At 43.6% G+C, this 121,896-nt stretch overlaps 1 pseudogene; it reads left to right on the plus strand.

Annotated features, from left to right (window-relative positions):
- Positions 1 to 9,637: 9,637 nt before the first annotated feature.
- Positions 9,638 to 119,211, plus strand: LOC124775771 (annotated as a pseudogene).
- The last annotated feature ends 2,685 nt before the right edge of the window (positions 119,212 to 121,896 follow it).

A 121,896-nucleotide genomic window follows, 5' to 3' on the forward strand; every position in this document is an offset into this window, starting at 1 on the left:
CCTAGAAGATAAATGTTCAGCGATAAACAACCAGACCGTAGTACAACATGTGATACAAGCACCACAAAATGATTCTATCAGTGTGCTAAACTTCGAAACTACAAAGGAAAAAAGCTACAACATCAACGAACTACTTCAATACATTCCTCACAACAAGCCACTCCTCAGTGATACTCTAAAGGAAATTTACAACGTTATCATGGACCGAATCGGCAACAACACTGGGGGAATTATTTACTTGGACGCATCAGGCGGCACCGGGAAACCTTTTCTAATAAATCTATTGCTGACGGAAATAAATGCTAAACAAGACATGGCACCAGCGTTGCCACATATGGTATTGCAGCCACTCTTATGGAAGCAGGACGAACTGCCCATTCCGCTCTAAAAGTATCGCCGAATATAACCGAAGAACAATTCCCGGTATGTAAAATCTCAAGAGCATGTGTACGGGCTGAACTTCTAAGGCAAGCTAAAATTATCTTCTGGGACTAGTGCACAATGGCACATGAAAAATCACTAGAAGCCATGGACAGAACATTACAAGGCTTGAAAGGAAGCTGTGAAGGGATGAGAGGAGCTCTACGCACATTCTTAGAGGATTTTCGACAAATACTTCCCCTTATGTATGTCAACACCAGCACACGAGATCAATGCATGTTTAAAAAAATCACATCTCTGACCATACATACAAATACCGCGACTAACAAAATGTTTGAGAACTGAACTATCGAAAGACGAAGCTACAGCACATTTTGCTCAACAACTTTTACAAATAGACGAAGGCACATATCGATCGACAGGATGGTAAACGTTGAAGGAAGCGTGAACGTCCCTACAGAATCGCCAAACTCTTAACAAGTACCAGGAATGCCGTTACACTTCCTTCGACTTAAAGCTGTATGTCCGGTAATACTACCATCTCACCAAAACTATGTAATGGAACAAAGATGATCGTCAGATAGCTATCGAATAGCATCATTGATGCCGAACTTATGACTGAAAGGTACATAGGACATGCACTATTTATCCCCAGAATACCACTGATCTCTACTGAACTGTCATTCCAATTTGAAAGACTACGATTTCCAATTAAATTAGCTTACAGTCTTACAATTAACAAAGCGCAAGGAAAGACTTGAAAATATTTCGGCCTCACCCTTCGATTCCTGTTTCTGTCACTGTCAACTATACATAGCTTGCTCTCGAGTAGGAAGTTCAAAAAATTTGTACATATATAACCCGGATAATAAAATGAAAAATATTGTTTGTAAATAAGTATTGTAAATATTTAGAATATGTTTTCAATAAACAGTTTTGACCACTTATACTTTAGCAAGTATTGTAAATAGTTAGAATAACTTTCCAATAATTTTTTACCTCTTGTACTTTAAAGTTTATCCTTTTATTCCAACTAACACAGAATCTCATATCAATTCCCTGAGCGAAAGCCAGGTACTCCAGCTATTAATCATAAAAAAACCTGTTCAAGACAGATACAATTATTCCTAAACAATACTCTTACTCGCCCCAGCTGACATTACAAGAAACAATACCACAGCATCAGCCTGAAATTACACTGTATAGCTAAGATCAGTAATTGCTACAGCAAGAGATGGAATCTATCAGGATCAATTCATCGACTACCCAACCAGTGCTAATGGACAATGCAAGTACACGGAGCTACGTATTGTACAGACAAAGGAATGCAGTACAACACAGAAAAAACTTACGGTTGTAAACAGTAGTGTAATCACAATTTCTGAGCGAGTATAATACCAAGAGTGTAACAAAATATCACTCTTATATGCACCGCGGTCCAGTACGATACAAAATTTTACTTCATACAATTTATAACGGCTTCGCAGTGTTCTGAAACACCACAGGAGGCATCAGCAACATACACCACATTGCACATTTACCCTGCTTCCTTTTAAAATGTGGGCGTTCCATAAGTAATGCAACACATTTTTTCGCGGCCAGTTTCGGTTAAAAAATGAGGAATTGTTTTTGGAACATCGTGGAATATTTCCGCTTCAGCCCCTGTAGTTACATGAAGTTGCAATAAGTGCCGGCGCTATGTGTAGCCCAGAAAACGGATCCTGTAACGGAGGTGCGTTCCAAGTAGAGAGCTTCTATTGGCGGAAAACCAGAGCATTGGAGAATATCTATGGAGACGTGGCAGTGACAAAAAGCACGTTGTGTCGTTGGTCGAGGCGACTGTCATCGTCGCAACAAGGTAAAGCAAACCTGTTCGATCTCCGGCAAGCCGGCCGGCCGCACACGGCCGGGACTCTTGTGATGTTGTGGAGTGCGGACACTGCCACGCGAGCTGACAGACGGATCGTAATCAGACTCCTCGCTGCTCGACTGGACGCATCTGTTGACAGTGCTGACACTCTCGTCCACCAGTAGGGTACTCAAAGGTGGGTACCAGTTGAGCACCTCTCCGCCTAGCAAAAGATCATAAAGGGCAACGAAGAATCATCTGTGCGGAATTGATTGCTGGTTACGAGGCTGATCGTAATAATTTTTTGGTCGAATATCGTCAAAAGCGCTCAACGTGGGTTCATCATTTGGAACCGGAAACAAAACGGCAGTTCATGGAGCGGCGCCACACAGCGCGTCTTCCGAAGAAACCGTTCGAAGCCAAACCCCCAGCCGGTAAAGTCATGGCGACGGTTTCCTGAGGCTCTGAAGGGGTCATTCTGTTTGATGTTCTCCCTCATTATCCACCGATTAACGCTGAACTGTATTGTGCTATCCTCAGAAAATTGAAGAAACAACTTCATTGTGTTTGTCATCGCAAAAGTGGTAACGAACTTGTCCTTCTCCATGACAAAGTAAGGCCTCAAGAGTCTGTGCACTCGAAGGGAGCTCACAAAACTTCATCGCACTCTTCTCTCTCGCCCGCCCTACAGCCCGGATCCCGCGCCTTCCGACATCCATCTGTTTGGCCCATTGAAGGATGCACTCCGCGTGAAGCAGTACGTGGGTGAATGGGTTACTGCTGCAGCAAGACGTTGGCTCCAATGTCGATCAGTTGAATGGTACCATGCGGGTGTACAGGCCTTCCCAGTAACGTGACGTAAAGCCGTCTCATTGAACGGACTTTGTGTTGAAATATTTTGTTTTGTAGCCAAAAGAGTGGGGAATAATAGCGTGTATTCGAATCATGAATAGAATCAAGCTGCTTTCAATAACACACGTGTTGATTACCTATTGAATGCCACTCGTAATAAATAGAAAAGTGTACAGCACTTACGTTATTTAACGTTATGTATTTTACGTATTCTAGATAGCAAACCTATTTCGTTTTTATTTGCGTAGGTAAGTCCGTCTCTACGCCTGTTTTTGTGTTCCCTATTAGTGCTGCGATTGGGGCGCCGCAGATTTCGTGAGCGTTAACCATTCTGGGGCTGTAGCCACGGTCGAGTGATTAGCGTGCCTGCTTCTCGTACCGAAGTTGGCGCGAACACGCCCAGCTAGTGGCGCGAATCATGTCTTGGACATAAAAATGTGCGGCATGCCGCATCGGAGGCGAGGCACGTAAAAGAACAAGCGAAAAACTTGATTCTCACATTTCCGCTTCCAGCAACTTCCGCACTCGCTGCTAGCTTGCCGTAATGGCGCAGGGGTGTCTCTAAATAGGCAGCCGACGTTAAACTAGATCAGAGAGATTGCGTGCACTTGTCGGCTAAAACTGTAAGACACATGCATGCAATCACCTACTCTTTGTGATAGTCACCTGTGCTTATGCAGGCCAAACAATGTACTCTCTCTTTGGTACCGTGTGTCTTTTGAGCAAAGTTAAATCAAGCAGCCGTTCCTGTCTCATTATGGAACTGTTTTGAATTCTCTACAGTCCCTTTTCAGTGACTGCTGTGCCGACACTATCGAACTGCTGAACAAATGTAGCTAATCTGATGGCTGAACGGGGTGCTCCAAGGTTGTCTCGAAGTGTTTTCATTGTAGTTGGCCTTCCCAGACAGAAGACATCTTAAGAAGTCTCTCATAGGTAAAAGGCGATATGTGATCGGAATATGCATGGATTTTATCGAAACTTGCTAGCAAATTAAAATTGTATCATGACCCGGGACTCTTTCGAGGAACTGCTGGAAGTAAAATCGAAGTGAATACGTGAGGGCGGGTAGTAAGTCGTGACTGTATAGCTTTGTACATAGAGCTTTAGCATGCGAGTTGAAAAAGTACCAGGTTCGATTCTCCATACTGCGCGTTATTTTAATGTGCCAGGAAACTTCAAATCTACAGACACCCTGCAGAGTGCTGATTCATTCTGGATTATTATTGGTTGACTACCCGTCCAGAGAGCTGTTATGGCTGGACATTGGTGAGGTACCACTGTATCATCTCCCAGACCGATTCATCAACCAGGAAGATAATCAGGATGGTAGGGTTTAGAAGGCGCACTACACATACAAAGCAACGAAAATCACAGTGTCAAATCCAACACAAGTCAAAAGAGGGAAAAAGCAGTGGAAAGAATTAAGAGAAGACAGCAGATACCTGCGGCTGACTGAGCGTTGGAACAAAAGGGTGTGAACCAGCCAGTCTGAAAATACTCCAAAATCTCTAACCTAAAAGCTTAGGCCAGGGTCCAGACATTTCACAAAATTTTAAAATCTTCATCACACTCGTCTCCTCATCAAATAAAACATTGGGCAGATCCCCGCCTAAACTTACTTCTGCTCGTTTGTCTCGAAATAAAATGCACTCAGTTAAAATGACAACAGTGTAACTTATATACACACTGACATTTCAGTGTTTGTGGGATACGCCACTTTGGAATGGCGGGAAAATGATGTTTGAAGCATATCAAGATATACCTGACAGTTATGTAACATTGAAAGAAGGGCGAATGAACTGTGCGGTGGCAGAGCACACAAATACCAGGCTAGACCCACTTCCTTCTCCAGCTAAATGTGCAGACGTTCACGAGGCCATTTCTCAGAGACATGGAAGTTTATTGTAGCGTCGAGTTTGATTTGCGCCTCTCTGAAGCATGAAAACCCATGAGCAAAACCATCATCCTAGCAATTGTTTACACAACTGAAACCTTCGATCCACGTGGTCCTTTGTTATAGAGTTTATACACTTTTCACTTTGCAGCCTCTAGAACATGCCGTACACTAAATTGGCTTACCATACTTTATGGTTCACTTTCATTCAAAGCTCTTCCAATGATAATGTATAATGTGGTATCACAGCACTGCCAGCTTACTTTGACACTATTCGTTATTTCTCATATCTTCTATTAAGCACATCTTGAACACAATCGGTGCCTTCAGGCCTGTTCTGTATAAGGGTAATTGCTGAGTGAGTTCATCGTAAGCTCCGAACCCACTCTATTGTTACTGTTGTTGTGGTCTTCGTTCTGTGGAAGGCTCATCATCTCTGCGCTACTGCTGACAATGAAGATAAATAGACCTGTATTAGGGTGAAGTTCGCCAAAAAAATTCTTTACTGCCACTAAACGTTTTGTATTTTACCACGTTGATCGATGTAAGGAAGCCTGTAATTTTGTTTACTGACAATAAAATATCTTTTGAAAATTTTAGTAGTCTGTTTTGTTTACTCATTATTGTATTCTGCGATACGCATAAATCTGCCGCAGTAGGTGCGTCAACTTACTCATTTCCGGGCCACGTTTACGAACACGACTTGAGCCTATATACGAGCAAAGGAGATTGGTTTTATTGAGGAGTTCAACACACCATATTATTCGCCACTCTTTTGGCTACAAAACCCTATTTTTCAACACAATCTCCGTTCAATGCGACGGCCTGACGCCACCTTACTGGGAAGGCAGGTATGCCCACATGGAACCACTCTACTCGTCCACGTCGGAGGCAACGTCTTGCTACATCAGTAATCTTGCCGCTATTCACATACTGCTTCCCGCTGAGTAAATCCTTCTTTGGGGATGGAAGTCGGAGATGCGAGATGCTGGCTGTAGGAAGGACGACGAAGAACAGTTCAATGAAGTTTGTTGACATCTCTTGGGTGCACAGACTTGTGCGAAGCTTGTCATGGAGAAGGAGAAGTTGATTTAATTTTTGTGGTAACGAACAAGCTGAAGTCGGTTCTTCAGTTTCACAGCTGTGTGCGGCCCGAAGACACCCGGAAGATCGAACAGGTTTGCACAACCTTGTTGCGGTAATGACAGGCACGTCACCCAATGACTTACCGTACTTTTGTTCACTTCTGGGTATCCGTAAACATCCTGTAAGTGCTTACGAGTATCAGAGATGCTCTAGTTTTCCGCCAAAAGAAACACGATGACAGCTCTCTGCTTGGAACGCACCCCCGCTTTTGATCCCCTTTTAAATGCTACGTATCGCGCCGCCACATATCGGAAATTAATGAATCTATAGGAGCTGAAATGGAAATATTCTGCCACGTCCCACAAGAAATTCCGCATATTTTTCAATCAAAATTGGCTGAGGAAAAATGTGTTGGGTTACTGAACGCCCCTCATAAAATTATTTTGCACTCTTAAGTGCAATGGAGAGTTACACTGAAGAGCCAAAGAAACTGGTACACCTGTCTAATATCGTGTAGGACCCTACCGACCACGCACAAGTGCCGCAACTCGACGCGGCATAGACTCGACTATTGTCTGAAGTAGTGCTGGAGGGAACTGACACCTTGAATCTTGCAGGGCTGTCCATAAATCCGCAAGAGTACGCGGGGGTGGAGGTCTCTTCTGAACAGCACGTCGCAAGGCATGCCAGATATACTGAATAATGTTCTTGACCGGGGAGCATGGTGGCCAGCGGAAGTGTTTAAACTCAGAAATGTGTTCCTAGAGCCACTCTGTAGCAGTTCTGGACACGTGGGGTGTCATGTTACTCTGCTGGAATTGCCCACGTCCGTCGGAATGCGCATTGGACAAGAATGGATGCAGGTGATTAGACAAGATGCTTACGTACGTGTCACCTTTCAGAGTCGTATCACTCCAACTGCACACGCCCCACACCATTACAGAGCCTCCACGAGATTGAACAATCCTCTGAGTCCATGGATTCATGAGGTTTCCTTCGTACCCGTACACGTTCATCCGCTCCATACATTGTGAAACTAACCTGGTCCGACGAGGCAACATGTTTCCAGTCATCAACAGTCCAATGTCGGTGTTGACGGGCCCAGGCGAGGCGTAAAGCTTTGTGTCATGCGATCATGAAAGGTACACGATTGGGATTTCAGTTCCCATGTTTCATTGAATGGTTCGCACGGTGACACCTGTTGGTGGCCCAGCATTTAAATCTGCAGCAATTTGCTGAAGGGTTGCACTTCTGTCACGTTGAAGGATTCTCTTCAATCGTCGTTGGTCCCGTTTCTGCAGGAGCTTTTTCTGGCCTCAGCGATGTTGGAGATTTGATGTTTCACCGGATTTGTGATATTCACGGTACACTAGTGAAATGGTCGTACGGGAAAATCTTCATCGCTGCCTCGGAGATGCTATATCCCACCGCTGGTGCGCCGACTATAACACCACGTTCAAAGTCATTTTAGCTGCAGTAACTGATCTAACAACTGCGTCAGACACTTGTTTTATACAAGCGTTGCCGACCGCAGCGTCATATTGTGCCTGTTTACGCATGCTTATACCAGATTTTTGGTGCTTCAGTGTGTAAGACTAAACAAATTTAAACATGTGATTCTTCAGTTTCTCCCGGCGTATTTGTTGCTCGAACAGTCCACGGGTATACTGCCGGTTCATAGTGTCCAAAGGGCACAATATTTCGGCGATCAGACATGTCGCCATCGTCAGGTTCGCTGACGAACTGAGCTCCTGAGGGCGGGCGGCCGATTTAAATCCCCTACCCCCGCGGATGGCCGCCCGCCCTCAGGAGCTCAGTTCGTCAGCGAACCTGACGATGGCGACATGTCTGATCGCCGAAATATTGTGCCCTTTGGACACGGCAGCACACCCGTGGACTGTTCGAGCAAATTTAAACATGTTAAATCCGAACAAAAAATAAAGAAAACAAATTTCAAAAAAATCGCGAAAAGAAATCCATGTAAACGTGCCCCAGTCTCCCCCTGCTCCTCAGAGGAGTGTGCTATAAAAATGACGACAAGGAGACATGATAAATGGCAGTACGACTCATTTGCGCACCGCGCGGAAGGCCTCTGCCGCGAGTCCTTTGGCCGTCGCAGCCTCCTCTTCGTCCTCGTCCCCTCCTTCTCTCGCCTCTCCCCCGTCCCGTAGTCCTGTCCCGTGGCCGGGGACAGGCGGCGAATTGATTCGCTGTTGACGGGTCTCCGTGGCAACTGGCTGCTCCGGCGCGCATCCAGTCGCCCGCAGGTGTCCGCGGCGACAGGTCCGGCTCGCCGCTCGCTGCACGCCACGCCACGCCACGCCACGCCGCGCCGCCTCCACACACACCGAGGTCGTACTCCCACGCTGCGTCCGCATTCTTTCCAAACATACGTCGTATTGCTCTGGCGCCTCTCATGCCCTGTGAGTAAGAGAACTGTAAGACAAACGCACCACTTTCCACTTACTAGGAATATGCAAATCAAAACGAGAAGCACATTTATTGCATATGCCTTTTTTTGTCGAAATGTTACTGTGTCATTCGCTCTTTCATATAATTCGTGTGCGCTATTAACGGCAAGTACGTAAATAAACCGATGAAAATTACAAGTGAACACCGTGAAGCTTCAAGAGGGAATATAGACTACATGAAACATTTTTAGTGTCTCTGAGAAAACTGCTCCAATAATTTCCATTTATTGTCAAATATCTTTAAAATTAGATTTTCGAAACGGTGGAAGTGTTAGCAAAATACTATAATAAAAGGTTCTTAGTTTAAACGAGGGTAGACATGTACGTTAACAAAAATTGAGATTGTCCGAAATGTCTTATAAATTTGGAAAGTACTGTTGGCACACTAGAGCTAGGGAGATGAAAATATTAGAGATGGAGTTCACGAGAGAATGTTCGGAAGAATGGCAGCTAAAGACGACATTTTTTTCTCTCCCGTAGACGACGCCAATTAGTTTCAATATAGTCACCAGTTGGATGCATTTACGTTCGTAAGACGCATATATTGTATAAGGCTTTGAAATAAAACTTTTAACTAGATACCAGCTTACTTTACGGAGTTGTTCGCGTAATTGCCGTGTGATCTGGCTACTCAAACACATTTTCAAATCGCCGACAGAAGAGGTACTGTATGAAAAGGTGTCAACTAAGGTGATCAAAATGAGGTACTATTTCATATACAACTCGCATGAAGTGGTCTAAGGAAGTATCGATTTGTACAAGTCTGACGTTCTCGCTTTGCACTCTTGTCGTAGGTGCCTAAGCACTCATTGAAACATTTGTACATATATCGAGTTAGCCTGGAGAGACATTCTGACTACTTTGCCTATGTAGAGCTACTGACTTTTCGAGCATTCTGAGAGACACTTACTGGCTACCACGAGTGACTGTATTGCGCTCTGAACTGTTATGTGCTTCTGAGACCGAATAGATTGCCTGAGACACAGAAAATATCGTTGGCGAAATTCGAGAACCGGCAAAGCACAGAATTAGTCAAGCAGGAGCTCTTCCGGCGTGACTTCAGTGCTTACTGAACCTCGAGGGGTGGGGGAGAGCGTCGCTATGGGGGAGCCCGCCACCGCCGTGAGCCAGCTGCTGGGAGCGACCCGCGAGGCGCAGCTGCTGCAGAGCTTCTTGGGGGTCAGCCTGGCAGCCGACACCAACGAGGCTGCCGTCGGCGTCGACAAGAAGAGGGCCGTCAGCTTCAAGAGGGCGGCCGCTGCCGCGGTGGCGGTGTCGGCGCCGCCCCCGCCGCCGCCAGACGCAGCAGCGCCTTCCATACCCATCGCTGTGGTGGACCAGTCCACAGAAGACCAGGTGGAGGAGGAGGGGGGCGGAGGAGGAGGTGGAACGGCCGAGGGCCCGCCGGCCCGCCCGTCGTAGACCGGGGGCCGCCCTCCGTCGGCCGCCCCCGCCGCCCCCTCAGCAGCAGGAGCAGGCGTCGTCCCGCAAGGTGCTGAGCCCGTTCGCGCAGATCCTGCGCGAGATCAAGCTGCGCACGCTGCACCAGCAACAGTCGCGGCCCCGACAGCGGCGGACGCGCGCTGCGCCCTACGAGGAGCTGTACACCGACAAGGACCGCGCCGCCGCCGTCAGCATCGGCTCCGACGACATCAAGGCCTCGCTCAAGGAGAAGAAGAGCAAGGAGCGCGCCGGCGACGCCGGGGGAGCCGCCGCCGGGGGCGTGTCGGCCGACCCGGGCACCCTGCTGGCGCTGGCCAGCCGCGAGATGAGGGCGGGCAGCCCGCGCGTCGCGCTGCGCTTCGTCCACAAGGTGCCCACCTCACCTCACCTCACCTCACCTCGCTCCTCACATCACCTCACCGGGTCCTATTTCTGTCTTAGAATTTTTAGCATATTGCAACCCCGTCAGAAACTGCGGTAGACTAATACTTTGAAGAATCAGCCTCAGTTGCGAAAATTTTCTGGCCTTTACCAGGTTTCGGCTACAATAATCTAGCTTTCTTCAGAAGCATAAAATTACTATAACATCCCAGAGTAAGTCACAGTCAATTCGATATGGTACCACGGTACTATAGGTTTTAATTTTAATGTTGACTGTGCCTTATTCTGGCATGTTACAGTAATTTTATGCTTCTGAAGAAGGCTAGATTAATGTAGCCGAAACCTGGTAAAGCCCAGAAAATTTTGCGCAACTGAGGCTGATTCTTCAAAATATTATTTCTGTCTTGCCACGTACCATGCACTCCACTCGAGGGTTGTCCAGAAAGCAACGCATCGCATTTTTTCTACAATTCTTTATTTAACATAATGAGAATTACACACACGAAGAAATGGTATTTCATCTACACACGCTATTTTTCCACATAATCTCCATCCCGTTCTATGACCTTCTCCAAGCTCGAAACAAGGGCGTGTGTGCCCTGTCGGTACCAATTCTTGTCCTGGTGGCGGAGCCAGAGCTTCCCTGTGAGAATCACATCCTCATCCTCCTCAAAATGTCTTTCGCGAATGGCATCCTTTAATGGCTCAAACAAATGGAAGTCCGAAGGGGCTAGGTCAGAGCTGCAATGCGGATGGGGTAGACACTGTTCATCTCAATTTCGCGATGTGTTCAGCAGACCTCATACATGTATGGGGCCGAGAGTTATCTTGTTGCAGAAACACATCCCTTGAATGAGATTTTCACTCTGCAGCGGAGTGTGTGCTGATATGAAACTTCCTGGCAGATTAAAACTGTGTGCCGGACCGAGACTCTAACTCGGGACCTTTGCCTTTTGCGGGCAAGTGCTCTACCATTTGAGCTACCCAAGCACGTCTCACGCTCCGTCCTCCAACTCTACTTCTGCCATTATCTCGTTTCCTACCTTTCAAACCTTACAGAAGCTCTTTAGCGAACCTGCAAAACTAGCACTCCTGAAAGAAAGGATATTGCGGAGACATCGCTTAGTCACAGCCTGTGGGATAGTTTCCAGAATGAGATTTTCACTCTGCAGCAGAGTGTGCGCTGATATGAAACTTCCTGGCATATTAAAACTGTGTGCCGGACAGAGACTCGAACTCGGGACCTTTGCCTTTGGCGGGAAACTGCTCTACTATCTGATAAGAGCTTCTGTAAAGTTTGGAAGGTAGGAGACGAGGTACTGGAAGAAGTAGAGCTGTGAGGACGGGTCGTGTGTCGTGCTTGGGTAGCTCAGATAATAGAGCACTTGCCCGCGAAAGGCAATGATCCCGAGTTCGAGTCTCCGTCCGTCACACAGTTTTAATCTGCCATGAAGTTTCAAAACATCTCTTGGTTTGCTGTGGCGTTGAAGTCGTCGGAAGCACGTCTTGAGTTTTGTTAACGTGTTGACATATGCTTCGGAATTAATGGTACCGCCTCTTGGTATCAGATTAACGAGAATCACACTTCCACAGTCCCAGTACACGGTGATCATGACCTTACCGGTGGAATCAGTTTCTTTGAAGTCTTTATTCCGTGGGGAGTGGAAATGCCGCCATTCCGTGGACTGTCGTTTTGTTTCGGGCTCAAAATGGTCACAATCCGGGACAAGAAGGCCTCCCCCTTAGCTTCAAAACTCTGCAACAAATCAAGACAAATGTTTTTTCTGTGCGATTTGTGATCCACCGTTGGGCACAACGGGACCCATCTAGCACACACTATTGAATATTCAAGAGTGCGGGTAATTGCATGAACACTTCCTTTGCTCATTGAGAGATGCAACGCCAATTGTCGAGTCCTAATGCACCTGTCCTCTCGAATGACATCAGATCGCTGCAACAGGGCAGGTGTCACAGCCGTGGATGGTCACCCAGGCCGCTGTAAATCGTGGAACTCCGCCGAACCGCCTTCTGATGAACCTCACGCTCAGTGCCCAGTGACTAACTGTACTTCTGTCGACAGCAAATGCTCCACTGACTTTGCACGTGCGTTTGTGAATACTCCCCACATTTCTTTCTCTACAGTGAGAAACAAAATGACGGCACGTTGCTTGTAGTGTTCATCATCTACAGACGCCATTTTGAAACTGTCCGGCTGCTTCCCTATCTGTACGAAGTGGCGAAAACCTGGCGCGCTCACTCAGGAGACTTCAAATAATACGTGTGTAACGTTCCGCATTCGTAACATTGTCTTCGGTTGGAAAAAAAAAAAATATGGTGCATTACTTTCTGGGCAACCCTCGTATTTTCTTCATATCGTGAATGATAAGTCCGCTATAGTTGTAAACAATCCTGTTGCAATTCATGTGTCCCATCTTCAGGTGCATATTAAAATGGAGTTCACAAAGGATACACAACTAAGATTAAAATAGGTTAAAATATGTTAAAGCAGTGGATCCATATTACATGGCATGCGACGGGATATTCTCTTCAATCCTAGGTCTGCCAGACGCCTGTCACAGGGGAGGACAATGGTCCGGGCTGAGCGGCGCGCCACAAGTGGATCCGCGTGAAGACAGATTTGGGTTGTGCTTGGTACGTGTCTGATGGGTGTCAGTGCAGCACTGTATCCGAAAGGCTATCTGTCTATCTTCATGCAGATCCGTAAGTAGCGCGCCCATAAGCACGGACCGTTGTTCTCATCTGCAACGGGCTTACTGGCTGACCTGTGTTTAAATAGGACATCCTAATGCTTGCCATGTACTAGAGATCCATTGTTTAAGCATTCTTTAACCTATTTCAGTCTCAGTTAAAATACGTTAAAATAGTTTATCCCTGGTATATGGCATGGAGCAAGACATTCTCTTCAATCCTAGGTCCGTCAGGAAGCCTCTCACAGAGTAGGACAACAGTCCAAACTTAGGGGCACGCCACACATGGAGCATAGGCCGCTGTGATCGAGCGGTTCTAGGAGCTTCAGTCTGGAACTCGCAACCGCTACGGTCGCAGGTTCGAATCCTGCCTCGGGCATGGATGTGTGTGATGTCCTTAGGTTAGTTAGGTTTAAGTAGTTCTAAGTTCTAGGGGCCTGATGACCTCAGATGTTAAGTCCCATAGTGCTCAGAGCCATTTGAACCATTTTAACCACACATGGAGCCACATGAAGACAGCTTTGGTTTGTGCTTCATGTGGATCTGATCGGTGTCTATGCAGCACTCGGTACGAGAGGCCTCCTATGTGTCTGCATGGAAATCCGAGTGTAGCTCGCCCCTAAGCCCTGACTGTTGTCGTCCTATGCGAGAGACTTTCTGACAGACCTGGGATTGAAGAGGATATCCTATTGGTTCAAAAATGGCTCTGAGCACTATGGGACTTAACTGCTGAGGTCCTCAGTCCCTTAGAACTTAGAACTACTTAAACCTAACTAACCTAAGGACATCACACACATCCATGCCTGAGGAAGGATTCGAACCTGCGACCGTAGTGGTCACACGGTTCCAGACTGAAGCGCCTAGAACCGCTCGGCCATTCATGTCGGCGATATCCTATTGCATGCCATTTGGCAGGGGTGCATTGTTTTAACATATTTTAACCTACTTCATCCTTAGATGTGCATCCTTTGTGGACTCACATTTTAAAATGCTCCTCAGCATGGGACACATTTTCTGAAACTGGGTCCTGCTTTCCTTTTTAGAAATAAATAACTCTTACTTCCGTGGCTGCCTCCATCATCGTCGTCAGAAGCCAAGTCTGATGTCGTGAAAGTGGCGATGGTCCCATATTTATGCCTAAAGGACTGCATCTGACTATTTGTTTTCTGTTTTGTTTCTTTATCATTATTTCAGTTCACCTCAAAGGGTGGGCTGGCAGAATATAAAACCTTTCTCCAGACAAAGGTTATACAACTTTCACAGATGTTTCAGAGAACATAAAAACAGATGATAATGAATATTTTTTTAAATACACACTGGTGAATATTATTGACACGATGAAAAAGAAATACGAACATCAGCCACACTGGGGTGTGGAAATTATTTCATTGGTGACAAATGAAAATTTATGTTGGGTCAGGACTCGGACCTGGAATTTCCGCTTTGCATGAGCAGTCGCCTCAACTGCTTTGCCCATCTGAGTGCACTTCACATTCAACCTTAATTTCCAACTTGTCACACATTTCTTCCATAGGTCCCCCATGTCCATTTACCTCATAGATTACACCAACTTGCTTGATTCTCTCAAGAGGTCGGACCTAGGGTGCATCCACACTGAAGATAACGTGAATGCTGTCAAGGTTTAGATATTACTATTACATGTGTGGTGTCTGTTCTTTCAGACAACATAGTGTAATAGTAATATGTAAGCTTTGACGGCATTTCATGATATTATGTCTGACATGTCTGACCTCTTGGAGGAATCATGCAAGATGCTGCGAACAATGAGGAAAATGGACAGGACATACTTAGGAAGTATTGTGTGACAGGTTAGAAATTGTGTTGGATGTGAACCGTACTCACATAGCTGAAATGTTAAGGTAACTGCTCGTGTTTAGTGGGAAATCCAGGTTCGAGTCGCGATGCAGCACGAATTTTCATTAGCAGCCATTAAGCTATTCTAACGCCCTAATGCAGTTCACGTCGCTATTTCTCTTTCCTCATGTACATATACAGCCACAGAATCATGACAGTGTGGAGCCTGTACTGGACGTGTCCAAAAGAACAGACACCTCACATATGACAGAAGTAGTAGTGACTACTTTTACATAAAACAGACGACAATAAAAGAAGATTTTAAAAACTTCGTAGGTGATATTACAGATAAAATATTATTACTGATGAGTAAGTGAACAATGCTATAGTGTAATGGTGATGCATGTAAATTTTTATCATCGTGAAAGGAGGTGGAATGAGGTGTATCACTATGGGCCATAAGGAATGGCAGGTAACGACTAAGTGAGCGAGGAGGAGAAAGGCCATGGGAGAAAGACGGGTGGTGTGAGGTGGAGCGTTGTGCCTGTGGTTGGAAAGAGGGGTATTTATCGGGACGGATTTCGTCATTGGGTAGTGGGAGTTGCTAGAAAATCTGGGGGAAGAGTATGAATAAGGCACTACAGTGCATGTGAGGTGGAATATGGATGTAGTGCGGCAGCAGGGCACCTAGATTGGTGGTAAGTGGGAGAGATATTGGCTGCAGGAACTAGGATTTTGCGATTAATGTACTAGATTCAGAGATGCTCTGTGAAGCGAAGAAGGTGTGCAAAGTGGATGAGTTGGTTCAGGTTGCATGTTGGAGAAAGTAGGCGGATGGGGAAGGCCAGGCAGAATGCATGTCCTTCCAGGGTGTCAAGGGAGAAGTAGAATTTAGGGGAGACAGAGATCCAGGCAACATTGGCGTAGGTGAGTACGAGGGTTGTATAACTGAGGATAATGGTAGAAAGACGTCACTTGAGGCGGAAGAAGCGGGAACATTGTTATAATAGGCTGCTGCGATAGATGGAGAAGAGATCTGCTGTTATCTATGGCTTCTGGCTTTGTTTGCTGCGGTTGATGGTCATCGGCTGGTGAGGCTTGGTCTCGTATTTTCCTCCGGCTGGACGCAGGCCGAGGCAGTTACTCGCCGGTAGCGCTCACGTTACGTGCCGTTGGTGCGGCCTGTTGGACTCTGAGGGTTGGCAGCCACGATGGGGAAAGCTTGTATCCATCCTCTCTGTTCATTTTGTTAGGGTACTTTGTTATTTCTATAGCTTCTGTGACCTTGCGTTTAGTCAAGATCGGCTCCTTAGCAATTACGCGGGTTTCGTTAAACTGGATTACCTTTCCCCCATCTTGTCGGTGTTTGGCCACTACAAACTTGCTGTGCTGCCCCAGACGAACTCGTGTTCTCGTATGCACATTGGTATCGGTCTGACGGTGTGACCGATGTACACCCCTCCACACTGACAGTCCATCCTTGTATACGCCTACAGCGTGTAAAGCATCTGTCTTTGTCCTTGCGGCTACTGTGGTAGACAGGGTGGACACCAACAAGGGGAAAGAGTTTACCAGTCCTGTCATTGACGTTTTTCACGTAAAGCAAGCACGTTGCTGGCAGCAGTTTGTCAATTTATTGCCTAACTCGCTTCCTTTTGATTGTGACCATGGCTGTTTGGATCGATTTATGGTTGCAGCCATTGGCCATAAACGTTGTACGCAGCCTCTTGAGCTCTTGTGTTACGTTTTGAGCAACACTTTGGCACTGCGCACAGATGGCCAAAGAACGTATAACTGAATCGTTCTGCGCTGGGTGGTGGTTGGTTTGGACGTGCAAATACCCATATTTCATGTTTAATTGAGCGATACCTCTTCATCTTTAGAACTTTAATAGTACTGTTTTAATTATCCACATGGTCTTATGGGGAGCGGCCTGTGCAATAGGTGATCGGGTTCAGATCTGATGGTATGACAAGGGTGTGCTTAAAGCTCAACTATAGTCCCACAATTTGATTGCACTAGTTTAAGTGATGACATTACCTTCTTTTCTCCCAAAACTTCTTTATTTCCTTTCTCAATTTCTCCTATGTTCCTCTATACAGCCTCTGTTGGTGTCATTTCCCGATTTATCTGCAGACTGATGGTTCTGTACTGGTGGTGTGACTGCAGATCTGTTCCGCGCAGTGTGACCTATTGTAGCAGTTTCCTGAAGATCTTGTCCAATTTCATTAAGCCAATGGCCCTGAACTTTCATTTAGATGACAAGACCGAGAATTTTATTTTATTTTATTGTAATTTTGGAATTTACACAATCTCCCTTTAGTTCTCAGTTTAAATGATTTAGGATGATTTCTCCTGGGGAACTGATATATTTAGCCAAATGCCGGCCGCGGTGGTCTAGTGGTTCTAGGCGCGCAGTCCGGAACCGCGGGACTGCTATGGTCGCAGGTTCGAATCCTGCCTCGGGCATGGATGTGTGTGATGTCCTTAGGTTAGTTAGGTTTAAGTAGTTCTAAGTTCTAGGGGACTGATGACCACAGAAGTTAAGTCCCATAGTGCTCAGAGCCATTTGAACCATTTTTTTAGCCAAATTCAGCTACAACAGGTTGTCCATCAATGTGCCCAGTAATTTCCTCCGTGTAAAGAGTATTAACATACGAGATTTGGAGTGCCATTTTGGTAGCAGTATTGTTATTGTTATTCATATTTTTAATCTACTCCCTGAAGATATAGGCGAGCTACTTGCGTGCCTCTTAATGCTCTGCGCAGTATTAAAGATAACTGAGTGTCATTTAGGCGAAAAATGTCCTCATACATTGACTGTAAATTCTTCTCGGTGATTAGGCGTCATCGTATTCAATTTTTTTTACAAAAGTTGAATTTTCGCACTCTCTTCTGGGATCTTCTTCTGGTGCCCCAAGGCGGCTGAACACTGTGTACAGAAGGGTGTTTTTCCATGCTTTTCCCAAAGAAGTGGAGTCACTGGGTAAGAGCTCCGCAGCTGCTCATTGATGTTCAAAAATGTTCAAATGTGTGTGAAATCTTATGGGACTTAACTGCTAAGGCATCAGTCCCTAAGCTTACACACTACTTTACCTAAAGTATCCTAAGGACAAACACACACATCCATGCCCGAGGGAGGACTCGAACCTCCTCCGGGACCAGCCGCACAGTCCATGACTGCAGCGTTTTAGACCGCTCGGCTAATCTCGCGCGGCTCTCATTGATGAGCAGTCATCATTGGGAAGTACTGACAGCTGGTAATCAATGACGATCGACCACCTGTGGTGGCTGAAACATTTTACCCAATAAGTCCATCATATTTTATAAGTGAAAGCGACACTGATATTTGGCAATGTGATCCCGAGAAAGATCCTAGGAGAGGAGTCGCAACGTTGAGATTTGGAGAACACGTTTATTAGTTGAGATACATCAAGTGGCAGAAAATTTTAAAGTGCAATGTCCACCCAACCGCGTTTTGCCTTTACATATGGGGCAGTCAAATGGAAATGTGACAGAAAGAAAAAGTAAGTAATCTCTTCATTATTAGTTAAGTAATCGCCACAACTGTTAATATATTTATGCCAATGTAAGCCAAGATTGTCAATGCCCTCATGGAAAAATGTTTGTGGTTGTCTATGGAATCATGATTGTGTCCAGGCGTGCACGTCTTTGCCAGAAACAAATCGAAGGCTACGAATGTCTTGCTTCGCTCGAAAAATACGGAAATCGCATGTGGAGAGACCAAGACTGTATGAAGGATGTGTAGGGGCTTCCCAGCGAAACCTCCGCAGCGGATCCACATGTTGGCAAGGTTGTTTTGGCTACTTCGGGAATTTGCATTCGAGAAAAACAGCCATTGCATTTGTGCTGAGGTCCTCAGGTGCACAGCGTCCATTCTAGTGGATCCATACTCAAAGACTGGAAAGTTGCACAGGTCACACCAATATTCAAGAAAGGTAGTAGGAGTAATCCACTAAATTACCGGCCCATATCGTTAACGACGATATGCAGCAGGATTTTGGAACATATATTCTGTTCGAACATTATGAATTACCTCGAAGAAAACTGTCTATTAACACACAGTCAACATGGGTTTAGAAAACATCGTTCTTGTGAAAAACAACTAGCACTTTATTCACATGAAATGTTGCGTGCTATTGGCAAGGGGTATCATATCGAGTCCGTATTTGGATTTCGAGAAGACTTTTTACACTGTACCACACAAGCGGCTTGTAGTGAAATTGCTTGCTTATGGAATATCGTCTCAGTAATGTGACTGGATTTGTGATTTCCTGTCAGAGAGTTCACATTTCGTAGAAATTAACTGAAAGTTACGGACTAAAACAGAAGCGATTTCTTGCGTTCCCCAAGTTCGTGTTATAGGCCCTTTACTGTTCCTTATCTATATAAACGATTTGGGAGACAACCTGAGCAGCAGTCTTTGGTTGTTTGCAGATGACGCTGTCATTTATCGACTAATAACGTCATCTGAAGATCAAAACAACTGCAAAACGATTTAGAAAAGATATCTGAACGGTGCGAAAAGTGGCAGTTGACCCTAAATAATGAAAAGTCTGAGGTCATCCACATGAGTGCTAAAAGGAACTCGTTAAACTTCGGTTAAACGATAAATCAGTTTAATCCAAAAGCCGTAAATTCAACTAAATACCTAGGTATTACAATTCCAACAATTTAAATTGGAAGTAACACACGGAAGATGTTGTGGGGAAGGCTAACCAAAGACTGCGTTTTATTGGCAGTACACTTGGAAAATGTAGCAGATCTGCTAAGGAGACTTTCTACACTACGCTTGTCCGTCCTCTTTTAGAATATTGCTGCGCGGTGTGGAGTCCTTACCAGATAGGAGTAACGAAGTACATCGAAAAAGTTCAGAGAAGGGCAGCACGTTTTGTACTATCGCGAAATATGGAAGAGAGTGTCACAGAAATGATACAGGATTTGGGCCGGACATCATTAAAAGAAAGGCGTTTTTCGTTGCGAACGAAGCTTCTTACGAAATTTCAATCACCAGCTTTCTCCTTCTAATGCAAAAATATTTTGTTGACACCGACCCACAAAGGGAGAAACGACCACCACGATAAAATGAGGGAAATCAGACCTCGTACGGAGAGATATAGGTGCTCTTTCTTTCCGCGAGCTATACGAGATTGGAATAATAGAGAATCGCGAAGGTGGTACGATGAACCCTCTGCCAGATACTTAACTGTGATTTGCAGAGTATCCATGTACATGTAGATGTAGATGATGGTCTAGTATAAAATCTGTTATTCTATGTCAGTATTCAATGTGTTTTACTTTGTGAAGTCGTTCCAATCACTTTCTTAAGTGTGCTAATGAATAGTGTATCACAGGGTTAAAATGCTCATCAGTAAAATCAGTTTACAGAAAGAGACGATAAATAAGGCCGATATCCTTTCTACTGTTCTTTAACAGGGTTTGTTTGAGAAGGCGAAGAATAAGAGAGTACAGACAGATCTCTGAATCTATAATTTGTTTTAATATCTGTGGTCCGGCTTCAGGAGAAGGTCATCAACATGAAATAAAAGAAAATGAGGCACGTACAGGGCATAAAGGGGTGTTAGGAACAGCAGATATCTGTTCTGATTTAACAAAGCATATTACTGTGTGGACCATATTTACTTGTGATTAAATTGGAAAATTTTAGGATTAGGGAAAAATAAACGGTTATTAGTTTCGTATCTAGAAAATAGCAGACAGAAAGCTGTCCCTCAATGTCAACATTCAGCGGATAGGTTTGGTTCTGACTGTCGTGTTGTAAAGTGGGAGGTGGAGCCAGTCACAGTGTTTTGGATCAGGTGCTTTTCTTAACACGTATCGGTGATATGACCCTAAACAAGGCGGGTGCTTCATTATTTTCTTTCTGCAATGACTCTGAAAGACGCAGAATGCAATTTACATAACTTAGCAAATAGGGCTGTGAATAACGCTAGAACTTGTTTCTCAGAAAATATATCAAAGCTTGGCTGGAAAAGACACAGTGCACACAATTTCTCAAATGGAACTGTCAGAGAAGCGAAACTGTTTCATCATGTGGTGAAATAATCGGCTATGTCAATTTAAATTTTTAGGACTGAAAAGCTCTCTTAAAATTAACATATTCCAGATATTGTACAGAATAATCTCCTCAAACCCTGACGCTGAAACGTGGAAGCTTACGTTATGTACATTTATTTAACTATACTGTAAGGTATATAATTATTATACGTGGGTATATACTTACAAAGAGGTGAACGGCGTCGCGACGGGAAGGGCATCCGCCGGCTGGAGTGGCCGAGCTGTTCTAGGCGCTACAGTCTGGAACCGCGCTGCTGCTACGGTCACAGGTTCGTTTCCTGCCTCGGGCATGGATGTGTGTGATGTCCTTAGGTTAGTTAGGCTTAAGTAGTTTTAAGTCTAGGGGACTGACGACCTCAGATGTTAAGTCCCATAGTGCTTAGAGCCTTTTGAAGCATTTTTGAAGGGCATCCGGCCACACCCTGAAATCAATCATGCTAAATCAGCTTATTATCAGGCCGACCGCGTGTAGCTAGAAATATAATAGCTGATTTTTCCCAGTACGAGACCAGTAACTGCGTTCTTGTTGTGCCCTCGTCCATTTATTTTTGAGTCAGAACTTTTGTACGTCTCTCACGGAATCTCGCCCTCGGCCAAATATACACTCCTGGAAATTGAAATAAGAACACCGTGAATTCATTGTCCCAGGAAGGGGAAACTTTATTGACACATTCCTGGGGTCAGATACATCACATGATCACACTGACAGAACCACAGGCACATAGACACAGGCAACAGAGCATGCACAATGTCGGTACTAGTACAGTGTATATCCACCTTTCGCAGCAATGCAGGCTGCTATTCTCCCATGGAGACGATCGTAGAGATGCTGGATGTAGTCCTGTGGAACGGCTTGCCATGCCATTTCCACCTGGCGCCTCAGTTGGACCAGCGTTCGTGCTGGACGTGCAGACCGCGTGAGACGACGCTTCATCCAGTCCCAAACATGCTCAATGGGGGACAGATCCGGAGATCTTGCTGGCCAGGGTAGTTGACTTACACCTTCTAGAGCACGTTGGGTGGCACGGGATACATGCGGACATGCATTGTCCTGTTGGAACAGCGAGTTCCCTTGCCGGTCTAGGAATGGTAGAACGATGGGTTCGATGACGGTTTGGATGTACCGTGCACTATTCAGTGTCCCCTCGACGATCACCAGTGGTGTACGGCCAGTGTAGGAGATCGCTCCCCACACCATGATGCCGGGTGTTGGCCCTGTGTGCCTCGGTCGTATGCAGTCCTGATTGTGGCGCTCACCTGCACGGCGCCAAACACGCATACAACCATCATTGGCACCAAGGCAGAAGCGACTCTCATCGCTGAAGACGACACGTCTCCATTCGTCCCTCCATTCACGCCTGTCGCGACACCACTGGAGGCGGGCTGCACGATGTTGGGGCGTGAGCGGAAGACGGCCTAACGGTGTGCGGGACCGTAGCCCAGCTTCATGGAGACGGTTGCGAATGGTCCTCGCCGATACACCAGGAGCAGCAGTGTCCCTAATTTGCTGGGAAGTGGCGGTGCGGTCCCCTACGGCACTGCATAGGATCCTACGGTCTTGGCGTGCATCCGTGCGTCGCTGCGGTCCGGTCCCAGGTCGACGGGCACGTGCACCTTCCGCCGACCACTGGCGACAACATCGATGTACTGTGGAGACCTCACGCCCCACGTGTTGAGCAATTCGGCGGTACGTCCACCCGGCCTCCCGCATGCCCACTATACGCCCTCGCTCGAAGTCCGTCAACTGCACATACGGTTCACGTCCACGCTGTCGCGGCATGCTACCAGTGTTAAAGACTGCGATGGAGCTCCGTATGCCACGGCAAACTGGCTGACACTGACGGCGGCGGTGCATAAATGCTGCGCAGCTAGCGCCATTCGACGGCCAACACCGCGGTTCCTGGTGTGTCCGCTGTGCCGTGCGCGTGATCATTGCTTGTACAGCCCTCTCGCAGTGTCCGGAGCAAGTATGGTGGGTCTGACACACCGGTGTCAATGTGTTCTTTTTTCCATTTCCAGGAGTGTATAAACCGAAATTTCTAGGTCAGAATGAAGAGTTTCTTGCCATATAAGTTCATATCAGGTTCATGTAAGTTCTAGAGCAATTTATAATACTATGCTCCATTTGTTAACATTAAATAAATCATTAATTAATCCGTAATAATGACGAATGAGCTCTATGGCTATGTATTATTACATTATTTGAGGAAATACAGTAACCATGTGAGTGCCTGCTTTATTTTTTCAAATAATTAAATAATTCACTTGTTGAACTAGCTACCCAGTGATATACAACTCTCGCCAGCCGTAGTGGCCGAGCGGTTCTAGGCGCTTCAGTCCGGAACCGCGCGACTGCTACGGTCGCAGGTTCGAATCCTGGCTCGGGCATGGATGTGTGTGATGTCCTTAGTTTAGTTAGGTTTAAGTAGTTCTAAGTTCTAGGGGACTGATGACCTCAGATGTTAAGTCCCATAGTGCTCAGAGCCATTTGAACCATTTGATCTACAACTCTGCACGCTAGAAAATCTCAAATACCCAACAAACAGTGGAGTACACTGAATCGATCGGGAAAATACTATAAATTCCTAAAGCTGAGCATTTATTTTCAGACTGACGGTGTTCGTTTTGTGGTTTATATCACTGGAACATCCAAAAATACGCTTATTTGTTATCAGTTGATCGCTGATTTGTATTTCAAGTCGACAAGTTTCGCGCAATGTCGCCCACCTTCAAATAATATCTCGTAGTTACACAATAACCTGTCCTGATTACATAGTAACCTTCTGTAATGGAACTGCCAGTTCACTGTGAGGTACTGATAGTTCAAAGAGGGAAAGTTTTTCTGTAACTACGAGGTAGGATCCGAAGATGGGTGGCGTTAGCCGCCGGCCGCTGTCACCGAGCGTTTTCGGCGCTGCAGTCCGGAACCGCGCTGCTGCTACGGTCGCAGGTTCGAATCCTGCCTCGGGCATGGATGTGTGTGGTGTTCTTAGGTTCAAGTAGTTCTATATCTGTGGGACTGATGACCTCAGATATTAAGTCCCATAGTGCTTAGAGCCATTTTTTTGCCATTAGTCAAAATCGGTCATTTTTAAATAAGAAACATCTTTGAAGAGACAAAAAAGCCAACTTTGAGTAAATAAAAATCGCGGATATCCCCCTGTGACAAATACTTCCAGTTTTTGAAGTAGTTAAGCTTGTGCACTCAACAAGTACTGCGATGTCAACTACACATGTTTAACGTATTAGTTCGCCCTTTCATACGGCTCTTTTTTTAAATTTTGTACATTAATAGGACGACTACCTCAAGCATCGTGTGAATATCGCCGAAACTAGAAATGCCACGTCAGAATTCTGTGGACATGTTAAACTTCCAGGATATCTTTCTACGGTATTTCACTTTTTTCCGTACTGTTTTTCCATACAGCACACACATCAACTCCTTTGTTATCCAGTATTCTCTCGAACAACAGACATCATTTTTCGTTTCTATGTAGCTCCGGTTGTGAAGGCTCAAGTGATGTCTATCGGCCGCCCTGTCATCCTCTGCCTTACGGCATCATCCTGATGTGATATGGAGGGCCATGTGGTCAGCACACCGCTCTCCCGGCAGTTTTGCCGACTTTCCAGACCGTAGAACCGCTGCTGCTCTGTCAACTAGCTCCTCAGTTGGCACCACGAGGCTGTGTGGGTCCCGTTCCAGTGCCACCATCAAGGAAATTTTTTTGAAAGTACCGTGAGCTGAAATCGCCTCTTCCTCATGTTAGCCATCTACAGTGACCGCTCAGCTACGGAGGCAGACTGGTCAGAACACGCCGGATGCATGGAAACGGAACATTAATGGTCAAGTACACTTGCATGAAATACACCTTGTGCTGTTTTGTCTTCCGTGTCCCCTACGGAAAACGCCGCAGAGTGAGCGACGTCGAGTAATTGTGGCACAGGATCTGCGTTGAGGAAGAGCGGGGTTCAAACTCGCGACCGAATATCCAGGATCAAGTCTTTCGCGCCTTTCACTAATTCCCAGCACGTGGATGCCAGGGTAGTTCAGCAAGCGATATCCTTCCGCGGCGTTGACCAATTCAGCTAGTTCTACTTGTAGTCGATTGTATGTTAAGCAGCGTTTTCGTAGCTTTCTTTCTCTGGGAACGATGTGCTGACGCGATTGAAAGATAATCTTCAGTTTAAACACATACGTAGCATACAACTCCATTGTTGAGTACTTGAGGGGAACTGCATCGGAGGGTGTTTGGGAGTTGAATAACAGGGCACCGGTTTGAACTCTGCTGTCTACGGCTTCCTGTATCTCGTGAGGTCCGTCAGACATGTACATCAGCAGCTAACGAACGGCATCACTCATGGTGTACGTCAGCGTGTCGGTCGGTTTTACCCGTCTTGCAGTTTTATTAACAGCGTACATAGAGAATCAAATGATTACCTGGTCACCCGATCAAGGTAGCAGTTTGCGTATCGAACGACTTACAGAGTGAACAAAAAATATGATTTTGAGTGTTGTAATTATCGACCGAATTTAAAAATCTTGAATCACTGAAAGGTTAATCTTACGTTAAAGATTTAACACAATAAGACAAGTATTAAAATTAGAAACTGTGTATGTGTCTCGAGGTAGGTAATTTCTGGAGCGCGTATCACTCGCAAGGAATCGCTTGAGTGCGAGGTCGCCAGTTCAGTCTTTAGTAAGGTTCATTTGGCCCGCCCGCACGGCTTTGCGGAGTGGGAAGTAGCGCCTGGTCCCCGGCACGAATCCTCCCGGCGGACTTGTGTCGAGGTCCGGTGAGCCGGCCAGTCTGTGGATGGTTTTTAGGCGGTTTCCCATCTGCCTCGACGAATGCGGGCTGATTCCCCTTATTCCTCCTCGGCTACACTATGTCGGCGATTGCTGTCCAAACAAGTTCTCCACGTATGCGTACACCACCATTACTCTACCACGCAAACTTTGGGCGTTACACTGGTCTGGTGTGAGACGTTCCCTGGGGGGAGGGGGGGGGGTTCACCGGGGACCGAACCGCACAGTAACCCAGGGTTCGGTGTGGGGCAGCGGAGGGGTGAAGTGGACTGCGTTAGCCGTTAGGGTGGTGGACCAAGCGGCTGCGGCGGGGACGGGGCCTCTGCGTCGTTTCTAGGTCCCCGGTTAACATACAATACAATACAAAGTTCATTTGAAAGTGTTGTGTTAACAGTGACAAAAGTATTAGCTGCTAATGAGCCACCACATGCATCAGGAGGGCGACAGAAAAAGAGTGTGCGGGAGGTGCAGAGATAACATTCAATGTAATGTACGTATTACACTTCACAAAAAGGAAACCGACGACACTAAAGAAATAGTCAGAATAAACCATTAACTTGCACCTCGAACACTGTATGAAAAATGTTGCGCCACAGTGATCACAAGCGTTCGCACAGTCAAGATCGATGACTAATTAAAATAGTGCAGCACGTTCATCTAGGTATCCTCTCTTAAAGGATGCTTCTAGAATCATATTGGTGTAATGCGGTGAAGTGAATTGCTTAAATGTGGTGGCATCAGCCAAATTCAGTGGAGCTTATCGTGAAACTGACTATCTTTTAAAGCGTATCTGCAGATAGTGTGATAATATATTTTATAGGCATGAAGAATACAAGCATCCAGAGGCTGAATTTGTCCACTGGTTCCAGGTATTATGAACTGCGATGTCACACAGTTTTCAGAAGTATGATTTTTATACGCAGACCAGGAATCAAGAAAAAGCAAGCTACCTAGACCAGCTGTCAGCCAGTGCTCATATCTCAGTTATAGTTCTCAATGGCCATTTTTCCACCCTCGCTTACTGTGACGTAAATATTCCAGTCCCCTTGCAAGATCACGCACACGAGGAAGAATAGTATGAGACATAGCACCTCAAACTTCTCGCAGCACAATAACAACTTGCCAGCCAATTTATCATCCAGATTAAAAGTCGGCTTAATTGTATACGGAAGCTTTAAGACATTGATGTTAGTTGATCTTGATACATCTCTGTTGCTACCTCCAGCTTCCAGGGTTCCTTTCATATATGCATTTTCTCTTCAAATTCCGTTTGGTCAGAGTTGAAAAAAATTCCCTACTAAACGATGGGGTAAGTTTGCTTATCTCATTTACGAATTTTCGGTCTGATTCCGCTGTTTGCTATGTATCGTCAAATTGACGATTCGTTTGAAACTTCGCTATCGTACGTTTTCCTGTTCTGTAGCGCAGTTGGAAGTTATGCAACCATCCACTACTTTCCTTGAAATTATTTAATCTATGGCTCGGGCAGTTTGATATGCATAACGCAGTAGGTTACTGTCATGCCCATCCTGTCGATTGTATCGAGCATCCTTCAAACGCACAAATACCAGTTTTTGTAACAAGTGCGATTTGTCTTCCTTTGAACATCCGTAGTTGTTCTAATGCACTACACTGTCATGTTGCTGCGGACTTATTCGAAATTTGTTCATAATTGGTTTTTACGATGCTGTGGATAATCTTCTATGTACGTAATTACGTTTAGTATCCGCTTCCTGATCGACAAGGATGATGAACTACATGGCTCTACACCTGTTTCAGTATCATTTTCACTTGTTACGCACGTATCGCCATAATTGTACTGTCCGTGTACATTGTCCACTGACTCACCTAGCGGAAACATTAATATTTCATGTGCCACTTCTTGCTCACTTTCGATTAAGCAGTTCAACTAAGCTCCACAGCCTCATGCTGTGTTCACCATTGGATACTACAGGCCCGGCCCCTGTTGCCATTAGCAGCCAATAGTGTGGTTGCATAGTACACAATATGCGGGGCCTAGAGTGCCTTAAACATCACTGGTCTATTGCGACCTCGCACTCAAGGGGTTCCTTGTCTGAATAAAATCATCCAATAATAGCGAATGAGAGCACTTAGCGACGGCCAATAAAATTTACCCATAATTTCAAACGTTTTCGAAACTTTCTTCTCGATGACATCTCGCACAAATTAATGAAAGGGAAAAAGCTAATAAGATCGCTTACTACATTTTCAGTGTTAGCCAGTTATACTTCAGCGTTAAGGATGACGTGTCAGTTTATTATTTCGTTGATACTAACTCCATTCGCAACACATTTTGAAAACGGTATCTATTTATGACACTGAATCTACCCGAAAAATTAAGTCATTGTGAGACACACAGTTTATGAGATACGAAGCCATAAACAATGAGATACGTGAAAAACTAGCTTGTATTTAATCGGAGCGCAAATTGTCCTGACCTTAGTACTCCAGCGTTTGATAATGAGAGCACTTAACAACTTCCAACAAACTTTATACATAATTTCAAATTTTTTCTTAACTTCTGTCTCGCTTACAGACCCATAAAATAATTACGATTTTGCGTCTTCGACCATAAAGGTTCTACTTGCTTAACGTCAAATATTAAACCTATTAACTCATTCGTAAGGTAATCAGACATTTGAAACTGTTATGTACACGGAAGTTCGATTATTAAAAGAACCGGGGTGGGGGAGAGCTACTGGTTTCTGGTATAGTACAAACAACAATTCACAGGTTCCCGTAGTCCGATACAAGTCCCACAACATTTTTGGCTTTTTCAGTCGTTTGGGAGGCAGGCTATCCTGCTTCAGATCGATACACCTACTCCTCTTCATCGTATCTGAAAGTGTTTACCATATTCGCGGAAACGTTCTATATGTTTATAATTCTAGGATCTTGTTCTACGATCTTCCCGGCAGTCACAATAATATGGTCAGGTTCAAATGCAAATGACATCCTACGCTCGACTGCCATCCTGACAGACAGTACAGTTTCTGACGACGTGGACTCACTTTTAAGGTCGACGTGTTCCACTTAAAGGAAAACATGTAGGATTTTACGACCCGTCCACTTAGTGTAAGCTTTTCTCTGAGGAAAAATCGTATTTACAAATTCTCCATACTGTTCTCAGACACAGGTTTCAGCAACTGGAGATTTATGACTCGTTCAGTATGCAAACGACGACAAAAACACTTGTCTGGTAAACGTTTGTTTTCAGGTGTTTTGCTGTGAGCTTTATCTACTTTGCGGCTGTTTACATCCCGCTATAGCGGCAGCTCACGCGAACCCTGAGAACGTAGCGGCGAGAAGACCGGCGTAGCAGCGACCAGCACGAGCCATCCGCGACTGGATCCGACAGAGTAGGATGACCGGCGGGAACTGGCGTTCTGCGACTCGCAGGTAATTGGCCAGCGAATGGGAAAGACTCACGCTAAGCTGGCGAGCAAAGGGTCGCGGAAGCAGGCGGCTCTGCCGCGTGGGGTATTTCCGTGTCAGTGACCTCTCTACGGAAAACGTGTTCTTTTGTGCTTCGGGAAACGGAAACCAGTAGGCGGACGAAAGGAACTTTCCGTCGGTGAAACATACTAATCGTTCCTCACTATCTACCCTTAGGATGATGCAGAGTAGCTAGCACATGAATATTGTGTAAACTACCATCGTGACGGAAGAGAGACTATGGTTCATTGTTCTGTTGTCGAGGACGTTCTTATTTATTTACGATGCTATAAACAGACAGACCTATGAGGGAAAAAATACCGGTAGTTGAGGGGTCCAATAAACACAGACAGACATCTACAAAAAGATAACACATTAATATATTTATCAGAATGACAAATACTCCTATGGTAACACAAAAAAGGCGATTGCTTTTCGACTTATCTCGCAACTTCAAAGATATTTAAATCAAAATATTTTGATACATCGGCGCTTTTTTACTTGGTAGTATTACTACCCATATCATGTATTGTTGTATGTTATCTGGCGACCTAGAAACGACGGAGAGGCTCCGTTCCCGCCGCAGCCGCAGTGGTCCACAACCCCACGACGACTACCGCAGTCCACTTCACCCCTCCGCCACCCCACACCGAACCCAGGGTTATTGTGCGGTTCGGCCCCCGGTAGACCTCACCAGGAAACGTCTCACACCAGACGAGTGTAACCCCTATGTTTGCATGGTAGAGTAATGGTGGTGTACGCGTACGTGGAGAACTTGTTTGGGCGGCAATCACCGGCATAGTGTAGTTGAGGCGGAATAAGGGGAACCAGCCTGCACTCGCCGAGGCAGATGGAAAACCGCCTATAAACCATCCACAGACTGGCCGGCCCACCGGACCTCGACCCGATTCTGCCGGGTGGATTCGTGCCGGGGACCAGGCGCTCCTTCCCGCTCCGGAATGCCGTGCGTTAGACGCCTCGGCTAACCGGGCGGGCATGTTATGTATTACAACGCATTGTGTTAAGGAATGCAATAAGGTACATGATGCCAAATCGTATAACATGACACATGCCATCATGCCATACAGGGTGACAACTGACACGTCGTACAATATGACACAATGTGTCATTAAAGTTTAGTATGCATTCATCCCGACTCAGGGCCACTTTATATTATAAATGCACCTCCATTCTCGGATACTTCCTATCGTAGATGCATTCGACTTTCCAGGAGCAAATAAGTTTGTATCTATTTGTTCTTACATCCCTCACCATACATGTTTCAAGGCGTGGATCTAAGAGAGCTTACTGCGCTGGGGAAGTAGGGTTAACTCGCGAAAAAGCGCCAACACCTCAAGATGTTTTGATTTAAGTGCCTTTGAAGCTACCAGATAAGCCGAAAAGCTAATTCCTTTCCTTACATACCTAACTCTACACAGGACATATTCACATTTCTTGTGCTACGCTAGCAGTATTTTTCATTCTGTTTCCCAGCTTTTACCCTACCATAATTTTGACATAAGACCGCCATAGCTTTGAAACCGATGTAGATTTATGTCGACTCGGGCGACAGCTGATCCGGTATAGGTTTTTTAAATCGTCTTTCGAACCATGGTGCTACCGTCGTGTCCACGGATTAAGGTTTCACAAACCAACAGAACGGCCATTATTTACATGTATTTGTCTACCTTCTTACAAAATTTTAACTAATTAACACAAATTTGAAACATAGAAATTGTGCGCGTAATAAACTCACAAAAAACTTTTTTTTTGTAAGTAAAATCCGAATAAAACTGGACTTTACGTGCTGCATTTATCTCGACTTTAAATCATGGTATCTTGATAAGAGATAAAGATTATTGGATTAAAAAATTCATTTTGACTTTATACAATTTATCTTTCTTCGTGCAGAGTTTGAACCGATACGTACAAGATGCAAGTATAGAAGTGGTGAATTGCAGAAACCTCCCAGAACCAAGATTCCTTCTGACGGTTAAAACCTTTATTACGCCAAGATCCGATACACCAATAGACCAAATTTGAACCATCAGTCTCGCTCCAGCCCGGAGTTATTTATGGGTAAATGTTTTTGCACGTAGAATCCTTACCAATATTTTCCCACGTAAAATCCGAACGGTAGAGATACAAATGGTGCCATTAACCGAGCATTAGTTTCAGCCAAATTAAAATCTTTTGCGAAAGGAATAGATTCGCACAATTTGCCTGGGGGCCAGCTGAGGTTCGTCGCTCAAACCTTACTTAATATGTGGCCGTGCGGTTCTAGGCGCTTCAGTCTGGAACCGCATGACCGCTACGGTCGCAGGTTTGAATCCTGCCTCGGGCATGGATGTGTGTGATGGCCTTAGGTTAGTTAGGTTTAAGTAGTTCTAAGTTCTAGGGGACTGATAACCTCAGATGTTAAGTCTCATACTGCTCAGAGCCATTTGAACCATTTGAAGCTTACTTAATATACAGAAGCATAGCTGCAGTGAAACACGTTCCATGGCTATACAAATGGGTGCTGGTCCGGGCAAAAGCAAAAAGTATTCACCCCATGTTGCTTCCGCGCCGTAACGATTTACAGTATGTACATTTAATAACTAAGCGAAACATAGCTTTTAATAGTGTGGGTTATTGCGTGGTGTTGAGTTATATACAAACACACCAACGAATGTTCCTGACAGTTTTAAACAGTCTTGAATTCTGACACAAGCCGCTGGTCTCCGAATATTAGTAATGGTTATTAGCGTCATACTAAATCGATGTATTTGCCTCACCGCAATCTTCCTTATTAACGCCGGCCGCGGTGGCCGTGCGGTTCTAGGCGCTTCAGTCCGGAACCGCGGGACTGCTACGGTCGCAGGTTCGAATCCTGCCTCGGGCATGGATGTGTGTGATGTCCTTAGGTTAGTTAGGTTTAGGTAGTTCTAAGTTCTAGGGGACTGATGACCTAAGATGTTAAGTCCCATAGTGCTCAGAGCCTTATTAACGTTGATAAGTCTGTAAGTACAGAGAACCTCCATGGCGAAGCTCTGAGTGAGGCTGCTTACAAAGACGCGCTGTCCAAATAGAGTTACAAGCCGCCTGGGCATATTATTTCAGCGTATTCTGGTGGTGGGTATGTGTGGTGTCCACCATCAGAGACCACGAGCAATGGAACAGCGAGACAGCCCGGCAGCACGCTGGCAGGATGATTTATGTGCCTTCTCCCGCGTAGCTGTGAGCAGCGCCTGGCGTGTCAGGCGCATTCAACGAGGATGATGTCGATACTGCAGTGACTTCTTATCGTCTATCTAATATCGATTCAGAAAAACCACATGTATATACGGCTTACAGCCAACGGTTCAGTTTCAACAAAAAATTACCCTACCTATACGGTACTTGCGGTTGGTCTTGCACAGAATAGCGTGGCCACAAAGCAGAAAAGCGTTAACGTCGTTGGCGCAGCGCGAGTCCACACCATTGTCCCGATAGAGCGGCCGTCTCTGTTGAGTGTCGCCTGTCAACCTGCGCTCTGCGACCGTCTGCGTTGCTACCTCTTTACTTCATAGCCTGGCTTTGCAGTCTTCCTGTATTAGAAGTGCAAGGAAACTTCTTCATAATCAGGTATGCGCGAATATATGCAGTGCCATTAAATTTATGTTTGGAAAGGCAAAATATAAAGTAAAAATCTCATTAAAAACTGCGAGAGAATTGCAGGATCCAATAACTATTCCAATAGATAGCATAGTTACAAATACTCCTCAAAGATTAACTAGTTTCCAAACATGGAAAAGATGAAGGAAATTATATTTGCATTTAATAGTAGCTTAGCATCCACTGCTTCGCTCTCATAAACTGTATGGTCTGCTCAGATTTTTTTGCCTTCCTTTAATTGAATTTTTATGTTGTTCACAAATTACAACATCTTTTAAACTTTTCACGCCATAGAAGCATGGTCTTTACCGAATATATTTTTGACTAAAGAGCGATTTTAGTAACTGGAGCCCAAGTTTTTTGTTAATCATGACGGTTGCACTCTTGCGGTGATGTTTCTATAGAAACTTTCATCGTGTAACACATGTGTCTTAATGTCTAACCGAGAAGTGAAATACCCATTATCGTAAATTTAGCTTTAAAACATTTTTAATATAATAAAATATTTTGTCAAAAATTTTCATCCACTGTTTGAGCGCCTTAGGAATTGAAGTTCCAAAAAAAAAAAAAAAAAAAAAATGAAACACGTGCATTAGTCGCATTAATTCTGGATACTTTGTTGAAAATTTGATTCATTCTGAATCCCGAGATGTAAGCAAGATTTGGTATACTAAATTAATAAACTGCCCTTTTATGTTTTATTTGTGGTATGTCCAGCTGAATATTCATCATTTTTAGAGAATGTGACGCAAACGGCATTGCAGGAGGGGTAACATTGGTTCCCGTTAGATCACCGAAGTTACGCGTTGTCGGGCTTGGTTAATACTTGGATCACCGTCTGGGTCTTCAAAATGGCTCAAATGGCTCTGAGCACTATGGGACTTAACATCTGTCATCAGTCCCCTAGAACTTAGAACTACTTAAACCTAACTAACCTAAGGACATCACACACATCGATGCCCGAGGCAGGAGTCGAACCTGCGACCGTAGCGGTCGCGCGGTTCCAGACTGACGCGTCCAGAACCCCTCGGCCACACCGGCCGGCCGTCTGGGTCTGCAGAGTGCTGTAGGCAAGTGGGGTGCACTCAGCCCTTGCGAGGCCAGTTGAGGAGCTACTTGTTGAGAAGTAGCGGCACCAGTCACGAAAACTGACAACGGCCAGGAGAGTGGTGTGCTGACAACATGCCACTCCATATCCGCAACCAGTAACGCATAAGGGCTGAGGATGTCACGGCGGCCGGTCGGTACCGATGGACCTTCAAGGCCTGTTCGGGCGGTGTTTTTTTGCTTTTCTTTGTAGAATGCGATCCTATATTTTTTATTAAAAATGAAGAAATCGACTTAAGTGACAGCGCTTAAGAAATTTTGCTCTTTTACCTGCGTGTGCAACTGTTTGTAATTTGGTCTGTTCTGACAAATAAATGTATAAAGCGTGTCATTATTGCTTTATCCAGTGACAAAGCCTCGTTCTGATCATTGTTGTATCTCCAGTAGTAATAATACACTCCTGGAAATTGAAATAAGAACACCGTGAATTCATTGTCCCAGGAAGGGGAAAATTTATTGACACATTCCCGGCGTCAGATACATCACATGATCACACTGACAGAACCACAGGCACATAGACACAGGCAACAGAGCATGCACAATGTCGGCACTAGTACAGTGTATATCCACCTTTCGCAGCAATGCAGGCTGCTATTCTCCCATGGAGACGATCGTAGAGATGCTGGATGTAGTCCTGTGGAACGGCTTGCCATACCATTTCCACCTGGCGCCTCAGTTGGACCAGCGTACGTGCTGGACGTGCAGACCGCGTGAGACGACGCTTCATCCAGTCCCAAACATGCTCAATGGGGGACAGATACGGAGATCTTGCTGGCCAGGGTAGTTGACTTACACCTTCTAGAGCACGTTGGGTGGCACGGGATACATGCGGACGTGCATTGTCCTGTTGGAACAGCAAGTTCCCTTGCCGGTCTAGGAATGGTAGAACGATGGGTTCGATGACGGTTTGGATGTACCGTGCACTATTCAGTGTCCCCTCGACGATCACCAGTGGTGTACGGCCAGTGTAGGAGATCGCTCCCCACACCATGATGCCGGGTGTTGGCCCTGTGTGCCTCGGTCGTATGCAGTCCTGATTGTGGCGCTCACCTGCACGGCGCCAAACACGCATACGACCATCATTGGCACCAAGGCAGAAGCGACTCTCATCGCTGAAGACGACACGTCTCCATTCGTCCCTCCATTCACGCCTGTCGCGACACCACTGGAGGCGGGCTGCACGATGTTGGGGCGTGAGCGGAAGACAGCCTAACGGTGTGCGGGACCGTAGCCCAGCTTCATGGAGACGGTTGCGAATGGTCCTCGCCGATACCCCAGGAGCAACAGTGTCCCTAATTTGCTGGGAAGTGGCGGTGCGGTCCCCTACGGCACTGCGTAGGATCCTACGGTCTTGGCGTGCATCCGTGCGTCGCTGCGGTCCGGTCCCAGGTCGACGGGCACGTGCACCTTCCACCGACCACTGGCGACAACATCGATGTACTGTGGAGACCTCACGCCCCACGTGTTGAGCAATTCGGCGGTACGTCCACCCGGCCTCCCGCATGCCCACTATACGCCCTCGCTCAAAGTCCGTCAATTGCACATACGGTTCACGTCCACGCTGTCGCGGCATGCTACCAGTGTTAAAGACTGCGATGGAGCTCCGTATGCCACGGCAAACTGGCTGACACTGACGGCGGCGGTGCACAAATGCTGCGCAGCTAGCGCCATTCGACGGCCAACACCGCGGTTCCTGGTGTGTCCGCTGTGCCGTGCGTGTGATCATTGCTTGTACAGCCCTCTCGCAGTGTCCGGAGCAAGTATGGTGGGCCTGACACACCGGTGTCAATGTGTTCTTTTTTCCATTTCCAGGAGTGTACATTTAAATGCAAGGTTTCTTTAGTGTGAGCTAAGTTGAGACGGATGACGGTTGAAAACTTTGTCTCCTGTGCCGAAACGTTCTGATTGGTCAGCAAGAAAACTGAATAAGGCAGTAAAACTCCATGTGGCGATTATACATATGCAGAAATAGACAAAAAGTTGGGCTGAGATGCTACAGAGTCTGCTGAGAGGAAGATACCGTGTCGATCAAAACTGCTCCAAGAACCGACAGAAAATCAATGATGGCTAATCAAGACTTCAGGGGTTGAAGTTTCTGATAGAAACTTTGCGAAAATGGTTTGTGATGGAGGACTCCGAGGAAGTCTTATCGAAACAAAATGCACAGACAGAAACGTGCGCAAAGGGCATTACCAGTGGAACAGAATTCATTTGCGATTGATGCGACTAAGATCAGCATCTTTTGGAGTGATGGAGTTAAGTTCGTTCGTCATTGACTTGGCGAAGACTTTATTGCCTCAGCGACCATCGCGACTATGAAGCATCCTACCAGTGTCATGGTGTGGGGCTGCATGACAAGTCATGACACTGGCAACATTACCGTAAAAAATTACCAAGACAAACTTAAGTGTGGAAATTACTGCCCTCTTTCCGTCTTTCCTTTGAAGCTAACAGCCAGCAGTGCATCTTTCGGCAGGACAGAGTGTCATGTCATATCGCGAAAAACAATAATAAATGGTTTGCAACCATCAAATTAGTGTCCTGCCTTGGCCTGGCAGCAGTCCTGACCTCAACCCAACTGAGAACTTGGGAACAATGCTTAAAAATCATGGTTACACGATAGAATCAAAGTAACAAGAGGGAATTCGTGGAGGCTACCGTCAGTTCGTGGTTCAGAGTGATCAGACCAGAAGATCTTCGACATTTGGTGGACTTGATGCTGTGCGGAGTCGAGGGAGTGGTTCAATCAAAATGATATCCCACAAAATACGACGGAATGTTGCAGTAACTTCAGTTAATTCTAATTTGTAAGTATCTGACATCGTTAGGTTGTGATTACGTTGTTTGATTTTTTAAATTTTAATTAAATTTTTATACATGCACTTTGATTTTAAAATAGTGGACAATAAGACATATTTTCTGAAACTTTGTAGTGAATTATACTGAATATTTGACTAAAGTAAATTCCTGAAAGCAATTTTGAATGAATCTCTAAAAAGTGTCCAGAATTAATGCCACTACTGCATGTTTTATTTCTAACAGAGAAGCCAAATACAAATTTCATAGATGTGGCTTTGAAAATGCTTTCATAATGACATAATTTCATAAGACTTTTCATCCCTTTTTTCACGTCCTTCAATGGTCCAATTTCAAAAATTACTAAAATATACTTTTTTTATTTCCAAGCGAGAAGTCCAACACCAAGCTTCATAGACGGGGCTTTAAAAATACTTCAGTACTTCTTTAATAAGGATTTATTTTGAAAAAAACTTTCAGCCTTAATTTACCCACTTAGTGGTTGAATTTCCAAAAATGCTGCAAACGTATTTTTTATTTTTAACAAAAAACAAATATTAGTTATGTAGATTTAGCTTCTAAATTGCCTTCATAGAAACATTTTTTTTAAAAAAGCCTTTCATCCCCTATTTCACTCCCTTAGGAGTGGTATTCCGAACAATCCCTTCTCAAACGATGCCCACAGTATAAGATCCACACCGTCTCCAAACTTCAGTTTTATATCCTTAGCGGTTTGGGCTGGGCGATGATGAGTCATTGAATCAATTTGGCCCTATTTCACCCCGTTAAGGGTTGAATTTCCAAAAACAGTGAAACACGTGTGTTTTAATTTGTAAATGAATAGCCAAATACCATTTTTCATAGATGTAAGTTTAAAAACACTTAGGCAGTTCTTAAAAAAAAACTGTCATCCAATATTTCACCCCCATAAGGCATATATTTCCATAGATACTGAAACACGTATTTCTTTATTTCTGACCGAAAAACCAAATATCAGTTTTCGCACGTCTACCTTCAAAACTGCCTTAATGGCGACTTACTTTCAAAAAACCTCTGATCCTTTATTTCACTCCCTTAGGGATGACATTTCGAAAAACATCTTCTTAAACGAAACCTATCGCATATGATCAACAACTTCCTCAGATTTCAAGCATCTATCCTCAGAAGTTTGGTCTGGCCGATGATGAGTCTGTCAGTCGGAACAAAACCTTTTATACACACATCAAAAAAAGTTTTGCATCACCCTGGTTCCCAGAACTCCTGAAGACAGACGTTGACTGTGAATATTGTATCACAGACACAGTCCCTTTGACTGTTCAGAGATGTCACTAAACTCGCCCAAAGACGTAGACAGCCATGCATGAGCAGCGCCTATTAGTCGGAAGGGGTCCGACAGCCGATCAGTTCCAATCATTCCACCAGCAAGGAGGTACACGGCTCATGTTGTCTGTAGTTCAACCATGCCTATACCGTCAATACCTCAGTTTGATCGCGTCCGCATTGTTACTTTGTGCCAGGAAGGGCTCTCAATAACGAATGTGTCCAGGCATCTCGGAGTGAACCTAAGCAATGTAGTTCGGACATGGAGGAGATACAGAGAGACAGGAACTGTCGATGACATGCCTCGCTCAGGCCGCCCAAGGGCTACTACTGCAGCGGATGACCGCTACCTACAGATTATGGCTCGGAGGAACTCTGACAGTTATGCCACCATGTTGAATAATGCTTTTCGTGCCGCCACAGGACGTCGTGTTACGACTCAAACTGTGAGCAATAGGCTGTATGATGCGCAACTTCACTCCAGACGTCCATGGCGAGGTCCATCTTTGCAACCACGACAACGTGCACCGCGGTACAGATGGGCCCAACAACATGCCGAATGGACTGCTCAGGATTGGCATCACGTTCTTTTCACCAATGAGTGTCGCATATGCCTTCAACTAGACAGTCGCCGGAGACGTGTTTGGAGGCAACCCGGACAGGCTGAACGCCTTTGACACACTTTTCAACAAGTGCAGCAAGGTGGAGGTTCGCTGCTGTTTTGGGGTGGCATTATGTGGGGCCGACGTAAGCCATGGGTGGTCATGGAAGGCGCCGTAACGTCTATACGACACGTAAATTCCGTCATTCTACCGATAGTGCAACCATATCGGCAGCATATTGCCATGGGAATCGTCTTCATGGACGACAGTTCGCGCTCCCTGGTGTACATCTTGTGAATAATTTCCTTCAGGATAACGACATCGACATCAACTAGAGTAGCCAGGATATTCTCCATACGTGAACCCTAATGAACATGCTTGGGATATACGCGTATTGTAAAGGGCTGTTTACGGACGACGTGATCCTCCAACCACTGAGGGATCTGCGCCGAATCGCTGTTTTAGAGTGGGACAATTTGGACCAACAGTGCCTTGGTGAAGTTGTGGACAGTATGCCACGACGAATACAGGCATGCATCAATACAAGAGGACGTGCAACTGAGTATTAGAGGTAACGGTGTATACAGCAATCTGGACCACCACCTCTGAAGGTCTCGCTGTATGGTGGTACAACATGCAATGTGTGGTTTTCATGTGCAATAAAGAGGGCGGAAATGATGTTTATGTTGATCTCTATTCCAGTTTTCTGTACTGGATCCGGAACTCTCGGAACCGAGGTGATGCAAAACTTTTTATGATGTGTGTATATAAATATTGTTCAATATGTCGTCAGCGGAGTGTAAACTATAAGTGTCTTCATCACATGTTTGTACAAATACGACCGTTTTCCATTGCTCCAGCAATTGTTTGCATATGCAAAATACACAGAAGAAGTATTGTTCGTAACAGTACTGACTACTGACAAAATGAACTATATAAAAAGATGCTAACGTGACAGAGAAGACACCATTAGTATTTCGTTAGAGTGATTAAGCCGTCACATGTAGTGCAAACACGAAGTGTGTCATTAAAACATCCGCGTGTTCTATGATTCTACTATTTACGACAAACTCACATTTGCTAGACGGCATAACAGTGTGCACAGTTAGATGGTTAAATTTATAGTATACGTAGATACACAATTAAACAAAGTACACTAGAACACGAATGTTAGCAGTTAAACAGACGGCAGTAAAAGAATTCCATAACTGACAATCATAACATGTGGAGAGGTTATATGAGAGAAGGTAGAACACATATTCTAAACGATAAAGCTGCCATTTGACAAGTGATAAGCTCTCGCTGCAGAATAACGTCGCATTATTAAAAATTTTATTCAGTTATCCTGGACAACACGACTCTCAGTCTGTCACCCATTGAGCAGGTGTGCGACTTGATGGAACGGCTTCGTATGTGGTTTGTACTACTGGCAACATCTATTGGTCAACTGCAACAATTGGTGGCAGAAGCGCGACAGTTCTGCGCTCACAGGACTGTTCTTCAACTAGAGGAGTATGGAAAAAATTCGGCTACTGATTATTATCCTAGCGTATAAGCGACACTAGCGCAGTAACCGCGGTGGCAGCTGTAGGCAACAGATGTGCGTTGGACCAAGCACTTGTGACGAGGCAGTGTTAAGTAACGTATGTGCTGCTCTTGCGTGTCAACGTTGTGTGACGAATCGCAATGGAGCAACATCTATAACTCAAATGTTCAATACATTCTCCAGAATCTTTTCAAGAGAAAAAGGTGTGTGAAAAGTTTGTTTCGTAGACCTCGTCTCCTGAACAAACAAAAGTCACGTGGATGCACGCAGAGACTTGATTGAAATGTAAAACAAAGACCATTCTTTTCTGGAAAAAAAAAAGAAAAGCAGTATGGTAACGAGGCTTGATGTTACCAATAGGAAAGTGTCACAAGACGAAGAAGTGCAGGATGAGTCTCTGATGGTTCGCCAAGGCCGAAGAAACTGCAAATGTGACATGCGAGTTGAACAACACCCCAAACGAGGACTTTTCTGACAGTTTTTTTTTTTAAATCTTATGGGACTTAACTGCAAAGGACATCAGTCCCTAAGCGTACACACTACTTAACCAAAATTGTCCTAAGGACAAACACACACACCCATGCTCGAGGGAGGACTCGAACCTCCGCCGGGACCAGCCGCACAGTCCATGATTGCAGCGCCTGAGACCAACTCGGCCTGACAGTTTTGCTGGGTTGTATGAACATTACGTGCGTTGTACCCAAGTTGTGGGGAGACTTTGTAGAACACGTGAAACATTAAGACCACCGTCTTAAATTCTCTCTAGTTCGTATTAATCCAGTCCCGAACGTTTTGGACCGACTATGTACGTTCACTAACAGAATAGATGAAGCGCAGGGATTATAACCGTAATGATTGGTTTCCGATTCTACGACATTAAGATTTCCCTAATATTACTGCTTTGGTTAGTACTATTATCCCTTAAACAAGACAGTTTCGAAGAAGGCTAATATTCGTTGCAGCACTACCATTGCGAATTACCTGTTTATTCTGAAGTGGTAGTGACGTCACCCGGTTAGCGAAACAGACCCTATCCAGCACTATAGTCACCTAACATAGACTACTTAATGCTGTACAGTATTTACCGCCCGTGAAGAATCCTGACCAGTCGCACCACGTCAGATTTTTTCATGTTGTCTGTACACTCTCTATGGGGTTATGGGCGGAAGACATAGGAGGCCAACTGAGGAAATCCCTCAGAAGGGGCGTTTGAGTAGCCACCGCTGAGCTTACCTAGCGGATTTAATGTCTTCACTCAACATACATTCCTGTGATACGGAGAAACTGACGTACAATGATTCACGTAGTGTACACAGACGGCGTCCATCTCCACTCTCAAACAGAAGTGAAGCGAGATGATTCAGCACAAAGATAGTGACGTAATGTGTAGTCCCTGAAGGTTACTGTGCGTTATTGATGAACACATACATGGAATACTTTGAGACAATGAAGCTAGAATTCGGCAAGTTCAGGCCAAATTGTTTCTAACAGTTCATGGACAATACGTTTGTCATATGCTAGCAAAGAATGGAAAAACTTCAAGATTTCTTGCATCATCTTGATTGTATTCAGCCTAATAAAATATCACTTTGAAACTTGAAAAGGAGGAATGGGCTCCTGCAGTATATATTATTACGAGGCGGCAATTACTCTGTTGTCGGCATTGGCTGTTGCGTGGCTTCTGCACGATATCTCGGAGAGTGCAGCATCCGCAGGCAGCAGGCATTGCTTGGCTGAAGGCTATGGCTACACAGGGCTGGACCAATGGCGTTAACTGATGTCCATAACATTCAGGACCGAGGTCCTGATTAACCATCCTTAACGGACACTAAAGTGGCCTGCATCTCACAACAAGAAAAGTGTACCACAATAGAAGTTGTTGTCTTTCCTGACGCTCTGCAACAATCATCCCTTGAGTCTAATTTTGATTGGCTATTTCCAGAACGGACTCGCAGCAATCGAATTATTTGTTAGCAACTTTCTTTGCTCTTGTGTAACGTCCTCTTTTTCAAGCTAGGGTGACCAAAAACGTACCTTTCAGAATAACGCGTAGTAGACGTGGTGTCATTATCTAAAGGGATAAATTATTCGCTTGTCTGCGTACCTCCACTTGTGCACGCATTTCAAAAAGTAAGCAGAGAACTCCAGACAGCAGTATGTTTCCCGAGACCATATCAAATGTAATGAGGGATTTAAATATAATGTAGAATTGTCGTAGTCTGGAATGGAGTTACCAACTAGTGCTCTAATACAGGGTAATGTACCGTGAACATGGAACTGAAAAGCAATAGGGACACGTACTCTTATGGATGAATCCCAGCAGAGATTGGAAAGTAATGCGGCCAAGTCTCTAGATACTTTCCAGTTACAGATCCACATGGAAAGATAACTGCGTGTGTTCAATAAGTGAGCCACACATACTCGGACGTGTCTGATATGATGTCTTGCACAGAAGGTTCATTAAAGACAATCTCAACCCCCCCTCCCCAAAAAAGAACTTGACCATCCTCTCACTTTTCAAGCTTGACTGCTTGACTGGGACTCATCCTTGAAGAGAATGATTCTCTATTGATTTTCAATCCTGTGTACATACCATCCTGAGAAAGCACATTCTTTTGCAATGAGCCGTGGATGGGGAGTGATGTGCAATGAAGAGGGTTTGCTTGTCTTGTACACAGCTCTAATTACATTAAGAGTGATATGCCAATGGCGATAGATTATTTAGGATAAGGTCTTGATCCAACTTCTTCTAGTCTGTGATAGAATATATTGGCAGAAAGGTAACATAGCTACGACAAAGTCACGAAGAAGGTATGCGACCATACGGAGGAATGTGTGTAGTTTGGATAATGCGGGATATGTAGCTGACGGAGAAGTCATTGGTTGAATTGAAAATGACTTTATTAATCCAATATTACGCGTTTCGGCGTTTTCCATTATCAGATATCCTACTGCAGATATCCTTTTACAAGCTGATGTTACAACAGCATGTCCACTGCACAACATTATGTCCACTGCTTACTTTAAGTTCCAGGATATCTGCTGATGGAAGACGCCGAAAGGTGTAATATTGGATTAATAATATCACTTTCCATTCAGTCATTGATTTTTCTCTGAACTACCTATCCATCATTTTTCAAACTACGCATGTAGATCGCAATGTGGCGTGAGGAGATAACAGCGATCTTGATCGAACAGCTCACGGATGTACTGCCGATCATTAGTGTGTAACGGGCATAATATTTCGGCGATCAGACACGTCGCCATCGTTAGATGTGCTGACGAACTGGAACCATTTTGTCAACGAAAGGTCGTCAGAGCTAATTCGTCAGCGCACATGAGGATGGCGACATGTCTGATGGTCGAAATATAATGCCCGTGGACTCTGTGAACCTGCAGTACATACGTGGACTGTTAGATCAAGAAATACCCCGGGAGTAACTGAAGAAGCACAACAGCGACATTGTTCTATACTATCATGAACAAAAGACATTCTAAGTCATGTATTTTTGACTGCGATATCTGGTTTATGTCATCTAATTAAAAAAAAAAAAACATGATTTGAGCTGTGCTTTGTCCGTAAAATTAGAAAATATTGCGACAAAATGAGATTGTTCAGTATTTGAAGTAGTGGACTCACACTCAGAAGAAACCCTATTCAGGACTCCACCTACCTTTCAACTGTCCCGTTCATATTTGTCAACGCCTGTCAGCAGCGAAAGGTCTACATTTCGTTATAACTTCATTCTTCGTGAGCTGCAATATCACTAATGATATCTGTGCAGATACCAGCTTCACATTCATATTTCGGTTCTGTAGTTTGCTTAAGTAGATGAAGGTGAATACCGGAACTGTACCTTTAAAAACAAGACGTCCGAATTTGTACAGCTTCTTGCCGTACCTGAGCTTGTACTCTGTATCCAATAACTTCGTCGATGGGACGTTAAATCCTAGTCTTTCGCCGTAATCTCCTTTAGTAATTGCTGTTAGAATTTTCTATCACCATCTGACTAACACCATAATGAACATTTAACCATTTTCCTGAATTTGATATTCTTACATTCTGTGAGCTACCTTCCACATGTATCACCTTGTTTATTGTGGTTGGACGCAGCTCAGCCTAGCCACTGTCATCTATTATCACAGGACCAAATTCCTTGCTGCTTTCAAATATACAGTAAGATTGTATCTCCAGATGGGTGTGCACAATGAACTGCTCCATCTATTCCCGATGTTCTGGTGTTTATGTGATAATTCTCTAACTTACAAAAACCGGCACGTTACAGGCAGTGCCATTAGCATTCCACGAATGAAGTAGGCCATTGATGATTGGACAGAGTGTCGTTGCATTGGACGTGAGTTAATCTCAAAGAGATTATACCCTAAATCAAATTATATTACTTCACTTATTCCTAGCTTGTGTACCTCAGATATTCACAATGAAATTGAATATTCGAAAGGGTATATGATGTTCCCCCCATGAACCATGGACCTTGCCGTTGGTGGGGAGGCTTGCGTGCCTCATCGATACAGATAGCCGTACCGTAGGTGCAACCACAACGGAGGGGTATCTGTTGAGAGGCCAGACAAACGTGTGGTTCCTGAAGAGGGGCAGCAGCCTTTTCAGTAGTTGCAAGGGCAACAGTCTGGATGATTGACTGATCTGGCCTTGTAACAATAACCAAAACGGCCTTGCTGTGCTGGTACTGCGAACGGCTGAAAGCAAGGGGAAACTACAGCCGTAATTTTTCCCGAGGGCATGCAGCTTTACTGTATGATTACATGATGATGGCGTCCTCTTGGGTAAAATATTCCGGAGGTAAAATAGTCCCCCATTCGGATCTCCGGGCGGGGACTACTCAGGAGGATGTCGTTATCAGGAGAAAGAAAACTGGCGTTCTACGGATCGGAGCGTGGAATGTCAGATCCCTTAATCGGGCAGGTAGGTTAGAAAATTTAAAAAGGGAAATGGATAGGTTGAAGTTAGATATAGTGGGAATTAGTGAAGTTCGGTGGCAGGAGGAACAAGACTTCTGGTCAGGTGACTACAGGGTTATAAACACAAAATCAAATAGGGGTAATGCAGGAGTAGGTTTAATAATGAATAGGAAAATAGGAATGCGGGTAAGCTACTACAAACAGCATAGTGAACGCATTATTGTGGCCAAGATAGACACGAAGCCCACACCTACTACAGTAGTACAAGTTTATATGCCAACTAGCTCTGCAGATGACGAAGAAATTGAAGAAATGTATGATGAAATAAAAGAAATTATTCAGATTGTGAAGGGAGACGAAAATTTAATAGTCATGGGTGACTGGAATTCGAGTGTAGGAAAAGGGAGAGAAGGAAACATAGTAGGTGAATATGGATTGGGGGACAGAAATGAAAGAGGAAGCCGCCTGGTAGAATTTTGCACAGAGCACAACATAATCATAACTAACACTTGGTTTAAGAATCATGAAAGAAGGTTGTATACATGGAAGAACCCTGGAGATACTAAAAGGTATCAGATAGATTATATAATGGTAAGACAGAGATTTAGGAACCAGGTTTTAAATTGTAAGACATTTCCAGGGGCAGATGTGGACTCTGACCACAATCTATTGGTTATGACCTGTAGATTAAAACTGAAGAAACTGCAAAAAGGTGGGAATTTAAGGAGATGGGACCTGGATAAACTAAAAGAACCAGAGGTTGTACAGAGATTCAGGGAGAGCATAAGGGAGCAATTGACAGGAATGGGGGAAATAAATACAGTAGAAGAAGAATGGGTAGCTTTGAGGGATGAAGTAGTGAAGGCAGCAGAGGATCAAATAGGTAAAAAGACGAGGGCTAGTAGAAATCCTTGGGTAACAGAAGAAATATTGAATTTAATTGATGAAAGGAGAAAATATAAAAATGCAGTAAGTGAAACAGGCAAAAAGGAATACAAACGTCTCAAAAATGAGATCGACAGGAAGTGCAAAATGGCTAAGCAGGGATGGCTAGAGGACAAATGTAAGGATGTAGAGGCCTATCTCACTAGGGGTAAGATAGATACCGCCTACAGGAAAATTAAAGAGACCTTTGGAGATAAGAGAACCACTTGTATGAATATCAAGAGCTCAGATGGAAACCCAGTTCTAAGCAAAGAAGGGAAAGCAGAAAGGTGGAAGGAGTATATAGAGGGTCTATACAAGGGCGATGTACTTGAGGACAATATTATGGAAATGGAGGAGGATGTAGATGAAGATGAAATGGGAGATACGATACTGCGTGAAGAGTTTGACAGAGCACTGAAAGACCTGAGTCGAAACAAGGCCCCTGGAGTAGACAATATTCCATTGGAACTACTGACGGCCGTGGGAGAGCCAGTCCTGACAAAACTCTACCATCTGGTGAGCAAGATGTATGAAACAGGCGAAATACCCTCAGACTTCAAGAAGAATATAATAATTCCAATCCCAAAGAAAGCAGGTGTTGACAGATGTGAAAATTACCGAACTATCAGCTTAATAAGTCACAGCTGCAAAATACTAACACGAATTCTTTACAGACGAATGGAAAAACTAGTAGAAGCCAACCTCGGGGAAGATCAGTTTGGATTCCGTAGAAACACTGGAACACGTGAGGCAATACTGACCTTACGACTTATCTTAGAAGAAAGATTAAGGAAAGGCAAACCTACGTTTCTAGCATTTGTAGACTTAGAGAAAGCTTTTGACAATGTTGACTGGAATACTCTCTTTCAAATTCTAAAGGTGGCAGGGGTAAAATACAGGGAGCGAAAGGCTATTTACAATTTGTACAGAAACCAGATGGCAGTTATAAGAGTCGAGGGGCATGAAAAGGAAGCAGTGGTTGGGAAGGGAGTGAGACAGGGTTGTAGCCTATCCCCGATGTTGTTCAATCTGTATATTGAGCAAGCAGTAAAGGAAACAAAAGAAAAATTCGGGGTAGGTATTAAAATTCATGGAGAAGAAATAAAAACTTTGAGGTTCGCCGATGACATTGTAATTCTGTCAGAGACAGCAAAGGACTTGGAAGAGCAGTTGAATGGAATGGACAGTGTCTTGAAAGGAGGATATAAGATGAACATCAACAAAAGCAAAACAAGGATAATGGAATGTAGTCTAATTAAGTCCGGTGATGCTGAGGGAATTAGATTAGGAAATGAGGCACTTAAAGTAGTAAAGCAGTTTTGCTATTTGGGGAGCAAAATAACTGATGATGGCCGAAGTAGAGAGGATATAAAATGTAGGCTGGCAATGGCCAGGAAAGCGTTTCTGAAGAAGAGAAATTTGTTAACATCCAGTATTGATTTAAGTGTCAGGAAGTCATTTCTGAAAGTATTTGTATGGAGTGTAGCCATGTATGGAAGTGAAACATGGACGATAAATAGTTTGGACAAGAAGAGAATAGAAGCTTTCGAAATGTGGTGCTACAGAAGAATGCTGAAGATTAGATGGGTAGATCACATAACTAATGAGGAGGTATTGAATAGGATTGGGGAGGAGAGAAGTTTGTGGCACAACTTGACCAGAAGAAGGGATCGGTTGGTAGGACATGTTCTGAGGCATCAAGGGATCACCAATTTAGTATTGGAGGGCAGCGTGGAGGGTAAAAATCGTAGAGGGAGACCAAGAGATGAATACACTAAGCAGATTCAGAAGGATGTAGGTTGCAGTAGGTACTGGGAGATGAAAAAGCTTGCACAGGATAGAGTAGCATGGAGAGCTGCATCAAACCAGTCTCAGGACTGAAGACCACAACAACAACAACATATGATGTTACGTCAGTGATCACAAAATCGAGTGAATTGTACAAAGAACTTGGCAGTACGAGCACATCAGTATTACGTTGCACCCCCTCTGGCCTGGATGGATGCATTGATTCGGTTGAGAAGGGTGTCGTAAAGGCATTGCATTGAATCAGGTAAGGTTTGTCCTTAAAATCATCGATAATGATACTGAGACGGAGTTGGCTCCAGCTTGGTCACAACCATTTTCTGTTGGGGACAGAGCTAAGGATCTTGCTAGCCACAGGACTGGCTTAACACCACTCATACAGTTCACAGACACAAGAGCATTGTCCTGTTGCAAAACGACACCATAACACTGTCACATGAGAGGTAACACAAGAGGACACAGGATGTCCGTGATGTACCATAGTGTTTGCAGTGCACCCTAAAACACTACCAGCCGTGACCTGATGTCATACTCGATGTCACGCCGCACCATGACGCCGTGAGTAACACCGCTGTGTCACTCCAAAGCGATGGAAATGGAAATGAGCGTTTGGCGTCATTGGGTGGGAGGCCCCTTACGGAGGGGACTGATGACCTTAGATGTTAAGTCCCATAATGCTTAGAACCATTTGAACCACTTGAGCCCCTTACGGGGCAAGTCCGGCCGCCTTGGTGCAGGTCTTATTACATTCGACGCCTCACTGGGCGACCTGCGCGCCAGGTGGGGATGAAATGATGATGAAGACAGCACAACACCCAGTCCCTAAGCGGAGAAAATCCCCGACCCAGCCGGGAATCGAACCTGGGCCCCTTAGAACGACAGTCTGTCACGCTGACCATTCAGCTATCGGGGCAGACACTTCAATGCAATGGAAGAGTGGGAGCTGTCTCCATGTCGCCACCATATTCGCCGACGATGGTCATCCGTGGTGGTGAAGAACCACGATTCATCGCTGAACTCAAAGTCGTGCCGTTCATCAGCAGTCAATGCTTCAGGATCACAAAACCACTCCAAACGGGAGCTTACCCATGGTATGGTAATTCCGTAGCCCGACTGCTGGTAGTACCCTATTAATGGTGCGGGATGACACAGAATGTTGCTCGGACTCCGTTACTTGTTTTTGGATGGCAGGCGAAAATGTGAAGGGGTTACATTTAGTTTGGTGCACAACATGGCGATACTTCCTTGCGGTGGTCATACGTTGTCGACCGGAACCGTTACGACGAGTATGCCTGCTCTGACGTTCCCATGCAGTCCAACATCGGACCACTGTCACATCCGATTGTTCCACAAATTTGGATATTGCGCGATCTAACCAGCAGGCCGAATAGAAACGCACAGTGCGGCCCCTTTCAAACTCTGCCAGAGATTGATAACGCTGTACCTGACGAGTATGCGGCAACTCCGTATCCTTCACAATAATCGCTCAATATGTGACTCTGTTCACGATCGTTGCATACCCTACCAGGCCTGGTAACTACATTAAACACGGACAACACTAATGCACTCCGGTAACTGTTCTACCTGTCACAGAGAATTGCAACTGTAATCGTTTACAATCCTGTAGATGGCGTGTACATGTGAAAAGTTACAGAGACATCCGACCATGTCTTCCGATGCTTCACACTTTTTGCCAGGCAGTGTATATTTTGCAGTGCTTAGTCCACAGAACGCGAGAACCCTACGAATCATGGGTTTCACAATGTAATAAATTACATTATTGTTCCTTTAGTTGTTAATATTGTGGGAATGCAAACCAAATCATCATGTAGACGTTAAAAGGGAATTCCCCTAGCTCACTGCAGACGGCTTGTTGCGTACTTTATCATCATTTGTCTTGATGCAAAGGTCTGTCAGACTGCCATCTGTGTCTGCAAGGTGTCTTTGATTACAGAATTAGGAGAGATGATTTGGGTTCACAGCTATACCAATATGAACTCTAGGGAAACTGACAGATGCTATGCGTCAGGCTCACACGTAGGATAAATTAAACATACATCATGTTTTCAAGACTGTTCAAACTCCTGAGGAAAATATAACGGCGAGTGGTAACACAGTATAATCACTGAGCGAAACATCGAACTATACTGACTCCCGATTTGGAGACAGCAATGCTTGCTCGTGGTTATGAAGAGTCATCATTTAGCACTCCATGAATATCTCTCACAGCACTGGATAGAAAATAATGTGAGAACAGCAGTTACATTGCTAACATTCATATAAAGTGCAAACTAGAAGACCTGATGACTTCGGATCTCACGTCACGTTGAGCCAAAGACTGCCGCAGTGTTGCTTTGCCGATCCTTTTTTACCTGAGTACGAATTTCTCTCAGATGAAGCCTATTCAACAAGAGACTGAATTCTCTATAGCTTCACAAGCTACGCACTGGTCGATAAGGAACCGCACTCCACAGTTGAGAAGATACAGTAACAAGGACATTGAACGAAACCGTGGAAGGGCATAGTCAATTTTCAATTAACAGTCTCTTCGTGTTCTATAGCATCTCCAGGAATGTATACTGTACAGTGTAAACTGTATTTCTGAGATCCATACTCGCTACTAACTGGGGGACATTCGCCTTGTCTCCATGATTTCGTGCATGTATGTGGTTTCAGCGTAACGGAATCCTAGCTCACTTGGAACATCTTGCGTCCAACTTTTAATGAAACGTAGGCAGGACGGCCTGGTTTGTTGCCCAACACGTTCATCTCCTTTGACCTCTTTGGATTTCTTCCTGTGGAGTCACATAAAATGTCTTGTGTTCGTGGCATTTGTCTCGATTGATGAATGTCTCCTGCCATGAATTCTCGCCGCATGTGACATTTCCGATCATCATCAGAGTTGTTCTAACTTTGTGCAATAATGTCATCCCTCGATAGCTACTTTGGAGAAAAGTTGTGAATGTTGAACCTTGAGCAATTTGTGTAGACGAATAAAATCCTTACAAATGGTGCCTACTTGGGTTTCTTTTTATCATTGTCAGCAGTCCAATGAAATTCAACTCAATCGTTCTCTGACCAGTATTCTCCCATCCCAGACTGATACTAAAGTACTTCTTCCTCATCACTGAAAGTAGAAGGGAATGTGTAGTCTTTATTGAATAACAGCATTTCTTCAATTAATTCCTCTATTATTATGCACCTCTACAAAGTTTCTGCGGTGGAGTTCAGATAAAGTAAAAATATTCATTTGGTAGGGTATAATAAATGGAAAGCGATGTTTCTAGTGGTGTGGCAGAAAGCCTTTAGCAGTTTGGGCCTTTGCCGTGTGCCATTGTATTTGCTAACAATGCCGCAGCTATTATAGGACAAAAAGTATTACAGCTATTTCCATGATGGATTACGACGACTTGGGAGGAAGGACGTTCACGTATCGTATTCATAGCTGCTTTTTTGTAATTACTCCATCGGCAGTCAGGTGGTGGCACTTAAATACGTAAGCAATTACGAGAGATACTTGCAACCCGGCTTTTCCATTTTCTGGCTGTGAATGCCTACGATACCGTCCACTGTATCAGTTCTGGTAGCACTACAGGGGCACATGGTGGCAGGCAGTACATCGGCACCACTGTATCCTGACCGTTGGCAGAAGTTTTTGTCCTTCTAATGATCTAATTTTCGTCTAGATGATGATGATGATGATGATGATGATGTTTGGTTTGTGGGGCGCTCAACTGCACTTTCATCAGTGCCCCTACACATTCCAAGTTTTTACACAGTTAAGTCTAGCCACTGTCGCGAGTGATGAAGGTGATGATGATGAAATGATGAGGACAACACAAACACGCAGTCCCCGGGCAGAGAAAATTCCCAACCTGGCCGTGAAACGAACCCGGGACCACGTGATCCAGAGGCAGCAATGCTAGCCACTAGACCACAAGTTGCGGACGTCTAGAAGATGTGTTACTTCCTGGTAAGTAAGTGGAATTTTCTTAATTAGGTAAGCCAATTGCGCTCTTCTTTGTATTCTTCATCGCGCCGATTTGTTATCTTGCTTGTATTTGACGCATGGGCTGCTCTTTGGTAAATCTCTCCGTCCACTAACATTTTGCTATCCGCTGATGATAGCTACGTTCATACACTCTTGTTGTTTTTAGACTGTCTACGGCTTCTTCCGGGTTAAGAGCGAAGGGAGGTTTTAGATTAATGTCTCGTCAACTTTGAGACCATTAGAGATCGAACACCAGCAGCAATGTAAAGAGCTAGGGCACAAATTGGAAATTGAATATTTGTGAAATGCATGAAGATCCTTATATGGCTTGATAAGTGTTCTTCATTTTAGGAGTCCTCCTCCATAGCTGAGTGACTTAGTGCGGCGTTAGACACCTGCGCTACTCGGGTCCGATTCCCAGTACGACCTGCGATTATTTTTCCTTGGCAGAAGGAATGGAGCCTCGTCACGCCAAATTGACAAGCTACTTGACCGAGTACTAGTGGCACTACGTCTGCTAACCCGGCCAGTTTGGAGAGCTGTGTACTGACACAACGTCCCTCCGTAACGCTTCTCGATGACGTCATTAACTGAGGATGACACGGCGGTCGGTCGGGATCTGTTGGCCCTCGGTCAGAATGGCAGTGCGTTCCGTCTTTTTATTATAGGAGTCATAAATCTAAATCTAAATTGTACATTGACGAATAGTTTAATCATTTATACAATATTGGTAATACTGTTTAACGATATTGTTATTTTAAAAATAAATGTAGCATATGAATCAAATAGTAACGTACGTTAAATTCATCAACAAATATTTCTCGTCTTTTCTTCCAAGAATTATAAGTACAGATTTTGCAACTGTATCAGTGAATCCGTTGAAATCGCCCATTAAGGTCCTTAACTTGTGATGCTTGTAATTCATTCATGTTGATTACGTAGAAAATGCTTCATGGTTTGGAATTTTACGAAATGTTTATGTCTTTAACACTTTAGTTCATGCACTTCATATTTTTTTTCAGAGAACTCTTCAGTGTTTCTGTTTCTTTTGAAATGCGAAAAGATGCAAAATCTCAACCGAAAGTGGTGTAGTTTCTTAAGAGAGAATAATGTTTTTTAAAAATATTCTCTGATACGTTTGATTGTTTTCATTTGAATAATAAATGACTCATTAACTCATTCAAAATCTGTCAAAGAGAGGAGAAAATATCGTGAAAGACCACAATTTTGAGATGTGATAGTGGTGTATACATAACAAATCTGATAAATCCACAGTAAGATGAATGATGTTGTTGGGTTTTTGGTGTCTTCATCTGTAATATTTTTCTCGATGTTTCGTGGATAGGGACAGTACGGTCTCTTTTCTAGGCGGAAAGCAGAATAACAAAGATGCGTTATTCATCAAGAATCTCACCTTTGTTTTCTCTTGATCTATCAAAACATTTCACGAAAAAAGTTCTTGTTAAGTTCTTGTTAGCACACAATCGCTGGCTCATTCATTTTCTGGAAGTGACCTTATACCTCAGTTAAAATGAAAAATGAGTACCTCTAAATACCAGACAGCAACATCGAAATTGCAGTGGGTACTGTTAAAGATTAGAAATTACGGAGGGGTCTCAGTAGCGCATGGAGCAATGTTTTTTTCCGTACTGTTGTACAAAACACGTAATTGCAACATATTTCCGGTTATCAGTTCTCATCTTCTGTTTGTAGCTTTCCGTGTTACGCAATAGAAATTCACTTCGAGTTCAGGCACCAAAGACAACAGATCTTTTGTTTCCTAACTGTGCAGGTCTGCATTCTAGAATAATAGTATCAAATTCTGCAATAGTGACATCACAGTATTAAATGCAAGTAAACAAATATTTATACGTAATAAGATACGATAATTATTCCCAGTAGTACGCCTTCCTATCGTTGCTACTATTAAACACTGTGATCCGACTTTCTGCAGTATTTGGTTTCGTTAAGAAACTATGTAAGAAGAGGAATCACTTAGCAGCAACTTTGTTCGGGCTACATCCACAGGACGAGCTTTTCAATTAACATTAATAATAGCTAAATGATGAAGCAGCTTGCTGTTCCGGCAAAAGTAGCTTCATTTTCATGACTTGAGCTGTAAACGTCAAAATGTCGCACAGTAGTGCTCTGGGAATCGAAGGGTTCAGGGCTTCCGGATCCAATCACGGAGAATGTGGGTGAAGCGGTAGCGAAATGAAAACAGTCCTCGTGACGGATATAAATTATTCCGAGACTCGGCAACATCGGCCCAGTATTTATAACCCTCCACTTTCCCGAATACGTCGATACGACACACATTTCGCGCTAAAGAGGGAGTTTCCATTTATAAGTTCGGAATTTTGCCATATCTGTCCAGGGAAGGCATTCATCTTGGCCCTTTTATGCTGCCTGCAACACGTGATGCGAAGGCAACTAGTCTCAAAAAAAGTCCATCATTAGTACCATGATTTATTCTCAGTCAGACGAATAAGGACGTCACATATGAGTAGATTATAGCTGACTTCTGGGTAAAACTGGGAGAGTAGGTAGGGTGTCATCCCTTCTGATGTGAATTCGTCAGTTATACTACAATGAAATATCATCGTTCCTAGAAACGTGTACAATAGTAATACCTCATAGATCGTGGAAGTCTGATAGTCTTACAAAAACATAGGTTAGTATTCGGAGATTTTTATCTATCTTCTGTAAAAATGGTCGGTTAATGTAGTAAAGAGGAAATCTGAATGTGCCGAAAAGATGGTATTTCATATACATTGTCAGATAAATGTCAGCTAACGGACTTTCAACGGTCAGTGCGAATATCGACGTAGCTTATGCTATTATACTCCTATTTTCACGAGATTTCCAATACTGGTTAAGAAGTACAGCGTTTCATACCAGGAGGTAATTTTTTGTGCAACATAATTGTAGTTAAAACAGTTAAAAATTGGAGTGTGAAACATATCAAAATACTCGATCCTTTCTTCATAAAACTTGTCGAATACATACTTTGTTGACATATCCTGTACTGGTGATGAAATGTCTGACTGTCACAATTGGAGTGTGAAACATATCAAAACATATCAAAATACTCGATCCTTTCTTCATAAAACTTGTCGAATACATACTTTGTTGACATATCCTGTACTGGTGATGAAATGTCTGACTTGTCTACTTTTAGTGATAGTGCGCATGTAAATGCTAATTAGCCGCTCTTAAAGCTTCTTTGTGAAGCAAACTATCACGAGAAACTAGAAGTCATATTTCCTTTGGACTTTCAACCGCAACCGTTGACTAAAGGAAAGCGAATGGTTTGTGAAATGTAGCTAATCATAAGACAGCGGTGTACTATCGTTATATACTGTAGTATGACTCATAAATGACACACTGAGGAACACACACTTCCATGTAACCTCGGTGTTTTTCCATTGCATTAATATAACTTCAAGTGCAACCATGAGTCACTACTACCGACATATACGTCCCGTGAGATTCAGGAACTCATTTATTGTTCCATCTCAGTTGCACATTTTTAATTAGATTATATATTTCGATCAATTGTGATCATCTTTAGACCTAAGTAGTTGCGTCATCAAGCCGTCCTATCTACTTAGTTCTGGAGATGATCCTTAGTGATCGAAACACGCGTTCTAATTAAAAATGTGCAACTGAGACTGAGCAATAAAGGAGAATTAGGTTAAGTAACTTTTAGTCTTTCCAAGGGCGTGTTACTGAATTTGCGAACGCAAAACAGCAATAGTGCTGTCTAAAATATGTAGAAGATAGTTCTAATTTCTCATTAAGGAATATGCTACCAGCATAGTAATTTACATCTACATCTATACTCTTCAAATCGTTGTAAAGTGGATTGTAAAGGGTACTGCACATTAGGGACGACGGTTAGCTTTGAAATACCCGGTTTTCCGTTATATCGCGTTTTTATTTCAACACCAATTTAACGTGAGTGTTAAAACCGCTCAGAATAAGCGGTTTCTGAAGTAACCGATTTTCGGTTTTTTATGTGTTTTCTTTTTCATATAATCAACGTAGAAATCGGACGAACATTGAAAAATGTTGACTCCCTCAGTTTAAAGATCCCATAATCAAAATATTAAATTAAATAGTCAAATAAAAGAAAACGTAGTCCGTCCACCGTTTGCTGCTTTTCTCAAAAAGTTGTTGAATACTATAAAAAATCACCAGTGTTCTCCTGCTGAGGCTAAATTTATAGGAAACTCTACTCAAAACTCATGTTATAAGCGCGGATCTTACCATTATTTTGGCATTACGAGTAGTCCTAAAGCGTGAAAACTGAGGGTGAAGCACTCTATTTTTTGTGTTAATTTGTCAATTTTCAAGGGCTACAAGCAAATAAAGGCATATTATGTAGACATGGATAGCTAATCAGCTACTTTCTATTTTTGTGGTAAACTACGAATGAAGTGTGTCGTAAGTTGTTGTGGCTTCTACTGTTCTTAATCATTTAAAGCAAATGGACCGTTTTACTTCCATAATACTGCAATTTGTAAGATACTTTCAGACTAGGGATGGTGCCATTCTGTAATACAACTGATGTCCGACGATCACAGCGAGAAACTACCATTAGATCAGATGGGGCAAATCTCGCACACAGCATGTCCACGTGTAGCATCCAATGGGTTATGCCAGGTGGCAACAGGTACATCATTGTGTCAGCAATGCTACACCAGTTCTTATGTCATGCTCGTTTCTGTCGGCATCATTATTAAAATAAAACTGACTGCTTTTCCTAATTTCTACAATATCGCAATATATGAAAGCGATGGAAATTTTACAAATAAAAATTACTTATTTTTTTAAAAAAAGGGTTTCTTAAGAACGAAAACTTTTAGCACTGATGCTATGGTTAATTATTATTTTTTTCTCTATTATTAATAAAAAATGAAAAAGCACCTGTTATAACCGAGGCCAAACAAATACCGAAAAATACCAAAAATATAGATATCGGTTTTAACCAGTCGGTTTTTCCTATCTGTACTTCCCATTCTACAACGTATTAGGGTTTCTTCCTCGTTCCATTCGCTTATGGAGCACAGGAAAAGTGATCGCTTATATGACTGTACTTCCACTGTAATTATTCTAATCTTGCCGTTGTAGTAGCGATATGTAGGGTGGTTGTGTACGTATCTGGATACCTCACTTAATGCTGGTACTTGAAAGTGTAGCTGTGCAGCAAAATGAACGGTCGCATGCGAGACGGCGTGCGTGTAATCTCTTTATTATTCCAAATGCTACAGCAGTTAGAGGTACGCGCCCTCGTCCGGTGGTCGTTGTTCTATGTGAGTGGTAAGGCGTCGATCTCGTGCCCCACGGTGGCAAGAAATGGTATGACGTGGACAGCGGTAGCTACTGCCCCAATAGTGCCAACGCTTTGTATGACCGGCAGTGTTACGTCAGATGCGGCAGCTGCATGTTATTGTTACGCTTATTGCGGGACGGCTGTGACCCGCCAAGAAATGCTAGTGACATGCACCGGCAGGCACCCATCGTCTCGGTGACTAGCAGGGCACCGGTTCAACCCTCATCCTATCTGGCGATAACTGACGTAGGACGTCGGTGGCCTAGACGCGGTCGCAGATTCGAACTCCGCAACTGTGAACGGGCATACTTCGCCGGACGGCCAGCTTTTATGCGAGAGACGTTCAGTAAGTAATGCAACACATTTTTTTCTGGAAGTAGATTGGTTTTAGTCAGGATTACAATAAATCATTTTATTCCGCTGTCCTTTGACTACAAAATCTTATTTTTGAACATACTCTCAGTTCAACTGGACGGTCTTACGCCACCTTATTGGGAGGGCCTGTAAGCCCCCATGGCACCACTCTACTGGTTGACGTCGGAGCCAAAGACTTCGTGCATCAATAACCTGGCCCTCATCCACTTACTGCTTCCTCCGGAGTGCAACCTTCATAGAACCCAAATAGATCGTAGTGGAAAGGTGGGAGATCCGGGATGTGGGGTCGATGAAGATGACCGGTGGAATGATGTTTTGTGAGCTCCTCTCGGGCGTGCAGACTTGTGTGAGGCCTTGCGTTGTCATGGAGATGGTGAAGTATGTTTGCATTTTTTGGCGACGAAAACGCTGAGAGTAGCACATTACGCTTCTGAGTTAATTGTTGCACCACGAGACAGGACATCAAGCAGAATAAATCCTTTAGCGTCCGAGAAGACCGTCGTCATGACTTTACCGGTTGAGGGAGGAGAGGCGGTGTGCCATGGACTGCCACATAGTTTCAGGTTCCAAGTGATGAGCCTATGTTTCATCGCTTGTGGCGATGTTCAACAGAAACTGTCAAGATCAGCCTCGTAATGCAACTCCACACAGACAATCCTTCGATGATCTTCTGTTAGGCGGCGGGGATCCCAGCGTGCACACATCCATGAGTACCCCAGCTGGTGGACGAGTGTGTCAGCACTACCAACAGCGAGGTGTTTGATTGTAATCCTTCGATCACCTCCAACCACAGTGCCCGCACTTTCCTATGTTACAGGAATCACGACTGTGTGGGACCGGCCGGCAAACCGAAGATTGGACATTTTTGCTTTACCTTGTTGCGATCATGATAGACGCCTCGCCCAACGTCCCACTGAACTTTTGTTCGCTGCCTGGTCTCCGTGGACATTCTGCAACAGCCTATGAATATCTTCGATGCTCTGGTTTTCCGGCAAAAGAAGCTCAAAGATGGCTCTCTGCTTGGAACGCACCTCTATTACAGACACCATTTTGAAGGGTAAGTATAGTGTAGCCACCTAACGGAACTTCATGAAACTGTAGGGGTCGAAGCAGAAATATTCCACAATGTCTCACAACAAATTTCGAATGTTTTCAACCGAAAAAATGTGGTGCGTTACTGATTAAACGCCCTTGTAGAAGACAAAGCAGGTTTTGTTGCAGTTGAGGTCACGTGCACAGCCTGCCAAGGGCCGTCTAAGTGTCTTGGACAGCCTCTTACTGTTCCAGCGCACGGATCGTGATTACGGAGCTACTGGCATGCTGCAAGTGCTGAGCTTGCGATGATGGTGAGCGTTCAGATTTCGGCATCGTCTCAAAAATGTGGTGCACTACTTATTGAATGCCCCTCGTAGAAGACATGGCAGGTTTTGTTGCTGTTGAGGTCACGTACACGGCCTGCCAAGAGCCGTCGAAGTGTCTTGAAAAGCCTCTTATTGTCAAAGCACACGGATCGTGTTTACTTAATTACTGGCATGCTGCAAGTGCTGAGCTTGCGCTGATGGCGAGCGTTCAGACTTCGGCATCGGCTCCCTTCTTGCGTCCGCGCCCCTGCAGGCCTCCCTTCCTGGAGTAATTCCGCCCACCGAATTCTCGAATGACTAAAGTCTAGTTGCAACAAAATAGGTATTCCTTCACCTGGTATTTTAGAAAACACTAGACTAGTGTACAAGTTCTACGTTAGCTGTTCTTTATCTGTACTCTTCGTTCTCCTATTTACACAGTTCTTTGCAAAACGTAAGGACGAAAGTACCTATCGCATAATGTTACAGCTGGCCGGAGTGGCCGTGCGGTTCTAGGCGCTACAGTCTGGAGCCGATCGACCGCTACGGTCGCAGGTTCGAATCCCGCCTAGGACCTGGACGTGTGTGATGTCCTTAGGTTAGTTAGGTTTAATTAGTTCTAAGTTCTAAGAGCCATTTGAACCATAATGTTACACTGCCAAGTGGAATAGCTCGAGGAAACTTGGACTATTGAAAAGAAAGATCTGCCACGGTACAGTACAGAAGGTAACAGAAAAATATGCAATGAGACGAATAGAAACGACACTTTTATTCATAGGCAATAATTACACTAAATCACCGCAATTCATGATGGTCCCTTGGACCTTAGAAAAGGCGAGATACGCTTCTTAATAAGATATGTGATCGCTGTGGACGGCAGTGGATGCAACGTGCTCCCATTCTAGCCAGAAGGTTGATAAAGAGTTCTTGTAGTAGGGCGTTCTTTTCCTCCACCACCTTGGTTGAACATTGCTGGACTGTTGGTGGTGCATGTGGACGCGGTGCAATACCTCTCTCCCAACGCACCCCACTTGTGTTCGACGGGACTTAGGTCGGGACAATGGGCAGGCCAGTCCATTCGTCGAAGAAATCCTCCACCTGCGCTCTTCGAAGCGCTTGCGTATTTTCACCCAAAAAAAAAAAAAAAATTTGTTAGTGCCGAAAGAACCCCTGAAAAGACACACTTGAGGAAGAAGTATAATTTCACAATAACGTTGATCGGTGATTGTTCCGAGCTCAAAGATTTTGAGGTCTGTTTGTCTATGCCTCCCCACACCATGTGGCCAGGACAACCTGAGATGCAAAGTGTAGGAACCTATACTGGGTACACCATGTAATTCATGACATGAGGCATATTATTTTACCATAATACAAAATAAACTAACAAAATTTTAGTGGTGAATTCAATGCAAATCCAAAATACCGAGGTAAGAAACATGAAAATGAACATATGTAAACCAGAAGGTTCGAAACAAAGAGTATGATGCCGCCTGAGACTAACAATTTCATCAATACGTAAACATACAAAACTACACTACTGGCCATTAAAATTGCTACTCCAAGAAGAAATGCAGATGTTAAACGGGTATTCATTGGACAACTATATTATACTGGAACTGAAATGTGATTACATTTTCACGCAGTTTGGGTGCATAAATCCTGAGAAATAATGAAACTGGAAGAAAACTACGGTGACTGTAATAAATTTAAAACTTAACGACAGTTCATTCATAGTGTACAATGAAAACAAAAACTAGCTGATCCCTTGCCTATGTTTATACAATATGTTTATGTGCTTGTAGCCCTTCGTAGGGCAAATTAACACGAAAAAAGAGTTCTTTAACGACAGTTTCCAACCTTTAACACTGACTATTTGTAATGCTTAAGTAGTGGTGTGATACCCGATTACAAGATGACTATTGTGCAGACTTACAAAGAAATTTTGGTCTATAGGGAAATGCTGGTGATTTTTTAGTGTTTTCAACCACTTCTCACTTTTGGAGAAAAGCAGGGAACGGTGGACGTATTGTTTTCTTTTATTTGCCTGTTTAATTTAATATTTTGATTCTATTGTATGTTGAAACTGCTTGAGTCAAAATTTTTCGATCTTTGTTCGTTTTCTACATTCATTAGAGGAAATAATAGCAACAAAGAACCAAAAAGCGTTTGTTTCAGAAACCGGTTATTTTGTGCCGTTTTAACACTCATGTTAAACTACCGTGGAAAAAACCGATATAACCAAAAACCGGGTGTTTCAGCGCCATCCTTACTGTGAATTGGAGACAGGAGAGAACTGTAAACATGATGTTTTGATGCTTTTGTGTGACATCTGAGAAAGAATTGTAAAATAATACATGAAATAATGAATAACCCATGATTTATAATGTCAAAAAATGTAATATTCAGCCTGAATTATTGAAGAACACTGGACCTGGAGACTGCACAGCACTTTGTTTCAGACTAGACGCCGACGCCATATAAAAGTTAAGTAAACCGTTCTCGTATTATCTAGGATAGCATTGCAGGAAAACTGTTAGTTTAGAAATAATGTTTATGCCATTATGTCAGTGGGCACTTTGTCTACTAATTTTGGGATCTGGACAACAAACAAAGAGAGGTGGCTCAAGTGTTTGTTAACCATGGTTTTGCAGGCAAATGCAAGAGACAAGCGACTTAACATGGTGATACTGACTTGCATGGTGCCAGGCATCCAAATAAATGGCTCAAACGGCTCTGAGTACTGTGGGACTTAGCAGCTGACGTCATAAGTCCCCTAGAACTTAGAACAACTTAAACCTAACTAACCTAAAGACATCACACACATACATGTCCTAGGCAGAATTCGAACCTGCGACCGTAGCGGTCGCGCGGTTCCAGACTGAAGCGCCAGGCATCCAGGATCTCGCTATCTAGGAGGGCATCGGTTGAACTCTCGCCCGATCGAACAGCGGCCTGCTGCAGGAATGACGTTAGCGGCCTCACGGCGGCAGGCAACAAACGACAGTCGTCGATCCGAAGCCCGTCTGTGTCGACATGCCCTGCCTGGCTGGACGGGCAGCTTTTATACAAGACGAGGCAGCACTTGTTGTGTTTGGGGTCATGTACGCGGACCGTCAGGCGCCGTCGAAATATTTCGAAACGATGATTATTGCCCTAGGGCGGAGCTGCTGGCTTGGCATAAGTGGAGGAGGAGGTGAAGGAGATTAGTGTTTAATGTCCCATCACCAGCGAGGTCATTACAGACGGAGTACAAGCTCAGCTTACTTGGCGTAAGAGTTAAGACTGCGGTGCTGCTAGGGAGCTCTTGGAAATCGCAACGGCGTCCTGTCTTCCGCCCGCACCACTGAAATACTTTGTAAGTAAGCTTTAGCGGTGTGTTTGGTGTCTCACTTCGAGCGTTTGCCAATTTAGGTTTTCAATAATTCTGTGACGCTCTCCCATAGATCAAAGAAACTTGTCAACATCCGTGCTGAACCTTCTTTGTACGCTTTCAGTATCCTTTGTTAGTCAAATTTGGTAAGGGTCCAACAAACGTGAGCAAAATTTCAGGGTGCGACACTTGAGTTCTTTACAAGTGATCTCGTTTGCTTATTGTATTTTCTCAGTATTCTGCCAAGACATTGAAGTCTGCATTTCCGACAACTCAACCTATTCGGTTATTCCATAACATCCACAAAAATTATTACACTGGGTTATTTTTATGAGTTGAGTGATTCCAAATGCGAATGAGTCGCACTATATTTTAATTTTGTGAAGGACGCAGTTTTAAATTTAGAATAAGCAAGTTGCCAACCTTTGCATCATTTTGAAATCTTGTCCAGATCCGAGCGAAAATTTATGCAGCTTGTTTCAAACAGTACTTCAGTACAGATAATTGCATCACTTGCAAGAAGTCTGCACTTGCTATTAATATTGTCTGAAGATTATTAATGTACAACACGAACAGGTAGTGCCAAAATAAACTTCTCTGGGGCAAACCTGAGGTTACTTCTACAGCTGTCGATGACTCCTCCATCCAATAAAACGTACTGTTTCCTTCTTGCAAAGAAATCCCTAATCTAGACGTAACTTCCATTTTATGTCTTATATGTCAGAAGACAGGGAACAATCTGCATTCCATCTGCGATCCATCGTTTTCATGATGCCATACCATGACATCACCAGCGGTTTTAAAATTCGCTTTAATTGTAAATAATTTACGAGCTAGATATTGGCTGTGCCATGCACCAGCGCTGTAAGGTGACGCATTTGTTACAGAATTGACCCCTAAACACTTATAAATTTGCAGGCAGTTTAGCGAAATAATTAATTTATACTAGTAAAAAAAGTACTGTATAAAACCGTCGTGTTTGTGTTTATCTTTGGGCACGTTGATCTCCGATAGCACAAGATTGATTTCTATGGGGTCTTCACTGGTAGCTTCAGCGTAGCTTGGGGCAACTATAGGCTTTATTTCATCAATATCTGGTCACAGAAAAGGACATTCTTCTAAGTCTTACTAAACTTTTCCTATCTGAATGTCTGTGTCTTCGAACACGTTACTCTCCAAAACTACTTGAGGAATTTTCAGGGTGCTTTTGCAGGTAACTTGAGTATAACTTTGGGCACCGTAAACGTTTTTTCATCAAAATCGGATCACGGAAGAAAAGATTTCCATACGTATTATAAAAATGAATGTAATATATGTATATATGTTCCGCATCTCCTCTGAAACCACTGGGCCGATTTCAACCAAACTTGGTACACATGTGACTGGAAATAACTGCTATGGGGCGAGAACCACCTACCCGTCAGAGGGGTAGGGGTGATAAAAAAAGTATAAGCCATCATGCACGAATATCCAGAAGCTATTCTTCCAAAATTTGAGAACGAGAGCACTTAGTGAGTTTCTAGAAACTTTACACGTAATTTCGAACTTTCACGAAACTTTTTCTAGCTTACAGCGCTCACATAATGATGACAGGAAAGAAATTTATAACTTACGATATTTTCGTTGTTTATGCAGTACAACTTTGACGTAAAGCATGACGTCATGACGTATAAATTTATTGCTCCTTTGTGTCTGACTTCACAACACATTTAGCAGCGAGTATCCACATATGTCGCTTAAAGTATCCACAAAATTATAATATTGTACGATACAGAGAGAGGAGGGGGGGGGGGGAGGAGGAGACGGATAGGGAAAGGTAAGAAAGGTGGACAAGGAGTGAGAGAAAGGGGTGAGAGAGATGGACATGGAAAGGGAAGAGGAAATGGACCGAGAGAGGGGTGGAAGAAATGGACAAAGAGAGGAGGAGTAGCACATGGACAGAGAGAGGGGCGGGAGAAGATGGACAGAGAGTGCGGTATGAATGAAGCGGACAGAGAGAGGGGGTGGAAGGTGATGGACAGAGAGGAGGTTAGAGAGGTCACAGGAGGTGGACAAAGAACAGGAAAGAAGAGATGGACTACCAGAACTGAAAGAAAAATTTACACGGCAACATCGGGCACTCAGCTAGTAGCTAAATAAACTGCGTTGATGAATCCAGTGGTATTAATAATGTTGCCGGAAGAGAATAATAATCGTTTCAGTCCAATAAATGCTCATACAAGTAATTAATGAAATTTCAAGTGACCTTAGATAGTTGCGAATTGAAACGGAAAGAAAGATAAATACAATGATGCAGTACTTCAGAGCAATGCAAAGGCAACACATGATTTCAAAGTTCGTTTAAAATGGCATTAATCACGAAATTCTACAGCAATCACTCGAAGTTCGAGAGCATAGTTTCCGGGTCGATCAACTGCGACATAACACAAAATTTCATTTTCCTAAATAATCATTGGGAAGCAAGTCCACTATAGGTAAGTCATCAACTTAACTGCAGCAAACTGGTTAAAGTTCTCAGCTGCCTCAAGACAGGTAATTAAAATGGAAGTTCGTATTGACACTCAATCCCAGTCGCCGAAACCACCGCAAGTCCAATGTAGCTGTTTCGCTGCTTAAACTATATCGACTGCCAGTAAGTACACACTCTGGCAAAACCTCAGACTACTATAGGCTACGGACAAACACCAAATCCCGTCTGCGCACTGACACTCGCCCGTAAATACTTTCTCTGACATCAAACGCTACTGATTACACGTTAAATAAGGAACAATGTCCACTATTCAAAACGAAAATCCATATAAAAGTAATGTTGGAAAATCCGACAGTAATTATGATAATTTTCTGACCTCTCGTTATAAAAGCAATACAATATTAAGCAAATTGTTAGAAAAATTCCAAAGCATCTTTCCATTTGGTTTTACAGTATGAAAACGTTCTATTAAAATTACAAAATACACATGGACAGCGTCAACAAAGTGCGTTCTTCTCCACCTTAGATACATTTTCTTTCATGCAAATCTTTACTTCCTATTATTTGCAAATCCATTGATAATTCATATAACTTTTATTAGTGCCCCTATACTCAAAAAACTTATTTTAAGTACATCTAACTGGATTGTCAGGTAATTCATACTGTCGTCATGCTATGTGTTGCTTTCACTTGTTGAAGAATTTTGGCTGTGGCAGATTCACGATTCAAATGCTTCAAATGGCTCTGAGCACTGTGTGACTTAACATCTGAGGTCATCAGTCCCCTAGAACTTAGAACTACTTAAACCTAACTAACCTAAGGACATCACACACATCCATGCCCGAGGCAGGATTCGAACCTGCGACCGTAGCAGTCGCGCGGTTCCGGACTGAAGCGCCTACAACCGCTCGGTCACACAGGCCGGGGCAGATTCATGAATACATATATATGATGAAAGTGAAATGTGGCCTATTGTAGTGTTTGATGACAGCGTAAGCCTTCATTCGACAATTCGTATTATGTGATCACCGCAAAGGATTAACTGTTATTAATTTTTAGTGTAAAGCATAATATTTAATATTCATAATTAAAAACTGTCGTAACTTTCTTAATAACTAGTGTAGAATCATGCTCACAGCTGCATTGACCTCGTCTCTTTGCCATGATTTTTATGGTCTATTTGGTATCATTATGTCATATTTGTCAAGCGATTCCTACCCCCATGAACCATGGACCTTGCCGTTGGTGGGGAGGCTTGCGTGCCTCAGCGATACAGATGGCCGTACCGTAGGTGCAACCACAACGGAGGGGTATCTGTTGAGAGGCCAGACAAACGTGTGGCTCCTATTCAGTAGTTGCAGCAGCAACAGTCTGGATGATCGACTGATCTGGTCTTGCAACACTAACCAAAACGGCCTTGCTGTGCTTGTACTGCGAACTACCGAAAGCAAAGGAAAACTACAGCCGTAATTTTTCCCGAGGGAATGCAGCTTTACTGTATGGTTAAATGATGATGGCGTCCTCTTGGATAAAATATTCCAGAGGTAAAATAGTCCCCCATTCGGATCTCCGGGCGGGGACTACTCAAGAGGACGTCGTTATCAGGAGAAAGAAAACTGGCGTTCTAAGGATCGGAGCGTGGAATGTCAGATCCCTTAATCGGGCAGGTAGGTCAGAAAATTTAAAAAGGGAAATGGATAGGTTGAAGTTAGATATAGTGGGAATTAGTGAAATTCGGTGGGAGGAGGAACAAGAGTTTTGGTCAGGTGAATACGGGGTTATAAATACAACATCAAATAGGGGTAATGCAGGAGTAGGTTTAATAATGAATGAAAAAATAGGAGTACGGCTAAGCTACTACAAACAGCATAGTGAACGTATTATTGTGGCCAAGATAGACACGAAGCCCATGCCTACTACAGTAGTACAAGTTTATATGCCAACTAGCTCTGCAGATGATGAAGAAATTCATGAAATGTATGATGAGATAAAAGAAATTATTCAGGTAGTGAAGGGAGATGAAAATTTAATAGTCATGGGTGACTGGAATTGGAGAGTAGGAAAAGGGAGCGAAGGAAACATAATGGGTGAATACGGATTGGGGAAAGAGGAAGCCGTCTGGTAGAATTTTGCACAGAGCATAACTTAATCATAGCTAACACTTGGTTCAAGAATCATAAAAGAAGGTTGTATACATGGAAGAATCCTGGAGATACTAGAAGGTATCAGATAGATTATATAATGGTAAGATAGAGATTTAGGAACCAGGTTTTAAATTGTAAGACATTTCCAGGGGCAGATGTGGACTCTGACCACAATCTATTGGTTATGAACTGTAGATTAAAACTGAAGAAACTGCAAAAAGTTGGGAATTTAAGGAGATTGGACCTGGATAAACTGACTAAACCAGAGGTTGTATAGAGTTTCACGGAGAGCATAAGGGAACAATTGACAGGATTGGGGGAAAGAAATACAGTAGAAGAAGAATGGGTAGCTCTGGGGGATGAAGTAGTGAAGGCAGCAGAGGATCAAGTAGGTAAAAAGACGAGGGCTAGTAGAACTCCTTGGGTAACAGAAGAAATATTGAATTTAATTGATGAAAGGAGAAAATATAAAAACGCGGTAAATGAAGCAGGCAAAAGGGAATACAAACGTCTCAAAAATGAGATCGACAGGAAGTGCAAAATGGCTAAGCAGGGATGGCTAGAGGACAAATGTAAGGATGTAGAGGCTTATCTCACTAGGGGTAAGACTGCCTACAGGAAAATTAAAGAGACCTTTGGAGAAAAGAGAGCCACTTGTATGAATATCAAGAGCTCAGATGGAAACCATATCTAAGCAAAGAAGGGAAAGCAGAAAGGTGGAAGGAGTATATAGAGTGTCTATACAAGGGCGATGTACTTGAGGAAAATATTATGGAAATGGAAGAGGCTGTAGATGAAGATGAAATGGGAGATACGATACTGCGTGAAGAATTTGACAGAGCACTGAAGGACCTGAGTCGAAACAAGGCCACAGGAGTAGACAACATTCCATTAGAATTACTGATGGCCTTGGGTAGCTGGTGCTGACAAAACTCTACCATCTGGTGAGCAAGATGTACGAGATAGGCGAAATACCCTCAGACTTTAAGAAGAATATAATAATTCCAATCCCAAAGGAAGCAGGTGTTGACAGATGTGAAAATTACCGAACTATCAGTTTAATAAGCCACAGCTGCAAAATACTAACGCTAATTCTTTACAGAAGGATGGAAAAACTGGTAGAAGCTGACCTCGGGGAAGATCAGTTTGGATTCCACAGAAATGTTGGAACACGTGTGGCAACACTGACCCTACGACGTATCTTAGAAAATAGATTAAGGAAAGGCAGACCTACATTTCTAGCATTTGTGGACTTAGAGAAAGCTTTTGACAATGTTGACTGGAATACTATCTTTCAAATCCTGTAGGTGCAGGGGTAAAATACAGGGAGCGAAAGGCTATGTACAATTTGTACAGAATCCAGATGGCAGTTATAAGAGTCCAGGGGCATGAAAGGGAAGCAGCGGTTGGGAAGGGAGTGAGACAGGGTTGTAGCCTGTCCCCGATGTTATTCAATCTGTATATTGAGCAAGCAGTAAAGGAAACAAAAGAAAAATTCGGAGTAGGCATTAAAATTCGTGGAGAAGAAGTAAAAACTTTGAGGTTCGCCGATGACATTGTAATTCTGTCAGAGACAGCAAAGAACTTGGAAGAGCAGTTACGGAATGGACAGTGTCTTGAAAGGAGGATATAAGATGAACATCAACAAAAGCAAAACGAGGATAATGGAATGTAGTCGAATTAAGTCGGGTGATGCTGAGGGAATTAGATTAGGAAATGAGACACTTTAAGTAGTAAAGAAGTTTTGCTATTTGGGGAGCAAAATAGCTCATGATGGTCGAAGTAGAGAGGATATAAAATGTAGACTGGCAATGACAAGGAAAGCGTTTCTGAAGAAGAGAAATTTGTTAACATCGGGTAAAGAATTAAGTGTCAGGAAGTCGTTTCTGGAAGTATTTGTATGGGGTGTAGCCATGTATGGAAGTGAAACATGGACGGTAAATAGTTTGGACAAGAAGAGAATAGAAGCTTTCGAAATGTGGTGCTACAGAAGAATGCTGAAGATTAGATAGGTAGATCACATAACTGATGAGGAGGTATTGAATAGAATTCTGGAGAAGAGGAGTTTGTGGCACAACTTGACAAGAAGAAGGGACCGGTTTGTAGGACATGTTCTGAGGCATCAAGGGATCACAAATTTAGCATTGGAGGGCAGCGTGGAGGGTAAAAATCGTAGAGGGAGACCAAGAGATGAATATACTAAGCAGATTCAGAAGGATGTGTGTTGCAGTAAGTACAGGGAGATGAAGATGCTTGCATAGGATAGAGTAGCATGGAGAGCTGCATCCAACCAGTCTCAGGACTGAAGACAACAACAACAACAACATCAAGCGGTTTCTCTGAAAGTGAAATGTCCAGCTTGTACTTCAGTCACAGCAGTTGCTACTGTGTATTCTCCAACTTGCACACCCACGCCTGCGTGGACCTGCTGAGGAAAGGGCCACCGATCAATCCCCTTACTTGGGGCCAGCCTTATTCGACTGTCGCTCTGACCTTTAACGTCTCTCGCAGCTCACACTCCGTTACCCGACCAGTGGTAACGTCACAATGTGAGAAATGTACTCCGAGGGTAATTTTTTTTCAATGTCGCACTTTTAATTTCTGAACACACAGCGACTACGTAAAGAAGCCTAGAACATACAGTCTCTCACGAAATGTGAGATGGGTGTTGTCGTTCGATTTATTCATGGTAAGGGATTCCGCCTAACTTCAAGCAGGCCACATAACCCAACTGTCATGTGTGCCATCCAAGTGTGACAATGGTGAAGGGACTTTGAAGCGGGACGTACGGACATTCATGATACAGGTAGACAGGGAATAAAACTAGAGTCAACGCTGCCCTTAATCCACCACCTCGAGAATACAATAAATCATGCACAATTCCATACTTAGGAAAAGTCTCACTGAATGAAGGCAGAAAGCTTAAATGTAAACACATTTTATGTGCGCAACACTGTTGGACACTTTTTGCCCAATGGGAAAGACAACACTCCAGCTTTGTAAGAGAATAGCGTAACTGTGGCAAATTCTATATAAATCATTCGGGCAGGGCAATATATTCTCATTTCAAGGAGCACCACAAAGTTGGAAACTTAGACAAGGAGGCTCCACTTCTGCAGACCACCTTCTTAAAAAAGGCCATAGTTACAAGGTGAAGCATGAAGCGTTACATAACATCCAAAAAGGCAGTCTTGAAATTATGGAAATTAATAAACACGTGTTCATCAACCAAGCCCAGTACTGAATGATCAGACAGCGTTCTCTTACTCACCACTTCAAACTAAAATCCACTCATAATCCCATGCAGGCCATGTTGTGAATTACCCCTCTTACTCACATGGTCCATTTCCTCTATTTCCGTTACTATAATTTCTCTTGTTGTGTTAAATAATTTTTGCTTTGTATAACCACAGCTGCATCACTCACCTGCTTTATATCACTGTTTTATCCTATCTGTTTTCAGTTTATAATCTGTTACAGACAAGATTATTTTGTTCAGCCGTATCTTTGCTATATGCCACCAAAAGTTACTGTTCAGTTATGTTCTTCTATGTACGACTGTTGTAATATTTCTATAGTTCATTAGTTAATTTGTCACATTTTTTATCTTAGTTAAATAACCTTAGACGCATTTACCTCGCTTGTTTTATTCTTATTCTAACACTGACATTTTCATCTCTGGCAATAGAGATTCTCTATACATTCATTCACTAGTTTAAAATCTTCGATGCAACAAAATTTCACTGCACCACGTACTTACCTCTGTACCTGATGGTGACGTAAAGCCGAAAACCTGTTCGTGTAACAAATAATAAATATCATAGAATATTACACGGTCTTTTGTGTGTTTCATTAATAATGTATAAAATGTTTTACCAAAAACCGACGGAAGAGTCAATCAGTGCTATTTTTTATATAATTTTGGTCCACATTTGTAAAGCATATGAGCAGCGATTCTACATGGCACGAGTCCTACAATCCTTGTTTGGTTTCTGTTGATATTTGCAGCAGATTTCTAGGCTCAGGTCACGCAGTTTTCATAAATTAGCGTCCAGTGGTTTGCGAACGGAAGCTCGCTCCCCATGGGGTCCAAGATGTGTTCCATCGGGTTCATATCAGGTGAATTAGGTATCCAGAAACGTCTGCCATGCTCGTCAAACTACTGAAGAACGACTCTGGCCTTGTAACATGGATAGTTATCCTGTTGGAAGATACCTTCCGCCCCTCTCCCCCCCCCCCCCCCCCACAACACTGGGTGTTGTGTTATCATCATTTCATCCCCATCCAGCGGGCAGATCGCCCAATGCGGCGCCGAATGTAATAAGACCTGCACCAAGGCAGCCGGCCAATGATGCCAAACACTTATTTCCGTTTCGTCATCATGGCATCACGTGGAGGTTGTCTGCTGCGGAGACCCCTGATTACTGATGTTCGCTGAATTGTGTGCTCTGAAACACTTGAGTCTGCACCATTGTTGTACATTGACGACAGATCTGCCACAGATGGCCATCTATCCCGCTTTACAGGGCGGTCACGTCTCCAGCCTTACATTTTGTGCTGAGCTGCGGACGTTCGACACTTCGTCTATTAGTGGTTTCAATGTCCTCCAGCCACATTCTGTAGACGCTTATGAAAGTAGCACGCGAATAGCGGTCCAGCTTCGCCGAGTCCGACGTGATCGTACCCAGTCTCCGGGCGGTAGCAATCTGCCATTTCTTAAAGTCACTTACGTCAGTATGTTTTTCCATTGAGGACAAATATCAACGCTAGATTGATTGCTCATTCGTCTCTGCTCTGATTATACACTTTCCTTGCCGCGTCACGTCCCCGCAACACCGCCAAGCGACAGTAAATCCCGCAATGGGTTGTTATCTTTAGGTTTCGGCTCATCAATGTATATCTGTGCTCAGCAATGTGCTACATTATATATAGTGTAAGGTATCCAGCGTACCAGAATTATTTTGTCCCCTACTTCTCCACTCGCGGATGTTGTGCGAGAACACTAATCCAGTTTAACGTTGTTGTCATTAGGCGGGATGTGTAATGGAATATGTATTATATTGTTTGAGTAACACTGGAGTTCGGACACTCAGGATTTTGGGAGATTGGCTCTTCCCAATAAAAAATTTCTCGTGGCGTGTGCTACGGCAGTTTGTCGCGCATGTTTTTTAGGCACTCGCACTGATGAAACGAACTGGTGGTCAATCACACTGCTGTTATTTGAGTCTTACCTCAACCCCACTTGTTCTTTGTAAGAGTCCTAGGCTGACGAACACCACTCAGAAACTGATCGACTCATTTTATGGGACTCACTTCAAGGGTTTATTACATTAACTTAGGATTTTGTAAATGAATCTTCGCCTACCGTAGGTCTTCCAAAAATTGGATCTGTATAATAAATTCACCTTACCCCTTCACTTACCACTTTATCGTAATTTTGCGAAAAAATCTATTATTATTGATTTTAGAGTAACTGGGATTCGTGATTGTAATAAACCAGATATTAAAATTTATTTTAATAAACATAGTATGCTGGTGGCTTGAAATATCACTTTCTCACACCTGTCAGTATAGACCCTTCTACGTACGTGTTATTATAGAAAGTGAAGTGGAAGAGTCTGTCAGAAATCTGCACTCATCCAAAAAAAGCACATGCTGGCTGGCATCTCACAACCCATCGTATCTGTGCCATCTGCTGACAAAATACCGCGTTAAGAGGAAATGTGCTGCCAATTGTGATGACCGGACGGGTGACCGACAGCAACAGAGTCAGTTAAAATGCATTAGCACTCTTACTGTTCGTACAGTGGCTGCTGAAATCAGCGCCGTTATCAGTTATAGAATCAAATCTCTTGTATCATATGCTTCTGTGTTCTTGGTGGACTTATATAATATAGGTGATATTAACTTAAGCATTGAGATTTAGAACCAATGATCTAAAATAAATATTTAGTTTTATATTGACATAAATGATTTACATTTTGTGGTAGCAGCTTAAGCTCGTAGCTGTTATACAATGTGACGATTTCCTGTCTCAATACAAGCGTTACGCAATAATAGCTTTGACACAACTCAACAGCCCGCATCTCGTGGTCGTGCGGTAGCGTTCTCGTTTCCCACGCCCGGGTTTCCGGGTTCGATTCCCGGCGGGGTCAGGGATTTTCTCTGCCTCGTGATGGCTGGGTGTTGTGTGATGTCCTTAGGTTAGTTAGGTTTAAGTAGTTCTAAGTTCTAGGGGACTGATGACCATAGATGTTAAGTCCCATAGTGCTCAGAGCCATTTGAACCATTTGAACCACAACTCAACTATAGGCTCGTAAGTACTCGTACTTGATTCTGTCTGTATACGAAGAATAGTAATTGTCCTAACATATTACCTTCTCTAACGGCGGATGCTTATTTAACTTTTAGTGATACGTCTCCATCAATAAAAACGTAGAGTTCTGCTTTCCAGGAAATATTCATTCCTGTTGCATTCGTTCCTGAAAGTTCTATGAGCATTGTGCAACGAATTCATATTCTCAACACGTGTTCAAGGTATTCACTCCTCTAGTGCTTCTACTACCTCACTGCCACATCCTCATTGCTGTACCGGCTGTCAATCTGTTTGTCATTTTGACTCTTCCACCTTTAGGATTCGATCACAGAATCAGTAATTCCTGCCAACCCACCTATAGCTCCGCAATAGCCCGAAATCCCGGAGGAACCTCCACCCTCACAGTTCTCAAGCTGTTCTGTTTTTGTTAACACCATAAATCTTTTGGAATGATGATTCGCGTTACAAGATAGGTAACGAAGGCAGATTGAGTCTTAGTCGAACAATGAGCACACGGCTTGATTCTAATTAACCGATAGAGGGGTTTTTGCAGATCACGGCAAGTGAGACTAAAAGTGATGATGCAACACAATTCATTTCTCCTTTCCATCTTAAGATATGGAAAAAATATCTTCCCAGCACAGAGGTGATCTTATACAGGTATGCGTTTCGCGATGAAGTAAATAAAATTTCATTGATATATCGCTTCAAAGCAGTCGTCTTGTACAGAGTGGGGCAGATAAAAGTGACCCGGAGAACAGAGTTTCAGGGTACAAGGAAACACTGCAGAGAAAAGGAAATACAATACTAGCCTGACTATATCAGATGATGAAAGTGACCCTCATTCATCTCTTGGCGCTTCTGAGCCATGGTCAGCAAGTTACTGAAGGCGGACCGAAGCCAGAATGCTGGAATTGCTACAATATCATCTAAAATGTTCTGCTGCAGTTCTTGAAGACTGTGAGGGTTGCTGCGAAACCCCTCAGACTTGAGGGCTCGCCAACCTGACTCACCTCTGCCATCAACTCTGTCAGGCGTGAAAATTGTGTAAATGTGCTCCAAGGTTCGGCTGGCTCCATCCTGTTTGAACTAACTGTAGGTCTTTTCCTTCTCCGTTAATGCTGCCACAAATGGTCTCAAAATCTCCTGGCTACTTTCATTTGCCCCACACTGTATATGCTCAAATGGATTTTCTGCAATACCATACCACACCATATTTTTGCATTTCTATAATTGTTTATTATCAACACATATTTATCGAAAGATGATGAAGATTATAAGGATTATTCAGGTTCATGTAGAAATGAGACGATGTTTTCAATCACGCCGGTATTTCTCTTAATGATTCAACAGTAGGTGGATGCCAATGATTCAGCATAAAGACAGCTATAGTTGTTTCATCTGTCAGAAAAGTCGCTAATTCTTGTTACTGATTACTTTGCAAAGAAAAAAGAATAACTGAAGAAAACTATGTCAATCTTCTGGGGAAACTGGTCGAAAAAACACATGACAGAAGACCCAGATTCCAGGAAAAACAAAACTTATTTCAGCAGGACAACGGAGCTCTCAATGAGGCGACTCTACCTTCAGGGAAAAGGAGGGGACTTCTTCTCGTTCAGCAGATTTGGCACCCTCTTGCTCCCAACCTCCCAACCATACAACATCTAATGAATTTAGTGTCTAAAAACATTCCGAGTCAAGTGAAATTCATGGCAGTGATATGTAAGTACCTTACAGTCCTTCGAGAATAACACCGTAGGCATCGGCCTCCGTAGCTGAGGTCACTAACCCATCATTGTCATGGATGAAGTTTTCGCCTCCCAGTATTTGGTGGGAAAGGAAAGGAGAGGTGGTGGTGTTAAGTTTCTGATAATCATTCTTGCCCAGTGTCCTGGATAAATTCCAAATCTTTCCTCAGTGCCTCGTGAAGAGATGTGACGTGACGTTGATAATGATCTGTGCATCGGAAGGGGACGTTGAGCTCGAGGTCTTCTTGGTGCCTTTCGAGAGGAGTGGGTTATGTGCCGAAACCAGGTTACAGCCTCTCACTTCTTTCATCATCATCATCGTGATCACCATCATCATACAACACCAAGATAACAATACACTACACACACACTCTTTACATTCCCTTATACTTCTCCAACTCGTATACATCAGGAAGACGACTCAAATCACCGTACGACCATCCAGGTTTAGGTTTTCCGTGAATTTTCTAAATCGATTAAGGCAAGGCAAACGTCGGGATGATTGCTTTGGAAGGGCACGGCCGATTTCCTTCCTCATCCTTTCCTACTCTGAGCTTCTACTCCGTGTCTAATGACGTCATTCTCCACGGGACTTTATACACTGGTCTTCATTTCTTCCTTCTTAAGCTCCACACATATGACACAACTCTAACATATCTGGAAGAAATTGAGCCCAAGTGCACGGAGATAGAACAGTCTTTCCGCCTAGGTCTCTGAATGCACTGCGTGGTTCTCCGGCCAAGAATGTCATACGAAATTTACATTTTCTGGAGGAATAAAATGTAAAATCTGGAAAGACGTTGGACAAGGTGAACTGACTTAATAGGGTGCGCAACTTCTTTCCCTGCCAAAAATTAAATATTTTTACCCCTGTAACAGAACTGATGCTCTTTCGGTAATGCCGTCGCTGACTGACTGTAACAGAAAAGGGTGATGTCGACGATATAATATGGCCAGGGACAAGGGAGGGGAACTTGCACTCTTCAAGTTCTGGTAACCTGCAGTTCACAAGGCTTCGTGCAAACATGACGTCATTTTGACGTCACACGCTAAATCGAAGACCAAAGGCCCCGTCTGTGGACTTTCGTGACCGTTAGGCTCAAAACACGCAAGGCGTTAAAGACAATAACACTCATCTGAAGTAGAGAGAACTGGAAGCTACATATTTTCTTTGCTCCAGGGTATGTTAACCTCGAAGTCACGTCGTTTATAAATGTGTAACGTTCTACATTCATGTGCAATGGGCTGCGGATAAGGTAAAGATTAATGTGTTGGCAAGAATTAACTCCGAATCTGACTGAAAAAGTTGTATGCCAATACCGTATGTATTCAACAGTGTTCCTTAAGGTGTATATAAAAAATGAACTTATTTTTAGAAACTCTGAAACCAGTTTCGGGTGTGGTCTGTAATTACTAAGAAGGGGTAGCCATTCTAGCAAACAAAATAAACAAGTAGCTTATTTATCTAATTTCCAATGAAAAAATGCTTTTTCAAAACGCCAACACATTGAGGATCTCTCGAAACCGCGTAGGTACTGGTAAATTTGGCTGTAATAAAATGACGAAAATCGTAATTTTGATGTAAGAGATGTATTTTAATTGATTTTTTGGGAAAGAAGCGTCCTAAAATAACTAGCCTGTAAATTGTCTTTTGTGATTTGTAGGTGGCTGAGACTAAATTACTTTTTAATTCCATTACAAGTGTATCACTCTTTTCTATGCTTATGAGTGGAAGTTTGCTTTATCAGATAACCAACGTGTTTTGAATATTTATTCGAATTTAAGTGTTTCACGCTAAATTATTGTCAATAACAACTCTCACCCGAGAGAGAGAGAGAGAGAGAAAGAGAGAGAGAGAGAGAGAGAGAGAGAGAGAGAGAGAGAGATGAGCTAGCTAGTTTTAAACCTGGTAAGTAAACGTACATTACCACTACAGCACGATGAATAAGCGAAATTACAGCCTTTGTGCAGCAACTTGGAGCTGATGAAGGCATTAACTGCCGATTCATCATCATGTGATGTTTAACTGTAAAAAATAAACAAAGAATGACTTGTTTTTATAAAGCTACAATGTGACATGGCTTTGAAATGGTCTACTTTCAAAACACGCAAGTTACGATACGAAATTATTGAATCAAGTATGCTGTCACCAGTGGAGAGCAACGGCCTTGCGCAGTGGATACACCGGTTCCCGTGAGATCACCGAAGTTAAGCGCTGTCGGGCGTGGTCGGCACTTGGATGGGTGACAATCCGGGCTGCCATGCGCTGTTGCCATTTTTTGGGGTGCACTCAGCCTCGCGATGCCAATTCAGGAGCTACTCGACCGAATAGTAGCGGCTTCGGTCAAGAATACCATCTTACGACTGACCCCACGCCCCTCCTATCAGCATCCTCCACCGAGGATGACACGGCGGTCAGAGAGTGGCCTGACGACGGAGTGCTTTTTGTCACCAGTGGAGGTATAAAACGTCCTTATTCCAAGGTGACATCCTAGCACCCCGCATCAGTCGCTAACTACAGTCGATAGCAGTTTCTGCAGTCTTCAGTAATTGCGTGAGACGCCAAAATCTTGTGAACTGTAGTTTTCCCTTAAAGTTCATGTAGGAGATATCTTGCATTGAGACGTCAGTGGTATCGCATACTTCAGTACTTCATTTTAGTGCAACATATTGTTATTCTCTAACCACGCGTTCCCTGTTACATTTGTAGCCGCCAGTGATACTGAAAAGGCCGACGAACGAGAAGGCAGCGCCTGTCAGCTGTCCCTGGGTTGCAGGCGCTGGAGCTGCGGCCGGAGGACAAGGGCGCCCTGGTGGCGCGCAGCAAGTGCTACCTGCTGCTGGGGCAGCCGCAGCTGGCGCTGCAGGACGCCGAGGCGGCGCTACGAGTCCAGCCCGTCGACCCGGAGAACACGCCACGGCCGCCCACCTACGCTGAGGGTTCGTATGCTCGGGTCGTCTCTAAGCAGTCTCACCACTAGCTACTGGCGGAAACGGTTGCAGCTGCGACTGGCACAAGGCAGGTGAAGTCGAATGCAAAGAACAGTAGGTACGAGGACGTGAAGGTCAGTGCACAGTCATCCATATCCTAAAGCACTTGGCGCAACTGAAGCTTCATTTCTGCGTTTTTTTTTTAAACACTCACCGGTAGCTGACTGTGTGGCGTACAAGTACGTGCGCACCACTTCAATGTTTTTGCGAATCGGTTTAAATTTTGGAAGAAGGCAGACGAACACATGTAATCAGTGTTCGTCCTGTTGTTTTGTGAAATCCTTATCCGTTGCCACGATATAACTAATATGGTCCGAAAGTCAATAAAGGAACCTCAACCAGATCAGTCTTCGCCCTTCTCAACAAAAATGTACAACGGTTGCCAAGCTACGGCGATATAATGTGAGAATTGTGGAGGCGTAGAAGTTTGGAACCAGAATGAAAAATGCTCCCTTCACATTTGTTGACAGCGTGTCGCCTGGCGGCCAGAAACAAGCCTTTTATATTCCGCGTAGCCAGCTATACCAGCAGCCGACAATCAGCCCACGCGGACGCAGGAGACGGGGATGTGCGATGTATATGTAAATAGAAAATAAACAATACTTTTCCTTCAGATTGAGCCACACATTGTTTAATGTCTTAGTAATTCTATTTTACGCTAAATATTTGTCAGGTGTTATAAATACCGAATTTTTATAACTGTTATATACTTTACATATATGTATAGCGTTGAAAAGATAACTGTACTTCAGTTTCTTTGAAAAAATCAAAATGGTCGAAACGAAAATATTTTACTCCTTTGTCAATTTAAGAAAAATAGGCTCAAAACAGTTTTACGAATACACTTTGTAATAAGCATTAGCCTCATCTATGGGTTTGAAAAAATAATGATTTTTACATCTTGCAATTTATAGGCTAAAATTTCTGATACTGGGCTCAAAATTCAGAAGATTCTCCAGGCCTAATAAACAATTTACTGTATAATATCACGTGGTGAATAACACACACGTAACATCAAATGGTTCAAATGGCTCTGAGCACTTAACTGCTGAGGCCATCAGTCCCCTAGAACTTAGAACTACTTAAACCTAACTAACCTAAGGACATCACACACATCCATGCCCGAGGCAGGATTCGAACCTGCGCTTGTAGCGCCTAGAACCGGTCGGCCACTCCGTCCGGCCACGTAACATCTTAAAAAGTTTTGCGGGGGGATGAAATTTCTCGCGGCGGACTTTTTTCTGTGTGTGTGTGGGGGGTGGGGGGGGGGGAGGGGGGGAGGGGGAGGGGACGCTAAAAGAATTTCTTGATTTTCTGGATTGGGTGGGGTTTGATTTTTTCCCCAAGGTGACCAATTTTCCCCCAAACCCACCGCCTGTTACACGTATGGCGACTGGTCTCAGAAAAAATACACACAAATGTATGTACTTCTAGAAACTGGGATACATCTACAATAGGAAGTGACGCAGAACGGGTCCATCTGTGACAGAAAGTATCCTACAGTGGCTATGGCTGCATCCGAAACTTTAGTGATACTTTGTGTCGTATTGCACGACATGAAAAATGCCATTTTGGATGACATGATAGCATTATGTCACTCTATACGACATGACATCGTGTGTCACGTTACTTTATTTGATAAGGTGCATTGCATTACATTACCTGAGTACCAATACTAACAAGTAAAAAAGCGAGAATAAGTCAACACGTTTCGAATTAAATGTCTTTGAAGATGCCAGGTAAGTCGGAAAGCTAATGCTCTTCTTTTATATCCTTTACTCTGCCCAAGGACATATTCCTCTTTTTGTGGTACGATGGAAGCATTTTTCATTCTGGTGAAACTTATAAACGCATCATTTCTTACTTTCATTAGCTTTCTTCATCTACTATATTGCAGTGCGTGTGTTCTCCCCTCATGTATTAACAGTTGTCGTATCATCCTGTCTCCTTGTCAGCGTTTTCCACATATTCCTTTCCTCTCCGATTCCTTACTTTATCAGTCCACCTAATTTTCAACATTTGGCTGTAGTAACACATCTAAAATGCTTCGATTCTCTTCTGTTCCAATTTTCCCACAGTCCATGTTTCACTACCATACAATGCTGTGCTCCAAGCGTACATTCTCAGAAATTTCTTCCTAAATTAAGGCTTATGTTTCATACTGGGAGACTTCTCTTGGTCAGGAATAATCATCTTGCCAGTGCTAGACATATTTTGATGTCCTCCTTGCTCATTCCGTCATTAATTATTTTGCTGCCTAGGTAGCGGAATTCCATAACTTCATCTATCTCGTGATATACCAGTTACGATGTTTAGTTTCCCACTGTTCTCATTTCTGCTACTTCTCATTACTTTCGTCTTTCTTCGATTTATTCTCAATCCATGTTCTGTACTCATTAGACTGTTCATTCCATTCAGCATACCATGTAATTCGTCTTCACTTTCACTAAGGATAACACTGTCTTCAGCGTCAGAGTGTTGTCGTAGCGAGGTGGAATATTACAATCCCCAAACCCTCTTAAATAAACGAAAACCATACCTATTCAAAAAATCAGATACAAATTCACTTCACACGTTCCTAAGAGACAACCTCCAATCCTTCCAAATTAACAATGTAAGTGTAGACCAAATGTGGCTTGAATTCAAAGTCGTAGTATCGGCAGCAATTGAGAGATTTATACCAAATAAATTAACAGACGACGGAGCTGATCCTTCTTGGTACACAAAACGGGTCAGAATACTGTCACAGAAACAACGAAAAAAAAAACACGCCAAATTTAAACGGATGCAAAATCTCCCAGATTGGCGATCTCTTACAGAAGCTCGAAATTTAGCGTCGACTTCAATGCGAGATACTTATAACAGTTTCCACAACGAAACTTTGTGTCGAAGCCTGGCAGAAAATCCAAACAGATACTGGTCATACGTGAATTATGCTAGCGGAAATACACAATCAATGCCTTCTCTTCGCAATAGCAGTGGAAATAAAATAGACGACAGTGCTGCCAAAGCAGAGTTACTAAACGCAGCTTTCCGAAGCTACTTCACTGAAGTCGAAGTGGAAATGGAAATGAGCGTATGGCATCAATGGCTGGGAGTTCCCAGTCGGGAAGTTCGGCCGCCAAGTGCAAGTCTTATTGAGTGCGACGCCACATTGGGCGACTTGCACGCCGACAATTGGGATGAAATGATGATGATGACAGCACAACACACAGTCCCTGAGCGGAGATAATCTTCCGCCCCAGCCGGAAATCGAACCTTGGCCCCCTTGCGCGGCATTCCAACGCGCTGACCGTTCAGCTATTGGGGCGGACTGAAGACGAAGCAAATATTCCAGAATTCGAATCAAGAACAGCTGCCAACATGAGTAATGTAGAAGTAGATATCCTCGGAATAGCGAAGGAACTTAAATCACTAAACAAAAGCAAGTCTTCCGGTCCAGACTGTATACCAGTCAGGTATACAGTCTAACAACTAACTCTTTACTCACACGAGGTGTTGAGTGCTATTCACAAGGGATTTCAAACTGATTCCGTGTTTCTAGTTTTCCAGAAGGTTTTTGGCACTTGTAGTGAAATAGCGTGCTTGTAGGAATATGGTCTCAGCTAAGTGACTGGATTTGTGATTTCCTGTCGGAGAGGTCACAATTCGTAGTAACTGACGGAAAGTCATCGGGCAGAACAGAAGTGATTTCTGGCGTTCCCCAAAGTAGCGCTATAGGCCCCTGCTGCTCCTGAACGATAGAGCAGACAATCTGAGCGGTCGTCTTAGGTTGTCTGCAGATGATGCTGTCTTTTATCGACTAGTAAAGTCTTCATAAGATCGCAACAGATTGCAAAACAGTTTTAGAAAATATATCTGTATGGTGCAAAAATTGACAATTGACTAAATAACGAAAAGTTTGAGGTCATACACGTGAGTGCTAAAAGAAAATCAGTCAAATCTAGAGGCCGTAAGTTCAACTAAATACCTAGAAATTACGATTACGAACAACGTAATCTGATAGGAACACACAGAAAATGTTGCGGAGAAGGCTAACCAAAGACTGCCTTTTATTGGTAGGTCAGTTAGAAAATGTAACAAATCTACTAAAGAGACTGCCTACACTACGCTTGTCCGTCCTCTTTTAGAATACTGATGCGAGGTGTGGGATCCTTACCAGATAGGACTGAATGGGTACATTGAAAAAGTTCAAAGAATGGCAGCACGTTTTGTATTATCGCGAAATATGGGAGAGAGTGTCGCAGAAATGATACAGGACTTTGGCTGGACATCATTAAAAGGAAGGCGTTTTTCGTTGCGACGGAATCTTCTCACGAAACTATGATGACCAATTTTCTCCTCCGAATGCAAAAATATTTTGTTGACACTGACCTACACAGGAAGAACCTGTCAACATAATAAAATAAGGGAAATGAGAGCTCCCACGGAGAGATACAGGTGTTCATTTTTTCTGAGCGCTGTACGAGATTGGAATAATAGAGAACTATTGTGAAGAAGTTTCGATGAACCCTCTTCCAGGCACCTAATCTGCAGAGTAGCCATGTAGATGAAGATGAATCGTATCATTGATATCCTTTCACCTTTAATTTTAATTCCGCTCCTGTAGCTTTCTTTTATTTCCATCATTGCTTCTTCGATGTAGTTACATACTAATAAATTAATTGCTTTATGATATGTGTCGATATGCAACATTTTCTTCATATATCCATTGAGTTTGATGCACACACATCTGAATGGGCTATTTACAACCCTCAATTTTGAAAATAACCTATTAAAATAATTTTATTTTGTCCAGATTTACTTTACTTATCTTTCGCCTCAAGGTTTCCGCTTATTGTATTTTAAACTTATTACAAAATGAACTGTATCGCTGGAGGCATTTGATCGAGCCTCTGAGAATAGTGTTTGGTCTTCCTCCAACAAAAGTTCATATGCCGTAAGCAGTTTTCTTGAGTGGTTTTATTATTAATCATTTCATCATAACCCTGCAATTTTTCTGAGTATGTGCTCCAATTTTCATTGCAACGTATATGGCATACACTGTGTAAATTTCATCGTTCTCTTTCTGTTGGGTTGGGGATAGACTACTTCTCGATGTACGCTGCAGAATGATTTTGACGCTACTTTCCTATTGTGATAATAACCGAGTCCCGCCTGTGAGGGTTGACCAAAGCATGTGATGTATCTCTCAGAGTACATCTCCCATCCCATCTTTGCCATGTGGTGTGGTGTGCCCGTAGTGAAGAAGAGCGAGATCGTGCGGTGCTCGGCCATCTTCCAGAAGGCGGAGGCGCTGTACCAGCTGGGCGACTTCGAGCACAGCCTGATGTACCACCACCGCGGGCTGCGTCTGCGGCCAGAGCTCGACGGCTTCCGTCTGGGCGTCCAGAAGGCGCAGCAGGCCATCCAGAACACCATCGGCGGTGAGTCTGGGTCCCCCGCACAACACGTTTGACGTGTATCAGAACTACTTACACTGAGGCATGGTGTTTATCTTAATTCTTATTTTAATGTGACTGCATGGTGACCAGTTGCGTATGTTTTTACCTGACAGTAAACAACAATGAGTTTAACCAGAAGCAGTACTATATAATTCATTGGTACCGTACAGGCTACATCGTACAACATAGTCATAGGCCTTTCTTGGCTCACATGGACGCTCCCATAAAACGTTCTGTCCATAGCTCTCGAAACTAGCTATGCTGTTGATCACGAATTTTACACCGTAAAGTAAGTGGTCAATGATTATTCTGGCTGAGTTGTCACGCCATTCTAAACTGAATTTCATTGAAAAATAATAAAATCATTTTTCCGCTAAATTAACTACTCTTTGTATTGTAGGTTATTTACTACAATTTTTCCGAGAGATTATACTGACAGTGATGCTTTAGTTGAGAATATCAACTGCTTAAAGAATCATCAGTAGGGTTATTGGTAGCATATTCTTGCTCCACGCTATTGTATAGTTGAAACTTAACTCTGTTACCGCTGGACTAAACCAGAATATGTTTCTTTAGGGCAGTATTCAATAAAAATGAGATAACTATGTTTACTGATTGATAGTGAAAAAGTTGTTCGTGCTAAATTTACCAGTGGTGTAGCTCCACTGTTAAGCACGAAACATTTTTTTAATAAAAAGAGAGATCGCTTCCAGAAAACCAGTTAATAATTCTGAAATAGCTGTTTACAGTTTCCTTTTTTATTGTTTGTCTACTGCAGTTAATTTCAGAATTCGTATCATCTGCAAGGGCTGGGTTCAAATATATCGACTCGAGAGTGGGATTCGCAAGAATGTTTGTCTTGCAGCAAGACGGTGAAGCAACAGGGAATGGAATGCCGAATATCCGACAAAATTCAGGAATATTCTAGGATGTTGTGGAATATTTCAGAATTTTCCAGGACCTTTGAGAAATTTCTCGTATGATCTAAAATGTTCTCAGAAAACAAAGCTAATCAAAATAAAGAACAAGAGAAGCGTTTTTGTTTCACCTACGTAGAAATAAAAGAAATAGAACTTTTGTTACGAGTCTGCAAAATATCACTTTGCGGAATTGTATTTTTATAACAATTTTCATTTGCAGTCCCTTGCTTTCAGTGAAACAAACTCATTTTCTGGACAAGATAAGTAACGTGCACTTCTGCCGTGAATGCATACTACATAAGCGCACTTGTACAATACCCGAAGCACCTGCAGGCATTGGGAAAGTGTAAATATAAATGTCCTTGCTGATGGGGTTTATTATTATAGAATGGGCACAAGCAATTTGTTAGCCGAAAAGGTCTACTTATTCGGTGTAATTTTTTTTATTATCTTAAACTTGTTGAATTGTGTTCACGATTTGCTGCAGTCACCGAATCTGTCTCAAATATCCTCAAAGCTATCCCATGTTTGGGTAACCCTGTCTTACCCCATACAAAAATCTTTAAGATATCCAAATTTAAGCTATGTCTGTGTTCTTATGAGAAGCTGTGTCAATGTTATTCATCAGCTCTTCCACATGAAACTTGAAAATACCTATATAGTCACCTGGCATAACGATTAATCTATATGAATATTAAAGCTGTAAGGTCGTCGTGTCTGTCTGTCATTGAACACATTAATCTCCAGAACCAATAGTCGGATACGCATGAGGTTTTCACTGGTAACTTCAACGTGGCTTAGGGCAACGTGTAGGCTTTATTTCAGCATAATCGGATGAAGGAAAAGAGATACTCATAATATTATAAAAAATATGTTCGTATGTCCGCTTGTGGTTCCTCCGAAACTGCTACACTGACATTAACATATCGCTTACCGTCTGGAAAGAATCACTGTGGAAGTAAGAACCACCTACCTATCAAAGGGGTGAGGATGGGGTCGAAAAAGAAGTGTAGGCCACGACGCGCGAATAACGATATTTTATTCATTCACTATTTGAGAACGATAGCACTTAGTGACTTGGAACAAAATTTACACATGATTTCAACCCTTTACGAAAATTTTCTCGCTTATGACGAAAACAGAAAAGTTAATCAGTAACTACATTTTCTCTGTTCATGCAGTAAAACTATCTGATCAGGCATGAAGTCATGATGTTTAAATTTATTACTTCTTTGCTACTAACTTTATTCGCAACACATTTAGTAGACAGTTTCAACATATGGCGCTGAATGTACCGACAAAATCATGTGTTTGTACGACTCAAAGAGAAGGGAAGGAGAATGTGGACAGAGAAAGACAAGAGGATTGACAGGGAGAGGAGAGGGGGGGAGGGGATGAACATAGAGAGGAAAGAGGATATAGACAGAGAGAGGGTGAGGAAGAGATGGACAAAGAGAGAGAAGAAGGAGGAGCAGTTGGACAGAGAGAGCGGGAGGGAGGAGATGGGCACAGAGTTGGGGTTGGAGGAGATGGACTGATAGATTTAAAATAAATACATATTTGGGGAACACTGAGTACTCAGCTAGTTCATAACATTACTAATAATTATATATACCTTCCACTATCTTGTTTTTTTCCTTCACTGTAGCTTTTCACTCGTCTCTTCAGTCAGCAGATAGCGTCAAAAGTCTAAGCCATCGGTCAAGCAGCATATTTGCTTCAGTATGAGATACTACATTACTGTATCAAAGTACTAGTGCGGACTCGTTTGTTCAATATGACATGCCAACATAAACCATGATGGCGATATACACACATCAAAAATAGTTTTGCATCATCCCGGTTCCCAGAATTCCTGAAGATAGAAGTTTACTGTGGATATTGTATCACAGACACAGTCCCTCTGACTGTTCAGAGATGTCACTAAACCCGCCCAAAGATGTAAACAACCATGCATCAGCAGCGCCTATTAGACGGAGGGGATCCGACAGCCGATCAGTTCCAGTCATACCACCAGGAAGGAGGTACACGGTTCGTGTTGTCTGTGGTTCAACTATGCCTAGACGATCAATACCGCGGTTCGACTGCGTCCGCGTTGTTACTTTGTGCCAGGAAGGACTATAAACAAGGGAAGTGCCCAGGCTTCTCGGAGTGATCCAAAGCTATGTTGTTCTGACATGGAGGAGATACAGAGAGACAGGACATGCCTCGCTCAGGCTGCCCAAGGGCTACTACTGCAGTAGATTACCGCTACCTACGGATTATGGCTCGGAGGAACCCTTACAGCAACGTCACCATGTTGAATAATGCTTTTCGTGCAGCCACAGGACGTCATGTTACGACTCAAACTGTGCACAATAGGCTGCATGATGCGCAACTTCACTCCCGGCGTCCATGGCGAGGTCCATCTTTGCAACCATGACACCATACAGCTCTGTACAGATGGGCCCGACAACATGGCGAATGGACCGTTCAGGATTGCCATCACGTTCTCTTCACCGATGAGTGTCGCATATGCCTTCGACCAGACTATCGTCGGAACCGTGTTAGGAGGCAACCCCGTTAGACTGAACGCCTTAGATACACTGTCTAGCGAGTGCAGCAATGTGGAGGTTCCCTGCTATTTTGGGGTGGCATTATGTGGGGCCGACGTACGCCGCTGGTGCTCATGGAAGGCGCCGTAACGGCTGTACGATGCGTGAATGCCATCCTCCGACCGATAGTGCTTCCATATCGGCAGTATATTGGCATGGCTTTCGTCTTCATGGACGGCAGTTCGCGCCCTCATCGTGCACATCTTGTGAATGCCTTCCATCAGGATAAAGACATCGCTCGGCTAGAGCGACCAGCATGTTCTCCAGACATGACCCTATCGGACATGACTGGGATAGGTTGACTTGACCCACCGACCACTCTGAGGGATCCACGCCGAATCACCGTTGAGGAGTGGGACAATCTGGCGCAACAGTTCCTCGATGAACTTGTGGATACTATGCCACGACGAATACAGGCATGCATCAACGCAAGAGAACGTGCTACTGGGTATTACAGGTACAGTTGTGTACAGCAATCTGGACCACCACCTCTGAAGGTCTCGCTGTATGGTGCTACAACATGCAATGTGTGGTTTTCATGAGCAATAAAAAATGTGGAAATGATTTTTATGTTGATCTATATTCCAATTTTTTGTACAGGTTCCTGAACTCTCGGAACCGAGGTGATGCTAAACTTTTTTTGATGTTCGTATAGCAATTCAGTTGTAGTCCTTTCCTTACGTTACAACTTCCTTGTCTACTCCATTATCATCTAAGGATACACCTCATCAATTCTGTCAGACAGTTCTGTCAGACAGCCCTTGCTTAATTAAGCCTCGTAACTCATATCACAGAGCTTCTTCGTCCCTGCCCTCTGATTTCAATCACATGGTTCTTCATCAAAGCTGCATCTGTTTTTTGGTGCGCCCCAGCTGTGTCTTTACTCTCAATATAATTTTCTAGTTAACTTCACTGTTACTCACAGGACAGTTTTTTTAACAATTGACATAACACCACCCATTTGGTAAAATTGGCCTTAAATTTTCTGAGTGGCATCAAGTCTTGGGCTCTTATATTGTCTTGTACACAGTTAAGTTAATTACAACAATTACGTTCAGACATACTTTTCTGAAAGGTAACTCATTCTTTTGGATTATGCTCTCACGATTACAATATTTTTCTCAAAGAGAATACATTGGTTTCACTGCATTCACATTACAAAGTTTTTCTGAAGGAGAGTTCATTGGCTTTACAGCATTACAAGAGGTTACACTGGAATTTAACATTACCCATTTTAAGGATGCTCCTAATGCATTATGCCTCCACATGCTTTGCTTAGCTGTGTGTGGGACAGAAATACGATTGAACGCTACCAGTTATTACTCTCAGAGTTCATTGGCTGTATAGTACTCACTTTGGAATATCGAACTTAATGTCCACATCTAGACGATACATCTTTGTACGGTCTTTACGACCTCTTTCATGAAATAGTATTTCCTCTCTGTTTATGTTAAGTGATCGTGATGATAGCTTATATTCTGGACACTGGGTAACTGCACTAATTCGAACACAGGTTTTCCCACAGCAATGAATATTATAAAGATAATTCTGTATATTTTAAAGCAGTTCTTGCAAAATTTATATTGTCTGCAACAGCTTGTTAATATAACCAATACAGTAAGTGTTGCATTTAGAGACGTCATTATAGAAAAATGTGTTATGGATCAGCAGTGTCTCAGCTCCTCCTGTCCTTCAACAAACATTATTTCTAGATTAAACCTTTTCCCCAACAACATTCGTCTTCAAGTTGGGTAACCGCATGGTCTACAGGTAATTCTAAATCCAACAAGGAAATATTCGTCTTCATTTATTATGTGATAGTGAAATTACAGATTTATTTGCGGTGTTATACCTTTTGTTGGTAGTACTGTTACGCATAATTCTCTCTCTCTCTTTGAACATTCTCGTTTCCTACCCTTTTACATTTAAATTGGAAACTTACTTCTCCAGTTCCTTTCCAAGACACATTGTTTGGAACCTGCTTTCTGCATAGTACTACCAGATTCTTATGTTTAGGATCTACATATAACAGCTCATTACTATTTGTGTCAAAATACTCTGATTTAAAGTAACTAATTTTTACACTATCATTTGGAATTTCACATACTGACTGAAGCTGCACAGTCTTTCTGATCAAAACTTGAGACTCGTGCGAACGTTTCTTTTCATGGCCGTTTGTTCTTATTTTATTCTTACAATTTAATTGTTCTGCCAACAGTTTTGCATAGTCTCTCTTTTTTATTCATCTTGTAATGGAATGGAATGCTGCGTGGTGTGGGATCCTTACCAGATAGGACTGACAGAGTACATCGAAAAAGTTCAAAGAAGAGCAGCACTTTTTGTATTATCGCGAAATATGGGAGAGAGTGTCACAGAAATGATACAGGATTTGGGCTGGACATCATTAAAAGAAAAGCGTTTTTCGTCGTGACGGAATCTTCTCACGAAATTCCAATCACCAACTTCCTCCTCCGAATGCGAAAATACTTTGTTGACAGCGACCTACATAGGGAGAAACGATCACCACGATGAAATATGGGAATCAGAGCTCGTACGGAAAGATACAAGTGTTCGTTCTTTCCGCACGCTATACGAGAATGGAATAATAGAGAATTATGAAGATGGTTCGATGAACCCTCTGCCAGGCACTTAAATGTGATTTGCTGAGTATTCATGTAGATGAAGATGTAAATCTGTTAGCAATAATTCTTTCCTTTTGATTGAGGAGTCCCTTTTAGCGAAGGAAACTTTCATCTAGTAAGTTAATATCATTACACAACCTAATAGACTTTCAATTATGAATACATCTACATCAGCTAACTTTAACAGGAGATATCTTGATGACTCAGATGGAGGGACAGGAAACTTTGCGTCTTTTAAATGATTTCCCATTAAACTGAAAATCTCTGCAGTTTCCGTAAGGTTTATAATGTATGGCTACATTATGCCTTCTGCGCGCTAATAAAAGCATTTCTCATCTGTTCACATTAGTTTTCTATTTCCCCAAATACATCTGACAGTTAAAACACTTCTTTACAAATTGGTACAACCAACGCGAGTCTCTTCCATTCAGTGTGTTTCCTTAACATATGACTCAATAAATTTCGCTAATCTTCCCAGTCCTAACTTTAAAGAGTTCTGAACATGTAACACGTCAGACTGAGTTGCAAATAGAAACCAAACTTTACCCAGGTTCCAGCCAAAATAATTTGGCCTTCTTCAGAAGCGAGTGACGCTAAACTAGTGCATGCCAAAGTTTGGCCATGTCAAGTACAAAACTGTAGGTCCGTAGTACCCAGTCATAATCTACATTACTTGGGCTGAAGAGAAACAGCAGGTCCCACTGTGCACCGGTGCATCTCTCGCGGCCCATCGACTTCGTCCGCACAGTGGGACCTACTGTTTCTCTTCAGCCCAAGTAATGTAGATCATGACTGGGTACTACGGTGCTACAGTTTATACCTGACATGGCCAAACTTCGGCATGCAGTAGTTTAGACCACTTACAATTGTCCCACTTGTATCTGTTTAGTCACCGGCAAAAAATTTTTTTGTATTTATACAGTGATCTCCAGCATACGAACATGTACATGAATGTATAAACACCTGAAGATGGGCGTGTGCCAGATAAAAAACCTTTTACTGTGACTGGTAGCGGAAATTTTTCTATACACTGTAAAGGAACAGTCACGGAGTTCAACAGCATCCACTATGGATAAAATTCATTTATTCAGCAAATGTTTCCTGTAGATACGACACTTTAGATGGTCCAGGACAATACCCACCACCCGCACAGGGAGAATAAAGAAGAATCGATCCGTGGACAAATGGGAATCGAGGAGAATGAGGAAGCTGATAGAGCAGTGAAAGCAGCCTGCCAGTAAAATACCTCAGTTCAACTTAACGTTCCCCCAAAGCCTGTCATACCACGGGTAACAAAGAGCGTGGTTGCTACGTGGAAGATACAGTGGCTGGAAGTGGCTAACAATAACATGTGGCCAGTCTAACCAACTATTCGATCATAGAACACTTTCGATCTCCGAGAAAGGACGAAGTAGTCCACACTCAATGCGTATCAGACACTTCCCAGTGATTCATGTTTATCTCTTGTGGCTTGAATGTCCACCGGAATTCGGTGTTTGCTGCGTCCTATTCATGGTGGATCATATTTTATTGTTGTGTGTTTTGTATGCTGATACGACGGAGCCTTTCCTCTAGCGGACATAGCCTCAGTTTCAGGCGATGACGAAACAGTAGCGAGTAAATATGTAACTCCAGGCTTTCTCAGCGTATCTCAATGATAAAACCCTTTCAGATGATCAACTGAGTGGTGGTATCGTTCTGTCGCAATGTTTCAAAGAGTTTCGGACCCATCATCTTCAGGCAAAGTTGGATTCGTCTGCGTATGATGGGTCGAAACTCATTGAAACGTTGCGTTAAGACGATGTTAGCACTCAGTTGATGACCCAAGAGGATTTTATCAATAGCAACTAACTATTGACATTTTATGTGGCGTCAGGACTCCTACCCAATGTAATTGAACGAAGGTTTTCTCTTTTGGGGTCACTGGCTCTTCTTATTCATTTTGTGATCAACTATCCATATGAGTGCCCTTCACTATAACATATGACAAAAGTACGAATAGATATGCTGGAGATTGTATGTGACATGTTTTCTCACTGTGGATGTAGCTACATGGCCTTTGCTTTTCGTTTTTACAATCATAACTACACATACAGAAGTGTTACGATCTTGAGGAATGGCGTTAAACACCACGCTTTTAGCGCCCAACAATTATGAATTCAACCATCCATATGTAAAGCAACTGAGATATTTTACATCTCTAGTTGGTCTTACATATCCACATCGTTTTTGCAGAACAATTCCCCTGTTTCTCATCGAGAGTAATGTTCTCTCTCGCAGTGCGAGTTCTACCACCGCCACTAGCCCTGTCTCGTCACCACAGGTTCTCGCAGTTGTCTGCACTCTGTCAATACTTACACCTTGAATGAAACACTCCCTATCTAGGGAGTAAAGAAGCTCTATTGCTTGCTTTAAGCTTTCCTTGCTGGACACACTACCAAATCCTTCCCTGAAGTCTTTTTGCATTTCATTTGTCATGTTTGCCCATGTCTGAATCAGTTTCCATTGCCTTTGCTTGGTTTGGAAAATCTTACTTGCATAATAGTCCATAGTTCACTTGATAGAATAATTGTCTTTGAGGGGCCATTCGTTTTCTTCCCAAGTACCTGAGCTTTCCTATACTTGGAATCTAGACTTCACTTTCCTTGTAATTTTCGTTTTTACGAATTTAAACAGAATTATCTGTTCCTATGGCTTCACTAGGTCGAGTTCAAAATCATCATCTATCATACAAGGCCTGAGGTCACTATTGTTACCACCAAAAGACTGTCCTAATATACACAAAGCATCAATAGAACTTATTTTCCCACTTTCTGCAGAGCTTACTTCACTAGCAGGAGCCATATTATTGTACACTGTATTTATATCACTTCTGTCACACTGGGATGATCTGTGGTGAGCTGCGTAACTGTCCACTGTGATGCATCTGCTGTTGTATCTGTTGGACTTGTGAAAAATCAGCTGCTGCAGCTCTTGGACTGTACCGAACATACTGCTCGGAGCCCCAGGCCTCAAACTCTGGGACAACTAGCTGCCTCTGAGGATGCCCCCTGCCTGCTGCTCCTGCTGCTGACTGCTGTCAGCTTGCAGCTGTTCTCAGCCAAGAGACGTCTCTGCTGCCTGCTTGGAATGGTTCCTACCTGCACTGATGTCTGCTGCTATTACTGACTTATGCTGTCCAATCCTCTATCAACTCAGAAAGTTGAAACGCCACAACTTCCTGCATGTGTTATAGTCACGGTAAGGAAACCTATTAGTTATTAATCATGTGGCCCTACGGCCTACATGATACCAACACCATGATTGGCACGTGTCATCTTTCATTATTTTGTAATTTTCGACTAGATACCGATGTTCACTTCTGTTCTGGTGAGTAATTTTATTGTCTCACTATACGTGCTAGTAGTGCTCCATAAGTTCTTCGTAATGACCTGCAAATCAATGTCCTAACTGCATGAAAATGCAGTCTTTCACGACGGCGCTGTTGTACAAGGCAGTGTGAAACTGTTGGCAGAATATTTTTCTCCTGAAACACTTAAGTTGTTCCGACATTTTATGACGACCATTGTTCTTGTAAGGCTGTAAATTTTATGAAATAATGGACAAAATGGTTATGGGTTCTCTGCTGTCTCTAGCAATGGCCAATTTTTTTATGAACTATTCTGAAGAACGCCGGCCGGTGTGGCCGAGCGGTTCTAGGCGCTACAGTCTGGAACCGCGCGACCGCTACGGTCGCAGGTTCGAATCCTCTCGGGCATGGATGTGTGTGGTGTCCTTAGGTTAGTTAGGTTTAAGCACTTCTAAGTTCTATGGGACTGATGACCTCAGCAGTTAAGTCCACAGTGCTCAGAGCCATTTGAACCATTTGAGGAACATGCATTATATTTGGCTGCCCTTCATCCATCTTCATTTTATCTTTATTTTGATGACACGTTTATGGTCCGGTCACATGGCGTAGAAGCTCTTCATCACTTCCATGAACATGTGACGAGCATGCGCCCAGACATGCAGTTCACTGTTGAGTCAGAGAAAGAGGGAAGGCTGCTATTTTTAGATGTTTTGGTACAACGGAAGTTGGATGGACGTCTCGACCATTCAGTGTAGCGCAAGATGATGCACACCGATTGATATCTTAGCTCTCAGTGTTTTCACCAACCACTCCGGAAGAGAGCAGTTTCAAATACTCTGGTACACAGAGTAAAAACTGTTTCTGACGACTTCCACTTGGATCCTGAAATTAAACATCTGAAGTATGTGTTTCAAAAGAATGGCTATGGGTCACGTGATATGAAGTCAATGTGCTGCAAGCATAGGAAATGTGAAAATGTTGAACATTCACGCGATGAGCTGCTGACTGCCACTGACTACATTCCTTCCCTTCTGTGGCGCTGTATCCAGCAAAGTAGGAAGTCTACTGTGAGGACGAGTTATCAGATCTATTTTCCGACCTCCTATGAAGGTAAAGTAGAAACTACGACCTGTTAAAGACAGTCCTGGTCTCAGGTTCCCTTGGATTTACAAACATCTGTTGTTAATGAGGAAGCAGTTACATCGGTCAGTCCGTTTGCGCCTTTTCCAACCACTGTGCAGAACATCAACGGCACATTAAAAATCGAGAATGGGAGAAATCAGCTGTTGTTGAACAAAGTCTCACAAACATAAAATACTGTTTGACGAAATAAAAGGTTTGTCCCAAGCTGCTACAGTCTGGGATTCTATAACTGAAGAGGCTGTAGACGTATGAAAGTGCTGGAAAATCTTCAAATATGACAGGGGATATAATCTTAGCGGTGCATGGAAGCGAGTTGTCGATGCAGAGAGGACCCAGAGATATTCGCCCCAATGTTTATGCTACCGCCGGAGAGGTGGCGACACTAGTGCAGACGTTGACACCATCTGCGACAGCATTACTTAATTACTGACCAATTAGAAGCCGTCTATGGGCTACGCAAGGCCACCATAGCAGCAGTTTTGACAGTCGGTTGCTCCTGCCGAAGACGACGGAGGTAATCGTCGAAAGCTCGAGGTTTTATCCTGAAGTGATTCCGCATGAAGTCCGAGAGTGTTTTATACAACTACCTGCACGCGTTTCCATGCTACACCAATTTATAATTTTATAGAAAATCAATTCGTAACAATTAGCTGGACGCAGCCACACAGGCCAAAAAAATACTGCTAAATAACAACATACAGACATGATCTAGCTACTGTGGGGTCAGCTATCGGTTGTATGTATGTATGTATGTATTAAACCGGTGACCTACAAACGACGGAGGGGCTTCGTCCCGTCTTAGCCCTCAGTGGTTCACAACCCCACAGCAGGCCACAGCAGTCCACCCGCCCCATCGGCGCCCCATACCGAATCCGGGTTATTGGTTAGGCCCCCAGTGGACCCCCCGGGAACGTGTCATACCACACGAGTGTAACCCAAAATGTGTGAGTGGTGGAGTAATTATGGTGTACGCGTACGTGGAACTCGGTTTTGTGCAGCAATCGCCGACACAGTGTAACTGAGGCAGAATAAGGGGAACCAGCCCGTATTAGCCAAGGTAGATCGAAAACAGCCTTGAAAACCATCCACAGGCTGGCCGGCGCATCGGACCTCGACACTAATCTGCCGGGCGGATTCCTGCCGGGCGCCGGCACGATTTCCCGCTCGCGAACCAGCACGTTAGACCGCGCGGCTAGCTGGGTGGGCCAGCTATTGGTTACTCATTGTTGATCTCACAGTTATTAGCGATTTAAGTCTGATGGTATTTTGTCTCACGAGAAAGTTTGGCCGACGAATGAATAGGCGTTCTTACATGAAAAAACCGGAGTTGTAAACTTCGTCTGACGTGTTTGTACCTTTTATGCTGGCAGGGAAGACGCTGCTGCTCACGCCGGAACCGACAGAGTCCCCTGCGGCGCTGGCGCAGACGCCGCCAGACGACAGCAAGCAGGAGACGGCGGCCACGTCGGTGCCCAGCTCGGGGTCGGCGGCGGGGCGTCGCAGCGCGAGCGCCAGCGCCGCGGCGCAGCACGGCCACGCCCCCAGCAGCCGGCCGGCGTCGGGCAGCGCGTGCACGGGGGACCCTGCGGCGCGCCGCCTGCTGGGCGCGCTCTGCGTCGACAAGCAGTACCTCGAGCAGCTGCTCCAAAACCCCGGTCAGTCTCATCCCTCCCTTCGCCCCCTCACCCGAATCGTACACCTTGCGTATCACTGCCAAACAGTGGCAAAAGCGACATATTAATATTCTACACGGCCCATTCGGAGAACGAGTGTGGGGTAAATATTGCTTGTATGACACTGAACGAGTGCTTGCCAGTCTTACATTATGTTCGCATTTCTCATGAAAGAAGTAAACTGTTGAGATTATTGGCAGGGAATTAGTTTTAAAATATTCTGTTAGGTCTGCGTGAAATAAAATTGTCTACAATTACTTTAGGATTGCCATTAGAGGGCTGCAGAGCAGAAAGAGCAGATGGTACTCTAGCAGAAGAACCACAGGAGGTTTTGAAGAGATGGCAAGAGTACATTGAATGTCTGTATAAGGAGGATGAAAAAGAAAGTGAAATTAAGGTTGAAGAGGAGCAATATGTGCCGGAAGATGTAAAGGGATTCACCATCTTGGAAGCAGAAGTAGAGAAGGCGGTGAAGGAGATGAAGACTAGTAAGGCATGCGGAATTGATGATTTGGCAGCAGAACTGTTGAAGAGTCTGGGAAACAAGGCAAGAAAAGGAATAGTCTGCCTCTGTAATGAGATATATGAGAAAGGGGAATGGCCTGAAGACTTCCTTGGAACAGTTGTGAGAAAAAGAGAAACACTAAAAAATGTGAAGAGCATAGAACCATCAGTCTAATTTCTCATGCAGCTAAAGTGTTGCGGATAGTGTTGAGTAGAAGACTATATGACAAGCTGGATAGAGGGATTGAAGAGGAGCAGTTCGGATTTAGAAGAAGAAAAGGAGCAATCGATGCTATTGGTCCGTTAAGAACTAGTGGGGAAAGATATATGGAAAAAGGTAGAGGAATTAGAGAAATCTTTGCTGTTTTTATAGATTTAGAAAAGGCTTTTGACAGTGTTTAGCGGAACAAGCTGATGGATATTTCTGAGAGGAAAGGAGTAGACTGCAAATAGAGACGACTGATACAAAATCTATATTTGCACCAGAAAGTAAGGACAAGGATTGGAAATGAAATGTCAGAAGGAAGCAGCATTGGACGAGGTGTTAGACAACCTTGTTACCTTTTCCCACTGAAGTTTAAAGCATAACTTGAAGAGATTATTACGAAACGCTTAGATGGTAAAAGAGTAATATGTATTGGTGGAAAGAGAATAGAATGTATAATAATTGCTGTTGACATGGTATTAGTGGCAGAAAATGAGCAGACAGTGAATAACATGCTGCAAGATCTGAATGAAGCTTGGGTGGAATGTGGGATATAAATAAACACAGCAACCACAAAGAGTATGGTCATCATTACAAGACGCAGACTGTCAAATATTAAAATTAGGCAAGCTACCATTAGCCAATTAAATGGATTTAAATACTTTGGAAACACAATAACTGAAGACTTGAGATGTCACCAGGAGCTGAAAACTTGAACTGTCATAGCGAAGGAGGCATTCAACAGAAAGAGGAGACTGTTATGTGGTAAATTATACAAAGGTCTAAGAAAAGGCTTGGCAAATGTTTTGTCTCTAGTGTGGCACTATATGGGGCAGAAACATGGACGCGGAGACGAGAAGATGAACAAGGGTCAAGGGTTATAAGCACTTGGGATGTGGGTGTGGAGGAGACGGAGACGATAAGCTGGACGGGGGGGGGATGTTTCTCTGCTTCGGATGTCGCATCGTAAACCAATTCTTGGGACGTTTCCATTCGTTATTTTTGGCGATCGAGCCTCATTTTACTAGCTGCCACTCGTCCCTAGTTTGTGAAATCAATTTGTTAATTTTGTCCATCCACGATACTGTATGCAATGCATAGAGTCACCTTGTAAATTCTGATTCCATTATTTACCTTTGGTGTTTTTTTAGTCGGGTCCCTTAATTCCCGCCATCGTTCCCGAACTCAGCTGTTCTGGTCCTACATTGTTGGAGTAGCGGTATTAACTGGAACTGATGGTTGCCCAATTTAGTTGCAATGATAGTCGCTAATTATACTACCTCTAATAACTTGTCCGTGAGCAGAGTTCTGACTGGTTTGATGGGGCCAGCTACGAATTATTCTCCTATGACAACCTCTTCATCTCTTAGTACCACCTGCACCCTAGGTCGTCGCCGGCCGCGGTGGTCTCGCGGTTCTAGGCGCTGAGTCCGGAACCGCGCGACTGCTACGGTCGCAGGTTCGAATCCTGCCTCGGGCATGGATGTATGTGATGTCCTTAGGTTAGTTAGGTTTAAGTAGTTCTAAGTTCTAGGGGACTGATGACCTCAGAAGTTAAGTCCCATAGTGCTCAGAGCCATTTTTTCCAAACCGATCTTCCCCGAGGTCGGCTTCTATCAGTTTTTCCATTCGTCTTTAAAGAATTCGCGTTAGTACTTTGCAGCTGTGACTTATTAAACTGATAGTTAGGTAATTTTCACATCTGTCAACACCTGCTTTCTTCGGGATTGGAATTATTATATTTTTCTTGAAGTCTGAGGGAATTTCGCCTGTCTCATATATCGTGCTGACCAGATGGTAGAGTTTTGTCAGGACTGGCTCTCCCAAGGCTGTCAGTAGTTCTAATGGAATGTTGTCTACTCCCGGGGCCTTGTTTCGACTCAGGTCTTTCAGTGCTCTTTCAAACTCTTCACGCAGTATCTTATCTTCCATTTCATCTTCACCTACATCCTCTTCCATTTCCATCATGATCTGGTAGAGGGAGATTATCGAAACTGCGTAAGGAGAGGATGTGACAGGCAGATATAGGATTGATAGGATGTGTCAGTAGAGGCGCGGTAGTGTAATGGGATTGCAAGTTAGAGGAGAAAGTATAGAATGATTGGAGTCGAGTTTCAGGTGGTGTAGGCTGTTCAGATATGTTCAGTGCGAGGGAAGAAAGACGGAAATAGATGAGATGGTAAATGACACTTGTGGAGGATGTTAAACGGATGTGCAAAGTGAGACGGAGTGCATGACATTTCAGGATCTGAAGGGACTTACACAACTTATGTGAGGCGGATCTCCATGCAACATTTTCCTAGGAGAAGGCGGGTCGGATCGACATTTTGTAGGTGTGGAAGACAGAAGTTCGGCCAGTTAGTAGGTTTAGTCTATTCTGAGATTTCTGTTGGTTCGTTAGTTGGTGAGGCTTCTATGCTAGCTGCCAGTCGATGGTTATTGCAAGGTATCTTAATGAAATTGTTAATAAAACTGTAAGGTAGAAAGCATGGAGATGGGAGATGCAGGTGGTTCATCCTATTGTTACCTGATTTTCGGTGGTGTTGAGCTTGAGGAGTTGGTTACACCAGGAAGTAAACTAACTGCAGTGGAGCTGTAGGGATCGTAAAGATCTCTGTGGGGTGGAGGACGGCGAAAAAGTGTCATCAGCATGCTGAAGGATGTTGTATGGGCATATTAGCAGTGTAGAGGAGATAAAGGAGAGGAAAGGGGACCGAGTCTTTGGGCACAGCTGCAGTGTAATGGAAGGTATTGGAATTTGTATTGTTAATAGAGGCAGGGGATGGGTTATTTGTTATGAATGATGCAATAAGGTGGATATAGCTATCTGGAAATGCATAGTCTGGAGTTGGGGACCCAAATGTCATACACTGTCATAGGCTTTCTCCAGATCGAACGAGAAAAAAATAGCGGATGTACAACTGACGAGCTTGTGGGTTGCAAATGAGTGAACTACAGGAGCTGGTCATCAGAGAAGAAGTGGCGATAGAAATCATACTGGTTAACAGGAAGAAGGTTATGATGGTTCAGATGTTGATGGGCACATTGGTAGCCTATGAATTCTAAGACTTTGTTAAAAACTGAGGTGAGCCAGGTGGGGTGGTGCGAGGAGGTATCATTAGGAGGTTTGTGCGAGTTGAGGAAAAGTAGGATTTTGGAGGTTTTTCTCACTACAGGATAGTAACCTGTCGAGAGGATAGTGGGAAAAAGGGTTCTAAGTGTGACTGGGAAGGAAAGGAGCATTCTTTGAGGTGTCCGTAGGTAATGCAGTCGTAACCAGGGGAAGTGTTCGAATTTTTCTGAGGTAGTTACATTATGCTGTGTGCTGTGATTGGTGTACTTAATTTTGTTTGTGGTATGTCGTCCAAACTTTGAGATAGGGATGGGAAAACTGTAGTTGTGCGTTCATAGATTGTAAGGAACAGAGAATATTGTAAATTAAGGCAGCCAGGAATCTACAAGAGGTCACAGAGATAGGACCCGACGTGGTCACGTCTGTTCAAGTTGCCGGGTTGTTGTGGAGGAGCGGATGGTGAGGGATGAAGTAACCGCCAGTGAATCGATGGAATACTTTCCATACTTGGGAGGGCGACAGTCCCGACGTTTTTTAGTTTTTAATAAATTCGTAGTGTCTTGGATGATGTAGTGCATAGGAGATGGTGAGGAGAACTGGTAGGAGGCCACTTGCCGCTGGATCGAGGGCTTTTACAATGAGGTATCAAAGGTGTTCGGAAGAAGCTGGGACGATATGTGCAGCAGTGCTGCTTTCAGGATGAGGACAACATCATCTTGGAGGGAGTCTGAACTGATGCCACTGCTGGCGGTCTCCTGGGGACTACGATGGATGTTAAGGTCAGAGGCAATAACACAGATTGAGAATTTATGGTTAATTTGAGTGAGAAAGTCACAGGGGCTGAGATTATTAGGCCAGATTTTGATGTCTACAAAGGTAACAGTTATGGTTTTGAAGAAGAGGGTGAGGGTGAGTTGTTCGGTGGGAGTATTGCATAAGAGTTGCGGCCGAACAAGAATGTTCTTGTGGTGGTCTGTTGCCTCTGGTCAGGGGAGGAGAATATCTATATGGTGAAGGATATAGGGAGGCGTTAGGATGGCGTAATAGCGTTGGAGGGTTGTTACATTAAGAATGAAGGTACTGACGTGTTGTTGGTGGGTAGAAAGCGGATGTGGTACAGGATGCCCCATTGCTGTCACACCAAAAGGCGAGGCTAGAGAGTGGGTTCTGTGGGTGAGATACAGAGAGGATTTAACTGAGGATGTCTAAATGGGTAAATACAAAGTGGGCTTAGTTTCTAGAGTACGTGGATTGGGTAATGAAGTAAATATGCGGCAGGCGGCAAGGAAAGTTTGTTGGACGTTATGTGGTGATAGGCAGGCTTATATATTTTGAAGGACAATGCTGAGAAATCTAAGGATATTGTTGGCAGTGGGAGATGGCTGAGGGAATTATTGGGATGAATAGGATTATCAGTAGGTGAGGCAGGCACCGTTAATTCTAGTTTGATGGGTGGGGTTTGGCTCTGCATTTTGCGGAGTAGAAATCGTGGCTGTGATTGCAGGCGTTGCTGGTGGAAGGAGAATCGAGGTTTGAGCATTTTTTAAGGAAGTAGGCAACTTTACAGTGAGGACGAGTGATTGGATTTTTGCAGTCGGGTGTGAAATGATAATTATAAAGGAGATACTCGGGCAATGCTAGTATGTGGTTGAGAGATTTGGAGTGTTCTACATCTACATCTACATCTATACTCCGCAAGCCACCCAACAGTGTGTGGCGGAGGACACTTTACGTGCCACTGTCATTACCTACCTTTCCTGTTCCAGTCGCGTATGGTTCGCGGGAAGAACGACTGCCGGAAAGCTTCCGTGCGCGCTCGAATCTCTCTAACTTTACATTCGTGATCTCCTCGGGAGGTATAAGTAGGGGGAAGCAATATATTCGATACCTCACCCAGAAACGCACCCTCTCGAAACCTGGACAGCAAGCCACACCGCGATGCAGAGCGCCTCTCTTGCAGAGTCTGCCACTTGAGTTTGCTAAACATCTCCGTAACGCTATCACGCTTACCAAATAACCGTGTGACGAAACGCGCTGCTCTTATTTGGATCTTGTCCATCTCCTCTGTCAACCCGACCTGATATGGATCCCACACTGATGAGCAATACTCAAGTATAGGTCGAACTAGTGTTTTGACCTCCTTTATTGATGGACTACATTTTCTAAGGACTCTTCCAATGAATTTCAACCTGGCATCCGCCTTACCAACAATTAATTTTATATGATCATTCCACTTCAAATCGTTCCGTACGTATACTCCCAGATATTTTACAGAAGTAACTGCTACCAGTGTTTGTTCCGCTATCATATAATCATATAATAAAGGTTCTTTGTTTCTATGTATTCGCAGTACATTACATTTGTCTATGTTAAGGGTCAGTTGTCACTCCTTGCACCAAGTGCCTATCCGCTGCAGATCTTCCTGCATTTCGCTGCAATTTTCTAATGCTGCAACTTCTCTGTATACTACGGCATCATCCGCGAAAAGTCGCATGGAACTTCTGACACTATCTAGTAGGTCATTTATATATATTGTGAAAAGCAATGGTCCCATACCACTCCCCTGTGGCACGCCAGAGGTTACTTTAACGTCTGTAGATATCTCTCCATTGAGAACAACATGCTGTGTTCTGTTTGCTAAAAACTCTTCAATCCAGCCACACAGCTGGTCTGATAATCCGTAGGCTCTTACTTTGTTTATCAGGCGACAGTGCGGAACTGTATCGAACGCCTTCCGGAAGTCAGAGAAAATGGCATCTACCTGGGAGCCTGTACCTAATATTTTCTGGGTCTCACGAACAAATAAAGCAAATTGAGTCTCACACGATCGCTGTTTCCGGAATCCATGTTGATTCCTACAGAGTAGATTCTGGGTTTCCAGAAATGACATGACACGCGAGCAAAAAACATGTTCTAAAATTCTACAACAGATCGATGTCAGAGATATAGGCCTATAGTTTTGCGCATCTGCTCGACGACCCTTCTTGAAATCTGGAACTACCTGTGCTCTTTTCCGATCATTTGGAACGTTCCGTTCCTCTAGAGACTTGCAGTACACGGCTGTTAGAAGGGGGCAAGCTCTTTCGCGTACTCTGTGGAGAATCGAATTGGTATCCAGTCAGGTCCAGTGGACTTTCCTCTGTTGAGTGAATTCAGTTGCTTTTCTATTTTTTGGACACTTATTTCGATGTCAGCCATTTTTACGTTCGTGCGAGGATTTAGAGAAGGAACTGCAGTGCGGTCTTCCTCTGTGAAACAGCTTTGGAAAAAGGTGTTTAATATTTCAGATTGACGCGTGACGTCCTCTGTTTCAATGCCATTATCATCGCAGAGTGTCTGGATATGCTCTTTCGATCCACTTACTGATTTAATGTAAGACCAGAACTTCCTAGGATTTTCTGTCAAGTCGGTACATAGAATTTTACTTTCGAATTCACTGAACGCTTCACGCATAGCCCTCCTTACGCAAACTTTGACATCGTTTAGCTTCTGTTTGTCTGAGAGGTTTTGGCTGCGTTTAAATTTGCAGTGAAGCTCTCTTTGCTTTCGCAGTAGTTTCCTAACTTTGTTGTTGCACCACGGTGGGTTTTTCCCGTCCCTCACAGTTTTACTCGGTATGTACCTGTTTAAAACGCACTTTACGATTGCCTTGAATTTTTTCAATAAACACTCAACATTGTCAGTGTCGGAACAGAAATTTTCGTTTTGATCTGTTAGGTAGTCTGAAATCTGCCTCCTGTTACTGTTGCTAAACAGATAAACCTTCCTCTCTTCTTTTATATTTCTATTTACTTCCATATTCAGGGCTGCTGCAACGGCCTTATGATCACTGATTCCCTGTTCTGCGCTTACTGAGTCGAAAAGTTCGGGTCTGTTTGTTATCAGTAGGTCCAAGATGTTATCTCCAGGAACGGTTCTCTTTTTAATTGCTCGAGGTAATTTTCGGATAGTGCACTCAGTATAATGTCACTCGATGCTCTGTCCCTATCACCTGTCCTAAACATCTGAGTGTCTCAGTCTATATCTGGTAAATTGAAATCTCCTCCTATGACTATAACATGCTGAGGAAATTTGTGTGAAATGTATTCCAGATTTTCTTTCAGTTGTTCTTCCACTAATGCTGCTGAGTCGGGAGGTCGGTAAAAGTAACCAATTATTAACCGAGCTAGGTTGTTGAGTGTAACCTCCACCCATAATAATTCACAGGAACTATCCACTTCTACTTCACTACAGGATAAACTACTACTAACAGTGACAAACACGCCACCACCGGTTGCATGCAATCTATCCTTTCTAAACACCGTCTGTGCCTTTGTAAAAATTTCGGCAGAATTTATCTCTGGCTTCAGCCAGCTTTCTGTACCTATAACGACTTCAGCTTTGGTGCTTTCTATCAGCGCTTGAAGTTCCTGTACTTTACCAACGCAGTTTCGACAGTTTACAATTACAATACCGATTGTCCCCGCATGTCCAGACTTTGCCCCACACTCTTTGACGCTGTTGCCCTTTCTGTACTTGCCCGAGGCCATCAACCCTAAAAAACCGCCCAGTCCACGCCACACAACCCCTGGTACCCGTGTAGCCGTCTGCTGTGTGTAGTGGACTCCTGACCTATCCAGCAGAACCCAAAACCCCACCATCCTGTGGCGCAAGTCGAGGAATCTGCAGCCCACACGGTCGCAGAACCGTCTCAGCCTCTGATTCAGACCCTCCACTCGGCTCTGTACCAAAGGTCCACAGTCAGTCCTGTCGACGATGCTGCAGATGATGAGCTCTGCTTTCATCTGGCAGTCTTCAGGAAATCAGATAGTCGCCGAAAGCCAGAGACGATTTTCTGATCCATAGCGACACACATAATTGGTGCCGACATGAGCGACCACCTGCAGATGGGTGCACCCAGTACCCTTCATGGCATCTGGAAGGACCCTTTCCACATCTGGAATGACTCTCCCCGGTATGCACACGGAGTGCACATTGGTTTTCTTCCCCTCCCTTGCAGCCATATCCCTAAGGGGCCCCATTACGCGCCTGACGTTGGAGTTCCCAACTACCAGTAAGCCCACCCTCTGTGACCGCTCGGATCTTGCAGACTGAGGGGCAACCTCTGGAACAGGACAAGTAGCCATGTCCAGCAGAACATCAGTATCAGCCGGAGACAGAGCCTGAGACTGGTTCGCCAGACAAGCTGGAAAGGCCTTGCGTTAAGCCCTCCAGAATGTCTTTCGCCCCCTGCCACACCTCAAGACGACCTCCCATTCTACCACGGGTGAGTGGTCAACTTCAATGTGTGCAGTATCCCGGACAGCCACAGCCGTAGTCCGATCGGGGGACGCATGGGACGAACTGGCCGCCCCTGACAAACCCCCGTCCGGACCCCCACAGTGATGCCCATTGGCAACATCCTCAGGCTGTGTGACCGAAGCCAACATTGCCTGAAGCTGGGAGCGAAGGGATGCCAATTCAGCCCGCATCCGAAGACAGTAGTGTTGGACATTGTGCTGGCAGTTGTAAAGCAGGGCACCCTCCGTAAGCAGGTTATCGAGGATGGGAGCAGACTCAATTAAGATGCTCTTAAGGAAGGTGGGCCTGGGTTGTAGATGTGGAGGGTCTTGCAGATTTCTATGGCAGGAAGGGAACTGAGTTCGGAGACCAGCTCCTCTGCTGTAATTTCAGGGCCAACCTTCGTCATCTCGGCGGAGAGGGTCAGGGATAGTGAGGAGATTGGGGTTGTTGGAACTGGGAGGCAGTGTTGAAGGTAGCGAGGAAGATCTGATGGCTGAACATGATTTTGAGGAGAAGACTATGTGGAATTTAGTGTCATGGATTGAATAAAGACTGAATCTTTGTGGAGCGAAGGTGGTAAAGCGTTTGAGGGAAGGCTGAGGTATGGGAAGGAAATAATTGCAGATCAGGACGAGAGTGTGGTAACGGGTGTGGGTGAGGGAAAGGTTGGTAGGTTGGTAGGTTAAAACAGAAGGAGCAGGTGTGAGGTGGTATGAATGACAGAGGTCGTAGGAATGTTTGTAGTGGGGTGATGAGACATGGCACAGTTAGTCGATGGTATAACTATCCCAGAGAGAATTACATTTATATACACCTGTACTGGAAGTGTCAACGGTCTTGCCACATTGGTAACACCAGTTCCCGTCAGGTCACCGAAGTTAAGTGCAGTCTGGTTGGGCTAGCACTTGGACGGGTGGCCATTTGGTCTGCCAAGAGCTGTTGGCATGTGAGGTGCACTCAGTCCTTGTGAGGCAAACTGAGGAGCTACTTGATTGAGAAGTAGTCTCGTTAACTGCCATAGTCCGAGAGAGCGGTGTGCTGACCACATGCCCCTCCACATCCGCATCTAGTGACACCTGTGGGCTGAGGATGACACGGCGGCCGGTCGATACCGTTGGGTCTTCCAAGGCCTGTTCGGACGGAGTTTAGTTTAGTTTAGTGCTAGAAGTAGCGACAATGTGAATGACGTGAGTCAGCTACAAGGGCTATTTTATTTATTTTTTCAAGTTCAGATCGGTTGTAAAATTAAAACCACGATGAAGTTCCGAGGAGGTTTAGCGCAGATGTGTTGCGAAGTGTCGATCGCATCCAGTTCTGAGTGAACAGAGAGCACTTAAAGATTGCTTGAACAATAAAGTCTCACGCGAATTGTGAGGTGCGTGCTGTCATTCGATTTCTGCATGCTGAGGAGTTCCATCTGATTTCATGCAGCCCATACAACGTAACTGTCATACGTTGCAGCAAAGGGTGACTGTGGAGCAGTAAATCTGAAGCACGACATCAGAGAAGGAAGCGAACGTCAATCGATGATCAGGCGTTTCTAGATAATCGTCCACGCAGGGCAGATCAGAACAAGCGAAGACGAATATTGTCACTAGGCATTGTTGTTCTTTATGCAAATACTCCGCCGCAGACAGAAGTTGCCAGAAAGTCTCTCTTGCATTGTTTTCGATGATAAGTGTTTGATCACCCGCCGTACAGCACGGACTTGGGTCCCTGTGATTTTCATCTCTTTGTTCACATGAAACGTGGACTATGAGGACAGCATTTTGCCACAGACAACGAGCTCCAGACGAGCGTAGAGAATTGATGAAAAGAAGAGCCGGCTGCCTTCTATGACAAGGTTCTGGAAAATTAGTACCACTCTGTGACAAATATCTAAGTCGGTGCGGCGACTATGTTGAAAAGTAGTCGGATGTTGCAAATAAACGAAGCGAGGTGGCACAGTGGTAGCACACTGGACTCGCATTCGGGAGGACGACGGTTCAATCCCGCGTCCGGCCATCCTGATTTAGGTTTTCCGTGATTTCCCTAAATCGCTTCAGGTAAATGCTGGGATGGTTCCTTTCAATGGGCACGGCCGTCTTCCTTCCCCATCCTTCCCTAATCCGATGAGACCGATGACCTCGCTGTTTGGTCTCTTCCCCCAAACAATCCAATCCAATGTTGCAAATAAAACATTTTTGACTTTCGCTGTGCTTTTCATTTCGCAGTCGATCGGAATTTGATAAGAAAATATCTCTTATGTAAGTCGACTAGTATATAAAACTGGTATATAACACATGAAAAGACTTATAGCACTTTGAAAAGCTGTCCAACATAACGAAAATGTAGGTTAAAACACCTTGTGTGTAGCTAGCATCAAATTCAGCATATGACGCATGCAGTGCTGTACAAACGAATGAAGACGTTTGGCCGCTAGATGTCACTACCTGCATTCACGTTACAACTTCTTGTTGCAAAATCTTTCACAAAGATCATAGGATTTTGTATTAGTGAGTATAATTTGGAATAATTGTGGTACAAAAATGAAACTGCAGCTACATTGTTAGGTCTAAGGTAAAATAAATTTTATGATTTTTAAATGACTGAGCACGCAGAGATGATTTACGGTATGTACAGTAGAATAACAGTACGACGTGTGGTGAAACTAAGATCTGTTGGTCGGAGGACGGGCTCACTAAGGTCATTGCCGTTGTTGACAGACGCAGCCAGATTTTGTTACAATGGCGAATCGCCCACCTCGTGACCATCAGCCCTCTCGGGACCTAGTAGTCTATATTTCTAATGTTAATGGCCTTAAAGGTATGAGGACTGAACTGAACACCTCCTTCTAGTACGTTTTACTTGTCTCAGAAACGCACCTGAAACCCACTCACGAATTTCGTCTCCGCAACATCATTTGCTATCGCACTGACAGACTCCATCGCCGAGGTGGGGCACGGCAGTGTTTCTGCGTAAGACACTAGTCCATAATCATGAGGTTCCCCAACCACTCGAACATATAGAGGCAACGGCGGTCACTGTTTCTACCCACCTTGGAGCTGTAACTTTTGCTGCGGCGTATTTGAACCCTAACCCATCACTTCTTGAAATAGACCTCTGTGCCTTGATATCATTTGACAAACTCATTGTTGGGGCAGATCTCAGCGCCAAGCATCCGGCTTGGCACTCTCGCATTGCTAATCCCAAGGGCAGGCTCCTCCTTGATCTGGAAGACGATATGGTGCTTTATACCACCTGCCGTAACACAGACCAGCTTATTGCTCGCTTGCAGAGGCCAGTGAACGCGACAGTGACCTGGTGTCGTTCAAACAAGATTGCCCTCAATGCTGCCAAAACTACGGCAGTCAATTTCACTAAACGGCGGCCCATCCTCCGCCACAGCATCACTATTGGTGGCGTCTAGGTCATACGGTCCCCTGATACCAAATATCTAGGTGTCCAGAGGGATAACAAACTGCTCTTCCATCGACGTGTAGAGTACGTCACCCAAAAGGGAGACAAGCTGATAAAAGCGTTGTACCCATTGTTCAACAGCAAGCAACTGAACCTCGATGCCAAGCTCCGGGTGTATCAGATGGTCGTCCATCCTTCCCTCACCTTTGGCTCCACTGCGTGTGCCACGATTAGTGCCTCCCAGACGCAGACCCTCCAGTGCCTGTAGGATAAGGTGCTTCGGTGGAGCCTGCTTGCCCTCCCCTCACGAGGGTAGTTAGCCTCCACGAGGAAATGGACATGGCCACTCTAAAGACGTCCATGCGAGAGAAAGCAAGGCGTCTCTATGCCAAAGTGGAAGCCCTACGCGACACGGGAGCATGCTTAAAACACATTGGCACGACTCCCCGGCACTGGCACCGACACCCTGTTCCTCTCCACATCCTTGAAGACTCAGATTCCGACCATGGCTAACAACAGTCCTGTTACGGCCACTAATGAAGCGTTAAACATGGACGATAAATAGTTTGGACAAGAAGAGAACAGAAGCTTTCGAAATGTGGTGCTACAGAAGAATGCTGAAGATTAGATGGCTAGATCACATAACTAATGAGGAAGTATTGAATAGGATTGGGGAGAAGAGAAGTTTGTGGCACAACTTGACCAGAAGAAGGGATCGGTTGGTAGGACATGTTCTGAGGCATCAAGGGATCACCAATTTAGTATTGGAGGGCAGCGTGGAGGGTAAAAATCGTGGAGGGAGACCAAGAGATGAATACACTAAGCAGATTCAGAAGGATGTAGGTTGCAGTAGGTACTGGGAGATGAAAAAGCTTGCACAGGATAGAGTAGCATGGAGAGCTGCATCAAACCAGTCTCAGGACTGAAGACCACAACAACAGTGTTGACTTGACCACTAGATGGGTGTCGACCATCGTAAACCGCCTATTTGGTACCTAATGTCGTTAGTAGTTATGTTACCTCTTGCCTGCGACTTGAACTTCTACCATCGGAGGGTGGTATGGCACTTCAAATTCCATCGCCACACCTTCAACGTGCACTCGAGTGATGCCTTTGGAATGACATCATTGTAGAATGGAACAGTTTTACCATCCACCAAGACAGTAAGATCGTGATCCACCGCTGAAGCTGCATTTCAACTTCACACAAAAGAAGTTGGACGTAGCAAGCCAAATATCAAAAGAAACCGTGTGCATAGCCAGCGTGTGAAGACCTCGGCGTCGCCGATACCAGGTAGTAACAAACTGTATATCAGGAACTACTTGGGGGGAGCGCGGCTAGGAACAAATATTAAAACGAATTAAGCCAGGAAAGCAATAAGATATGCTGGGATTAGTACGGGGTATTGTGTAACGAAAAATATTAATTTGGAGTGAATTCCTTCTGTTCAGTCAGAATTTTGTTGGGGCGGTATTTATTGTGGCCGCAAATTTGCACTTCTTTTAAGATGTTCGATAACGCCTTTTGGAGCAATATATATGTTGTCTGTGTTCGTTGCGGTATGCTTATGTTCCGTAAGATGTAGTTCAAATGCAGTTTTCTTTTGCGGAATCCAAAGTTCTCTGTCCAACATAAAATTTTCCACTGTTACTGCAATTTATCTTGTAGACTTCTGATTATGAAAATTTATTTTGTTTATTACCGGTCTTGTGCCTAAGCCGATATTATAGATTATTATTGATCCGGAAGTCTCATTCGACCGATGTGTTCTTAAACTTCTATTTATTGTGAGATTTTCCGTAATATGTCATCGGGACTAATTTCCTACTTACTGTCGCGTATGTTCCCGATTGTTTGTACCGCTCTTTTTAATCTTAATATATACAGCCGCATACTGTGGTTGTCTGTATATGGTTTGTATAGCTATTGGTTATACTCGCACTGGGTGCTTAGCCCTTTGTATATTTCTTAGTTGTCTCAAGGCAAGGAAACAAGTTGGTAGACCACTGAAGTGAAAAATAACTCTTTTTTTAATGTAAGACAGACATATCTGAAGACGATCCTATGGACTGAAACCGTTCATGGCACAAAAAGAAATGAGGAAATGTTTGGGATGAAAGAATATTTACATCTATAAATACAGAGTTAAATGTGACGCATAAAGTTCTGGTCACGTGTCAAGCCTCTCGACAGTATTCACTTCGCATATCTGGTTAAAGTAAAAAAAGTAAAAATTGCCATTGAGCTACATATTCTTCATTCTTTGTTTTATTTATGGTACTATTACACCTATCAAGATGAGGGCATACAGGCTTTCTCTCGCATCTATTTACCCATTCTTAGTTAGTCAACATTACAGTTTGCATTGTACTGGAGCAATATAATAATATGACAATATGTATAGTAATGAATACATGCAATTTAATTAATGTCAGTCTTATTATCATCGTATTAAGCAAATTCCTCAATATTTCCCTGTCGAATTTGAATAAACATCTAAAATAAATGTAGGGCAGTAGTACAGAAGGAATGAAATGGCACAAGAAGCTTGTTGGTCAGAGGAACAACCAGAAACTCTTTCTCTGTCGGCATCTTAGAGCAACAGAAATGTCCATAGCTGAAGCCCGGGTTGGCGGAACTGTAATTATGTGCGACTGACCTAGCAAAGGCCTGCTTTCTTAATGATAACCAAAATGTGATGAGTACCGGATGTTCCTTTCTGGAGTAGTGGTGATAAACATTACGACGTATCACTTCTTCAGCATATGTCGGTAGTTGACTTATTCACACAACCTTTTATCCTCAGAGTCTGCAGATTTGATTCCTTTCAGTTTCCTCATCTTTATCCAACACTACCTTACTAATCTTCATAGGTTCTTCTGTTTACATTCAAACCATCAACAGTTATCCTCGATTTCCTTGTTAATGAGAGAAGCAGGCAGAAATTTAGTTTCTTCTTACTTTGAGCAATGATGTTAAACATAAACAATTTCTCTCGACTGATTTCATACATCTATCTCCTAGCCCTGAAAGTGACATGGAAATTTTCCACTGATAAAATATGATGAACTTCCTTCTGACATGGTTCAGAATCAACAGCACACAAAACACTATGTCAGCATACTTGCATAGGCACATATAACCAGTATAGAAAGAGATCATTTAAAGAAGAAAAACATCAGCTTTTGCAACTGCAATAAATGAAAACAAAAAATTGATATCGCTCACCGACCACACAAGACAGCAAGTTCTCTGAAACTGATTCACAGAGGAAGCGGGAAGGTTTGTGTCGTAGGGGTAATGTTTTCGCAACTGCAGATGGTAGCCTCGAATACAGGTCTTGGGAGACAGCTGAATGGGTGCCATGCCTCCCGCATCTGTCTCACCCACACTACCTCCTTGTCAGTTCTGAAGAAATTTTGAACTCATTACAGTGGACTATGAAAAATAAGCACCATCATCTAATGGTACCACACAAATGAAGATTATAAATGTAATGTTTTCTGTGTACATTCATAGCCACGTGTTAGTCTAGCTACAAATAAATTGTCTTGGGCTATACATTCATTGTCCTCGATAGCCTTCTGCAGCCACCCTGTCATCCTGCAATCACCAGTGGAGGAAGTCATTGAGATACTGGACGTTGTATTGTATGGAGGAACGAAGCAAAATTAAGGTTTAAAGGCCCATTGACGATGAAGGTATTAGGAACGGCGCATTTTCCTTAATCGATATAGGAAAGCCTAAATTTTAATGACCAGATGGGAACCCGAACCGCTGAGCTTCCTTAAGCGAACTCTGTGTCTTCCTGCAATGTCACCGAGATCTTGTGTAACTGATGAGGAAACGATCCAAGTAACGTGGATCTAACCATACGCCGTCTCATAGCGTCCTGCACGTATTCAGCGAGGGACAGATTTGATTAAGATAGTTGACGAAAGTTTGGGGAGAGATCGCTGCGTAATGCGAGCAGTGTTCGTAGGGGCGTTCTTCTTCAGAACAAACAGAACGAAACAGGACGGGCTGTATGGTGTTGTGGAGGTATCCCTCAACAGACGGAGGCCTAATATGTGCTGCGGTCACCGTGTAATCTGCAAAGTCTGCTTGTCCGACGTTGCGGCCCAGGCCACATCTCGTCCTGTTCTATGCTGGAAACACAAGCATATCGACAGTTCACGGAAGGACCATCGAGCCCTCTACGTGCTAAGTGTAAGAATAAATTCCCTGCTTATCGTAACTGGCATCTTAAAACCACCACTTTTATACTGGTTCTAGGTGCCTCTTCAAGGATGCTGATATTTGTGTGTCTAAGAAGCCATGTCTGCAGATCCTCCTCAGGTATCGCTGGTGATAATGTTCCAACTTTTTAAGGTGGCGTCTGTAGCATGTTCATAATTTAGGACCATAAAAAAGGGTGGGAAACTGAATTTTATATGGGGACCTTTGTTGAAAATTGACATCATGAATGTAGAATTCTCGAGATCTTAGTCGGTCAAAGGAGCTCCAGCACGGTTAATTCTTTAATGAATTTCCGAATCTATATTTGCATTTGAGAGGACTTTACTGAGATAGCCAAACTCACTCCGCCGATGGTGATACTGATATTCCTCCCGAGGTTCTGGTTGAAATCAGTCTTTTTGTATTCTGTGGAGATGGCATTCAGAATTAAGCCTAGCTGTTCTTTGGACTGAGTTACAACCGCATTGTGCAGAAGAATTTAGAGCCCATCGTTTTAGACGGTTCGTATTAACAGTTTCATACCCATCCTGTAAGTTAACAGTATTCTTTGAGGAAGAACATCTTTTCTATGAACTTCATGACAAAGACGACACAGGAGGAAAATAACTGAGGCAATCACACATATCTGCTCAATACCGGTATTGGTATAGGACGGCTCACAAACGGAATCGTTATCAATGACAGCTGCTGTTGCATCTCTTCAGAGTAATTTTAATATGGCAATAAATTTCTGTGGAAGTATAATCTTCCATAAACGTTCACGATTTCGAGAAAAATGCCTAAGTAAAGTAAAAAAAGACAGTGTAAAAATTCCATTTGCTTCCTTCTATTTTCCCTGAAGGTGACGAGTTGTGGTTCCTTTAGAAAGCTGGAAGCCACGTCGTCTTTCTGGCAGTAATTTCTTCACTATGGGCATAGCACGATTTGCGAGAATTCGAGTAATTAATTTTTCCAGGGTAGACAGTGACGATATTTTGTGGCGGTCATTGCAGTCTGTGCGATCTGTTTTCCTGTGGATGGGCACCATCAAACTATTTCTGAAATCAGGAGGGATTTCTTCAGTGTTCCAAATTTTGACAATCAGTTGATGAAATTATATGTGTCTTTTGACCTCCAGACCAACTTCTTTGAAAGCTTCCTGTGGTGTACCTTTAGGCTCAGTTGCCCTGTGTTGCTTGACTGGCAGCTCTCTTAACTCCAAATCTAGTGGGAAGTGAAGCTGATCTTTAATGGGTGGTTGCTCCATTACAGAAGATTTTCAGAATGTCCCTGCCACTTATTCATGATGGAACACTGATATTTATAAGTATACTCTTATCACTGGACCAAAGGGGATTTCTAGCAGAGCTGGTGGTACCATACATTACTTTTTTGGCTTTGAAGAACTATCGTATACCTTTGCCTGCAAGATATGATCATTATTCGACTTTTATTAGCCAACACGCTTTCTTCAGCGCGCAGGTAGTTCTTTGTACATTTGCTTTTGCAAGACGCAAGACTTCTGTCTGGTGAGAGAGTTCACATTATTTCACCAAGCTTTCAAGGCTCTCCTCTTCTCTGAAACCTTTACTTCAATCTCTTCATTTTTGATGTCCCAGTTTCTTTCCAGATGCCTGAAATAGTGGTCTTCGAGCTGTCCCTGTGTTGTGTTACATCGTGATGACGTTCCTTCGACAATGTCTGATGAAGCTATTTTCAGTATTATGAGGCCTGTGTAAAAAACACTGATTTATTCTTAAACTCAAATACTGAGCCCTCACATGATTGTTGTACGAATGGGAATATTGAGAAACCCCACATGTTCATTTTGTGATAAAAATGAGTAACCTACGAATTTGTACCTAAAGTCTATACACCGATCGTCATATAGAGAAATCCCTTATGTTCCGGCATTTTCTGTGTTATCGGCCACTGTATAACCTAAACTAAAGAGAAACCCCACATGTAAAAAAGATATGGTCTTTCTCAGAGTTTTAGGTTTCAGCGCTGTCGTAAACAGAAAGAATAATCGATATTGCCACTTACTTTTTACTTTAATCAATTTCTATTGTCATTGGTTATGAAATGTTAGACAATGGTGACGCTACAGACAAACATCATGAATTACTTGCAGTTAATGAGAAAAAAAGACAGATTCTGCCATTGCAGGTCTCTCGTTTGATTTTATGAAGAACATTTCGTTGCCTCAGATACCAACATTACACACTTTATACTTGCGGCAGCTATCAGTAAATGTATTTATTGTGCATGACTTAGAAGTGGAAGTACCAGGTTTTTGTCATGAAGGAATAGTACGGAAAGCCACAATGAAATCTGTTAATTTACATTTGATTAAATAAACGAAAATTTTTGGCAACATTATAAGTAATTTTCTTGTCCTCTGACGCCTGTGGAGGCCAAAATAAAAAGCATTCAATGATGAGATGTTTTAAAATTCTTGTAGCACTGGGAGGATTTCAGTTAATCAGCCATGAGGTCACTCTTACCTTCCGTCTGACAGAGATTTCAGTAAGGCAAAAAAAAAAAAAAAAATTAGAATTATGGATACGACATTTTTGCTGAAAGAATGCCCACAGTTAATAATAGGGTCCGGCACAAAGAAGAATTTTGAAGCGAAAATACCAGAACAGGTGATAAATTTTAAGGAATGGTGGCCTAAGTTCCACCGAAAGACTGCTATTTCCGTTGAAACTCGAGGAAGGACTACGCAAAAACAAATCTATAAGCAGTTTCAATGTGTAACATTCATGCAGTTCGGCTGTTCATGTGAAAGACCTGGTGTTTTTAAATTTAGTCAATTCATTGATGGAGCAGAAGAGTACACATTCCAACTGGTCGATCCATCTGTAAATCCACCAAGCCTTGTAAGTCAGGCTTATCAACATCATTTTCTTATAAGTGAGAAGAGAATGAATGACCTAAGACGATTTCAACCATTCCTACAAGAGGAAGAAATCATCCAGAGATTCTACTCTGACAGATGCAATTGGCCAAGATGTGCCAAACAATGAACCATATGTGGAGTATAATGCCAAAGAGAATGAAAAATGGACGTAATTTGTTTTATTTCCTCCATAAAAACAATAAAGCATGACGTAAGTAATGATTTATTCTATTACAAGATGTTGAGGAAGCCCGCATGTTAAATAAATAAATTTTAACTAAACGTCAAAATTATCTACAGCGCATTGGCATTTTTCCCTCTACATTTCTTTTAACTAAAAAAACTAAATAGAATTTCAACGTAATTTAAGACCTGGAATGTTCTTTGTGTATTCTGAAACGTTTAATATTTTGGAAATATGGAGTTTCTCGACATGCTCGTAGTAGTGTTAGCGTGTGCGTGTGTCCTGGTCAGAGACAAAAACTAAATCAGTGGACACGACTATCCTCTTCCCGGTGTAGATATTGCTCCGTGGTTATGACTTGCTTTGTCGCTGCACAGCTGATGCCTAATCGGACCTGTCGTCGGCAAGCCTGACGATTCCTACGGCGAACAGACCGCTGCTCCTCAGGGGGTGAGCTTCGATTGAATTTCTGACTGCAGTGGAATTGGATCTGCTATCGATCGGGGCTTATTGCTGGTTTGAACTGAAACTGAGCACTATTTGTTGCGGATGACTGCCAACGTGCAACAGAGTTCCTGTTGTGCTGGCGCCCCGTACGGTAGGCCGCACGAATTGCTATCGGTCTCGCTCCGCCTACCGTTTAGGCTGCTCCGTGTAACCAGAGCTTCCAGACGGAAGGCTAGCTTGCAGTGGAGTACAACACTGTACTGACGTCTGGTTCGCCGTTGGAGACTTACTTGAACCGTTGATAACGAGTGGTTCGTCCATTTTAGATAAGTTTCTTGTCTGAGAGCAAGAAAGTGCCGTGACCAGCAGCAACTAATCCACCTCTTTACAAACCCGTTGACTTGGTGGCAGAGGGCTCTGTCTGAGGAGTCATTTGATAGCCGGAGTCTCGTCAGTCTAGAGCAGGGTTTACCTAGTGTGGGTGGATTTTCACGTGGATAGTTTAGCTATCAACCCTTATACCACAACAAAGAAGTACCAACTTAACGAAAACTTCAAGGATTGAAGCCCATGGAACTGAACCTGAAGGAGTTCCTAGAAAAATTGTTGTTTCTATAAGATCTAGCTCTAAATGACATCTCACCATACATGAACAAGAATATATGGCACAAAAAATTAAAAAACGCTTGCCACCTTGTACTTTTATGAAAAAAATAATACTAAAATTTAAAGCAACCAATGTTTTCTTTTCTAAATAAACGTGGTTCCATGCACATTACACTTTGATTAAATTTAGTAATGGTGATTCTGGGCGAAAAGTATTTTTTTTTTAAAAAGTGCCGGTCGAAGTTTAATTGTTGTGCTACGCAGGTTCAGTGGCATACAGACGTGTAGCGTGTGGCTGCACTCAGCTTGTAAGGACACTCGAGCGTACGCCATTACAGCCTCCGCTCTCTGCTTTTCGGGGGTGATCACTACGGTGCTACCACCTGGTGAGGTGTCGGTTTTGCTTTGCCACGCTCTTGAACCAGTGATGACATATAGTTTGCTTGTAGCGCGTCTCGTTTCGTTCCCCTTCTTTTACGGCCAAATGCTACAATTAACTGTGAACGATGGGCTACCAATGGCAGCCTGACGAATATCACCCAATAACTATTCATATTTGTAGTTTCTCAGACTGTCTCGTTTTAAGTAGGGAAATTGTTCACGGTTCTGTCTGCCCTCTGTAAGTAATGAAATCTACGTATTGATTCAGAATTATAAATGCTTTAACTCTGTCCCAGACTTCCCTAATTCTTTCCGCAGTCAATAGATGTTAGGTAACAATCATTGCTCAGTTATTTCACCCTGTTAAAAATCTAAGAATGCATGATTTTTCCTGGTTTAATTCCTATTCGTTGCTGTAGTCCGTCACTTACCTAGGTACTTTAGATACAAAAAATTTGCATGGTACATGTTGCTGACCTGTTTATATACAAAGGTGCGAAATGTTGTTTTGAATATACTTTTAGATCAAAATACACTCCTGGAAATGGAAAAAAGAACACATTGACACCGGTGTGTCAGACCCACCATACTTGCTCCGGAGACTGCGAGAGGGCTGTACAAGCAATGATCACACGCACGGCACAGCGGACACAACAGGAACCGCGGTGTTGGCCGTCGAATGGCGCTAGCTGCGCAGCATTTGTGCACCGCCGCCGTCAGTGTCAGCCAGTTTGCCGTGACATACGGAGCTCCATCGCAGTCTTTAACACTGGTAGCATGCCGCGACAGCGTGGACGTGAACCGTATGTGCAGTTGACGGACTTTGAGCGAGGGCGTATAGTGGGCATGCGGGAGGCCGGGTGGACGTACCGCCGAATTGCTCAACACGTGGGGCGTGAGGTCTCCACAGTACATCGATGTTGTCGCCAGTGGTCGGCGGAAGGTGCACGTGCCCGTCGACCTGGGACCGGACCGCAGCGACGCACGGATGCACGCCAAGACCGTAGGATCCTACGCAGTGCCGTAGGGGACCGCACCGCCACTTCCCAGCAAATTAGGGACACTGTTGCTCCTGGGGTATCGGCGAGGACCATTCGCAACCTTCTCCATGAAGCTGGGCTACGGTCCCGCACACCGTTAGGCCGTCTTCCGCTCACGCCCCAACATCGTGCAGCCCGCCTCCAGTGGTGTCGCGACAGGCGTGAATGGAGGGACGAATGGAGACGTGTCGTCTTCAGCGATGAGAGTCGCTTCTGCCTTGGTGCCAATGATGGTCGTATGCGTGTTTGGCGCGGTGCAGGTGAGCGCCACAATCAGGACTGCATACGACCGAGGCACACAGGGCCAACACCCGGCATCATGGTGTGGGGAGCGATCTCCTACACTGGCCGTACACCACTGGTGATCGTCGAGGGGACACTGAATAGTGCACGGTACATCCAAACCGTCATCGAACCCATCGTTCTACCATTCCTAGACCGGCAAGGGAACTTGCTGTTCCAACAGGACAATGCACGTCCGCATGTATCCCGTGCCACCCAACGTGCTCTAGAAGGTGTAAGTCAACTACCCTGGCCAGCAAGATCTCCGGATCTGTCCCCCATTGAGCATGTTTGGGACTGGATGAAGCGTCGTCTCACGCGGTCTGCACGTCCAGCACGAACGCTGGTCCAACTGAGGCGCCAGGTGGAAATGGCATGGCAAACCGTTCCACAGGACTACATTCAGCATCTCTACGATCGTCTCCATGGGAGAATAGCAGCCTGCATTGCTGCGAAAGGTGGATATACACTGTACTAGTGCCGACATTGTGCATGTTCTGTTGCCTGTGTCTATGTGCCTGTGGTTCTGTCAGTGTGATCATGTGATGTATCTGACCCCAGGAATGTGTCAATAAAGTTTCCCCTTCCTGGGACAATGAATTCACGGTGTTCTTATTTCAATTTCCAGGAGTGTATTTTAAAAAATTATTGAGCTAATGGTCCCACATTAATGGATCAAAGGTGCTACGTTTCAGTTTCCACCTCGAACAGATGTTAAAATTAAATTTATTTCGTTTTAAATCTAGGTTAACTGTCTACTTGTATTTCAGATATTAAATGCCTGCGGCAGGAAGCTGCGAGTCACATCTTGACGGAGGCGGAGGAAGGCATCGAATTCCTCAAGACCAGAGAAGAGTTCTGGCGTCAGCAGAGGCCCATACAAGTGAACAACAAAAAGAAGAAGAAGCACTAGAAGTAGATGTACCTGGTCACGACACGCACTGTATTCTGTAAACTTAGTGTACAGCTTTCACCTTAGCTGGACCGAACCTACAGACTCAGAAGATTCGTAACGTGTTTGCAAGACTTCTCCATAATAATGACTGATTTTTCATTTTCGATATAAGATTCCAGAAATTTCTTGACGGTATTCAGAAGAACAGATGTTCTCTTGATCTTTATGTCTGATTCCAACAAGGAATATGTATGTGACTGTTACGTAACTATCTACATTCTTATGGCGGTGGTCGATTTTCTTAGCATCGAGTCTGTTTCCACACATTGATGTTAAGGGAATTCAGTAATTGATGACTGCTGATTGTTGCGTGTTCGTTTGATAAGTACGCACTTGATGCAGGAGCTTCCATGAGCGCCAGTCGAAAGACGAAGTGCCATGATACTAAATTGTTTCTTATCAATCTTCCAAACGTACAAATAGTTAAGTACTAATGATTATTTATACTGTTGAAATGATCAAATTACTGTGTTTAGACGAATTAAAAGAATAAAGTGTTTCGGATAACTTATTGTGAAAAACTGTAGTTTCACTGTAATTCCAATGCCTTTTATTGGATTAAACACGAGCTCACTTACGCACGATCGAACACACACACACACACACACACACACAAACAAACAAACAAACAATTACAAAATATTCATTCGATGGATTGTTGATATTATTTCTCAGTCTTGGGTCCTTACCCAGTAGGATTAATAGCAAATATATAGAAGGAAGTTGTGCGTCACGCAGAGGATTACTGATGAAATTTAGTCTGTCTATGTTCCAAAAACAGTCGCCGTGCAACATATTACTTATTCTAAAAACTTTTATTAAGTGCCTTTAAGGCTTAAGGGCACCAGTAATTCATGGAGAATGATTGAGTCTGAGGAATAATTGACAGGGGCCTCTACTTTGAGGGTGTCAACTTCTAATTATTTTAGTTACTGCGTAATTTTGGATTCGTAATGACAGACTACAGGCTAGTTTTTTTCTGTGTAATATGGTGGGCACTAAAATAGTTGTATCAGCTTACTCCCCGTTTAGTATCGTTAACTGAGTTGTTAATAACCGAGAAGAATTGGTTTCAGGTAAAACGTATGTGGCACTGTGTGGTGTATTCTTTTAGTGATTTCTATAGACCAATAAGGCGGTGAAGTGTTGGTGTGAGTATGTCGGTAATGAATAGGAGAACCGAATAGAGAAAGCACCTCTCATAATTGCATATGTTATGACCGCATAATCGATTAGCGCTTTCGAGAGAGGCCAAATACTATGCTTCCACGTTACCTCTGCCGTGGAGAGGCCCCCATATGGACTGTTTACTGTATGCGGCAAGCCGTGTCTGCTCGCCATACTTTCGGCAGGCTATCGGCATAACGTTTATGGTCAGACTTTCTGCATATTATCTTTAATATTACACATGTCAACCAGACCACTTATATCATGATTTTAATATATCTTAATGAGGACTTAGTAGGAAACTGTTGTCAGTGCTTATATTATTCATTAAGAGGCTGTAGCTGTAGCTAATTTCTTATTATATTATAGCTGCAGGCAACCTGAAGATGATCTACGATCGAAACCGATGGTAGCACAATAAATGGGTAATACTGCAGCTGAGGTTGTTTTCATTAATCATTAAATATCGTGTTTCCCTTGTGGTTTAGGCGGCACCTCCATTTATTCACCTTCATCCACAGCAGAGGATGCGCAAACAAATTTCAGTCCCTGGAACTTCTCAAATGTCACTGCTGCGTCTGCCGGCGGTTCCTGCAGTAGTCACCCGATGTCCTCTGTAAAAGCTCCAGCAAGAAGGCCGTAGGTGCATCGTTGGTGGACAGCTTCGGCAGTAAACATCTGCACGTGCTGCGTACTACCTTCCGACTGGTTTTCCTGCACTTCAGGTAGCTGCTACGTACATTCTGCAATGAGCTACGCACCCAGTATCCGACAAGACCCATGTCCCACACCTAGAGCACTCGCCACCTACTGGAAACTTGTTCAGCGCTATCAGAAAGTATTGCCGGTTTTTAGACTTCTTACTGACACTTGGGTAAAATCTGGCAACACCTTAACGAAACCCAACAAGAAAACTCTGGGGAAAGTTCAACAGGGTCTTATCCTACAAGCTCTCACGAGCTGTTAAGATCAGTTTTGCCTAAGCTTTCTGCCTTACGTCTAGAATGTTAATCACTAAGTTTGACTGAGACATGGAGGGCGAAGAATAACGAGCATAGCTTATAATCAGGATCGAGTGAGCAGTTTATATGGCTTGACATGAGTCCCTAATTTCCAGGCTGCTCTACTTGGACGTCACAGGACACATAAACCTGACATGGAGATAGTCCTCTGCGAGTTAGGGACAAAGATGTCATTATGATCAGGAATTCTATGATGAGCACACGCCTGGACAGTTTTTTTGTTATCTTTCGTGATTAACGACAAGGGCTGATGAGCCAGCAATGCTGTATGCGGTTTTTAGGAGAGTAGGTGAATACCGGTCTCAAATACACGATACGCAAACACTTGCAACACTTTCTCACAACTGAAAATCGGATTAATTTTATACGCAGGATTCGTCTTCGGGGGGGGGGGGGGGGGGGGGGGTGCAGGGAAGAATATGAAACTGATGGCCTCTTCAGACCCTTAATCAGC

The sequence above is a fragment of the Schistocerca piceifrons genome, chromosome 2 (assembly GCF_021461385.2).
Source record: "Schistocerca piceifrons isolate TAMUIC-IGC-003096 chromosome 2, iqSchPice1.1, whole genome shotgun sequence".
Taxonomy (NCBI): Eukaryota; Metazoa; Arthropoda; class Insecta; order Orthoptera; family Acrididae; genus Schistocerca; species Schistocerca piceifrons.